We start from the raw sequence: 144,179 nt of genomic DNA on the forward strand, positions 1-144,179 counted from the left end.
TGGGTACCACCCTTGTCCGCAGGGCTCATTGTGACGTCCCAGGACCCCCCATTGTCCCCAGGGCCCATTGTGACATCCTGGGGATCCCTCCTTGTCCGCAGGGCCCACTGTGACGTCCTAGGACCCCCCATTGTCCCCAGGGCCCATTGTGACATCCTCGGCAGCCCCTTGTCCCCAGGGCCCATTGTGACATTCAGGGGACCCCTCTTTGTCCCCAGGGCCCATTGTGACATGCTGGGGACGCTCTTTGTCCCCAGGGCCCATTGTGACATCCTGGGGACCCCCTTGTCCCCAGTGCCTATTGTGAAATCCTGGGCACCCCCTTTGTCCCCAGGGCCCATTGTGACGTCCCAGGACCCCCCTTTGTCCCCAGGGTCCATTGTGACATCCTGGGGACCCTCTTTGTCCCCAGGGCCCATTGTGACAGGGTGGGGACTCCCTTTGTCCCCAGGGGCCATTGTGATGTCCCAGGATCCCCCTTTGTCCCCAGGGCCCATTGTGACATCCTGGGGATCCCTCCTTGTCCCCAGGGCCTATTGTGACGTCCCAGGACCCCCCATTGTCCTCCGGACCCATTGTAACATTCAGGGAACCCCTTTGTCACTGGGGCCCATTGTGACATCCCAGGACCGCCCATTGTCCCCAGGGCCCATTGTGACATCCTGGGGACCCCATTTTCCCCAGGACCCATTGTGACCCTATGGGGACCCCCCCTTGTTCCCAGGGCCCATTGTGACACCGTGGGTACCACCCTTGACCGCAGGGCTCATTGTGACATCGCAGGACCCCCCTTTGTCCCCAGAGCCCATTGTGACATACAGGGGACCCCCTTTGTCCCCAGGGCCCATTGTGACATCGCAGGACCCACCCTGGTCCCCAGGGCCCATTGTGACATCCTGGGCACCCCTTTTGTCCCCACGGCCCATTGTGGCACCATGGGGACCCCCTTTGTCACTGGGGCCCATTGTGACATCCCAGGACCCCACTTTGTCCCCAGGGCTGATTGTGATGTCCCAGGGCCCCTCTGTGTCCCCAGGGCCCATTGTGACACTTTAGGGACCCCTCTTTGTCTCCAGGGCCCATTGTGACATCCTGGGGATCCTCCGTGTCTCCAGAGCCCATTGTGACATCCAGGGGACCCCCTTTGTGCCCAGGGCCCATTGTGGCACCATAGGGACCCACTTTGTCACTGGGGCCCATTGTGACATCCCAGGACCCCCCCTGGTCCCCAGGGCCCATTGTGACATCCGGCGGACCCCCCTTTGTCCCTAGGGCCCATTGTGACATCCTGGGGACCCGTTTCTCCCCACGGCGTATTGTGGCACCATGGGGACTCCCCCTTGTCACTGGGGGCCCATTGTGACACCATGGAGACCCCTGCTTGTCCTCAGGGTCCATTCTGACATCCTGGGTACCCCCTTGCTCCCAGGGCCCATTGTGGCACCATGGGGATACCCCCTTGTCCCCAGGGCCCATTGTGACATTCTAGGACCCCACTTTGTCCCCAGGGCCTATTGTGACACCATGGGGACCCCTCCTTGTCCTCAGGACTCATTCTCACATCCTGGGTACCCCCCATTGTCCCCAGGGCCCATTGTGACATCGTGGGGACCCCACTTGTCCCCAGGGTCCATTGTGACACTATGGGACCCCCCCTTGTGCCCAGGGCCCATTGTGACACCGTGGGTACCACCCTTGTCTGCAGGGCTCATTGTGACATCCCAGGACCCCCCATTGTCCCCAGGGCCCATTGTGACATTCAGGGGACCCCCTTTGTCCCCAGAGCCCATTGTGACATGCTGGGGACGCTCTTTGTCCCCAGGGCCCATTGTGACATCCTGGGGACCCCCTTTGTCCCCAGGGCCCATTGTGGCACCATAGGGACCCCCTTTGTCACTGGGGCCCATTGTGACATCCCAGGACCCCCCCTGGTCCCCAGGCCCCATTGTGACATCCTGGGGACCCCCTTTGTCCCAGGACTTCATTGTGACATCCTGGGGACCCACCCTTGTCCCCAGGGCCCATTGTGACATCCCAGGACCCCCATTGTCCCCAGGGCCCATTGTGACATCCTCGGCACCCCCTTGTCCCCAGGGCCCATTGTGACATTCAGGGGACCCCTCTTTGTCCCCAGGGCCCATTGTGACATCCTGGGGATCCCTCCTTGATTCCAAGGCCCATTGTGACATCCCAGGACCCCCCATTGTCCCCAGGACCTATTGTGACATCCTGGCCACCCCCTTGCTCCCAGGGCCCATTGTGGCACCATGGGGACACCCCCTTGTCCCCGGTGCCCATTGTGACATCCCAGGACCCCCCTTTGTCCCCAGGAGCCATTGTAGCACCATGGGGACCACTTTTGTCCTCAGGGCCCATTGTGACATTCTAGGACCCCACTTTGTCCCCAGGGCCTATTGTGACACCATGGGGACCCCTCCTTGTCCTCAGGACTCATTCTCACATCCTGGGCACACGCCATTGTCCCCAGGGCCCATTGTGACATCCTGGGGACCCTCATTGTCCTCAGGGTCCATTGTGACATCCTGGGCACCCCCCATTTTCCCCAGGACCCATTGTGACATCCTGGCCACCCCCTTGCTCCCAGGGCCCGTTGTGGCACCATGGGGACACCCCCTTTGACCCCAGGGCCCATTGTGGCACCATGGCAAGCCCTTTTGTCCCCAGGGCCCATTGTGACATTCTTGGACCCCACTTTGTCCCCAGGGCCTATTGTGACACCATGGGGACACCTCCTTGTCACTGGAGACCCATTGTGACACCATGGGGACCCCCCCTTGTCCTCAGGACTCATTCTCACATCCTGGACACCCCCCATTGTCCCCAGGGCCCATCGTGACATCCACTGCACCCCCTTGTCCCCAGGGCCCATTGTGACATTCAGGGGACCCCTCTTTGTCCCCAGGGCCCATTGTGACATGCTGGGGATGCTCTTTGTCCCCAGGGCCCATTGTGACATCCTGGGGACCCCCTTGTCCCCAGTGCCTATTGTGAAATCCTGGGCACCCCCTTTATCCCCAGGGCCCATTGTGACATTCCAGGACACCCCTTGTCCCCATGGCCCATTGTGAAATCCTGGGGACCTCCTTTGTCCCCAGGGCCCATTGTGACGTCCCAGGACCCCCCTTTGTCCCCAGGGTCCATTGTGACATCCTGGGGACCCTCTTTGTCCCCAGGGCCCATTGTGACAGGGTGGGGACTCCCTTTGTCCCCAGGGCCCATTGTGACATCTCAGGATCCCCCTTTGTCCCCAGGGCCCATTGTGACATCTCAGGACACCCCAATTGTTTCCAGGGCCCATTGTGACATCCTGGGGACCGCCCAGTTGTCTCCAGGGCCCATTGTGGCATCCTGGGTACCCCTTTTATCCCCGGGGCCCATTGTGACATCCTGGGGACTCCCCTTGTCACTGGGGACCCATTGTGACACCATGGGGACCACCCCTTTCTCCCCAGGGCCCATTGTGACGTCCCAGGACCCCTCTTTGTCCCCAGGGCCCATTGTGACATCCCCGGACCCCCCATTGTCCCCAGAGCCCATTGTGACATCCTTGGGACCCCCATTGTCCCCAGGGCCCATTGTGACATTCAGGGGACAGCCTTTTTCCCAAGGGCCCATTGTGACACCATCGGGACCCCCGTTGTCCCCAGGGCCAATTGTGACACCATGGGGACCCTCCTCGTCACTGCGGACCCATTGTGACACCATGGGGACCTGCCCTCGTCCTCAGGGCCCGTTGTGACATCCTGGGGACCCTCTTGTCCCCAGGGCCCATAGTTGCACCCTGGGGACCCCCTCTTTATTCCCAGTGCCCATTGTGACATCCCAGGACCCCCCTATGTCCCCAGGGCCCATTGTGACACCATGGGGACACCCCTTTGACTCCAGGGCCCATTGTCACATCCCAGGACCTCCCAATTGTCCCCAGGGCCCATTGTGACATCCTGGGGACCCGCCCTTGTCCGCAGGGCCCATTGTGAAGTCCCAGGACCCCCTTTGTCCCCAGGGCCCATTGTGACATCCTGGGGACCCCCCTTGTCACTGGGGACCCATTGTATACACCATGGGGACCCCCATTGTCCCCAGGGCCCATTGTGACATCCTGGGGACCCCCCTTGTCACTGGTGACCCATTGTGACACCATGGGGACCCCCGTTTGTCCCCAGGGCTCATTGTGACATCCCAGGACCTCCCATTGTCCCCAGGGCCCATTGTGACATCATGGGGACCCCTTTTGTCACTGTGGTCCAATGTGACATCCCAGGACCCCACTTCGTACCCAAGGCCCATTGTGACACCGTGGGGACCCCCCTTGTCTCCAGGACCCACCGTGGCACCGTGGGGACCACCCTTGTCACTGGGACCCATTGTAAAACTATGGGGATCCCCCCTTGTCCCCAGAGCCCATTGTGACATCCTGGGGACCCCCTTGTTCCCCATGGCCCACTGTGATGTCCCAGGACCCCCCCCTTGTCCCCAGAGCCCATTGTGACATCCTGGGGACGCCCTTTTTCCCCAGGACCCATTGTGGCACCATTGGGACCCCCTTTGTCACTGGGGCCCATTGTGACTTCCCAGGACCTCACTTTGTCCCCAGGGCCCATTGTGACTTCCGGGGGACCCCCTTTGTCACCAGGGCCCATTGTGACGTCCCCGGACCCCCCATTGTCCCCAGACCCATTGTGACATCTTGGGGACCCGCTTTGTCCCCAGGGCCCATTGTGACATTCAGGGGACAGCCTTTGTCCCAAGGGCCCATTGTGACACCGTTGGAATCCCCGTTGTCCTCAGAGCCCATTGTGACATCCTGGGAACCCCCTTTGTGCCCAGGGCCCATTGTGACATTTCAGGACCCCACTTTGTCCCCAGGGCCCATTGTGACATCCTGGAGACGCCCTTTGTCCCCAGAGCCCGTTGTGACATCTAAGGACCCCCCAATTGTGCCCAGGGCTCATTGTGACATCCCAGGACCCCCCATTGTCCCCAGGGCCCATTGTGATGTCCTAGGCCCCCCCTTTGTCCCCAGGGCCTATTTTGACATCCTGGGGACCCCCCTTTGTCCCTAGGGCCCGTTGTGACATCCTGGGGACCTCGTTTGTCACTAGGGTCCATTGTGGCACCATGGGGATGCCCTTTGTCCCCAGGACCCATTGTGACATCCTGGGCACCCCCTTTGTCCCCAGGGCCTATTGTGACAGGGTGGGGACTCCCTTTGTCCCTAGGGCCCATTGTGACATCCTGGGGACCCCCTATTGTCCCCAGGGTCCATTGTGGCACCATGGGGACCCCCTTTGTCCCCAGGGCCCATTGTGAAATCCTGGGGACCCCCTTTGTCCCCAGGACCCATTGTGACATCCTGGGCACACCCTTTGTCCCCAGGGCCTATTGTGACAGTGTGGGGACTCCCTTTGTCCCCAGGGTCCATTGTGAAATTCTGGGGACCCCCTTTGTCCCCAGGGCCCATTGTGACATCCTGGGGACCCCACTTTGTTCCCAGGACCCATTGTGATGTCCACAATGGCCCCGTTGTCCCAAGGGGTCATTGTGACATACTGGGGACCTCCTTTGTCCCCAGGGCCCATTGTGACGTCCCTGGACCCTCCATTTTTCCAAGAGCCCATTGTGACATCCTGGCGACCCCGCTTTTTCCTCAGGGCCCATTGTGGCACCATGGGGAGCCCCTCTGTCTCCAGGGCCCATTGTGACATTTAGGGGACTCATCTTTGTCCCCAGGGCCCACTGTGACATCCCAGGACCCCCCTTTGTCCCCAGGGCCCGTTGTGACATCCTGGGGACCTCGTTTGTCACTAGGGTCCATTGTGGCACCATGGGGATGCCCTTTGTCCCCAGGACCCATTGTGACATCCTGGGGACCCCCTTTGTCCCCAGGGCCCATTTTGGCACCACAGGGACGCCCTTTGTCACTGGGGCCCATTGTGACATCCCAGGACACCCCTTGTCTCCAGGGCCCTTTGTGACATTCAGGGGACCCCTCTTTGTCCCCAGGGCCCGTTGTTGCATCCTGGGGTCCCCCCTTGTCCCCAGGGCCCATTTTGACATTCAGGAGAGCCCTCTTTGTCCCCAGGGCCTGTTGTGACATCCTGGGGACCCCCTTTGTCACTGGGGCCCATTGTGACATCCCAGGACCCCCCTTTGTCTGCAGGCCCCAATGTGACATTCAGGGGACCCCACTTTGTCCCCAGGGCCCACTGTGACGTCCTAGGACCTCCCTTTGTCCCCAGGGCCCATTGTGACACCGTGGGGACCCCCTGTTTTCCCCAGGGCCCATTGTGACATCTGGTGGACCCCCTTGTCCCCAGGGCCCATCGTGGAACCGTGGGGACCCTCCTTGTCACTAGGGCCCATTGTGACACCATGGGGACCACTCCTTTCTCCCCAGTGCCCATTGTGACATCCTGGGGACCCCACTTGTCCCCAGAGCCCATTATCACATCCTTGGGACCCCTGTGTCCCCAGGGCCCATTGTGACGTCCCAGGACCCCCCATTGTCCCCAGGGTGCATTGTGACACCGTGGGGACCCCCTTTGTCCCCAGAGCCCATTGTGACATCCTGGGGAGCCCCCTTTGTCCTCAGGGCCCATTGTGACATTTCTGGACCCCCCACTGTCTCCAGGGCCCATTGTGAACATCCTGGGGACCCCTCTTTGTCCCCAGGGCCCATTGTGACATCCTGGGCTGCCCCGTATGTCACCAGGGCCCATTTTGACACCGTGGGGACCCCCTGTTGTCCTCACGGCCCATTGTGACATCCCAGGACCCCCAATTGTCCCCAGGGCCCATTGTGACACCATGGGGAACCCTCTTGTCACTGGGGACGCATTGTGACACAATGGGGACCCCACCTTTGTCTCAAGTGCCCATTGTGACATCCTGGGGACCCCCTTTATCCCCAGGACCCATTGTGACGTCCCAGGACCCCATTTGTCCCCAGGGCCCATTGTGACATCCCAGGGCCCCACTTTGTCCCCAGGGCCCATTGTTACAGGGTGGGACCCCCCTTGTCCCCAGGGCCCATTGTGACATCCTGGTGACTCCCTTTGTCCCCAGGGCCCATTGTGGCACCATGGGGACCCTCTTTGTCACTGGGGCCCATTGTGACATCCCAGGACCCCACTTTGTCTTAGAAGGTCACTAATCGGACTACTGGTACATCCTGACTCTGCTTTCTCAATAAACATTGAAGAACACCTGGGGTTTGTTTGCTCCAAGGGAAAACTTCCCTGCCACGGTTCCTGGTTCCCGGTCCTGTTTCCCGGTCCGGTTTGGCTTCGCTATCAGAACAGCTGCTGCCTCCACAGCCGCGCTCAAAGTCCCCGTTGTGACACCGGGATGGCGGGAGAAGGGGGGTGGCGGGGGCGGCAGCGGCGGCGATTGGAGGGGGGCAGTCGGGGCTGGGCGGACAAGCGGCGGCTGCTGCGGCTCCTCAGGCAGCGACAGCAGCAGCGATCGGGGGGACGTGGGGGGCGGACAAGCGGCGGCTGCTGCGGCTCCTCAGGCAGCGACAGCAGCAGCGATCGGGGGGACGTGGGGGGCGGACAAGCGGCGGCTGCTGCGGCTCCTCAGGCAGCGACAGCAGCAGCGATCGGGGGGACGTGGGGGGCGGACAAGCGGCGGCTGCTGCGGCTCCTCAGGCAGCGACAGCAGCAGCGATCGGGGGGACGTGGGGGGGCGGAGAAGCGGCGGCTCCTGCGGCTCCTCAGGCAGCGACAGCAGCAGCGATCGGGGGGACGTGGGGGGCGGACAAGCGGCGGCTCCTGCGGCTCCTCAGGCAGCGACAGCAGCAGCGATCGGGGGGACGTGGGGGGGCGGACAAGCGGCGGCTGCTGCGGCTCCTCAGGCAGCGACAGCAGCAGCGATCGGGGGGACGTGGGGGGCGGACAAGCGGCGGCTCCTCCGGCCGCGGCCAGGACGTGGCTTCGCCGGCACCGGGGCCCGAGACCGCGCGCTGTGGGGCTGCGGGGCGGCTGTGGGGCCGGGGGGCTCCGGGGGTCCCGCAGAGGCCGCTGTGGGGCGGGATGGGGCGGCTGTGGGGCCGGGGGGCTCCGGGGGTCCCGCAGCGGCTGCTGTGGGGCGGGATGGGGCGGCTGTGGAATTACCTGTGGGGCACTCATGGGGCTGCTGTAGGGGTCTTAAGAGGCATGTCTGGAGCACTTATGGGGCGACTATGGGGCAGGTGCTGGGCTGCTACAGCGGGACCTGTGGGGCACCCAGGTATGTGCACCCATCACCGCGTGCACGCGCACGCAGCTACACACTGATGTGTAAGCAAACACGTGGCCACACACACGCACACTTCCACAAGCGTGCCCAGTCCCATCTATTGACAGAAAGACGTACGTGAAATGTACTGACATGCTTGAGGGTAAACACGTGCGTGGATGTTTGGCACACTGCACACACGCACACGTCTGAACGATAATGCCCCAGCTTTAGCATAAATGGAGCTGACATCAAGGCACTCACATGTGGACAGACCAACGTTTATAGGCACTAAGGCTTTCGCGCACAGGTTCGTCCAAGAACAGGCACATACCTGCAGGCACCTCCGAATGTGTGTTCTGTGCATTCTCTTAAGGGACGCTAGATGGCAGCAAAGACCATGAAATTATTAACCTCAGTCTAACCCTAGGTTTATGACATTTTTTCTTACTATAGATGCGTTTGATGCTAAAAATTCCCCCAAATTGTAATGAATATGCGATAATTGTGTGAATACAAGCATCGCAAGAGCATCCAGTTTTTGGAGCACTTATGGAACATGATAAAGCCAGGCAGAGCCTGACGAAGCGCGACAGAGCCCAACAGGGCTTGACAGAGCCTGATAGAACTCAACAGGGGCCGACAAATCCCGACAGCGCCTGACAGCGAACAGTGGAGTCTGGCAGGGCCTGACAGAGGCTGTCACAGCACGACAGAGCCAGAGGAGCCTGACAGAGCCCAGCAAACCCGACAGGAATAGACAAGGCCTGGGTGCACAGACCTGGGTGCGTGTGGAAAGGTTTCTGCCTGTTTTCCAGTGAGGAATGGTGTGTGTGCACGTGGACAAACAGAAGGCGAAGCAGCTCGGTTCCAACACTGAAGAAGGCTGTACAGTCACGTAGACACGGGGGCTGCTCCACTCCTGCTCTCTTGCTCTCTTGCAGGACACAGAGGCCTCAGAGCCCTGTTCAGTTCAGTTCAGTTCCATACAATGTTCACTGACTGCAAGAAAATCCCTCAAATCCCCCACAATGTGGGGCTCAAAAGGGAGTCCCCCTGAAAAGAGGGGGTCACAGTCCAAAAATGCCTGAAAATTCCTGGGGGAGGATAAAACTTATTAAACCCTGTAAATATGAGCGTGAGAATTTCAAACAGAGAGAAGTCTGTCGTTTGTATTTATATATTGCAGAATGGTATTCATGTAGATATAAAATGATTTTAAAATAAAACCCCTTTTCTACTCTGTTATATAAAGGATTTTAGAATGTAAAAAATTTCTGTTGATGGTTTTAAGAATACAAACATCTTATCTATTTGTAGATTAAAAAGTGAAGGACTTGAAAAAGAAAAAAATATCTAGATAGGAACTTAAAATAGAAAAAAGTGTGAGTAGGTGCGCGCACCGTTGGAGCCCGGAGCGGACTCGCTGCGCCGCTGTTTCTGCGAGGCCCCGGGGAGTGCCCGGCCCGGCCCCGCCCGGCCCGCTCCGCTCCGTCTCAGAGCCGCCTGGAGAGCCGGGTCGGGCAGCCCCTTCTCGGCTCCACCTCTTCCCGAGCTAAGCCACGCCCCCTTGGGGCCGTGCCATGTTGACCGCACCCTCTCCCTACCCCAAGAGGCTCCTCCCATGGGGGCGTGCCCCAGAGAATGCCCGCCCCCAGACCACCTCCCATGGGGCGTGACACAGAGGCTCCGCCCCCCCGAGGGGCTCCCCGTGGGCGTGCCCTCTCAGTACCCGCCCCTCGGCACTGACCCCACCCCATGTAGGCGGGGCCACACCCAGCTGCCCCCTCCCATCTGTGACCCATAACCAAGCCCATAGCAGCCCTATGGCTGCCCCACAGGTCCCGCTGTAGCAGCCCAGCACCTGCCGCTTGTCCGCCCAGCCCCGACTGCCCCCCCCCAATCGCCGCCGCTGCCGCCCCCGCCACCCCCCTTCTCCCGCCATCCCGGTGTCACAACGGGAGATGTTGCAATGGGCCCTGGGGACAAAGGGGGTCCCCAGGATGTCACAATGGGCCCTGGGGACAAGGGGGCCCCCAGGATCTCACAATGGGCCGTGGGGACAAAGAGGGGTCCCCAGGATGTCACAATGGACCCTGGGGACAATGGGGGGTCCTGGGACGTCACAATGGGCCCTGGGGACAAAGGGTTCCCCAGGATGTCACAATGGGCCCTGGGGACAATGGGGGTTCCCAGGATTTCACAATGGGCCCTGGGGACAACGGGGGTCCCGACGGTGTCACAATGGGCCCTTGGGCCAAAGGCTGTCCCCTGAATGTCAAAATGGGCCCTGGGGACAATGGGGGTCCCCAGGATGTCACAATGGGCTCTGGGGACCATGGGGGGTCCGGGAACGTCACAATGGGCCCTGGGGACAAAGGGGGGTCCTGGGACGTCACAATGGGCCCCAGTGACAAAGGGGGTCCCAATGGTGCCACAATGGGTCCTGGGGAAAAAGGGCGTCCCCAGGATGTCACAATGGGCTCTGGGGACAAGGGGGGTCCCCACGGTGTCACAATGGGTCTTGGGTACAAAGTGGGGTCCTGGGATGTCACATTGGGCCACAGTGACAAAAGGGGTCCCCATGGTGCCCCAATGGGCCCTGGGGACAAAGGAGGTCCCCATGGTGCCACAGTGGGCCCCAGTGACAAAGGGGGTCCCCACGGTGTCATAATGGGCCTTGGGTACAAACTGGGGTCCTGGGGTGTCACACTGGGCCACAGTGACAAAAGGGGGCCCCATGGTGCCACAATGGGCCCTGGGGACAAAGGGGGTCCCCAGGATGTCACAATGGGCCCTGGGGAGAAAGAGGGGGTCCCCATGGTGTCACAATGGGTCCCGAGTGATAAGGGGGGTCCCCACGGTGCCACAATGGGCCAGAGGGACGAGGCGGTCCCCATGATGTCACAATGGGCCCTGGGGACAATGAGGTGTGCCCAGGATGTCACAATGGGCCCTGAGGACAAGGGGGGGTCCCCATGCTGTCACAATGCGTTACCAGTGACAAGGGGGGTCCACATGGTGTCACGATGGGCCCTGGGGACAAACGGGGGTCCCTATGGTGTCACAATGGGTCCCCACTGACAAGTGGGGTCCTGAGATGTCACAATGGGTCCTTGGGACAAAGGAAGGTCCCCAGGATGTCACAATGGGCCCTGGGGACACTGGGGGTCCCCATGGTGTATACAATGGGTCCCCAGTGACAAAGAGGGTCCCCAGGATGTCACAATGGGCCCTGGGGACAAAGGGGGTCCTGGGACTTCACAATGGGCCCTGCGTACAAGGGCGGGTCCCCAGGAGGTCACAATGGGCCCTGGGGGCAAAGGGGGCTCCTGGGATGTGACAATGGGCCCTGGAGTCAAAGGGGTGTCCCCATGGTGTCACAATGGGCCCTGAGGACAATGGGGGTCCTGGGATGTCACAATGGGCACTGGGAAGAAAGAGGGGGTCCCCAGGGTGCCACTATGGGCCCTGGGGACAAGAGGGTCCCCAGGATATCACAATGGGCCCTGGGGACAACGAGGGTTCCGACGGTGTCACAATGGGCCCTTGGGAAAAAGGCTGTCCCCTGAATGTCACAATGGGCCCTGGGGACAATGGGGGTCCCCAGGATGTCACAATGGGCTCTGGGGAGAAAGGGGTGGTCCCCATGGTGTCACAATGGGCCCAAGTGACAAGGAGGGTCCCCATGGTTCCACGTTGGGCCCTGCGGACAACGGGGTCCACCGGATGTCACAATGGGCCCTGGGGACAAAGGGAGGTCCTAGGATGTCACAGTGGGCCCTGGGGACAAAGTGGGGTCCCCTGACTGTCACAATGGGAGCTGGGGACAAAGGGGGTCCTGGGATGTCACAATGGGCCCCAGTGACAAAGGGGGTCCCCATGGTGTCACAATGGGCCATGGGGACAAAGGGGGGTCCTCGGATGCCACAATGGGCCCTCGGGACAACTGGGGGGTCCTGAGATGTCGCAATGGGCCCTGGGGACAATGGGGGGTCCCCACGGTGCCACAATGGGTCCCCAGTGACAAGGGGAGTCCCCAGGATGTCACAATGGGCCCTGGGGATAAAGGGGGTCCCCAGGATGCCACAATGGGCCCTGGGGAAAAAGGGGGGTCCTGGGATGTCACAATGGGCCCTTGGGAAAAAGGCTGTCCCCTGAATGTCACAATGGGCCCTGGGGACAATGGGGGTCCCCAGGATGTCACAATGGGTCTTCAGTATAAAGTGGGGTCCTGGGATGTCACAATGGGCCCTGGGGATCAAGGATGGTGCCCAGGATGTCACAATGGGCTCTGGGGACAATGGGGGGTCCTGGAATGTCACAATGGGCCCTAGGGACAAAGGTTGGTCCCCAGGTTGTCACAATGGGTCCTGGGGACAACTGGGGGTCCCCAGGATGTCACAATGGGCCCTGGGGACAAGGGGGATACCCACGGTGTCAAAATGGGCCCTGGGGACAAAGGGAGGTCCCCAGGATGTCACAATGGGCCCTGGGGATGACGGGGGGTCCTGGGACGTCACAATGGGCCCTGGGGACAATGGGGCGTCCTGATATGTTACAATGAGCCCTGGGCACAACTGGGGGGTCCTTAGATGGGGGTCCTTATGTGGGGGGTGATGGTTAAAGTGTAAGTATGGAGAAGCTTGGCAGATTGATTATATTACACTTCCACAAACACGCCAAGGTAAGCGTTATGTACTTACAATGGTGGAAGCAACCACGGGATGGTTGGAAACATCTGCCGTACCTCATGCTACAGCCCGAAATACCATCTTGGGCCTTGAGAAGCAAGTCCTTTCGTGGCCGGGTACGCCAGAAAGAATTGAATCAGACTATGGTACTCATTTCAAAAACAGTATTATAGACAATTGGGCCAAAGAACATGGTATTGAGTGGGTATATCATATTCCATATCATGCACCAGCCTCTGGGAAAACTGAAAGGTACAATGGTTTGTTAAAAACTACACTAAAGGCACTGGGTGGTGGAGCCTTTAAAAACTGGGATTCACATTTAGCAAAAGCCACTTGGTTGGTCAACACCAGGGGATCAACCAATCGAGCCGGGCCTGCCCAATCAGAAATTCTATGGACTGTAGAAGGAGATAAAGTCCCTGTAGTACACATGGAAAATATGTTAGGAAAGGCAGTCTGGGTTCCTCCTGCCTCAGGCACAGGCAAACCTATTCGTGGGATTGTTTTTGCCCAGGGACCTGGCAGCACCTGGTGGGTGATGCTTAAGGATGGAGAAGTTCGGTGTGCACCTCAAGGGGATTTGATTTTAGGTGAAAATGTGCAATGCTGAACTGTACGATGTGAATTGCCGCACTAACAATGTTTAATAAGTGTCTTTCAGATCAAGACAATGGTGATGAAACCAGCGCTGGCTTCTTCGAGTGGCGCCCGACACCTTCTTGGAAGTTGGTGTCCTTAACCCACCAACAGGGGTCATGAGATGCACTTGGACCATTTTCCCTGCCCTGGGAGACTGTGGTGACAAAATGAACTTAATGAACTTTTCAAAGGATGGTCCACTGATTAATTACTCCTGTGTATATATGTACATATGTATATATATATATATATATATATATATATATATAGTAGTAGTGATTAATTAGATTGTATTGATAGATTGTATTGATAAGGTTTAAGTATTCAGTGAATGTCATATGATAAGGGGTGGAATGTCCTGGTTTTGTTAAAAACAAGTTTCTCTTTTAGTGAATTTTTGCCTGTCAGCTAAAGCCTTCATATCAGCTGCATTTTCCTGGAGAACCCGACACATGTTTTGGTTAAACCCAGCAAGGGAATGCAAACTTATTGATAAGCACAGATGGACATCTCGCGAGAGGGGCAACGAGAAAACTGATGACTGAGAGACTGACCAACGGTGAATAACATTCCGTTCACGTGAATACTTCATAGAAAAGTGGGAGATCACGAGGATCTCGTCCCCTTTGCCTTTTCCCTTTTCTCCTCATGGCCGACATTAGGAGAGGACCTTGCTGGTCGTCCCTGCGAACTGAGGCCAGTGAGAGACTGAATCCAGCTCCGGTTGGCTACAGAGTCTGATCCAGGACTTTGGGTGCTGGCTCTGCAGTTGCTCAGACTTACAAGATGGGTTTTGTATATTTTGTATTATTTTCTCGATTCTCATCAGTAGCATCAGTAAAACATCTTTAACTTTTCCAGCTCTCTACCCTCTGTGCTTCTTCCCCTCCCGATCGCCTGTGCTGAGTGGGAAGGAAGGAGAGGGAGGGGCAAAAGGGGGAAGTGGGGGGGAGAGGAGGTTGACAACACATCTGCCAGGGTTTGATTGTCACCCCGCAATCCTAACCCTCGACAGATAATTGGCGCCCAACGTGGGGCCAGAGAATGGGGTAAATTTGGAGATTTTTGGCTTTTCTACTGCTCTGACGTACCTTTCAATTTTCTTGGCACGGTGCTAGCTCATAGAGTTGTGATACTCGCGCGTCTGTTTGATTCGGATATTATTTAGTCGTGATGATGATCCTGTGTGGTTTGGCACTGGTTTATTTCATTATACTGCAGCCGCTAATGTATTTTTACTCGTTTTTGCTTTACCTTGAAAAACCTCCAGGAGAGATTAAAGAGCAGAATGGCTCTATATTTGCTAATTGGTCAAGCGAATCTTTAGAAAGGCTGACTAACAATACTTTTGTGATTTCGCTGGGACAGTTTGCAAATGTGTTAGAGAACTTTGAATACCCTTGGAGCTTTGATAGAACTGTGATGGTGTTATCTGGTTTGCTGAATGTGTGTCAGTTTGTGTTACTGTTAAGAGAAATGAGGTTCAATAGGAGGTTTGCGTCTCTTTTTAGTCCTGAGATTTGCGGTGCGCCTTCGGAAGCTTTAGCAAAAAGCACTCCTGGCCGCTCGAGAAAAGGGAAAACAGCCAAAGCTGCTGCTGCAGCCACTGCCCCCCAACCGCGGCTTCGCAGGCTGAAGCTCCAGCTCCTCCGCATTGCTCCTCTGCCAAGGGCGCTGCAGATAACGTTACTTCTCCAGCCTCAAAGGCTGACAAGGCAGCCCCCCCGCCTTCACACACTGGGCACTGTTGCTGCTGTAACCACAGCAATCACTGTGACAGTCATTCAGACTCTGAAAATGAATCAAATGATGGTGAACCCATATCAGCATCAGTTGCTGGTTGTAAGAAAGTCACTAGAAAGACCACCCGTGCAGCAGGTGATGGCACAGGGCCAACATCAACCCAAGAGGCATCATCATCAGGACAGGGTGGAGATGAAGTGACCACCACTCGGTCCTTTTCTCCAGGTGAGCTGAGAGACCTGCGAAAAGACTTCAGTCGTCGTGAAGGCGAGAATATTTTAACCTGGCTGCTGCGATGCTGGGACAACGGGGCAGAAACAATTGAATTAGAAGGTGGTGAAGCCAGGCAGCCGGGATCTCTGTCAAAAGATTCCACCATTGATAGGGCAATTTCAAGAGAGTCTAATGCCGCTACTCTCTGGACCCGACTCCTGCAGCTATGAAAGTCAGATTTCCCTACAAGGAAGATTGTATATCCAAGTTAGGGAAATGGAATACTATGGAGAGAGGTATACAGTTCCTGAGAGAATGAGCTGTGCGAGAGATCATCTATCTAGGACCAAACAGCCAAGAGGGGACAGACCCAGATAGAATCAATTGTACAAAATCTATGTGGCGCAGATTTGTACAAAGTGCACCACCTGCATATGCTAAGTCATTGGCAGGAATGGTCTGGTCAGCTAGAGGTGCACAAGAAATTAATGAAGTGATTGAGCAGCTCCGGAACTTTGAGGACAGCCTTGCTGGTTCTCTACGGGCTTGTGTCTCCGCTGTGGAGAAACTGTGTGAAAAATCTGATGACCGGTTTGAAAAGCTGCTGCAAGAAATCCAAGAGCTCAGAGCAGACTCGTACCGTTCACGACCTGCACAAACCTATGTTTCAGCTGTTAGGAGAAGGCGTTTCCAATCTCGAGAGAGAGGGCAGAGACAGCCCACAAAAAGAGGTTCACTGTGGTTCTTCCTACATGAGCAGGGAGAAAACATGAACAAGTGGCATGGAAGGCCGACCTCAGAACTTCAGGAACGAGTACGTGAGATAAAAGGAAAAACTCCTAGGAAGGTGGTTGCTCCAGTTTACAAAAGGAGCAGAAGAGATTCTGATGCTCTTGAAGGAACCTCTAATTCACACCCAGAGACTGTGCAAAACAGGAATTAGAGGTGCCCTGCCTCCAACCAGGTGGAGGAAAGGGATAACAGAGTTTATTGGACTGTACAAATACTATGGCCTGGTACAACACAACCCCAGGAGTACAAAGCTTTAGTGGACACTGGTGCTCAGTGCACAATAATTCCTTCTGATTATAAAGGAACGCAATCCATCAATATTGTTGGAGTGACTGGGGGATCCCAGGAGCTGACTGTTGCAGAGGCTGAAATGAGCCTAACTGGAAAGAACTGGCAAAAGCATCCCATTGTGACTGGTCCAGATGCTCCGTGCATCCTTGGTATAGACTACCTCAGGAGAGGGTATTTTAAGGACCCAAAAGGGTATAGGTGGGCATTTGGTATAGCAGCTGTGGACACTGAGAAAATTGAACAACTGTCTCATTTACCGGGTCTTTCAGATGACCCCTCTGTTGTAGGACTGCTGATGGTTGACGATCAGCAGTGCCAATTGCTACCACGACGGTGCATCGCCGGCAATATCGCACCAATCGAGACTCTTTGATTCCTATCCAGAAGCTGATCCGTCAATTGGAAAGCCAGGGTGTGATCAGTAAGACCCGCTCACCTTTTAACAGCCCAATCTGGCCGGTGCATTAGTCTAGTGACGAGTGGAGACCAACTGTAGACTATCGTGGCCTGAATGAAGTTACAGCACACTGAATGCTGCTGTGCCTGACATGCTAGAACTGCAATTTGAACTGGAGTCAAAGGCAGTGAAGTGCGATGCTACAATTGACATTGCTAATGCATTTTTCTCTATTCCTGTAGCAGCAGAGTGCAGGCCACAGTTTGCTTTCACCTGGAGGGGCATCCAGTATACATGGAATCGCTTGCCCCAGGGGTGGAAACACAGTCCTACCATCTGCCATGGACTGATCCAGACCACGCTGGAGCAAGGTGAAGCTCCAGAACACTTGCAATATATTGATGACATCATCGTATGGGGCGACACAGCGAAAGAAGTCTTCAAAAAAGGTGAGAGAATAATTCCTATTCTTTTGGATGTGTCTTTCAGATCAAGACAATGGTGATGAAACCAGCGCTGGCTTCTTCGAGTGGCGCCCAACACCTTCTTCGAAGTTGGTGTCCTTAACCCACAAACAGTGGTCATGAGATGCACTTGGACCATTTTCCCTGCCCTGGGAGACTGTGGTGACAAAATGAACTTAATGAACTTTTCAAAGGATGGTCCACTGATTAATTACTCCTGTGTATATATGTACATATATATATATATATATATATATATATATATATATATATATATATATAGTAGTAGTGATTAATTAGATTGTATTGATAGATTGTATTGATAAGGTTTAAGTATTCAGTGAATGTCATATGATAAGGGGTGGAATGTCCTGGTTTTGGTAAAAAACAAGTTTCTCTTTTAGTGAATTTGCCTGTCAGCTAAAGCCTTCATGTCAGCTGCATTTTCCTGGAGAACCCGACACATGTTTTGGTTAAACCCAGCAAGGGAATGCAAACTTATTGATAAGCACGGATGGACATCTCGCGAGAGGGGCAACGAGAAACTGGTGATCGAGAGACTGACCAACGGTGAATAACATTCCGTTCACGTGAATACTTCATATAAAAGTGGGAGATCACGAGGATCTCGCCCCTTTTCCCCTTTTTTCCTCATGGCCGACATCAGGAGAGGACCTTGCTGGTTGTCCCTGCGAACTGAGGCCAGTGAGAGACTGAATCCAGCTCCGGTTGGCTACAGAGTCTGATCCAGGACTTTGGGTGCTGGCTCTGCAGTTGCTGAGACTTACAAGATTGGTTTTGTATATTTTGTATTATTTTCTCTATTCTTATTAGTAGCATTAGTAAAACATCTTTAACTTTTCCAACTCTCTTCTCTCTGTCCTTCTTTCCCTCCCGATCGCCTGTGCTGAGTGGGAAGGGGGAGAGGGAGGGGCAAAAGGGGGAAGTGGGGGGGAGAAGAGGTTAACAATACATCTGCCAGGGTTTGATTGTCACCCCGCAATCCTAACCCTCGACACTCTGTCTACAACTACCTAATAGGGAGTTATAGAGAAGACTGAGCCAATTTTTTTTGGAGGTGTATAGCAAAAGGACAAGAGGTAACAAACTGCAGGAAGGGAAATTCCAACTGAAATAAAAATATATCAGCTTCACCGTGGAGTGGGTTTAGTGGTGTGACAAGGGTCGGAGAGGTTATGAGAACTCCAGTCATGGAAACATTCAAAACTTGGCTGATCAGCCTGACCTGACTTTGAAGCCAGCACTGCACAAGAAGGGTTTGGACAAGAGAGTGTGAGCTAAATTATGAGTTTATGAAGATTGAATGAAAGTAACACATGGAAATGCATTCCCGGAGTCCAGAGCTTCTTTCACACTCAATTTCAGGAAGAAAATTGTGTTCCCGTAGGGACAAACAGGATATCAGGAGATCTCAAAAACTCAAGAATATTTAATGTGAAGGAATAATCAAGAATGAATCCAAAAGGTAAGGAAGGATTTCAAGAAAAATTGGACCACTATTTCAATAAACATCATGAAGCCCAGGAGCCAGACTCCCCCACTCCTGAAGCCACGTGATAAACAAAACAACACCTGAGCTCAGTCGCTGCTCCTGCCCCAGCATCCAGACCTGGCAGGACATTTCCTAATATCCCACAACCTGAGCACCTTTCAAGCAGGTTACAGTTAAAATTAAAGCTTCCCATGGAAATGCTGCTTTTCTCTCTCTGCCTTTCAAAGCACAGATTAACTAGAAGTCAGGAGTTAACACGACCCACATCTAACATCAAAAGCTGCTGATGTTTAGCTGAGCATAAGTGACAGGTCTGATTCTTTCTTGGCACAAAAGAGTTATTAACTTTTTCAAGGCCCTGTTTTTGCATTTCCCACTACGTCATTACTTCAGTTCTTGTGTGATGGACCAGACCACAAGGCACCAAACTTTCAGTACGTACTTAGGAGAACAGGTGTTAAGAAGGACAGCAACAAGTTACAAACCGGGGTTCTACAAGAGTTTATGGTGTTCCAAACCTCTCGATTTGGCTGCTGAGAACCTTCTCAAATTTTACTAATCAGCCTTAAACTCTGAAAGGCTCTTTGAGCAGTAATATCTACTGCTTCAAAGTATGAGATTTCAGGGGAAAAAAAAGTCTCTCCGTTGTTGGAAGAAAATATTTCTAAATCTGAACAACTTCCCCTTGGTACAGAACTGGCTCTGGTGGAAATTCAGTTTTAGCAATTAAGTCAAAGCTGGGTTTGATTCAATTATCACCTTTTTAAATGCCACCCTTCATGCACATACTGAGCATCTGACCATCAGAAGCTAAGAGGACATGCCAGTACAGGCCAACAAGCTAAGCTGGATCTAACTTCAGGGCCAGTAACCCACTAACTATCCACCACCTGCTTCAGTACAATAAAATAATTTGCCTGTGTGGTGGAACAGTGCCATTAATCCCCACATTTACACGTGTGGAACTGAGGCTCCCAAAGATGAGCGCAGCTCCATCGCACTCACCATCAGTCATTTAAGTGCTGAAGTCGGAAGCCCAAAGCTCCCTTCAGCTGGTCCCTTCTACAGCCAGAGGGCGTTTCAACCCACCCCAAACCTGCACATCCATCTGGAACTACTCATCCCTCCCCGCTGACCACAAGAGGCTGGAAAGTAACTAAGCTTCTCAAAGCCATGGGCAATGGTTCTGGAATCCATCCAAAACTAACAAGGAATTAAGGAATGGCCTAAGGTCACCCACTTTACTCAGGGCACACATGTGCTGTGTCATTTTTAGGTAGGAGACTGCATTCTGCCCACCAGAGCTAGAGGAACACAGCTCCGCAGCCTCTTGTAGCATCGGGACAAGCTTCAAGTCCCACAGGACAGCAACTGCACTTACTTGGAAGATATTGGAGAAGTCTCTCAAGTTGAAAATGTAGTGGAACTTGATGGCTGTTGGAAGGAATGTAGCGGCTACTTTCTGGTGCAGTCCCAGGGCAAGGGCAATCAGCTGCTGAGCTGATTTTTGCACAGCCCCCGAGAAATTTCCACTTGTCAGGTGCTGCGTTAAAATGGTGCTATAGATCCTGGACAAGGCATCCTGCCCAGGGATGGACAGCGCGAAGACACAGAAGTGACGCTGAGGGAGAGAAAGGAAGGCATGGAAAGGTCAGAGAGGTAGAAAAACACCTTTCAAGCAAAATGCCCTTGGGGATTTGCTGTGATAATCTCATCTAGGCTCCCTTTCCCATGAAATGCTGGACCAGATGATCTTTTGAGGTCCCTTCCAACCTGGGTTGTTCTATGATTCTCTGATTTGCAGTCCACCTGAACAAGGTTATTTCCCTCTCCCAGTTTGCCAGCAGAGCTCAGGTGGGAAGTGACATCACTCTGCTCACTAAACCAGGGATTTTCAACTGCATCTCACCAATGCTACACTGGAAGTGCAGTCCATTGAAGAGCCAAAGGGCTCTGAAGGTCCCACCGACCTCTGACAAAGCCCAGTCACTGTCTCTATTAAGAGCAGCCCCTGGAAGGTGCCATCTCCCAGAGGACCTCTTTACTAATTTGGAACTTGCAAAGTTGCCCATGGGACACTTCATTTTAACTCCACACCTTGCTGAAGAGGAGCCAGGGTCCAAGCTGACTCTGGTCATTAGGTTTCTCCATGATGAAATGAATTTTGCTCACTGCTACCCAGTCCCTCCATCGGTTGGCAGCTCCCAAAAATCAAAGTCTAATGTTTAAGATCTCTTCCCAAATCTTCTGTTATCAGCAGCGCTTGAACTGCTTTTTGTTTGGCTTGGGGTTTTTTTGTTCGGTTAGGTTTTTGGGGGGATTTGGTTGGTTGGTTGGTTTTGGTGTTCTTTGTTTTGTTGGTTTTGTTTGGTTGCTTGGTTTGGGGTTTGTTGGGGTTTTTGTTGTTGTTGTGTTTTGGTGTGGCTTGGGTTTTTTTTTAGTTTTGTCTGTTTTCTTCGTTTGGGTTTCTCCCCCACACCTCTTTTTACTGACAGCTGCATCAGACAATTCTGGAAAGCAGGCGGCGTTAATGCACCATGCTTCAGAGCTAAATACGAGCTAAATGAAGGCAAAATCTGCCTGTATGGACCAGAAGGTTGTCCTGAAAGTAGGTGTTAAGCTGGCTGGCAACTTTTGACTTCCTCCTCTGACGGAGCTGCAGAATGCGAGGAAAAACAAACAAGGGAATAAGGGACCCAGTTCGGTGCTTCACTATTAGGAATCACAGTCACTCGACAGATTCGTGCCATTTGTACTGATAAAACAACAGCAGGATCTGCCAGTGGTTGTCCTCTAACCTCACGTTTAAATGATCCACCCCAAAATAAACCCAGCGATGCACCTGCCGTTGTGCAGGGCTTTACCTGCAGCCGAGGGTTGATGGTGAAGCTCCCCGCCGTCGGGTTCACGCACGACACATACTGCACGTTCGTGATCTCCTTCAGCGACAGCTTGGTCCGGTCGTACCTTCGGGCAAAACACAAGCAGCAGCACAGTGACCACGGCCACTGCCTCTCTCAGTACGTGTCCCTGGGCTGCCAGAGGCCGCTTGTCTTCAGGGGGTCAAATTCTGCGTCTTGCCAAGATGAGGCCCAGGCCCAGGTTGCCGGCCTATCTGTACACGGCCTGGCACACGCGAGTCCTGCTCCTGGTGGAAATCCTTCAGCTTCAACAACCTGTAGCTAATATTTCTATCAGTAATAAGCACTGAGCAAAGCCCCTGGGCCATACTCTTCACTTGCATGGAAATGGCAGAAAACAGCAGGAGTGTCTCTGGTTTGATCCCAACCCGGGACAGGGTGTGAGAGACTACAAGGGTGACTCTCAAACACTGTGGCAAACCCAGCCCTGCAACACCCAGTCATGGGAGACGGGCCATCGTGAGCAGGTGAATGGTGATTTACATGTCAAGGCCGAGGTGACAGCCACAGACAAAGGCTGGGTGACACAGGCAGTGCTGTGTTGAAGGACACGCAGCCTGTGCGCTGACAGGCCCGACACGGTGTCAAGGCCCAGGCTGAGAGACCCTCCGGGCCTCCCCCATCTTCCACAATCACCCCCAGTGACGCCTGCACAAAAGCCCAGGTGATCCCGAGGGCTATAAACCCTATAAAACCTGTGCCAGCACGGGCAGGGTGCCACCCTGGGGACCCTTCCACCCACCGGGCTGACCACGGGAACCGAACCACACACCACAGGGTGCTGAACCCTGACTACAGACCCAAGCATTCCTGCATAGGAACTGGACCTGAGACTACAAACCCCTCAAACACACCACGGAGCCCTAAGGGTGGTGAGACCTTTCCTTTCCCTTTCCTTTTCCTTCCCTTCCCATTTCCTTCCCCCTTCCTTTCCCCTTCTTTTCTTCCTCTCTCTTTCCTTCCTATATTCCTATTTCTTTGCCTTCCTTTTTGTGAGTAATACAGTAACATAAGGTTTAGAGCCCCACTTGTGCCACAAAACTCTTTCATGTGAATCTTTTCGCTGCTAAACTGTTTATCGATTGAGCTTAAATAACATAAATCCTTCTGCCACTGAGTCATTTGCCAATTGGACCAAGCTACAAAAAATAAAGGTCTTTTGTTTGTGGACCTTCAGGATTGTATGTACTTTTTTCCAACCCAGGGGACTGACAAATCTCAGTCACACTTCCCCCAACCATAGCGCCAGGTGGGACATGACAAGGGTCAGCAGGCTGCTGCTGCCGGGGGAGGACAGGGAGTCCTGGGCTCCCTGGTTTAAGAAGGACAAGGAATTACTGGAGAGAGTCCAGCGGTGGCTACAAAGATGCTAAGGGATCTGGAGCACCTTTCTTGTGACAAGAAACTGAGAGAGCTGGGGCTGTTGAGCTGGAGAAGAGAAGCTGAGAGGGATCTGATCAATGGGATCAATATCTCAGGGTGGGTGTCAGAGGATGGACCAGACTCTGTTCAGTGGTGCCCAACGCCAGGGTGAGGGGCAACAGGCACAGACTGAAACACAGGAGGCTCCATCTGAACATGAGCAGAAACTTGTTTGCTGGGAGGTGCCAGAGCCTGGCCCAGGCTGCCCAGAGCGGGTGTGGAGGAATTGAAAACCATTCCAGTGGTTAAAATTCAGACAGTCAAGAAAACACACCTTCAATGAAAATAAAGAAATAATGGGAAGGGTTATTAGAATGGAGTCGTGAGACAGGTAAACTGAGCCTTGGCAGCTAGGAAGTGTCAGGTAGTCTGTAAACCCTGCCGTACCCAACCAACGGGGAACTGGGGAGGGAATTTGCAGTTGGGATTAGGGGTGGATATAAGCAGTGGCTTTTTGCCCTGTTTTGTGTGCCTACCTTTAGGTGGAACACCCGACCTTGCAAAATCGTTAATAAAATATGCTTTGCTGAGAGATCCTACCTGAGCCTATTATATTGGTGAGATGATAACTTCCTGCATGCAATACAGTGCCCAGTGGGCACTGCTGAGCACATGGGCAGAAGGCCTCGATGTGTCTGGGAGGGGACCCATGGCATGCTGCATCCGCCCGCACCTCGCTGCATCCCCTGTACGTTGCTGCATCCGCCCGCACCTCGCTGCACCCCCTGTACGTTGCTGCATCCGCCCGCACCTCGCTACATCCCCTGTACGTTGCTGCATCCGCCCGCACCTCGCTGCATCCCCTGTACGTTGCTGCATCCCCCCGCACCTCGCTGCATCCCCTGTACGTTGCTGCATCCCCCCGCACCTCGCTGCATCCCCTGTACGTTGCTGCATCCCCCCGCACCTCGCTGCATCCCCTGTACGTTGCTGCATCCGCCCGCACCTCGCTGCATCCCCTGTACGTTGCTGCATCCCCCCGCACCTCGCTGCATCCCCTGTACGTTGCTGCATCCGCCCGCACCTCGCTGCATCCCCTGTACGTTGCTGCATCCGCCCGCACCTCGCTGCATCCCCTGTACGTTGCTGCATCCGCCCGCACCTCGCTGCATCCCCTGTACGTTGCTGCATCTGCCCGCACCTCGCTGCATCCCCTGTACGTTGCTGCATCCCCTGTACGTTGCTGCATCCCCTGTACGTTGCTGCATCCCCCCGCACCTCGCTGTATCCCCTGTACGTTGCTGCATCCGCCCGCACCTCGCTGCATCCCCTGTACGTTGCTGCATCCCCCCGCACCTCGCTGCATCCCCTGTACGTTGCTGCATCCCCTGTACGTTGCTGCATCCCCCCGCACCTCGCTGCATCCCCTGTACGTTGCTGCATCCGCCCGCACCTCGCTGCATCCCCTGTACGTTGCTGCATCCGCCCGCACCTCGCTGCATCCCCTGTACGTTGCTGCATCCCCCCGCACCTCGCTGCATCCCCTGTACGTTGCTGCATCCCCCCGCACCTCGCTGCATCCCCTGTACGTTGCTGCATCCCACCGCACCTCGCTGCATCCCCTGTACGTTGCTGCATCCCACCGCACCTCGCTGCATCCCCTGTACGTTGCTGCATCCCACCGCACCTCGCTGCATCCCCCTATGCCTCACTCCATCCCCCACACCTCGTTGCATCCCTCTGCGCCTCACTGCATCCCCCTACTCCTCGCTGCAGCCCCTTGTGCCTCCAACGCTCCCTCGCAGCTCCCTCACCCTCTATCTGCCTGACTTCCCTGACACCCACAGCCCAAGATTTCTGCCTCCGCTCCACTGTCTCTGTTCCTCGGAAGCTTTTGGCAGAGCTCAGGCATGCACACAGCTGAGGAGAGTGGAAATTGCAATGCGTCCCTGCCCTGTATTCCCTGTGGAGAGATGCAAATATTCATGTCCCACACAGAGCTGCTGGCTAAAGTGTAAAACACACCAATCTCCTTCCAAAACAGTCACTGCTTTTCCTTCAAATCACCTCTGCCTAGATAATGGTTGTTTGCTGCTGCCTGACAGAAGACAATGTTAGGTGCTCACAGCAGGGGGGTTCACCCCAGCTGAGGCCAAATCCACAGCCGCCTCTGCTCTCAGCGTCGCGGGGCAGCAAGGCCGAGCATCGCGCTCCCCTCGCAGGCTTTGCACTGGGACCACAGTCACAAGCCACAGCAAGAGCAGAGCAAAGCTCCTCTCAACCCAGCTATGAGTAAGCAATCAAGCGGTATTAAAGAAGCGATGGACAACGTCCTCGGACACACGGTGTGAACTGTGGGGTTGTCCTGTGCAGGGACAGGAGCTGGACTCGATGATCCTTGCGGGTCCCTTCCAGCTCAGGACGTTTTGTGATTCTAAGTGAATTTGTTTGCTGGGGACAGGGGAAGCCCTGAGGGTGCTCAACTCTCAGTTCACCCAGAGCCTCCCAACCAGCTCTAGCCCAGCAGTATGCAATGGGAAGAGGGACCCACGCTTTGAGATTCTCTCAAACCCACTCCCCAGCACTGGAGCTGAACAAAAAGGTCTCCGACAACCAAGCCCAAGCAGGCTCCTACCAGTGGCCGTAGTCCAGGTGCTGCCGGATCAGCGTATGGGGCTGCACTGTCCCGTAAGCGTCCACCTCGGGCATGTTGAGATCATCAATGAAGTACACGAGCTTCTTGGTACCTGGAGGGCCATAATTCCTACCAGCCTTTTTCTCCAGAGGTTTCTCAAGCATACCTGTAGGGAGGCAGAGGTGCAAAGCTCATCTACTGGGAGAGCAACTGCTGCAAAATAAAAATGATTTCTCAGCCCAGCTCAATGCTGTGCTGTGTGTAGCTACAGCGGCCCCTCAAGGAGCTGAGATGTCCCCCAGCTGCAGCTGTATGAGGAGCAGCTGAGGGGCCTGGGGGTTCAGCTGGAGAACAGGAGCTGAGGGGAGACCTTCTGATCTCTGAACTGCCTGAAAGGAGCTTGGAGCCAGGGGGGGTCAGGCTCTGCTCCCCAGGAACAAGCACCAGGAGCAGAGGAAATGGTCTCAAGTTGCACCAGGGGAGGCTGAGGCTGGATCTGGGGAACAATTTCTTCCCCAAAGGGCTGTGGGGCATTGGAACAGGCTGCCCAGGGCAGTGCTGGAGTCACCAGCCCTGGAGGGTTGGACAGACGTGGAGATGAGGTTCTCAGGGACTAGAGTGCTAGAGCTGGGTTACGGTTGGACTCGATGATCCTGAAGGTCTCTTCCAACCAAACTGATTCTATGATTCTACAGTGCAGCTGGGAGCCCTGCAGGGACCCTTGGTCAGCACTTTGGTTTGACTTAAATCAGAAAGCTCTCAACTCTTCCTTCCAAACAAAAATACAACAAACTTCGTCTGCTACAAAACATGTCTACCTCAGAGCAAACAAGAGCTTTTCATGCAAGATAAAGCCTTTTGAATCTCTTCTGCATAATTTTTTAAACGAAATCTTGCTTGCAGAGGTGGCTGTGCCAGAGCAGTGAGCATCCCCTGCTGCCTGCCCCGGCGATGCGGCAACTGCAGCGTGGCCAGGGCAGCAGGCACTGGGCGCTGCGATGGAGAAAGGGAGATGGATGCTGTGGGCACAGAAGCCCACGAGCAAAGCTGCTGGTTTTGTGAATATATGCATCTTTTACCCTGTTAGACAAAAATAGGCGATCTCAGGGCCAAATTCCTGGACATCTTCAGAACAACCAACATGACACTTTTATTTAAATGCATCAAATAATCATAAGTTCCCTGATCTTCTCACCAGCGTTACCCAACCCTCCAGATAATGTGACAAGACTTAATTCCAACACGAGCTGTCAAATTACCACCTAGTTTCAAGTAGGGTCACGCACACGCAAAGGAAAGCACGGAGAGAACAGTTTCGCATTTCAAAGCCTTGGAAGACTTTAATTTGTTTTAGCAGAAGGCTGGGGTCATATGTTGCTCTAGCTCATAAAACGTGGGGAATATTTATAATCCTGGGCTGATATTTAATAAAAATCACCCCACGTCGCTGCACATCATGTTCTATAGGTTATTGATTCCTCTGATTGCAGCCCAGGCAACCTTTACTGTCTCAGTAAGTGGAAAAGCAAACGGAAGCAACGCTCCTCTGCCCAGACCCCGGGTGGGTTTTCTGCCCTGTGCTTACTCGAAGAATTTGTTTCATTAGCAGTTTTGGGTTGGCAACAGACCTATAAGGTGCTATAAAGCAGCACACGGTAAGTAGCAATTCTTTGTAATTAGGGAAGACTGGCAAATGTAAACGGGACTGGGAGTTTTTTTAAGCCATTTATTATCACGTGCAAAAGTTGTTAAGGAAGATTTATATTCCGTTGGTTTGTTTCAGATCACAGACCTTTCAAAACGCTGGGTTTTCCTGCTTGGGTGCACTGCAGACAGCTCGCCTTGCTCACCACTCAAAGTGCAGCTGATTTCTTGTCACAGACAGTTGCTGCACAAAGGAATGGATTGTGCTACGAAAAATGATGAATCTTTCCTCAGCGGAGCCTCTCTCCCCGTTCAATAAAACCACAATATTTGAAATTTCTGGTAGCAAGTTAAATTAAGTGTTTCAAATAAGCATTTAATTTAAATTTAATTAGTCCCTAATTAACATATAAAATCAGCCCTTTTTGAGGTTAAACAAGTACGCAAGAGATTCATCACACTGAAATACAATTACTGGGGATCAAGTGACATGTTCGTGGAAGTGGTATTTTAATTCAAAGCCGTATCTCACAATAATAATAAGGGGCGGTGTGTCTGTGTGAGATCCTGACACATACTCAAACCAGCACCTCAAAGAAACAGTCTGGACACCTCGTACCTTCTGGTTGGGGAGCAAGGGAGAGGGAAAAAAAGAACCCAAACAAAAAAAACCACAAGATTTATTGCAATTTCTCTGAATGACAGAAGTCAGGGCTACATCTGATGGAGGGGCAGAGGCCCAAGAGGGCACGAAGCAGAGCGAGGCCCAGGGCAAATGCCACAGAATGTGGTATTTAGTCACAATAAACTACAGAAAATCCCCAAACTGGCCCCAGGTTCAGGCAGAGAGAGTGTTGGGCTCCTTTTAACCCCTGTGCACATGGCGCTTCTGGAAGCCACAGGATGCAGGGATGGGTTGAACAACAACTCTGCTTCCCCTAAGGGCTGCATCTTATACATCTCTGCAGCAACAGGCACCTTGTCTAAGGAACTACTGGAACTCAGGTTAGGATCTTTTTTAAGTAAGAAAAAATCCAAAATTACTTTGTGCCCATGTTTTACAAATTTAAAGATGTGCCTGCTGGGGAAAAGAATAAAGCAGCCAAGTGACAAACTACACAAAAAGGGACAAATTAACTCTAAAAAATGAGCAGCAGGGATCCAGGCCAAGCAGTATAAATCATGCTTCTCAATGCAAATCTCACCACCACATCTTCATCCACACACAAGACAACTTGCTCCTCTGTGCAGGGGAAGAAAATCACTGACTCAGCCCACAGCTCATGACCAGGGACACGGTGCCAGGTCTGCCTGTACAAATAACACCTGCACACACTCGCCCATCCAGCTGGAGACAAACGGCTGCACATTCACAGAATCACAGGATCCCAGGCTGGTTGGGCTGAAGGGACCTCTGCAGATCCCCAGTCCAAGCCCTGCTCACGCAGGGTCACAGAGCAGATCACACAGGTGGGTCCAGGCGGGTTTCAATGTCTCACAGAAGGAGACTCCACACCCGCTCTGGGCAGCCTGGGCCAGGCTCTGGCACCTCCCAGCAAACAAGTTTCTGCTCATGTTCAGATGGAGCCTCCTGTGTTTCAGTCTGTGCCCGCTGCCCCTCACCCTGGCGTTGGGCACCACTGAACAGAGTCTGGTCCATCCTCTGACACCCACCCTGACATATTGATCCCATTGATCAGATCCCTCTCAGCTTCTCTTCTCCAGCTCAACAGCCCCAGAGCTCTCAGTCTCTCCCCATAAGAAAGAATCTCTAGGTCCCTCAGCATCTTTGTCCCCCACCCAGGCAGCTGGACAGAGAGACAGACAGACAGACAGACAGACAGACAGACAGACTGCCAGACAGCTCAGCCCATTTAGCAGCTCAAGGGCATTTTGCAGAGACCCCAACACAGGGAAAAAAGCAAAGGGGCACCTGGGAGGGAGGAGGGAGACTGCAGCCATCACACACTAGCAAGACCCAAAACCCTTCAGACCTGCCCCAGAAAGCTGCCGTGACTCCACGACACAGCCCCAGGTGACACAGCGTGGGCTGAGCCTGTGCTGTCACCTCTGCGAGTGGATCAGTCCCACAGGGCAACTTTAAACTCTGACACCTTCCTTAAAACATCTGCAGTGTCGGGAGCCCAGCAGAGCACAGACAGGGGCTGTGATGCTCATGGCCGTGAGCGTGTTCGCCCCAGGGCCACCTGGCCAGGAAAAACCCACATGGTGAAGGTTAAAACCTTGGTCTCACTGGTGCTGGTCCTGTAGAGGGAGTAAAGGGATTTCAGGACACTTGGGTCAGACCAAACTCCATAAAGGAAGTTATTTTGGTTTACAGTGACCCACAGCTGTTGTTCAACTCAAAACAAGCAAGGTTGTTTCATTCCTGATTAATAAATACATGTAGAAAATTATCCTCTCTCTTTAGGTCAACTGAAAGTGAAAATACCATTCCAAAATGAGTCACTTTTCAACAATTCCCTCTTTCTCTTCATCTGTGAAAAGACTACACAGCAGAACTGACCTTATCCTGGTCTCAAACTTCATCTTTCACTGATGTGCCAAAATCCTCATCAAAGATATTCTCATGGGCTTCCCCAGGTCAGAGCCTCCCAGGGTCAGCAGCCGTGTCCCCTGGGGCGGTGGGATGTGGCACCCGCTCCGTGGGAGCACACGGGGCTGCATCAGGATGCGGGGGACAGCCCAGGAACCAGCAGCACCTGCACATCCCCATTAGCACTGTCCTCACTGACAACTGGGATGCAATTCCCATCATTGCACTCTGAGGACAGCTTAGATCCCAGCCAAGCAACCCATTCTATTCAGCACGGGCTTAAATTCAAGCGTATTAAAGACACACCTCAAGTCAAGTACGAGCTGTGTGCTGTAGAGAACAGCAGCAGATTTAAGTGTGTGCTTTGCACAGCCCTGAACCAGAGTCGTGGTGTTCAGAATTCAATCCCTCATGTTGGGAAATGCCATTTTCCATAAAACCAGGAGTCTGCGGACCAGTGAGTTTCACAGTGGGATTTAAGAGTCAGTGGGTGCCAGTGCAGTGCCCACAGTGCACACCCAGCTCCAAACCCCGACGGACACCCCAGGAATTTGGTGACCTGCCAGGCAGAAGTCCCACATCTCAGCCATTGTCTTACCTTGCAGCATGGCAGAGGTGGTGTAGTAGTTAAACGGGACCTTCTTCACCACATAGGCGTCTGTATCCAGTGAGCAGAGCTTGTCCCCCACCAGCACAGACTTCCCCGTGCCGGCGTTGCCCACCAGCATCACGGGGCGCCGGCGCTCCAGGAGCCTGTCCATGAAGTACCGCACACGGACCGTCTCGGTGGTGGGCACCAGGCAAGCCTGAGAGGGGCAAAACGAGCAGGTAAGTGTACCCATCTGTGGCACCACCCCACTGCCATGTTCTGAGGAGACATCAAACTGGGAGAGCCAGGAATGAGTGCGGTGACCTGAGTTTCTAGATGGCGCTAGGAAGGGAACAATACACTGCTACCAACCATTCAAGTCAAACTATCTGTACAGACGAAACAATGACAGCGGGATGCTGAGAGCAACATCTGGATCTCCCCGCAAACACACATTTTGCTAAAATGGTAACAATTTTTACAAGTCATCTGCTCACTGTGGCACCTCTAAAAGGAAAGAAAGGCATAGCTGGCAAACGCAATTCACTACCTGCAGCAACTCTCATTTTTCGTCCAAATCATATAAACAACCCTATTTTCAGCCACGCAGAATGACGAGATGGTGTCTCAGGGACTTTGTCACTACGTTGTCCCACATCCTGCTTCTCTCTGCAGGCCAAACGCACCTCCATCCCGCACCCTGGGCACACCAGCCCTGGCTCATAGGTGTCTCTGAGCCTGCGCCTCATGTACATCACTCAGCTCTGGAAGATGGATGGAGGATGAGTCTTCACAGTCAAAGTACAGTAAAGAAAGATGGGTAATTGAGTTGTACTTCATAAAGAATGTGTCAAGGGTTTTGATTGTGGGGTGACAATACAACCATGGCAGATGTGTTGTTAGCCCCCTCTCCCCCACCTTCAGCCCCTCTCTCTCCCCCATTCCCACTCAGGACAGGTGATTGGGAGGGAAAGAAGGATAGATAGAAGAGAATTGGAAAAATTAAAGATGTTTTACTAATGCTACTAATAAGAATAGAGAAAATAATACAAAATATACAAAACCAATCTTGAAAGCCCCAGCAACTGCAGAGCTGGCACCTGAAGTCCTGGACTGGACTGTGCAGCCAACCGGAGCTGGATTCAGTCTGTCATGAGGCCTCAGTTCGCAGGGACGACCAGCAAGGTCCTCTCCTAATCTCGGCCATAAGCAAAATGGACGAGATCCTCGTGATCTCCCACTTTTATATGAAGTATTCACGTGAATGGGATGTTATACTCTGTTTGTCAGTTTCTTGGTCACCTGTTTCTCATTGCCCCTCTCGCGAGATGCGAATCTGTCCTTATCAACAACCTCACATTCCATTGCTATGTTTACCAAAACATGGATCTGGTTCTCCAGGAAAACGCAGCTGATATGAAGGTTTTACCTGACAGGCAAATTCACTAAAAGAGAAACTTGTTTTTAACAAAACCAGGACGGAATGCCATTCTTATTATGAAGTGCTTGACCTCGAATGAGACTTCAATTGCAATGCCTGCATACAGTCACTAAAATGCATGTGCTCTTCCCAGACAAAACACGTGCAAGGTTCACATACCTGTAAGGGCATTTCTGGATCAAATTCAAACTGAGGAATAAGTTTAGACCAAGGTTCAAACTTCTTCGTTTCTGGATCAATGTAGAAGTCAAAGACTGTGCCCTGAGAGGGAAACTTGATAGTCTTGAATTCTGCCACCCACCACTTGCTGAACTCCACTCTGTAGTCCACAAGCTATAAGACAAAAAGTGGAGAAAATACACTAATCTGGATCAATTAATTAGTAATGGAGAATGTTATCTATCCCAGTCCACCAGAGCGGGATTAGTCCTTAAAATATATTCCACAGCATAAAGTTCTTATCATTTTTCCTGCTATTAAGCCTAATTTTTCATTTTCTTCATTTCTGCTCATCAGTCCTATTTATTCATCTAAATAATTCATCCTCTGTGTTGATCACTCTTGGTATGTCTGAGACTAGATAGATGGATCAATTTGAAAAAGAGAAATACGTGCCTATGACTAAACAGACCACTTGATTGATTCTTGGTGCCTACTTCTTCCAACAGACAAGGACACAACATCCGTCTACATCTGTGCTCATGGTCAGTCACAGCATGCATACCAAAGCCTTTCCTCATCAATCACACCACTCTATTCAGAGTGAGTTGTTGTCTTCTGGCTTCTTTTCAAGCCACAACGTTTCAGACAAGCAGGACTGCAGACCCCAGCGTACCAAAGCAGCAGCGAGGGGCTGCCCCTTTGACCCCGCCGTGATTCTGCGCTGCCACATTCCCCTCAAAGCACCCGTTTCCTTGCTTTTCCCCATTGCATCTTTCTACACATGGAGATTTTGGAGCATCTGAATTTTTTCAACTGGGGTGACAGTTTTGCTTTAGATGCTGGGTCAGGACTCACAAAATGTGCTTAGTCCCCTCCTCTGCCCTAGGTCTCCTGTATGACATTGGGCCAGCCATTCTGCCCAAACACCTTCCCATGTGGACAATGGGAACTGGAGAGAGGTGGAGGGGAGGAGGAGAGGAAAATTGCTGTGAGAAAGATGTTTGTGAAATACCGGACGCATCATTTAGCCCGTTTTAACAGCACAGTTTGTTCCTGGGGTGTCTGCGGGTCTCTCCTCCCCATAGCCATACAATGTGGGGTCACCAACACATTGTCCATAGGCTGCTCGGCCTCCATAAGGAAACCTGGGTTTGTTGCTGAACTGAACCAAGTGTCCTCCATAAAGCCTCCTGAGCCACAGTCCCTCAAAAGACCAGTGGATTTGAAAAACACATTAATAGTATCCACGATTTTGCAGACTCGTGCTATTCAGAGAGGCAGAATCCCTGTAATTCTCCATTCTCCTGTTGTTATAACTCCTCAGCAGCGGCAGCAGAGTAGCCCGCAGTGGAGCGGGACGTGCGTGGCTGCTAAAAGCTTTCCCACAAGGGTGCCCTTACCCCGCACAGCCAGACCGCCTGCAAGCGCGCTGTGCCGCGCTGCCCGCCCTCCCTGACCCCGCGGTTAAATGGAGCCACTCCAGCCCCAGCTCTATTGCCAGAACGGTGTGGAATTCAAACCACTTCCTTAATAAAAACCCCATATGGATTACCGCTAATTTCAGAGCCAGGAAATGGCAAATCTATCATCTGTTTTTATACAGGGGCCCCGCTACCCACCAACAAGCACCGAGTAGTGGGAAGCCTCCCAGACTGTTTCTCCTGACATTTTGGCCGCGAAAGGTCAGCGCGAAGGGCACCTTCGGTGGAAAGCAATAAACAGATTTTATATTGGATCATTTTTCATCAGGCTCCCCATTGCTCGGACTGCTGTATCCTCGCACTCTCAGCTCTGACATTTACAGAGCACCGCGGGCAGTAACGCACAGCCAGGCTCCCGGCGGAGCCTCCCGGAGGGTCGCTGTGCCTGCAGCTGCTCCTGCAGCCCACCCAGAGCCACTACCGCAGGCAGGAGCCCGGCCTGATGCACCCGAGACTGACTGTGCGGCATGGGGAACACAGCGGCCAGCTGCCACAGCACCGCACACCAGCATACTTGCGCTTGTACTGCTGAAGCAAAGACAAGTAGTGCTTCCCAGGCTTTATTGTGTTTTGTTTTGTTTCTTTAAGTCATCCTAGACTGGCAACACTAAGGCTGAGTATTTCCCAGCTGGCACATGGGAAATGGAGGCTCCACAAGGACCAAGGAAGCTGGTCTCGCACAGGTCATTCAATGGTCACAAGGTGTGATGGCACCAAGTGAGCACCCAGCTGAGCTTGAGCTGTGTTGTTCAGCACTTCCTGAAGCATCTGATCCTTGGCATGGAGCAAATCTGAAGAGACCAGCAGACACTCTAGGTCTGGCGTTAAGGTACATGAAAACACACAAAGAGACCCCTGGGAGCACTTGAGCAGCCATCAAGAACGGCAGTGCCTCCACCCGAGCTGGGGAGGGGTGTCTGGTGTTACATTCGTGGAGAGACCTCCCGCATAGTCCAGACAACACAGAGTTTGACACAAGCCCAGCGGAGATCAGACGTGGATCTCCAAGCCCTTGACAGCAGTGCAGTGTGGGCAGACCCAGACATCAGGACTACACACTTTAGATCTGAGGATAAGGCGTCCTCTGACTAGGGGATGCAACCACCCAAGAGTAGGTGTGCCCCTGTGGCCACGAAAGTCAATGGCACCTGGGGTGCCTTAGGAAAAGTATGACCAGCAGGTCAAGGGAGGTTGTTCCTCCGGCTCTGCTCTGCCCTGGTGACAAAACACCGGCTGGTTTGTGTTATGTAGCACGTCTACCTGTGCAGTCAGAAGGCTGAAAGACTGCTCCACTGATACATCCATCTGATAAATCAGTCTTAATTTGATCACATTATGCACATCCACAGGCTTCTATAAGTTAACCTTATGTTTCTCCCCAGTGAAATGCATCTGCATAAGCAAACATCCCTCCACCTTTACCACTGACCCCTCAGCTGTTCTCCGGTGGTGTTACACCCTGGATAACGAGGCCTTTCGTAAAAGGAATTGTTGTGTTTCTAGTTTATTATCACCTATATGAGAGCCCCAGGAAAACAGCATTACTGGCATAGCACTATGTTTCAGAAAGTATGAAGAAATCAAAACAACACAAAACCACACAAACAAACTGTGTGAAAGATGCTGAAGAGGCATCTTCCGTCTTACCTGATCTCGAAACATTGATCCACCAAAGGCCCAGACGGCAGCAAAGACAAAGTAAAGTTCATAAAGCTCCTTGGACAGTCAGGAGGTGTGTTCTCCTCTGCCAGGAGACATTCAAGGAGGTAGCACAACATCTGAACCATACTCTGTTCAGGAATGGGAATAATCTTCTTAAATCTAAGGGATGGAAATTAGAAAGCAATACGTCCATCACAACCCAGGAAGACTAGAAATGCTCTTTCAGAATACTGGCATTCTGCTTGTCAGCGGTACGTGTCCTATTCCCAGGTACAATAAAGAGAACACCCATTCTCACACTCAGACCCGCTGGCACCGGCACATATACAAGTAATAACAATAATCAGAAGTTCAAGCATTTTAAAACTTTGATCTTCTTGAAAGAAGCAGAATGGAAGACTTGCTAAAGGCAATGATTTCCTGCGAGCACGATGAGTTCAAAAGCGGTCAAATAGAGGAGTAATAAAATAAACCCTTTCATCTTGCCATTTTACATTCATTTAAGCTACACTTACAGAATTCCAAACTAATATTGTAGCTGCACTGAAGTCCTCCATAAAGTAATTATAGCTATTTGAAAGGTTGGTTCTACGATTTCTGAATTAAGCAAGCTACCAAAACACTCAGCTCAGGGTTGCCTGCAGCTAATCCCGTGGATTTCACGCTCTGAGACAATGTTCAGCAAACAGAATGGGAAACGTCCGATTGACTTTGCTACCAACAGTCAAAACCAACTTGGTCCCACAGAGAGAAGTTCCCTAGCACAATGTTTAAGTCCTGATTCCAGACCCTTCTGACACATCCCCCTTTTGGCTGACATCTCCCATGCTCACTGATTTTTCTTTTGTTTTTAAAGGAAAGTGCAACTATAGGAAGCAAGTAGAGGATGGGAGATGCTCCCTTAAGTTTTCTGGGACTCTACTTTGGCCAGTCCTCACCACAGTATGAGAAAGAGAATGGTTTCACATGATGATAAGCAAGAACCACATGACTTCCCTGTGGACACTGCTTTAAAGCCAAATCAAGCCAAGAAGCACTAGGACCCTTCCAAATACCCAAGTTCTTAATGAAAAATAACTTGTGGAGTGGGCTCAGGTCTAGCCTGACACATCAGGAGGCTGAAAAGCTTTCTCTTTGGGATCTGCCGGAATTATTTTCCAAGAGATAGAGAGTTGATACAGGAAATACAATAAAAATCAAATCAAAATCAGATGAAAACCAGATCTGACCAACACGATACAGGCAGGAGCGTCACTTTGCCCACCTCGCCCTGCTGGTTCTCTGAGCTTAAGCCAATGATGCTCAGGGCTTCCAGGGGCAAGGAGGATCATGTGCAGCACAACCCAGCGCAGCACAGCTGGGCTGGACAGTGGCAGGTGTCCCCATGCCCTCACCACGGGTGACACAATCACTCATCAGATGGTACCTTGTTCTGAGGGTGTCCAGGCAAATGGGCAGGTACTTATCAAACAAAACGGTCAGGTTGGCTCTTTCGGACTGGATCTCTCGCCTGTCGATCCAGCTGCTCACTGGAGGATTCCAGCCCAGATCCGACGGGTTGATGTACAGGATCCCTTTAGGCCCAGGGTAGGAGAGAACATATAGTAAAGACATAGCAGAAACTGTTCCTTTCTTCCAGCAGAGTTTACCAGGTACTTTCACACAACTAAAACCCTATCAAATATGACGGGACGTCCCATTACCTGCCCCCTTTTCCTGCCCCACTGCAGAGTAGAAACATGAACAGTGAAGAAACTTCACCCTTGAAACCACGGCGCTTTTCATGACCTTGCCCTAAATTCAGAACATTGTCTTGTCTGAGCAGTTTCATTGCTCTGGGCCCCATTTCCCCATGTGTAAAACTAGGGGACACCTCCATTCCCTTCTCCCATACTTCATGCACTTCTTCAGAAGATCAAGAACTCTTTGAGACAGATACTGTCCTTCTCCTCATAAAGTCCATCCAAAGGGCTTTGCACAACAGGAGCACTCAGCAACGCTGAAGCCATGATCACCCACCAACAGTCAGAGTGCTCTGGGTAAATCTCCAGGATGATGACAGCTCCACATGTGCATTTGGGGTCAGGATCCTCAGTTTGTCTGTCAGAAACCTGCCCTGTCCACCCACGGCCGCTGTGATCTCAGGTTGGGTACTTGCAACAGGAGTCAAGTTGGCCAACAGAAGACTGGTTAATGGCACTAGATCCTCCTGGGTTCACGGCAAATCCCAGTGCGGAGCTCAGGCCAGGACTCACCCGCTCGGGACACGGTTGCTGGGGTGGCTGTGCGCAGGTGGCTGATCTCAAACACCAACCGCATCGTTGGGTTCAGAGGGATTCTCTCATTGCTCGCCAGGGTCAGCACCTGCATTGGGCAGACAGACAGACAGAATGACATCTTCCCCAGGAACAGGAATGAAAAGCATTCAGCACTTTGCACTAAAAAGCTTGGTTGCTGCCAGCACAGTTCCTTGAGGGAATGCAGCTGATTTCCAGCAGGTAGTAGAACTGTCTTCCATGACTCAAAGGAACAGCACTCCCTTCGAGCGGCGGAAAAAGGTGTGGAATTATGACCCCACCCTATTTTTGAAGGGCCTGGAGTTACAATCAGGACATCTGTGATTATCCATGAGCCCAGTTCCAGGAAGGGAAATTACAATGAAACCATGATTTGAGCTATTTCCCCTCATGCACCATTTTCTATATGTGATATTGTTTGGTGTATCTGAAGAAACACAACCGCATTATTCTAGGAGGTGTTATTTCAGCATCTGCATTTTTAGGCTGAACCATGCCATGCAGTCAAAGAATATCTCCTTCTTTAACTTATATTCATTACCTTATTATCATCCATCACAGTATTAAGAGACTCAATCCACATTGGATCAATATCTCCATCTAGTACCATCCACTTGGGACCGTCATGCGTGATGTTGGCCAGCTCTCGCATGATTGATGAAAACAGGCCTGGGAGGGTGACAGGAAGATGGTGATGAACACTGAACTTGACACCTGCTCTAACGGTTTTCTCCAGCAACACAGTAAAAATTACTCTAATTAATGCTTTCCTCTCAAACATGCACAACTCTATGTGCCTATACGTAAATATTACTATATCACAATACGGTTCTAGTTTGCTTTAAAGTGAAAAAAGGGTTATCAGTTATCACTACTGAAAATGATTGCAGACCTACGCACGAGCTTCATTCCCACCGAGAATCATAAGGGATAAGAAAAACGTAGAGTAGCTACTCAAAGGCAAAAGGCGGCATGAATTATACAATGCAGAGAAAACCACCTGAATATGCCTAGGAAATCCTTATAAATATTTTTTTGTGGCTCAAAGTATATCAGGGCAATCAAGATGCATTAAACGCTGGGTCATGGCTTTAGTGAGACTGAGGGGAGAACAAGCACAGAATGACATTGAATGACAGAACAAAATGTTGGTAAAATCAAGGAGAGAGAGGATACAGAGTCTCAAGGGGAGTAAATAATGAATGTTAAGAAGACCACGAAGGCTGGCAATAGAGCAGCAGCACTGCAGAGCAAATGAAAACTCCACAAAACTATTGCTCTCCTCTACATGTGAAAATACCTCGGGAGATGCTGGTCTTCATGAAAAAACATCAGGCAAACATTAAAAAAAAGCCTCTCTTCCAGTGAATTGTGACAAGAACTCTTTTTTTTTTCTTTTTTTTCTCCAGGACAAGCTATTTCTTTGTGATCCAGATCAGGAACAGCTAGTGGCACCATCTGACTGAAGACAAAGCTTGTGCTCAGCAAATGCAGAACGGCTCACCTGGAACAGGTGTGTGATCCCGAGACTGGGTCAACAAAAATAACGCTTCAGCGCCTCTGCCTCCAGCCAGTTCCTTACGTGTTGGACACACGCCTTGGGAACCACTCCGACATTATTAGCATCAGAAACAGTTGCTGTCTCAGGGCACCGGGGCTTCCCTCGGATACACCGCGGCAGCGGGGAGAGGAAAGCGCCTCTGTCCTGACCTTGTGCATCCACAGCACACGGCTCTCTTGGGGTTTAAAAGAAGAGTTTTGTTCTGCAAAGAACACTTTTGGGATTCCCATATGGGACCTTTTACCACCTAACATGTAGGACCTTTTCAACTTCTGATAATGTGACAGGATAAAACTGGGGAGCGGAAAAGCAGGGGCTGATCTGTAAGGGAACAGGTCACCTCTTGCTAGGCTGTGGTGAAGATTGCCTTGCTGGTCTTTGACAACATGAAACAACATTTTCAGGAATGGTTACTGCAGAAAATATCTGCCTTGAAAGCTCAGGGAGGAGTGCCACTATTTCATTTAAACCATCGCAGGCCAGAAACCACTGGACAGTCACCTGTAAAATGTCCCTCCTGCTGTTCGGTGTCACCGCTGCCCTCGATCTGCAGCCACTGCTGCAGCCAGTCTGCACAGTTCAGGCTGTACCCTGCACGTCCCTCTGCCACTTTGATTTAGGCTCCCTAATTACAATTAGAAAGAAATTAACCTGGCATTGGAGCAAAGCAGGGGGTCGGGAAGGGTCCATGGCGGGGCCAGGGGAGGTGGGTGGCAGCTCATCTGCTGCTGTGGATGATTCATGGTAATGTCTTCCCTCACCTCCCCCACACCTCCCAAACCCGCCGCACACGTAAATCGAAGCTGCCTTTATGTATCAGTCACAACCCAACATTTCCACTCCAGATTTTCTGTAATCTTCCAGCAAGTTTGAAATGTTCCTCAGGAGTAAGCAGGATCAACAGCTTGGCAAACGCTGGTGTGCTGCAGAGATCGGGCAGCCATACTGAGTGGAAAAACTGACGTTAAGGCTGCTGTGCGTGCTATCAGCAATGAAAACCTGGGGATGGGACATTTTTTGGGGTCCCAGTGCACACCACAGTGCAGGAGGGACATCTCTTCCATCACTGGTCCAGCCAACTCCCAAAAACTGCCTGCCCCACTTAGGAACTGGTAAGTGTTGGTATTAATGGGCATTAAAATTATTCTTAGGGCAATAGGATCAAGTAGGCTTATGCTATATTTCCCATTTGAAGATCAAAGAGCTAAAACATCCTGTGTATCCTTTCAACAACAAACTGTCATGTGGCTGTAGGCAGCAGACAAGCACCTGGGCTCTCAGACCTGCACATGAAGAACCAGTCACCCTGCTGCTGCTCGGGAAATTCATTAAAAATACCCGTCTTTATCTACATATTTCAGACATGAAATGACATTTACCGTCTTTCCATTCTCTTGTTGCTGGGTTAATGATGCCAAAGAGCTCATCATTGGTGACTGCCTTGGGGTTGAGGTCTGTCCAGACAGGACGTCGCTTCATTATCTGGTAAGTCCTGTTCAGGGATCTCATCACCTGAGACTTGCCCGTGCCCGCGTTACCCACCACGAAGACAGAGTGCCGGACCGTCAGCAACTCCTCCAGCTGCACCACCTGAGAAAAACACTCCCAAATTTTAGACAAAGATGCCAAACTGAAGTTCAGGTCTATAAAATAGGTCCCACTGGGCCACCTCTTTAGAAAGACGTGACCCTGAGACACAAGCAGATTTGACAATTGAGTTTGGTCCAGCCACTCTAATCACAATGGGTGAAATCCTCAGCCTGCAGATAAACTTTCAGCGCTGTTTATACTTGACAACCACCACCTGATGAGGCCCTGCTCTCCAGGGGCTACACTTTCATGAGCCTACAAAAGTTGGCCCCTTTGGAAGCCCAGAGACTGATCCAGTGCTGACTTCAGGAGCAGGTGCAACTGCCTCAGACCCAGCACAGCTGACTGCCCTCCAGCGAGATCTGCCTGCAAGGACAATGCTGTGCAGAGCTCTCTTTGTAGAAGCAAAGCTGTTTGAGAAAACCCAAATGATTTGATGGCGACGTGGGTGTAGCAGAAGATCTCTTGGTCTTACTTTGAGCACAAAGTTGTCCTCAGCCTGCAGCCGGAGGTCCAGCACAGCCTGCCTCACAAACGACTCAAAATTCAGGTCACGCTTCCGAGGCACATCCAGTGCAGGGAACAGATCCCCAATCAGCCCCATAAACACCGGCACATCATCCGTCACAATCTTGGGGATGTTGAAGTCACGAAGAGAGCGCATCAGAACCTGGTCTTCGGGTCGCTCTGGGTCATCTCGCTTGAGGGAGCCAGCAACAACTAGCACTGACTTAATGGCACGCAAGCCCCAGTCGTAGTGATCCTACACCAGAGGAAGAAAAAAAAAGAGGCATGAGTTTATGCTTAGACAGCACCATGTAGGGTGAAGAACCACCATTCCCAAACTGCCAGACTAGTAAGCAATGAAAATACATCTAAATCTGTTATTTGCATTGTGGCCAGAGACCTTCTCCAGCCTGAGTGACCTGGTTTCCATCTCAGTAGGTGAGATTCCCGTCAGGGACAGTATTAAAGAGTCAAATAATTCAGCTGTTCAGACCATCACATGGGCTCACAGTTGGCAGTAAGACAGCAGCAGGATTTGCACTCCAGAGACCAAAGCAATTTGTTTCACCTAAATCATAAAGCACCTATAGCAAGGCCAGCCAGCCCCCTGCATCTGCAGGAGCCACCAAGGTGAAAGGCTTGTGAGTCCATTATGAGGCCCCAAAGACCCAAGTTTCTCCACCCTGCCCATCACAAGATGACAAGCCTGTTTGGTCTCAGAGGAGGTCCAGGAATAAGGGGTCAGTAAAGACATTGCTGAAAAAGTACCACAAAACGGCATGAGAAGAACTCTCAAGCCAACAAACAACTGTTCATATTTCTGTCCTGTTAACACCCTCCAGAGCACAGCTCGACAGCTGACTGCTCTGTGTGGGAGGCCATGGCTTCCACCAGGCCCCTCAAGGCACAGCACCAAGTTTCTGCGACAGAGCATATCCCACCCAGCCTCATGCTGGCACAGCCAAGATCAGGTTTGTATCATCAGGAATCCTGATTCAGGTCTCCTCTGGACCCAGCTTCGATCTACACAAATAATGACAAGGAAAAATCTGATTTGCTTTGCACTGACAGTAACTCTAACAAGACCTGGAACCAGCCTAAGGCTGAACTCAGAGAGGGACACCATAAACCCTTTGCAGGCAGGAGAATCAACAGGAAGAGACTGGAAAGCAAAAGGTCACTGAATACTACCCCAGACATGGTGTCATTTAAACTCACTGAAAGGTCTCCCATTAATGCAGCTGGTCAAATGCTTTTGTCCCTGCAGATGCTCCAGTAAAGCAGTCTGAAAATTTTATTGCTCCGATGATCACCAACCCTCTCCTCCCCCAGCAGCCAGTGCAAATGCAGCCATTAAATAAAAGCTGTGAAACGTTAGCCATGGAGCTGAGCAGCACAGTGCCATGTTTCTGCTGATTTTGGAGATTCATCATACCACTCAGCCACAGAACCAGGCTCACCTGCTTGGACAGGAGCTCTTTGCAGAGTTGGTAGAGAGTAATGAACTTCCTGGCTAACACCCGGGCCTCGATGAATCCCTCAGCCACCAACATAATTTCACAGATCAGCTCAAAGTCTGACACAACCATCGCACACGGCCTAAAATGACAGGTGAGGAGGCATTGCAGAACAAGTATTTCTTGACTACAGGTCTTACAGGCAGCGCATTTGCAGCTTCATCTTCTAGGCCTTCTTTTACGAGCCAGGTCACCCTCTGCCTTCCCCACGACAAGGGACAGAGCTCCTTTGCCCTGCCTGTGCGTGCCCAGACCCAGGCCTGTTGTGCAAGGCTTAAACTACCTGTGAATGCCCTGTGCAAGTGAATTCCCCAAGGACATGAGGTCGAGCCTGGATGTTCCAAAAGACAGTTTCTGCCAGGTCACAAACCCTGACCTGGACTCACCTGAAGAGAGCTTTTAAATTCTCAGGTAGCTCTGTTCGCCCTGCGTAACCAGGGTTCATGGTGATGAAAATGCCTACTGATGGTACTAAGTTGATGTCTTCTCCAAGAAAATTGAAGGATTTCTTCTTCTCCCGTATTGCATCCTGCACGCTCTTCACCTAGAAATCAAGACAGTACTATAGTATCAGCGTTCACTTATGAAAAACACATCAGACAACGGTGCTTCCTTCGTTACTCTTGGCCTCGTGACAAATGGGGCTAATCACTGTTTTATTTTTTACCGGCAGCATAAAGCTTTATACACTGTTTGGAGTACATCAGCATGGCAATATCAATTTCCCATCTCAGTCAAACTCTGGCAAAGCAGAAAAAAGAGCTGAAGAGAGTGGAAAGTCAAAATGCAAAGGAGTTGCAAGACTTCACACCTTTGCTCCATGAGACAATGATGAACGTGGGTCAGGAAGAGCAACTCAGGAGCGGGAAATGTCCCCAGCACTGCCTGCATTCACCTTGGCTTTTGACATCACCTGTGGGACACTGCTCAGCACATCTCACAGCAAAAACACCACCAAAGGCTCCACCATCTCTGAACCAGCCAGCCCAGCAGAGGTCTGATGTGTGAGAGAGACACAGGGCAGTACAGGTATCCACAACACAGCCAACACCCAAACGCACTCCCCAAAGTCTATCACAATATGGGCCCATTATTCCCTTTACCCATCTCACCTCTCCCCACACAGCGTTGCTCTTCAGGACATCCCAAAACCCTCCTGTGCCTGCTCCGTTCCCTGACCAGGCCCAGAGAAGGGGTAGCACCTCCCAATAAGCTTGGCCTCAGCTCAGTTGTAAACTGACCACTTGATATCACTTTTAAAGATTTTGGGACATCAGATGTTTGATTTAAAACCAAAACCAGAAGGCAGAAGCTGTAAAACCTCTCCTAACACCTTCACTCACTAATATTATATTGTTTTTTATATTTGCCTGATTGCAGCTTTGTTCTGCTCATTCCTCTCCTTCCGAAGAGTTCACCTCTCTGCAAACAGCACCTCAGCGAGGGGCAAATCTCTCTCTATTCACCGCTCTAACCTCACTACTGTTTGCCATCTCAAAGTAAAGCAATTAATGGAATTTTTCCCTGTAAGGAACCATATCGACATCAGCTGCATGAGTAAGACAGCCAATTAAACATCGCCATGGTAACACTCCTAATAGCAGCCAGGAGACACCATGATGGAATGACGGCCGTGCCGCTTCCTTCAGCTGCCACGCTCCAGCCAGGAGCGAGGGAACCATTAGCAGTTGAGTCATTCCTGGGCTTCTTTTGTTCAGCTTCCCTTTTTATTTCAAGATCCTCAAAGACTTTTTTTCAATGACAACTTTAAACTAGGACCTGACGGAAGAGAAATTGAGAGGGAATGATACATAAACTCTTGTACCTGCCTGGGGCTTCTCTGGGATGCCACATAAGGTACCAATTATGAGTGAAACAGATGAGAAGAATGAGGAGTTCATGGAGGGGTTAAGAACAATGTCTTTGACCGAAACATTTACAGAAGTGTAGAAACTTCTGAGCTTTATATCTTTCTATAACACTGAGCCCAAAAGGGAGTCCAGGAACAATTCAGCACCTCAATCAGATATTAGGATCCTAAAACACGCACTCAGCTGACAGTTGGATCCTGAAGAACTTGGGCACTTTGGCACCTCAGTTTTCTGCACTGAAGCCCCCCAAGGCTTCCCCTGTATAAAATAATGCCAGGTTTCCTCATGGGCTGGTAAGAGGAGGGGAAGGAGGACGCGAAGTGACAGATTATATATATAAGCACGAGAGCACAGGACTTTCTGGCACGATGGGGAGGCCAGTCTCCCTTCCAGCCCTTCTCCAGGGATGCTGCTGCGCTTCACACGAGACTCACCAACACAATGCACTGAGCAGCTGAACTACAGAGGAGATGAGAAACCATTCGCCAGGGGAAACACCCATGCCCAGCTGGGCACCGCTCCAATAGCTCTGTCCCAGGTTTAATCCCACGGTGTCAGGGTACCCTGGGCAAGCGCGTCAGCAAGGGCCGCAGATCTGCCCCAGATTCCAGCTCCCGAGTGTCACCAGCTGACACTGGCTTTTGGGAGCACCACGGGGCTGCACACATTCCTCCAAGGAATGGTGCCAGTTGGCCAGGAATACCTTCCAAAGCCACTTGGCAGAGCTGTCGTTACAGACACCAGAACTAAATCCACAGCCATACAGTTTTGGAGACAGGTTAAGAAAATTAATCCTGAATGTATTCCCATTTCCTGAGTATGACACACAACCTGTGCCTGACCAGGGGTGATAAGGAACCCCCAGAAGTCCAGCGGATCTGCCCCAAACACCCCTCTTCCCCTCCGTGAAAATTATTCCCTACATTGCAGACTGAGCAGCCGCAAGTCAAGGCAGCTTCTCTGTCTTGAAACGATGTGCTGCAATTATCTCACAGCAGATTAACGACACGAGTGCTTTCCTGAGGAGGAACAGGTACAGAGCCATGGTGCGTAGTGGTCTGGGAAAAGATGCTACAAAGAATTGTCTTGGCACAAATGCTGTAACTGGGGCAAGAAAAGTGACAAATATCTTTGCAGCACGTAACTGCGACATCTTGGCAGTGCTGTGATATTCATGGGATTAATCTTGAGATCTAATCCCACACCTGCCTATACACAGAACTGAAACCGGCAATATGCAATTGCCATTTTTACCCTTGCTCCAAAGACTGCAGAACGGCTCTGCTCTGTTTGTATTTATTTATGAGTGTTTCTCCACTCACCTGTACAGCAACCACAGAAAGGACCTCAACTGAGATCCTGTTAAATTCATCAAAACAGCCCCAGGCTCCCGTCTGGGAAAGGCCTTTGTAAATATTCCCACAAGACTGGAAAAACAAAACAAAAACAAAGATTACAAGAGTGAAATCATAAATGGAATCAACTCCAGCAAAAAATTGATTTTATTTCCCAGCCTGTTTATTTATAGCAATTTACAGTCTATTGTGGGTATTTAGAAAAGTGCATGGAAACAGCAGGCACAACTCAATTATAATATTTATAGCTCTGCGCAGCTTGCCACTTTATCTGCTAATTGCACTTTCTCGATATATCTGTGCACCAGTTTCATTTAAAGGTCACTTGTGCTGAATTACTGATGGTCCCGTTTCCTGGGAGAGCCCATAAGCTAAATGAAATATGATCCGAGGCTACCAAAATCACTGTACCGTGCCAGACTGGCAGAGAGCAAGACTCAGCCTAATGATTCAGTGCTCTGTAGCGGCTGAAGGTTCACTATGTTTTGGGTTTATTCTGGGAGAGGATCCTGAGAAAACCAGGACAGGTCCCTCCCCGTGCCAGGGGCTGCCAGGTCGCGAGCACGCCGAGAAGAAACGACCAGGGCCCAACTATCAGCACAGCCTTGGTCTCAACTGAACAGACCAACATTTTTTAAGAATTACACATGAAATCTAACTCCAGAAAGGAAGGGAAATGCATAATGAGGCAGAGAAGATAGTTCGGGTCTCTGCCTCCTGAAGAACCTTGTGCAAATCTTAGAGAAGGAACGGGAGGAGAAGGAAAAGGCATTCAGCTTAAAGGAGTGTAGCAGGGATTTGGAGAGAGGTGATCACAGAATCCCAGCCTGGTGGGGCTGAAGGGACCTCTGCAGATCCCCCAGTCCAAGCCCTGCTCACGCAGGGTCACAGAGCAGATCACACAGGTGGGTCCAGGCGGGTTTCAATGTCTCAGAGAAGGAGACTCCACACCTGCTCTGGGCAGCCTGGGCCAGGCTCTGGCACCTCCCAGCAAACAAGTTTCTGCTCATGTTCAGATGGAGCCTCCTGTGTTTCAGTCTGTGCCCGTTGTCCCTCACCCTGGCGTTGGGCACCACTGAACAGAGTCTGGTCCATCCTCTGACACCCACCCTGAGATATTGATCCCATTGATCAGATCCCTCTCAGCTTCTCTTCTCCAGCTCAACAGCTCCAGCTCTCTCAGTCTCTCCTCACAAGAAAGAAGCTCCAGACCCCTCAGCATCTTTGTCGCCCACTGCTGGACTCTGTGCAGTTATTCCTTCTTAAACTGGGGAGCCCAGAACTGGACACAACTCCAGATGTGGCATCACCAGGGCAGAGCAGAGCGGAAGGAACAACTTCCCTTGACCTGCTGGTCATACCTCTCCTAATGCACCCCAGGTACCATTGGATTACTCTCATCCTTCAGGTTTGCTCGGGCCCTGAGCATCCCCAGCCCCATGTGACCGCACTGCAGCCGAGGTGGGAGCCATACCTTGTAGTCCATCTGCTCGGAGCAGTTAAACACGTACACCATGATGCCCAGGGCTCGCCCCAAATCTTTCGTAGTCTCCGTCTTGCCAGTGCCCGCAGGGCCTGCAGGTGCTCCGCTCATGGTCAGGTGCAGTGACTGGGTCAGGGTGATGTAACATCTTTCACAGTGAATGATGAATGAAAAAAGGAAATATGTCCAATAGGTCAACTGTGGGCTGCAGGGCAATAGCACTAGAGCATTGCACTCAGCAGAGCCTCTCCTCTGAAAAGCTGTACGTGAGCAGGGGTCATGTCTGAGCTGAAAGCCTTCTTGGCATTAATTACCACCTCTGCTCAGCTCTGTTTTCTCCAAGAGATACTCATCTTCCACCAAGGTCTGCCCAAACCTCTTCATGTCCAGCTTGTGTTCTCTCTGGATCCTCATACAACTCATGGATATTGGGCACATCTCAGGCAGTATGAGAAAAGGACAGCTTTTCTGGAAGACCTGTCACTGACAGAAACCTGCTCAGGTGGCCTACGAGTGAACCCAACTCAAAGCTGCAGCAAGTCCCAAAGTTTCTCCATCATGTTGATGATGGACACTGGGGTGGTGTCCACATGTGAGTATCTATACTACCTGTATAAGCCACAGAGGTGTAGTCAATATAGCCAACAAAACCTGATGATACCTGGGGGCTTGACGCAGCTGACTAACACAGGTGACTAGAGCCACCTGAGATGCTCTTGGTTGCTGAAATGTCACATAGGGTGGAGAGATATGACAAGGGGTCCATAGGAGACTTTTACACTTCTGGATTGGCAGCTGGAAGCCAGGTGGGACAACACAGAGTATCTCAAGTAACCCTAGGTGTCCCCACTGAGGCAACCAGGTAGATGTCTGCTTCAAGATGGGATGAAAGCTCTCTAGACTCACCAGCTTTATGGACTGTGGACATCTTGTGCACAGGAAGACACCCACAAGTGTTTTAATGTGTGAGCTGAATCCCACCCAGGGATCTGATGTACAAATTCCCCAGAGGGTACCACCAAAAACCAGATAAGAGTTAGAGCTCGACCACTGGAGTGCTGGGACATGGAGACAGAACAAGAGGGATACAGGTGTCTGAACTAAATCCATCTTTGGTTGGCATCTCTCTCTCTACCTGTGTGGCAAAGCCCAGCTATGACATTGTGTCCCAGGGACTTACCTGTCGGTCAGCGGAGTGATCACAAGCCGAGGGGTATTGCCAAGGTATTCATAGGAGTACAGGAACTGGGCGTCACAGATGTTGGCAAAGCAGTGCCGTTCCTCATCTGACCATCTGTGCCGGAGCTGTGACAGCCAAATGAAGGCCTGGGCTTTGTCCACCTGCAACACACCCACAAACACCATCACAGGAAGGCCGGGGATGCCAGACACATGCAGCTCGGGGGCCAAAATAGCGACTGCTATAAAATTTTCATGGGGGATGACTGGTCCTCACTGCAAGGCAGGTGTGGTGAGGAAGGCCGCCTCCTTGCAATGCGGTGAGAAATGTCACCTCCCCATCTCCCATCAGTAAAGGGGAGGAACCAAATTAGTGACCACATTGGTGGGAGAGGAAAAAATTAATGGCCAAGAGAAAGAGCCTTACAAAAAGACTCCTGAATAGATTTAAGAAGCAGCAAGTCATGAAGAAGGTCTCATAACGCAACCAGAGTGAGAGAAGGAGCAGAGGCCATCTAGACAAGGAAGAGGTTGCAGACAGCACCAAGGAAACAGACTGGGGACAGGTGGACAAAGACAGGCATGGCCAGCGCTCTCTGCACAACCAGCAGGCAGGTCCAGATGCATCACTTCACCCCAGGCTGGACCGAGGCACCACTGAGCCCAGCTGAGCCTTGAAGACAGAAACCCTGTGAGCAGCCTGGCTGCCTCTGAGATGACACAGATGACGGAAGAGCCACAACCCAATACATTCAGGGCATCTTCCCACCCACCTGCAAGGCTAAACACTTGGCATGGTGTCAGGGACAGGGGAGTAGTGTGGGAGAGGTGTTGCAGGAGAAGGGAGTCCCACATAAGTCCCTGTGGCCCCACACCAGACAAAGGACGCTACAAAGAACAAAGCTTGAATGCTTTTTCTTACTTTCTAAAGTCAAAACTGAGACTGAGTCCAGCAGCCTCCCAACACACCACCATCATCCACCAGCACATGTCTTGGCACCAGGACGCAGTGCCGCGCTCTCACTCCTGGTGTGAATCTGCAGCAACTACAAGTTGGTGTTGCAGGGCCATGACACAGCACAGCTCTGCAGGCTTACAGGGGCTTTCTGCACACTTACTACAAACATTGTAGAAATAAATTTAGTCATACGTCTCCCACTGAGACCGGCAGTGATCTGAATGGCCAGTGGTTGGGCCCCCTGAAGCCCCCTCTCCAGCACCCACAGAACTGTGCTGAACTGCCAACACCAACCTTCTGTGCTATCATCTTTGCCACCACATCCCGAGCATGCACGTCGATGGTGCAAATGGTCATGATTTTCTGTCTGTCGCCCTTGGAGAGCTGCCCGATCAGCATGGTAACGAGGGTGTTCAGCTGGGTCACTTGCTTCTTGTGCTATTCCTTCATCGCATTCTCGTAGCCTTCCTCCACCCTGGCAAAGGCAATCCCAACCTCGGTTGTCCACCAGATCTGGGTGCAGCAAAGCGCCACCTAGGGAAATAGGCTGGTTCAGTATCAGGGAAAATACCAAAGCTTCCTTATGTTCAAGAGTGTCGGATCCACAGGGAGATCAAGGATGAAACATCCGTGACATGAAATTAAGTATTTTTTCATACAGTAGTCACAGCAGACAGTACAACAAGGATCTGCTCCATGACATTCATTTAAAACACCATATCAGTGATAGGCACATTTAGCAGCTAGTTATAAGTAAATCAGCACCTTTCACATGCCTGACACAGCAGAGGAGGAAGAGTTGGAGACCACGAGGTTGTCAGAGGTGCATCTGAGGGGCTCTTCACTCTTGTCAGGCCTCACCACTTTGCCTTCCTGCTGCACCTCTCACTGCTCTGGCTGTACAGACTGCACTGCCCAAGCCCCTGGGCTCTGTCACCCAACCAAGAGCCCCAACCAGAGCATGGAGCTCAGCCTGAAAACTCCATCAGGAGACCGCCAGGATAAAGGACAACTCATCCTCCCTCTCTCCTGGATAGCAAGGTGGAGGCCAGAAACATGCCTGTCCACAGCTGCTGAAAGAAGGGAAGGGCAGGACTGATGGGGAACCCAAGAGCTACCTTTCCACGAGCCAGCCTGAGTGGTGATAAGAAGCAGTGGCAGATACCTGGGCAGGATAGTCAAAGAGCCATTGTTCCCTTGGTTTTTCCTCATAAGCCATGACGGCTTCTGTCATCTCATCTCTCACAGTAGCCCTCATGCTGTCTAGTACATGACTGAGCCAGACTTCAACCTGGAAAAGAGATTAAATCCCAGTAACACATTTGCTCTTCTTAAGTGCCTTTGGTAATTAGTGAAGATAGGAAATGAGGCAAGCATCTCAGTTCTCTTTAGACTGGACATGAGGGAAAGGTTCTTCACCCAGAGGTGCTGGACACTGAACAGGCTCCCAGGGAGGGGTCACAGCCCCAACCTGACAGTGTTCAAGGAGAGACTGGGCAACGTCCTCAGACACACGGGGTGACCTGTGGAGTTGTCACTGCAGGGACAGGACTTGGACTCCATGATCCTGGTGGGTCCCTTCCAGCTCAGGACATTCTATGAGTTAACCAAACCTCACAGCCTCCTTCAGACTGGGTAGATTTGGCTAATTCTGGTACTGTAGGATTAGCATCTACTTCCAGACACCAAGAACAGAAGACAGATTTTTTTCTTGAACTCTAGCTACAGGAGGAACCAAAATGAACTCCGTCAATGAATAATTTGGTCAGGTGTGTTCCACCTCCAGGCCATGACAGAATCCCTGGTGGGATGTGGGCAGTCTGCCAGCAGCAGAAGAAAGATGCTGCCAAACTTGGGAACACAATTCCTGCTGAGTTTCATATTTCACAGGCAAAGCCCTCAACAAGAAGACAGACTGAACGCAGCAAGCTCCATTGCTGGGGAGCTCAGTAGCCGGTATTACGTACTTTAGCTTCCTGTAATAGACCATGCAGAAAGGTGAAACTACCAGGATAGATAAGCTGAGCAGTAGCTTGATTCTTACATTTCATACTTTCACTCGTGGTATGAAATAATGAAGACTTGAGAAACAGGTAAAAGGCCTTCTCCTGCCAAACACACCCGTGCAGAGGTACTATGGAATAGCTTAGTCTCTTTTCAGTCTGCATCCCCTCCCTCACCGAGGATATTTGTAGCAAGCTTTAAGACTAACCTTCAAAAGGTCTTAGAAAAAATCAAATTAAAAACCTAGTCAGAAAAATGGCACAGCTCTTTCTCTCACAGTGGACTGCGACATCCACGTCCCCCCTTAGTGAGGACCTATCCAGAGTGACACGAAAGGTTGTGGTGTAAGGAGGTACTAAATCACCACCTCTTCCAGCTTTTCTCATGCACCAGGGGAGAGCAGTGAAGCTCTATGACGTCTTGGCAAGGGATCTCACACGAGGGGCAGGGGAGCAGACTCCACCGGACAGTTTTGATAGACAAGGACTTCCCTCTCACCTGCCCACTGCAGTCACAGGGCTCGCTGAAGCTGACGTACTCCTCCTCTCTACTGTACATTCCCAGGCCAACCTTGGTTGGCTTTTGCTCAGAGTCCAGCTGGAATTTCATCCTGGCCAAGCTGTCAAAGAGTTTGGAAAGATGACGTTGCACCTGCAAAACGGGTTGTATAAATAAAGCAACCGAGATAGGACGAGCGGAATGAAGATCACTATACATGTCACAAGCAAAATCATGTTAACAAAATATCTCGGATATTTAGGTAGCACCACATCTTCTCAAATGTGGCCAACATACTGCCAACAAAAGCCTCTTGCTGTCTCTTGTAATACTTCCACCTATTTCTACGTAATTTAGAAAACAGACATGCCTTAATAAATCATGTTTCTCCATTGGGAAATCTTCCATACAGAGCAAAAGCATAGAAAACATTGAAACACCTCATGACTCCTACCCCAAATTTCCCTACATGTAGTGATGAGAAGTCTGTAGCCATTTCTCCACCTCATCCTATTCTCAGCACAACGTGGAGTTTTCTTCACTATGAACTTTCCTGTTTTTCCACTACTAGAAACTGATTTTGTGCTAGTGAAATATCCTAAATTCTCTTTCATGGAGAAGAAAGATCTTTATTTCTGCCTAAGACCTATGATAAACAGCCCAGACCTCCTATAGAACAACCATGTTCACCAAAAGCACTCTTCCAGAAGGAAAAGAATAATTCAGTTCTTTCCTGTTCACCTCCATCTGAGTCTGCAAAGCCAACAGGGAGATGCTGTGGGCTCTCAACATCAGCATCTGCCTGCTGGGAGCTGAGCAGGTCACCAGCACTTCTTCCAGACCACTGCGTAACACACAACTGCATCACTGCGCGCCCCACGCCAATGAAGGTGAGATTCTCCTAGGATTGACGTCCCCACAGAAAGGGGAAGCTCCCAAAGCAGTCCCAGACAGGAGCTGCCTCTCTCAATTACAGCAGAGAGGTAGAAAAACTCCCATAGGGGAGATGAGAAATGAGGGAAAGGGACCTGGGGGTCCTGGGGACAGCAGGGTGACCATGAGCCAGCACTGGGCCCTTGTGGCCAGGAAGGCCAATGGTACCTGGGGTGGGTTAGAAGGGGGTGGTCAGTAGGTCAGAGAGGTTCTCCTGCCCCTCTGCTCTGCCCTGGGGAGACCACATCTGGAATATTGTGACCAGTTGTGGCCCCTCAGTTCCAGAAGGACAGGGAACTGCTGCAGAGAGTCCAGCGCAGCCACCAAGATGCTGAAGGGAGTGGAGCATCTCCCGTGTGAGGAAAGGCTGAGGGAGCTGGGGCTCTGGAGCTGGACAAGAGGAGACTGAGGGGGGACTCATTCATGTTTACAGATATATAAAGGGGCAGTGTCAGGAGAATGGAGCCAGGCTCTCCTCGGTGACAACCAGTGATAGGACAAGGGGGAATGGGTTCAAACTGGAACACAGGAGGTTTCACTTAAATTTGAGAAGAAACTTCTTCCTGGTGAGGGTGGCAGAGCCTGGCCCAGGCTGCCCAGGGAGGCTGTGGAGTCTCCTTCTCTGCAGACATTCAAACCCCCTGGACACCTTCCTGTGGAACCTCAGCTGGGTGTTCCTGCTCCATGGGGGGGATTGGACTGGATGAGCTTTCCAGGTCCCTTCCAACCCTGACATTCTGGGATTCTGCGTGAGATGCCCAATGCTCTGATGCTTTCAGAGAAGGAAGGGTGGAGGTGGATTTGTCCATCTAATTCTGACTCACTGACTCACAAAGAACTACAACCCTCCCTCTCACGAGCTGTGCTGCAAGTGGACGCAGCTTCTCACACACATACAAGCAGGGCCAAACCCTGGGAGGTGCTAAGTGACTCTGAGAAGCACAGGGCACTCAGCATCCCCCCAGATCACAGAATCATTTTGGGTGGAAGAAACCCTCAGGATCAAGTCCAGCCATACCCTAGCTCTGGCACTAATCCATGTCCCTAAGAACCTCGTCTAAATGTCTTTTAAACCCCTCCAGGGATGGTGACTCCAGCACTGCCCTGGGCAGCCTGTTCCCATGCCCCACAGCCCTTTCTGGGAAGAATTTTTTTACAATATCCAATCTGAACCTCCCCTGGCACAACTTGAGGCCATTAAGCGTATCTTGAGGCCATAAGCTTATCTCTTTTCAAACCGTAAGTAAACCGTAGAAACTTTTTCTTACATGTAGAAGCTTCTGGTCACAAATCCCCAGCTGCCCCTTCCCAGACCCTGTCCAGTCTGGAGGGTTCGGACACAACCCCAGCACTTGCTGCGATCCTGCTGCCAGAGCCCGAGCGCACCTGAATCTGCACAAGTTCAGCACCCAGTTCACGAGGATAATGTCATTGTGTATTTAATCCTCCTTTAGGAATCATCAGACTTTGAAACTACATTGGGAAGGCTGAGAGTGTATCTATGTATGATACTGCTTGACATTTACTTTGATTTTACTGCAAATACTTTTGAATAACAGAAAACACCAGGAATTTCTTCTTACTCAATAGAGCATTTCAACACAGTATCTTTGCTTCCTGTGTTTTTTTTTTCCTCTTCATTTTAAATATCAATCAACTATGTATTTATGATACTCTGTGGGCTGAAATCACCCAGCAGCAGACACAGATAGAAGCAGCGTTAAAGGTTAGAGGTAAACAACAGCATTTCCAAATACACATGCAAACCTGCTCCATTCCTGTGCTCACATCAATACTGAAAATGGTGGAAAGCCTGAAGAAAGTGAAAATACTCGCTACCAAAAGACAGAATTAGGACTTTGTTCATCATCCAACACTCGCCTTTTGCTGTGAACGTTTTGACTGGTTTTATGCACCAACCTCTGAATAAAAGATGCGTCCCAAACAAGGCCAAGCAGAGCTGTGCAGGGGTGGGTGGCAACCCAAGGAAGTCCTGCCTTGGCCACAGCCACTGTCTGACCACCAGCTGTCTTACCTCTTCCAGGCTGTGTTCTGCTCTTCCCCTGTAAACAGGCCATCCCAAAGACCTTTGCATGGGGAAGGAAGAAGTGGCTGACTAGCAGATGTCTCCTCTGCCTAAAAACAGAGACGTCTCCAAGCCCTCGGTTGTCAACACTGTCACATTTGAATGATCGGTCTGTGGCTCTTTCAACAACAGATGCTGTTTGCTGGCATCCCAGCTTGGGGAACCAAGCTCAGCAACAAGTTTTGGCTGAGATCCTCAAGAAATGGTTTCCCCCAACCTCACTGTATCCCAGCAGAAACAAACCCACTGTTTTTATGGTATCAAGAACATAGCTCTGCTCTGTGCAGTGCTTTCAGAACCATCTGCAAGCATCACCAGGGACAGATGGGACAACATACAGTGTGCGCATTGCCTTTCAGAGACGACAGATGAAGGCCAGCAGTGAAAGAGTTATTGTTAATCCAAGTGAGGGTGGGAGAAAAGGCACTCAAGAGAGGATAAGCTACAGCTGAGTCCCTAGACAGCATCTTCCACCCTGACATTACTGACAGCTGGAAAATGTGAAGGTGACATAGTGCAAGGCTTACCAGCTGTGGGTTGGTGCCATTGGAAAGAATATCCAATAAATCTGCTGAAGAAACAAAGTAAAATCTGGGAAAGGCCAATCTTTTCATGTCCAAATATTCAGCCAAAGCCTTCTCACACAGGGACAACCTGGGGAGAAGAGCAGAAAAATAGAGCCCAGGACAGGCGGGTGAATATCCTTTAATGTGTCGTGCTACAGTTTGGGTTATCGAGCAGATTCTCCCCTCCCATGGGGAAATGCCAGACATGAGCTGAGCCTGCAGGCTGGTCCTTTACAGCATTTTCCAAATAGATAACAAAGCACATAGTAACTCATAGATCTCTCTCCACTCCCAAGGGTCAAACAGACAAAGAGTCAGAGAATCCTCACCAAAAAGCAGAAACACAGGTGGAAGAAGAGGCTAGAAAGGCTTTGCAGTCTGACTTACTGTTTTAGACAAGCTCTCAACTGCCACAGGTGATTTCACACTAGGATGAAAGTTTCCAAAACTGCTTTTATTCTAATGAGCACATTTTAAAGTCTGATTCAAACCTACTCAGCTTTTTGTGCTTGTGAAGCCTGAAAAGAAACTTGTTTGCTCCGTTCTAAAATGAATCTCTCAGTGTTTACATGTTAAACTGCTGCTGAGCTTTCAAAGTTCATAAATAACATGCAGTTAGTCCTCTGTGGGGAACACGGGCCTTATCTGTTTAGGAAGTAAAATTAGATCTCTATTTTAAATGGATAGTTATTACTGACACAACAGCTATCACGTTAACTTGTTAGGTGTGTTCCAGGTAGAGCAGCTCATATGTTAGGTGAGAACTGTATCCATCTCTGGACATTAAGGTCTTTCTCAGGGAGTTTAGTTATACCATCTGTGAAGGGTACACACACAAAGATAATTTTGTTAATTAAAGCACATGGGATCAGCTCTGCTGCAGATATCCCTGCTTGGACTGCTAAATAGATATTTAAGACACCAAATTTGGGGTGGCAGTGAGGCCACATGTTATTAAAACCAACTGAGTGCCTAGCTTTGTATGTGTGCAAATCAATATTCAAGATAAGAGTTTGCACATACGCAAAGCCAGAATCCACCTTGGGGGCTTCAGGGTGATGGATCATGAATAAAAAGACTCAATGCGTGAATGCAAAGAACGCACAGTCCAGAAGGAAAGCCTTGGAGCACAGGTTAAACCAACTTATTAGAGCTGATCCCAGTCTCTGACAAAATCCTGGGACTGAAGTTGTACCTACCTACTCTGAATGTCCTCCAGTTGTTGGGACAGACCTGGTTTATTGGTGGCCTCAACCACATTTGGGGTTTTCTGAGTTTCATAGGCCAGTTCTTTAAAGTCCACATCAATCCCTTCAAAGCGTTTGGAGTCCTAAAAAGCAACACAAACATGTTCATGGTAAAACATGGATTTTGTGCTAAAGGTCTCCATCCTCTGGGTGCTGTCTTTGGGTTGAGGGGAAAACCTTCTGTCCAGTGCAGACAGGGACCCCTCCACCATTCCAGAATGGCTCTTCCACTGACTTGCCTGAAACTAGTCTGCAAACAGGCACTTGCCTTCTTGTCACTGTATCCCAAAGGGGTTGTGGATAAAGTGCTCCATGCAGGAGGCAATGTCTAGGACCAACCATTTTCATGGGATTTAATTCCCCTTGGAAAACCTCATAAATCTCTCTCTCCCATGTCCAGGTGAAGTACCAAGTTTCCCTGGCTGCAGCAGCAGGAGATGCTCCCACACCGTGGAAAGGCTCCCAGCCTCATGTGAGTGCACTCCTCCCCTCCTGCTACAGCACAGGAATCCCAACACCCATCCACAAAACGGGTATGATGACTCTTGTAGAGGAGAGCCCTTCCTTGCCTTCAATGAGGGTATGGAAACCCCACGTCAGCACCGGAGGCCCACATCAACAATTATGCTCCATATCTAACAGGGACTCTGAATTTCTGGAGCTAAACACTGAAGAATAAAGCAAGCTATGTTCAAAACATCTCTGCTCCTCCCTTCTTCCCAGGTCAGGCCTCCTAAGTGAGGCGGGACACTGAACAAGTGTTCCAAGCAGTCCAGGTAACACTTCCACGCTACCCTGTGTTCAGCCCCAGGAGCAAGGCTCCATCTGGAAGGTTGAGCCCTCCCTACACTCACGCCACAGATCCAGCTCCAGGTGAGCATCCCACAGCCTGTCAGCACATCCCCCCAGCCCTGGATGCATCCTGAGGGTGCTCAGCTACAGAGACTCTGAGCTTCAGTCTTTCTTTTACGGAAGAGAAGCTGCTGACTGAGCCACCTGTGTCCCTGGAGCCAAGAGGGCCCCGTGTCCTGGTGCATCCAGCACAGCACGGCCAGCCGGGCAGGGAGGGGATTGTCCCGCTCTGCTCTGTGCTGGGGCGGCCTCACCTGCAGCATTCACTGTGTGCAGGGCTGGGGACACAGGAGAAAAGGAGATAAAGCTACTGGAGGGTGTCCAGAGGAGGGACATGAACTTGGCGAAGGGTTCGGAGGGGAAACCGTATGAGGAGCGGCTGAAGTCCCTGGGTTTGCTCAGCTGGAGCAGAGGAGACTGAGGGCAGAGCTCATGGGGCTGCAGGTTCCTCAGCAGGAGCAGGAGGGGCAGGGCTGAGCTCTTCTCTGTGACAGTGACAGAACCCAGGGAATGGCAGAAGATGTGCCAGGGAGGGTCAGTGGGACATGAGGAAAAGGTTCTTCACCCAGAGGTGCTGGACACTGAACAGGCTCCCAGGGAGGGGTCACAGCCCCAACCTGACAGTGTTCAAGGAGAGACTGGGCAACGTCCTCAGACACATGGGGTGAATTGTGGGGTGTCCTGTGCAGGGACAGGAGTTGGACTTGACAATCCTGATGGGTCCTTCCAAGTCAGGACATCCTATGGTTCTATGGTTCATACCACTGCCAGACAGCTACTGAGATGCAGACAGCTGCCCAGCAGGATGCAAATGTAAATCATGATGCAATTTCATACATGACATTAGATAGCTCCTGGATATTAAGAGCTTGCTGGCACATGGTACAGCCTCAGGGCACTGGTTATCAGCACCTGTATATATTGCCCAGTGAGCGAGGTGTGCCCAGAATCATAGAATCATTTAGCTGGAGGAGACCATTGAGATCACTGAGTCCAACCATAACCTAAATCTAGTACTAAACCATGTTCCTCATCTATACATCTTCCAGGGATGGTGACTCCAGCACTGCCCTGGGCAGCCTGTTCCAATGCCCCGCAGCCCTTTGGGGAAGAAATTGTTCCCCAGATCCAACCTCAGCCTCCCCTGGCGCAACTTGAGGCCATTTCCTCTGCTCCTGGCGCTTGTTCCTGGGGAGCAGAGCCCGACCCCCCCTGGCTCCAAGCTCCCTTCAGGCAGTGCAGAGATCAGAAGGTCTCCCCTCAGCTCCTGTTCTCCAGCTGAACCCCCCAGGTCCCTCAGCCGCTCCCATCACACTTGTGCTCCAGCCCCTCACCAGCTCCATTCCCTTCTCTCAACTTGCTCCAGCACCACAAGGGCTTTCTTGGTGTGAGGGGCCAAAAACTGCCCCCAGGACACTCAGCACAGCGTGCTCTCTGAAGCAGATGGAGGAACAGTCCAAGCAGAGCAGAGTGCAGGGTTGGAGACAGAACAGTGTGTTGTCCAGGGGTCAATGGGCTGCGCACATCCCCTCGTGGGTGTTCGTCCCACAGTGGTGCTGTCAGCGATGCTGCTCGTGAACAGGGACGGGGGTCACACAGCCAACTGTGGGTCACTCGTGAGTGAAAGGCAGGTTCCTCCACAGGGCTGCGAGTGGTCCAGCGGGGCCAGGAACAAGCTTGGAAGATTTTCTAAATAATCAAGAGAATAGGGAATAAGACTGGAAGCTGGACTCAAAGACAGCCCTGAGGAGGTCACAACCCTGAGGAGGGCATCAATGACAACTCTGCTCAATTTTCTGAAGCTGAAGTGGGAGAAGAGCTGCTCTCCTGCTGCACCAGCACTGGAGGCAGGGAAGCGGATACTGCAAAGCTGCCTGGTCCAGCTCTGATTTGACAATTTGCACCATCTGAGTAATTATCTCCGTCTTCTCCCCTCCAAGGAAAGAGGGAACATGCCTGTATCACTGAAGGAAGCCAGCAGCCTCCTGCTCAGCCTCCAGGAACTCTGCATCTGCTGTGCAATGGTGGAGGGGAGGAAAAACAGTTTCTCAGCAGGGTTCAGGCACAACCAACAGTACAAAAACATCCTGGGGCAACACTGGGGAAACTGCTGTAGCATTAAGGGAGCCTCCAAGAAAGCAATGCAGCAAGAGAACAGTCCTGCTTGGGGGAACACGGCAATATAGACAACCTTCTTCTGTGTAATGGAGGCTCTTCTTCAACGCTTTCCACACAGGAAAAATAGGATTTGGGATTTCATACCTTAGGAAGCTGTGCCCGTATATCTTCTGAGCCTATGAATATGCTCTCCAAGTGAGACCGCGTACGCTGCACTTCGAACCAGAGAGAAATGACGGAATCTGTTGTGGACAGCTTCCTCTGCCATATGGACACTTCCTCCAAGAAGAAAGCAATACATTTGGATGTCATTAAATTCTGCAGCTGCACCTGGTTGTCTTCTAAAGTTTCTATGAGTTCCTCGTCTGACTTCAGCAACGGGATGTTCGTCCGGGGGTGAGGCTCATACTGAAACTCCATGGTGCTCCAAGTCATTTTTAGCTCCTTCAGGACTTTCTCCATACTCATTTCTCGTACCGCTTTGTCCACAATGCCACGAACCTCATCCTCAAAGTTATGGAGGTTGAGCTTCAGGAGGTCAGCCAGCGTGGTGTCCGAGTCCATCACAAACCTCACACCCGTCACCTGCATCAGCTGATTCCAGTGCCTTTCCCTAATGGCGGGATTTTGAAGTTCTGCCACAGCTTTCAGGGCCGTCAGCATGTTCTTCACCTTGCTGTCCAGCCCAGTGAAAGCATCCCACGCCCTCACCTCCTTATCCAAATTCCGAATCTCTCTTGCAAACTTTTTACACTCCAGATCCATGTTTTCCACGTTAATATCCGCCCATTTGGTGGTCTGCCAGTCATCAAGGCAAGTGCCCACAAGGGAGATCATATCCCAGAGCTCTTTGAGAAGACACAGCTCCTTTCGGCACTGCTTCAGTTGTTTATAGTCTGGCACTATGACTTCAAACAGACCAGCTGATTCATAAATCGAGGTCATGGCTGACTCCATTTGTTTAATCTCAATGTGCTTTGTATCCAGCAGTTGATAAGGCTTTTTGGTGTCAAACCTAGAAAGAAACGTTTATTCTTCATAAGTGATATTGTAACAACTTCTAAAGAAAACATAAAACAAATGGTGCCTCTGAGACACAAAGCAGACATGATACATCTATAGTACCCATTGATGGTGCAGCCACATGGCACTGCTGACAACCCCTTTAAGCAATATTGTGCACTCAGCATCCAGATTGAATCTCTTGCTAACACCTTACAGTGTTTGCAGGGACAAAACACCCAGGGCATAACAGATACAACACCGTGAGCAGGTAGGAAATGTACGCAAGGGTTCAAGAACACATCCTCAGGACACTCCGAGATGATCCCATGAAGCTTTTCTTCCTCAGGGCTTCTCTGATGTTATAATTTCACTGTACCTGAATGGTGCTTCTTTCCGAAATCGCTCTCTGAATCTGTGTTGCTCAACATCAAACGCCGCACAGCTCTTGCGCACAACTGTCATTTCGTTCGCCTGCAGAGGAGCCACATGCTGCTTCACAGCTATCGCCAGCTTCTTTATATTGTTCCATTTTTCTGGCAGCTCCTGCAAGCAAAATTTAAATGACGGTAGGCAGTATTTGCTATTTGATATAAGATGTGACTGATCTGTTTATGGACAATCACAGAACAGGAAAAGCAACAGATTCCATGCCTAAAACTGCAAGGAAGTTTTGTTGTGATGCAAAAGCTAAACACAATTTGGGATAAAACTTATCAGTTATCCACAATTTTGAAGACGAATGAAGACTGAGACTTTAAAACTGACTGCTCTGATTGCAAAAACATGTTAAATAACTTCAGAAGAAGGGTCCCAGACCAGATCCTGGGCTCCCAGGATGGCTCGGTGGTTGAGAGAGCACAGTTCTCCTGACACCGAGCCCAGCGGGACCCAGAGCTGGCTGGAGGCAGGAGGGTGGGCTGAGGATGCAAGTTCATCACATCGTCCGGCTTCCCAGAGCTAATTAAGAAACAGAGCCTGGGAAATTTCCAGCCAGCTCTTAGAGCAGAAGATATTATGCCAGAAGGACTTCTACAGAGCTTTCTGGGGCAAATCCCTCCAGCCTGCCTGTATAATATTAGTACTAAATAAGACAGTTTCTTTCTCAGGACTGCATCCAAGCTGCTGGTGCACAGCACTGCTAACAATCCACCCTTTGCACCTGGGATTTTATTTAGAAAGAGATTTGATTTCTTCTCTTCTCACTAGACTTCTCGAGCCAAATCCTCACCCCAGACAGTGACACCAGCCAGGGCTCTGCTGTCCTCAAGTCCCACAGCTTTGCTCTCCCACTTCCCCAGGTACTGTGCCAGCCTACAGGAAAGACTTTGGGCTTCTTTTCATCCCAGTGCACATAGTTGAGAAGACTAATGGAGATGCACCAACACTATGCAAAGAAGCGAAATAACCTGGAGGCAGCAGAGGCGGCCAGAGCAGGGCCAGTCCCTCCTGAGGGGTCTCTTTCTGGCACTTCATGTTCCAGTCTCTGTAGAAATCACTATCCATGACCATAGCAGGGCACACATGGAGCTGCTTCCTTGTCCTTCTCATACAAACTATCAGCTCCAGCCCATCCATCTTCATGGCCATGGAGGGAGCGGTACCTGGAGGAACTTACTTTGGTTTTCCTACTGTGTACAGCAGTGAATGAATTATTCAACTATGTGTTGCTGTCACTTGCCAGAAAGAACGAAACTGTTTTGTTATCTCCTCCATCTGAATGGCTGCCCTGCATACCTCATTTCTTCTGTCAGAAAAATAAATCAGTTGTTCAAATCTACACGCACAAACAGGCACCAAGCAAGCAGCTCTTGGGCAGAGGAATCAGCAGAGCTGGGTTCCCCATAGCACCATTTTTTATGCTGAACTGAAGCTGCTGTAGCAGCCAAAACATTCATTTAATGCAGCTCTTCTGTTTTTCAGGGTGTCTGTAGGAATCCAGTTATCTTTAGGACCCTTACCCGTGTCAGATTTGGTGATACAACCATCCGTGGATCATGGCTGCACCAGCAGAAAACTGGGGGATTGCTAAACCCCGCTCAGGTCCCATCCAAGCCTGCAGCAGAGGGAGGAACTTCTCCCCAAAAAGCTCTGCCTTAAACCTGGTGTCCTACACAGAGCCCTCTGCACACAACGCCCCGTGACTAAGGGGTATCCATCAGTACGTAGCCACACGCTCCTCCACCGTAACACGGTGACTGCTGCCAGTTCCCCAAGGCTGGCTGGGCATCCCACAGGCTTTTCCAACCTTCACCTCATGGTCCCCTGTCCAGAAATGAGAAGAATTCCCCAAAGAAAAATTGATTCATCAGGGCCAGATGTGGAAAGGTGCTGAAATACTTTCATAACGTGCTCCCAGTGATGTCCTTTGGGTCAAGCAGATTGGGTGTTATAGACCTAGTGGAGGACTGAAGTCCTATGAGAAGGCGACTCCTCTGCCAACATTATCCTTCCCATCTCCACAGTTGCCAAGAACTGGCTTATTTAAAAATAATTATAATTCAAACTAATTAACAGATGTATTTGAAAATGCATTAATTTTTTTCAAGAGTAATCGCTGAGAGTTGGAGCAGGCAATTCTATGTTTTTCATACATAGCAAAAGGCTTAATCTCTGCTTTAAAAGAAAAACCTCAATATAACTCCAAAATTTAGAGCTATTAAGGCACATCCCACAATAGTAAAATACTATCCACTGAGGCCCTCTAATGACAGGGAGTGGGGCTTTAAATATTCCTGCAATGCTCTTAAGCTCATACTCTTTGACGCTGGCTACTTGGCAAACCGCCGTGTCCACCGCAGCTTTTCACCCACCTCCAGTTGCTTATAGACTTCCTCCGGCAGCTCTTGCTCATACGTCTTCAGCAGTTCGACGGTTTGCTTCAGGGGCTCGAACATGGCATCGGTGACACTGTGCCTTTCCTTAACGGCCAGGAGATGCCCCATGATCTCCACCAAACCATCATAATCGCCTTTTTCAACCTTTTTGCTCAAACCTTTGTCAGCAGTTTTTATGAACTCGTCCAGGTCAGACAAGCTGTAGAACACAAAACAGGAAAGCACCAAATGAGAGCAGTTCCTACCGGAATCATCCAGGCAGCTGGACTGGCACGGAGAGGGAAAGGCCTGGCTAACTCTGCCCATCACATGGCAACATGCTGAGGGCATCAGAACCACAGTTCATGCTCACAGGGATCCATAGATGTGGTACAGCTTCCTGTGAGGAACGGATAAATGGGTTGGGACTTCACAGGTTGGAGAAAAGGCATTTGAGGAGCACAAGTCTTACGAGGAGCAGCTGAGGGAGCTGGGGCTGTTCAGCCTGGAGAACAGGAGATGAGGGGAGACCTGATCTCTGCAACTGTCTGAAAGGAGGTTGGAGCATGGAGGGGGTTGGTCTCTTCTCTCAGGTAGCAAGTGATAAGATAAAATGGCCTCAAATTTCTCCAGGGGAGGTTCAGATTGGGTATTAGGAAAAAAATTATTCACAGAAATGGCTGTCGGGCCTTGGAACAGGCTGCCCTGGGCAGTGGTGGAGTCACCATCCCTGGAGGGGTTGGATAGACATATAGATGAGGTTCTCAGGGACATGGGGTAGTGCCAGAGTTAGGTTATGGTTGGACTCTGTGATCTTGATGGTCTCTTCCAACCAAACAGATTCTATGACTCTATCCTATGATTCTATAAGGGAGACCTGTGAGCTCGGGTCTGTGGTCTGAAGAGAGTGAATTTGAAAGGACAGTTTTCATGTCATCTCTTCCAATACAAGAATTCAACAAATGAACCTGGTAGGTTGTAAAGCTACAACAAACAGGGATTCTTCTTCGCACGCTGCCTTATTTCAGAGGGTAAGTCTCTGCTGCAGAAGGATGCAGATGTTAAAAATTCACAGCGGTTCAGAAAAGCAACCGAACATTTGTGGGAGAAAAAAAAATCCATCCAGGTCTTTAGATACAAAGGTACAACCCATGACTCTCAAAGTCCTCAGGTATGAATGGTTAGAGACAAGGAGACTATTTGGGGGAAGTTTCCCTACCTGCTTCTTGATCTCACCAGCTGCTGGACACTGTTAGCAGAGCTTGATGGGCTCCTGGATCTTTGGTCCTTTCCATTCTTCCCTTCTCAAAACGCTTACTTTTGAAGTGCCCGCTTAAATTCTGTGGATGCTGCTGGACCAAAACATAGCCCTAAACACTTCACCTATTAAAGACTAAACTGCTGAGTCAGGAGCTCTTAATAAGAACTCCTAAATGCCTGTTCTAACCTATGCAAAAACCTCTTTGCACAGGAATTATCGTGCTGAAAAGAACACAAGAGATCACAGCAGCCACCACACGCAGCAGCCTTCACTAGTACATATGTCTGTAAATATTTCTTCGTAAGCATCCAAGCCCTGTGGCATCCTTCAGCTGCTACTACTCAAATAAATCACCTAACACATCATCCTGCAGAGACCAGGCGGCTGAGCAGCTATTCAGAGCAGGGAACACATGTTAATTCAAAACTTACATCCAAAGCTCCTCCTTTTTGTAACCTTGAAACTGCCTCCCCATGACTGCTCATGCCAGGCAACCCAAATTACTTTTTTTACAAAGAGTGCACTCAAAAGAGCACTGCATTTAGAAACGGAGCAAGTATCTCATGGCATTAATGCAGCTTTACTGATGGCAAATTCAACAAAATAAGCATAGAGCCCTAGAAGAGATTAGATTAGTTGGACCAGGATGAACAGACAAACAGACATCCTGTCCAACACCACACAGTAGGTCGTAGGAGCATCAGCTCGCAGGATGTCGATGGTACCGAGTTCGTGGAACTGTTTGCACTTTACACACTCAGCTGGACCAGCTGCTCCCAGCAGAGACGAGGGGATGAAAGTTAGCAGAGATGCGATGGAGCTGGCAGGGGGTGTGTGCCCCCTCCTCTCGCTCCTGTATTAGCCTTTTGCTTATCAGTGTGAAATGATAAAGCCCAGCCAACACAAGAGAAACCCACTTTGGTTCTGGGAAGAAGAGGTAGAACGGTTCCTACCTGTGCATGACGTGGTCCATGAGATGCTGCTTGAACACCAAGCTCCACCGTACACCAAGCTCCACCGTTTAATCACATTCAGCAGAGACGCTTTGAAAGGCCGAGCATCAACTTTCATCCAACTCTGGAAAATGCTGATGGGCTCGATGCGATTCACCTCCTCATAGATCTTCTCGTAGGAGTCAATCTGCTCTCGGAACTGCTGCAGCGTGGGAGGTGACTCAGGGACCCCGTTCTCTGCATGGGCCTCGATTTCTGCCGCAGTGAGAATGTGCCCGTAGAGGAGGAACTGGCGGAAGAACTCCTTTCTGTCCTCCCCGTACAGGTAGGAGTAGTGGTCGAAGGCACTGCGGTAATCACAGCAGGCCGCCATCACGGCCTGCACACGCCCCATCAGCTCATGGCGCATGTCGGCCAGGTCAGCCATGTCCTCCATGTCAGCCTGGAGAGAAGAGGAGAGGAGCTCGCAGTGATGCGGGGGCAGCGTGGCACCTCCTCACTGCCACACAGCGTGAGGGAGCTCCACAGCCACGGACCCGGTAGTGGAGGAAGCCGCTGTGCTCAGCCAGCCTGGGCACCAGCGATGAGATCCGGTAGATGTCGTTGAGAAGACCTTCCACCACATCGCAGAAGCCATCGTTTGTGCCAGGGTCCAAGGAGGGTTGAAATATCAAATCTGGGATCACCAAATCCAGCTGCACCTCAAACAGGGGAGGAAGCCCTGCCTTGGGATCTGGTAGGGAAGAACAGAGGTGCCAGGTTATTTTTGAAGGGGAGAAAAGTGATCTAGAGCCACCACTAACATCCCACCACAAGACACACACATGCCCCACAGGGACACCAGGCAGGTGGGACACCCACTCGCTGGGTCCAGTGACATTGTGTCTGCATACAACGCAGAGGGGAGGCTGCCAAACCAGCTGGTGTTCTGGTACCCACAGGAGATACTGGAGAACAGATGAGACACAAGTGATTTAAGGACCGGAAAAATGCTGTGGAGGGAAGCCTTAAAGAGACCAGGCTCTTCAGCTAATCAAAAGGGAGTCTGAGAGCTGAACAATTACAGCGCATAAGTACTTAAAGAGGAGAAAAACAACAGGAACCAAGAGGCTCTTTAATTTAGTGGAGAAAGGCATGAAAAAATAAAACACCAACTGGTTCCACAAATGTGAAATTCTGTGCTTGTTTTTAACAAGATGGTGAGGAACTGGATGCAATTCTCCAGCTCAGTGTGCCTCCACATCCAGGAGGGAAGCGTTCTGAAGATGTGCTTTAGCTGGACACAGCTGCTCTCAGCAGAGTGACCCTCCGTGGCAGCCTTAGGCAGGAGCTCTGCTTTGGTGACCCCTCTCCTCACTCCTCAGTGATGGAGGTTTTTCTTTCATGTCTTTCATCCACAGAACCAACTCTTGAGACTCTCCACAAACGAAAGGTTGTGTCACCTTGATGCTTTGTGCATGGGAGGTCAGGAGATGGCTGATGCCCAAGAACAGACTTGGAATGATGCCTCAATTTTGTCTGTTCACAAATCCCAGCAAATGGTGCACAGTCATCTCTGTCCCTTCCCTTGAGCAAGGCTTTGCTCCAGTGACCAGGGGACAGAGTTACCCTCTGAGTCTGGAGGCTCCTCCAGCACTTGCTGTAGACAATGCAAGAGGCAGAGTAGAAAGACCACCACAAGTCAAAGCACAAAACAGAAACTTCCTTTTGGTGAGACTGAAGATGGTATCACGGCCAGAGCTGAGGAACCAGCAGTTACCTGTGTTTTCGAGGAGGTACTTGAGTGAGCACTCAATGGCAGTGAAGAATCCATCCAGAACTATCTCATCCACGTCATCCACATAGGCCTTCCAGATGTCAGATGCTGGGTCTGCAAGTAAGAGGCTCTGGTTTTCCTGGAAGAAAAAGACGACACTTTGAAATACAGCGGGGCTGAGTCTGTCCTACAAGAGCTGCCCACAGCTGAGGACTCATGGCAATGAGCACACAGGTACCAGCCCTGCGGGGGGTGAGAAACCAGACAGACGGATGTTGCTGCTGGTAGCATGGCCACAATTTTCTCCTTCTGTCAAGGGCTGCTTTGTCATCTGAAGCAACTCAAAATAATCACAAGGTAAAAATGGAGTGCGTGAGAGACTTAGCAGCCCTGCAACCTTCTCCTCCCTCTTCTCTGAGGCCAAAGGGCTCAAGGGTGCTTTGCAGACCTGGGCCAAAGGCTCATCCCAATGCATGAAGCCTCAGTCCTTGTGGCCTGTATAATGTTACCTCGGGTGGATGAGTCCTTCCAAGTGGACTGCTTACACCTCTGCCCTACAAATGGTCATCTCAAAACAAGAGAACTTTAAAATTCAGAAAAGGGTTTTTAAATAAACCAAGTGAAAATAGTTAAAGATTGGGATCAGAAGACAAAGGGTTGGCTTACAGCCTCCCTTCTCAGCTTATTGCGTCCCTTACCTCCAGGCAAGTTCACAGTCAGGAAATTCACGGTTTTCTAGGCCACAGAATGGCCCCATCCTTCTTGCGTCTCCTCTTCCACACCCACAAGACCAGCCTGGGTATCCATCCCCTGCACCTCCCAGGCTCTGCCGTGATCCTGTTCCGGCCTTGCTATGCCCTCTGAGGGCTCTTTCTCCTAAGCCTGCCAGGGGCTCTCAACACAGGCACGGGCTCAAAAAAAACGTAAGGTCCAGCTTGCAGTCTGCTGCCAGGGGTTCAAAGCTGGCTGTATTTCATCTCTGGGGACACAGGAGAGGGTGCCATTCCCAGTGGCATGGCAGCTTGGCACACATGAGATCATAGAATCATTCTGGTTGGAAGAGACCCTCAAGATCATCGAATCCAACCATAACCTAACTCCACCACTAACCCATGTCCCTAAGAACCCCATCTGTACATTTGTTAACACCTCCAGGGATGTGACTCCACCACTGCTCTGGGCAGCCTATTCCAAAGCTTCACAATCCTCTCTGTGAATTATTTTTTCCTAATATCCAGTCTGAACTTTCCTTGGTGCAACTTGAGGCCACTTCCTCTCATCCTATCTCTTACTACTTGGGAGAAGAGACCAACCCCCTCCATGCTCCAACCTCCTTTCAGACAGTTGCAGAGAGCAAGAAGGTCTGGCCTCAGCCTCCTCAAGATAGAGTGGCATTGCCAGTTGGGCTTGAGTCAACCCAGAGTTGCTGCTCCCCAACTTTACACATCAACGCTGAGTGATTAAACTGTTAACAGAGCAAGCCAGGGCTCTGGTGCCTTGCAGACTCACCTCCACATTTTGCTGACACAAGAGAAAGGGGAACTTCACAGGACTGAACACTATGGGAATGCCCATTTGAAAGCACCACCCCCTCTTCACCGTCCCATGCCCTTGTATTTGACAATGCCCCCTTGTCACTGGTGTTCTACTGAACCTTTACTCCAGAGGCCTCATCCTGGTGCAAAAGGGCAATGCAAGCCAGCATCTCACTGTCCTGCCTGTGCTTGTGGGTGCACGTACCCAAACTCTCTGTGCTCTTCTCTCAGCAGCCTCAAGACTCACCTGCTCAAAAGAAGACCTGAACACCCAAGGGAAACACAGCAGACCAGCTCTTGGCCCCTTTGCTGCTGTTCCTCCAGGTTTGACCAGCACAGCAGGACAGAGGCATGGGGACATCCTATTTTGGGCCACGGTGCCTTTCCCTCCCCAGGACCTTCATGCTGCTTTGCAGTTGGTCCTGCCCTGTGAGCCACCAGAGCAGCGGTGCCAGCCCTTCTGCCTTGGCCACAGCCCCATGTTCTCTCCGGTCAATTTAGGAAGTGTTCCCATCTTTTGGGTGTAGCTGGAGGTGGTTGAGCCTGTCACAGCTGTAGCAGCAGGACAACGTGGGCATAGTAAAATCCTCGCCGTGGGTTCAGAGGGTACAGAAGTGGGTCAGAAGCCCAAGGCTGAGTGCAGACAGTGAAGTAAGGTGAGCAACAAGGGCTCAGTGTCCCAGAGAGGGTCAGCCCAGTCTCTCCAGAGTCCAAGGCCAGATGGTGACCCTCAGGAGTGGGCTGGACCTAAAATCCATCTGCCTTCCAGCCAAGGTGCTGTCCCTGACACGCTAAAACCTCTGGGCAGGTGAGGCGCAGAGATTTGGGCTTTCTCCTGCTCTGCAAAGAGGACTCTCAGCTCTGGCAAAGCCACTGGAAAAAACCCAGGGTTCAGACAGCAGCTTTTTTCTTGTTACTCAGCTTCTCCCTGGACTGACAGCGTCACCTCCTGCTCCCACAGAGGAACAACAAGCCTAAGGCAGAAAGGTCAGCCACAGCCAGCTGCCTCTCCATTTTAAGGTGAATATTTCGGAGGAGTTTTTCCTCTGAGCAGGATCCCAAAGCCTGATGCACGACTCCCCTCTAGTGGCTTCACAAGAACCAGGACTGGGAGCCAGACTGGGCTGCATCGGCTCCCACTCCTGCTCCAAACTCGGTGCCTGGTCAGCAGCCCCGCACACTCAGCTGTACCAGCTCACCCATCAAAGTATTCCTTAATCAACAACAGGTAAGTTTTTCAAATGAGTTAAGGGAGTTAATTTTAAGGTGAAGCAGCTCTGGACATTTTCACCAGAGCGGAGAGACACCCAGAGCCTATGAAGAGTCAACAAACCCCTGGAGAAGGTCCCCCCTCACCTTCACCAGCAGATGAATCCTCTGCCCTGACTCTCGGACAAGGCTGTAACGCCGTTCCAGGCGGTCCTGACAGTCCTCCAGGCTCAGCAGCGATTCTCTTTTACAATCTCTTCTCACAAATATGGGCGACGCCCACGATCCCACGATGGTCTGGATCTCCTCAACATTGTTTTTGGCTTTCTGTATCCTCTGCTCGAGGTCATGGACATCATCCATCACCATGGAGATGTGATCCCAGACACCTGGTAAAAAATGAGATGATTGACTACTTTTTTTCAGAGCTGCATGGCCAAGCTCTTGTGCACTCTCCATAAGACTTTTCCCCCACGGTTTCATGTATTTCTCACCCATCATTAACACAAGAGACTTACCACCTCAACCAAAAGAGTCACTTCTAGCTCCCTCCTACCCCAACAATCCATGGTACAGCTGCAGCCTCTGTTTTCTGCCAGGAGCACCAGCACCGTGGGGACGTCTGACACTTCCCCCTTTCCCGTACCCAGATTTAATCTGCTACCAGAGAGAGAACAAGGACAACAGGCTGAGTGTTCCTGCCACTGTCACTAGAGCAGGGACCCACAGCCCCACAAACACAGGCTGTGACAGCCCAAGGTACCAGCGAGGGCTGCATTTAGATTCAGGGAACTTCATCTGCAGGAAAGTCCCTTCATCTTTGTTGTGCAATGGAGAAAGAGTTTTTCAGCATGAGGAATTCTGCTTTGCAAGTTCCCAAGGGAGGACACTTGTTCCTGTTCATACCACAAGCCTGATGACAGAAATATATATTCCAACAGCGAGCAGTTTGCTTTCACCAAGAGGAAACAAATTGTCTTCCTCCATTCTGCTTTGCAGTTAAAACTGATCAAGCAAGAACACTGGTTAAATCATCCCAAAGTCACGGTGCACAAACCTCACCACTAACCACAGTATTTCATCTGGCTGGAAAGGATAACGAGGTGGCCCTGGCCCCCACCGGGAGAAGTCTGTCCCAAGCCAGATGGCTGGGCCAAGGGGTCCCAGTCCCTGCACAACTCAGGGAGAAAGCAGTGCCTTGGGGACACAGGGACATGACCACACAGTGGGTCACTTGGGCTGGCACGGGCAGGGAGCAGACTCTTCAACCCCAGCCTTGCCAGCTCTCACAAACCCCAATCTTGCCGTTTCCTCAGCATCACTGCTTACAGGGCAGCCTCTCTTCCCCAAAAGCCCAGAGGGAAGCTGAAGGGATCAGGATCCTGTCCCCAGCCCAAGCAGATCAAGGTAAGATGGGAAGGAGCAGGCAGGCTGGGGGCTGCCCTTTGTCTCCCCAGTGCTGGCTCTGCTGGAGAGTCCCCTGCCCTGCTGTGAACTGTCACTGGGAACCAGGTGATGGAGGCTGGGGACATGGGAGGAATCTGATGAGACCCAAGTGAGCAGGTTAACCATGAGCAATGTGCCCTGTGGCCAAGAAGGTTGATGGTACCTGGGCTGCGTGAGTAGGAGTGTGGCCAGCAGGTCGAGGGAGGTGAATCCTCCCCCTCTGCTCTGCACTCGTGAGGCCCCATCTGAGCGGTGTGTCCAGTTCTGGGCACCCCAGTTTAAGAAGGACAAGGAATTACTGGGGAGAGCCCAGCGGTGGCTACCAAGATGCTGAGGGGTCTAGAGCATTTTTCTTCTGAGGAAAGGCTGAGAGAGCTGGGGCTGTTGAGCTGGAGAAGAGAAGCTGAGAGGGATCTGATCAATGGGATCAATATCTCAGGGTGGCTGTCAGAGGATGGACCAGACTCTGTTCAGTGGTGCCCAACGCCAGGGTGAGGGGCAACGGGCACAGACTGAAACACAGGAGGCTCCATCTGAACATGAGCAGAAACTTGTTTGCTGGGAGGTGCCAGAGCCTGGCCCAGGCTGCCCAGAGCGGGTGTGGAGTCTCCTTCTCTGAGACATTGAAACCCGCCTGGACCCACCTGTGTGATCTGCTCTGTGACCCTGCGTGAGCAGGGGGGTTGGACTGGGAGATCTCCAGAGGTCTCTTCAGCCCTCACCAGGCTGGGATTCTGTGAAATCCTGTACGGCCTCTTTTGCCCTAACACAGAGCTAGCTCACCCTCCATCTTCCAGTTGAGTGTTTCTTCTGCCTTCTTCAGCTTCAAGTTAATATCCCACAGCTGCTCCTGTATGAGAGGGTATTCGACCTCCAGGACTGTCTTCAGGACCTTGTTGTATCTGTTCACCATCAGCTCCAAGTTGGCCGCCAGCTGCCGGTATGACTCCTTGGAGGAATAGATTTCTGCTGCCGTGGGTGGGATGGCTCCCAGCCGGCTGCCAGACAGGTAGCTCAGCTCCCTCAGCACCGACACCAGCTGCAGAAACAAGGCAGAGAGCTGAATGTGAGACAATCCTCCCCATTCACCTGGTAGACACCCTCCCGTCAATTCTGGGGATCTTAGGGGGTTCCTGCTGTTTTATTCACAAAGCAGTACGCTCTGAGAAGGGCCTGGACACCTCCTAGTCCAGACCATCTCCCTCCCATTGATCTTTGCCTCTGATTTGCTTCCCAATCAAAGACATATAGCTCTGTTAACTACCCAGCCAGCAAACCCTGTGCAGCCTCTAAAAGCCATGATGATCTCTGGTCTTCTCAGCTATCCTCATCAATACAGTCTTTCAGCAATACTGTGCCTGCAGGAGGAGGCACAACCAAAAGCATCTTTGAGTTGTGATGGAACGGGATTGAGTGGGTTATTAAACTATAAACCCAAGTAGAAGTGAGTCCCTGCAACAAACGGAGCAGCAAGGTCTTCCAACGCAATATATCACTTCTAAGACAAAAAAAAAAAATCTTTGCTCAGTTTAGTGGCTTGTGAGAGGGAAAATGCTCCTGAAACTGCACATTTTGGCTGGGTGACAGAAATTCAGTATATTGTATGGGCAATGGCAGGGGTGAGGAGTATCTACAATATTAAAGTGACTATGTCCACAATGACAAGAAGAGGAAAGAAAGATGGAGCGCAGAAGGGTGAAGGGAGCAGTTTGAGGAGGTGGATGGAAGAGGATGGGATGGGAGGAAGGGAAAAGCAGGGGATTGAGGGAGCAGGAGGCCAAGTGAGATAGAACCAAACTCCCCTCCCTTTTATGCACTGGAATGTCTGAGACATCCCCACCATGGTGTCAAGGATGTCTTACCCTCTTTCCCTCTCCTCCATGGAAGGTGAGCTCTGGAAGATTCTTTAATGTTGAAGGGTTGCAAATACATCCTCCCTTTAGGCAAAATGAGGTGCTCCTATCTGCTCTGAAGGGCATGAAGGGGCTGCTAAGCAGGCACCTGAGGACATGAGGCAGTCCTCAGTATGGAAAGCTGAGAGCAGCGCAGAAGCACTCAGAGACTGGAGCTGAGAACACGCTCAGCACGTCACAGGCTCCAAACCCTGGCACCAGGGTGAAGGGTGGAAAACATGCCCTGGGGCCATTTGCTTCCCACCTTAGCAAGGAGATTCCAAGGAGCTGGACAAATCCTTTGTCTGAGAGCCAAGCTGGAATGAGCTCTGGAACCTCAACACTTTTCTCTAACAGCAGCAAGTCCCAGGGAAAGGGGGAAGTGTTTGATGTTTTCCCAGGCCCCTGAGATTCAGCACCTCCGCAGCAAATGGCATTTCACATTTGAGAGGCCCCAGCTCTCATCAGGCCCCAGAACCTTTGAATCCACCTCTGCACTCTGCTGGCTTGGACCCTGCCTCTGCTTTGGGCAGGGGGATGGTCAGGCCTCCCTGTGCTGGAGAGGGCAGCCCTAGGGAACAGAGACCTACTGGAAGCCTCCTGCACCACAATTAAGGAAATCCAACAGCCACAACACTGAAGTAACAAAACAAACCTTTCCTGGGATTTTTATACCCTTTCAGGAAGCTCAGATTTCAGGTAAACATAACACGAACCCACGTCTGTAGGATGATGCTCCTACGCTCCCCACACCAGCGTCAAACCAACCTGCTCTGGAGATGTTGACACCAGTTAACATCCGGCTACTCACAGACTTTCTGGCTTTAATTACAATCTGCGCTGCTTAAACTGTAATCCTGATATTTTACCAGGAGACAGAGCCCACAAAGGGGATGGTTAATTCATGTCACCCGTAACAGATGCTCCAGGGACCTCAGCAGAACAGATCTAGTAGCGATCCCACCAGACTTGCCATGCACGGTGGGGCACAGCTTGGAGACGTGCCCTCCAGCAGACAGGAAAGCTAGTTCTTACCTGGGGATCAAAATTAACTGTGATCAGTTTGGTTTCTGGATCTCGCCGGATAAGCGGTTGAGTAAGGTTGTACTGGGATTTTTCAGAGACTGTCTGGGACCAGTCTGCATAGAGCTTCTCCTGATACCTGCCGAAAAACAAACAAACAAATTAAAACATCCACCACGTAGCTGCCAAGCCCGCACACCAAGACATAGAACCAAATAAAAGCCAAGTCCACTTCTGAGGGCTGAAGAACATCAAGGAATATTTAAAACCCACCCACACCACCTCCATAAAGATCTTGGCTTCAAAGACAAACACCTGAAAACCAGTGACAGCATCAAGTCAGGAAAACAAAGATCCCCCAAGTACCATTCTTAGCAGAGGATTCAAATTTGGGGACAAACATTCAAAAGCTCAGAGCAATCAGTTCAGTTTTAGCATCAAACATTAAGATATTAAGTGAGGTGCAACGAATCCCACTCCCACTTGTGGAATACACACATTACAGCCACGGTAAGTACACTGTGAATGGGCACAAGTGGATCGAGACTTCTGGTCAGCTCAGGTTTTCTACCACAGCATCTCCTACATCCAAAAGAATCTCGTTCCAACATTTCTGCTGGGCTGCACAGCCCCTGTCCCTCCCATGCAAACTTCTCATTTCAAGATATCACAGAAAGACTGTGGTGTGTAGCAAAGGATTCCTCCTCCTCTCTCATCACAAAATTCCTTCTGGCTTAGAAAGAGACATTCTCAGGCCCTGGGCTTGCAAATGTGCTGAAAGGTGGTTTAGAGAAGGAGAAGGAAATGGCCTCAAGTTGCACCAGGGGAGGTTCAGACTGGATATTAGGAAACATTTCTTCCCCAAAGGGCTGTCGGGCATTGGAACAGGCTGCGAGGGCAGTGGTGGAGTCATCATCCCTGGAGGGGTGGACAGACGTGGAGACGAGGTTCTCAGGGACACGGGGCAGTGCCAGGGTTGTGTTAATGGATGGACATGAGGGTCTCTTCCAACCAAAACAATTCTATGATTCTATAAGGTTTGGCTTTTTTTCATATAGTTACAGTCATGCCTGAGCCACCACTTACCTGTCGAGCAGCTGGATCATTTCTTCATACTTCTCTACCACCCTTCTTCCTTCAGCAGAGTCCAAGCAGCTGGTGGCACAACAGACAAGCTCAGCGTTACACTTAGCCCTGTGAGGCTGCAGTCTCTATTTACCCCTTCCCAAAACCACCCACCACCTTGCAGGCAGAGCCTGGCTGGGGATCTTACATTCCAACCCCACCATATCGCCCAAAACCATTTCACTGCACAAAAGCTCTCCAAGCCCCAGTGCGCCCTTTTGCGGGTGTTTGCATGGCAACTGGCAAATGAGAACCACGTCCTGGGGGAAGAACAAGGGCCCAGAGCTGCTGGAGGAACACTGGTCTCCGTAACATACTCAATGCTCCGGTGTTTGCACAGAGCAGGGCAACCTCTGCTCACCAGCCACCACTTTCTGAGGTCAAAGAGGCACAGAAAGAAGCAGAGTGTGGCTCCCGGCAGATGAAGCTCTTGGCGGTGCCCAATTCATGCCCCTCAAACCGAAGAGCAAAGGTGTCCCAGAGTGCGGGAGGCAGAGCCCTGGCCACGCTGCCAGGGCTGTACAGCCCAGGGAACAGCAGGCCAGAGGAATTCTTATCATGCTGTCTTTTCCCCACTGTTTCATCTACAGTATCCAAGTTTTCCTCAAGATGGTTGTTGATTTTGGAGGACATATTGACAAAACTTGAATTAACTTAACCAAAAGCTGGAAAAAAGGAGCGCCTGAGCAGTCACCGCTGGGCAAGTGCTGAGAAACCTGCTGGAAGTAAACAAGTCCTCTGAGCAAATCCAAGTAAATCCCAGCAAAACCACTTTTGTTTCTCCTTTTTAATCCTTTTTCCCTTTCAACAGCATCATGTCACCACCGTTGCAGAGCATGTTATTAACTACTCTAAACAGAGGACAGAAAATCAGTGTGAAATGCAGATCTGGGTCCTTCATGGTGGACAAAAATTTGCCATTTAGGTTCAAATCAGACATGATAACTTGGGCTCTGTGCTGGGAACAGCCCAAGAGTTTGTTTCATTGCACCAATGTCTTTGCTGCTGCAGAATAACTGTGCACTTAAAGACACTTAATGGCAAGATACAGTGAGAGAAGGTTACAAACATGGTACAGTGACGGTCAAGTTATTTTGGTCAAGTACATTAAAAAAGTGGATCCATTTACACAGAATCCTGACCAGCACACGTGAAGCCATTCCTGTGAGCTACCAGGTGCAGTCCCTAGAACATCCTCAGTTGTCATAAGTCCAACACTGCCTTGCTTACAGAGCTCTTAAACGTTGTCTCATGTGGTGCCAGCTGTGAGTATGAGGCCATACTTCCCTGACACCATCCGTTATAACAAGCATTTGGGTGATAAATATACCAGCATTGGTTTCTTTCCTTGATCTTGGGAGATGGCTCCTTTGTTTAACGCTGAGAAAGTTTTCTTCTGCCCAACAAAATGCTCGTCTGCTCCCCAACATGCAAACCCAGCTCCATCGACCCATCTCAGCTGAGTCCAGCCCAGCACTTCTCTGCTATTCACAGTTTGGATGATGCCAGAACCAGGACTTGCAGCTGAGGAGGTCCTGGAGAACATGCTGAGTGGGATTGCAGCAGGAAAGGTTCTGATACCTCTTTCAATTGCAACCCGGGAACTATGTCTGAAAGCTGAATAGCCCACTGTGCCTCTTAATCGCTTCAAAACAAATCCAGTTAATGAGTTTCTTAAAAAAAATAATGATCACAAGGAAGCTGAAAAGCACCAGTGCAACCACTTCACACCTCTTTGACTAAGAATTATTTCAGCTATAACCATGGGATAATGTTCACCACAGAAAGAAAATCAGATTGATTACAGAGAAGATAGCAAGGTGGTCATAAAGCAACTTAGCTGGAACAGACACGCACAGATGTGGGATGTGCCTGAAGTGATCAAACGGCACCTGGATTCGCGCTCGCAGCTCCTGCGCCCAGCGCAGCGCTCCAGCCACCGGCGGCATGTTCTTGTGCACAGGGGGGATCCTGGGGAGGGCACATTGGAACAGCATTTGACTGAACACTGCACTTGTAACCCCAAAGATGCAACAACAGAACCGCATTTGCAGAAAACTGCTCTGATTTCCCAGCTTCCTTCCTTAAATCCAACATCTGCCACACTGATGTAGGTCTGTGACCAAGGCGAGTGCCTCTGGATCTTGAATAAGGAGCTGAGATCGAACGAGAAGCCCAGACTATGTCCAAACCTGAGCTGATGTGAGGTGTCCCTTGCCTGGGACACATTCCCCGCCCCTCACAAACACTGACATAGGGATTTCTGACCAGGAGTTACTTCTGTCCGTCTTATCTAACAGCCACAGAACAATAACCACAAATTCACAGCAAATGATTCTCTCCATGATTCTCTCCAGTCCAGGACTTGTCTCGTTCCAGTATGATCTTTCTGAGGCAAGTAAATAGGTTATTGTTCAAAATGACACACTTGAATCCTCATAATCTGATAGAAATCCACCCATTCCCCCCTGTGCCAACAGTCACGGGGAATAATAAACTTGGAAAAGGCTGATTAAACCCTTGGTTACAAAGTCCCACTCGCATACTTTGCATTTTAAGCATTGTAAGGGAAACAAAATAAATTCATTCTGAGGAGCACATGAGTGGGTTTGCAGGTCCCATGGGGTGTTGGAGGCAGCACACAAACGTGGAGAGAAACCTCCTGTCACAGCCTCGCTGGGAGAAAAGCTCAGCATGTGTCTCCATTCCCAGTCACATATCATGCATACACATTTGAAAAAGGGTATTTTTACTCCTAACCAATTATTCGCTTTAATACTAAGAACAGAGCTTTCCCAGGCATTTCCATTGCCACTAGGAGCTACAGAGGCTGAAAACATCTGCAATTTGTAAAGTTTTGGGTTCCTTAGAAAAATAAATCATTTCCCCCCCAAATTAATCTCAATCAAACTCCCTGCAAAACCCATTTTACTCAGCACGTTCTACCTACCGAGCTTCAGCTCTGCCTGGATGTGCCGGGAGTAGATCAGCCTGGCGTGGTCCAGGGCCCTGCTGAACATGCTGATGAGGACGGAGTATTTGCCAGCAGCATCTGCAGCGACTACCGGTCGCTCCAAAAGGCTCCCGAACATGTCCAGCAGCTGTTGGGGTGAACACGCAGGAAAAGAAGAGGGGAAAAATTTACAACCCCGACTCCTGCAGAGAGATCAGCTGGGACCTTCCTCCCCAGCCCAGAGGCTTCAATACTGTCCGCACCGATGGGCACTTTGGAAAAAGGAAATTTGCTCCCTTTGTTACGGGGCCTCTCCGACTTTCTCTGGGGTTGGACCACATTCCAACTGTTGTTCTTCAAATGCTTCAAGATTTTCTATTTTTTTCAAAAAACTTACAAAGATAAACACTGTCACTTGCTAAAGGCTTTTCTACAAATGCTTATATTGATTTTTTTAAAAAAATACCATTTATTATTTCTGCAAGATAGATTAATTGATAAATAAACCAGCTTTGTTTCTAGAAAACCTGTTTCCAAAACTGAAACAGACCCATGTATTAATAATATTAACAAATTGATACTAACAATATCAATTCTCACCAGGAAATCCTAGAAAAAGCATGATTTCCCCCAACTTGCAGAGAGAGACACAAATATATCTCCTGGCATCCAAAAGCTTTGTGAGGGACCCACCAGCCTGAGCATCCCAAACCAAGAGCAGCCCAAAAGCTACAAGTCCCACTGTCCCACCAGCAAACACCAGCCCCATGTGCCTGTGGCTCCAGCACCGCCTGGTCTCCTCAGCGTGATTCTCACCGAGCCGGGTGCCCTGATTTCCCTTTTAGGGAAGAGCAAGGGAGCGATAAACAAACCTTGAAGGCGTGGTCCAAGTTGGAGGCGTCATCAAAAGCCTGGATGAAAATGGTGCCCAGCCGACGGTCCATGTCTTCTACTTTCTGCTGGAAACCAAAGGCATCCTGCTCAAAGTCCTGCACAAAGGCAAAACACAAGCTGTGAGGCTGCAAGATGGCACTAGGAAGGTACCTGTAACTCCTCGATCCAGAGATGCCCTCTCTTATTCACCGTGAACTAAGCCACTCCTCTGGCCAATCTTCAGCCATCGCAACGTGGCAAAGTCCTCACGAAGCTTGAGAACATTTCTGTGCTGTCCCATGGCTGAGATGTTGGCCCTTTCTCTGGGAGGGACCCTTTGGTCCTGAGGGCTTTCCACAGCCCACATGGCACTATCTTCAGCCTACAGGCAAGATGGACTATTTCCACACCCTCTCCCCCACCACTTGGCCTGAAGACCACACCATCATCCAGAAAACCCACGGATGCACCTGCTGAGTCCCAAATCCAACCTACTTTCAAGTCAAAACAAGCCTGTGGTTCCATGGTGAGCTGGTTGTGAGTGAGGCAGTTTCAAAACACTCGCACAGGTTGCCCAGAGAGGCTGTGGAGTCTCCACACTTGGACATAGGTAATCTTGGAGATATTTCACCTGACCAGTCACAGTCCTGCTCTAGCTGAGCCTGCTTTGAGCAGGGAAGGTGGACTGGGTGATCTCCAGAGGTCCTTTTCAAACTCAACAGTACTGGGTTTCTGTAATTTCCATCATCTTCTCGCACTGCTTTTCTTGCTTCAATTGTAATAAATCCTTTGAACTTCAAGAGTAACATCTCTATTTGTTTTCCTACACGTAAAAGAGTCCAAATCAAAGACTGAACTTGACAGTCCGTGACAGTCCTTCTGTTCTAGCTTGGACAAAACCACTAAAAATGAGGTCATGTGTCTCTTTTCCAAAGGACAAAGTGCAAGGAAATAGCTTTTACTATTGCTACTGCTGAGCTCCAGCAGATCCAGATGCCATGTTTTAGCTAAAAAAAACGGCTCCAGCAGTGGCAGAGGGTGCAAAACTAGAGCACTGAAAGAACAAACATGACTCAGAGTCACACAAATGGCCATGGGGTCACCAAACCCAAGCCACCTCCTGCAGAGCCACTGTCACCTCTCCTCTGTGCCTGCCCTGCTGAAGGAGGGGTGCTATGGAGCAAGCAGCTTTCCAGCAAGAAACACTGGGGACGTGCCACCCCCTGCAGAGATGTACTGGGAGCTGCAGGAAGCAAAGCACGAGCCACCCATCCCCACACCAGGCAGGTCCCAGAGGGCTGGGAATATTCCTTTAATTAAAGCACTACTGATAATAAAATAGAGCATCCTTGAATTCTGAGAGCCCCAGATGCCATGTGTTCATCTAGGCAGGAGCGAACACATCCCAGAGATGATCTGAGTTGGCCCTCATCAGGCAAACTACCTTGTTTTTCCAAAACTAAGACAGAGTCTTATATTAATTTTTGCTGCAAAAGATGCTTACTTTTTTACATGTATAGCTGCCTGGACCCTATTTAAATTGACTTTTTTATGAACTGTAACTAGGGCTAATTTTTTGAATAGGGTTCATATTTCAAGCATCCTGAAAAATCATGCTATAGCTTGTTTTTGGGGTAGGTCTTATTTTTGGGGAAACATGGTAAATACCAAGAGCAGGAAAGCAAAGAGATGTGGGTGTTGGTATAGCTCTTATACCTCAGCAAGCACCATGTACAGCAAAAGCTTGTGCATAACTCATGGAAATCCCAGTTTCCCAGCTGCACTGATCTAAGGTGCTGATCTAGCAAGATATGTTAGATATAGACGTGCAAGAAGTCCCAAATCTCTGCAGGAAAGGCCAGCGGCTCCCTGTTCCCTCCAGTACCAGATCAGATCATAATGAAAGGAGGAAAGAGCTGGGAAGAAGATAGCAGGAAACTGCTGCTTTGGAAACATGCACATGTTCCTGATGTTCCCGCAAACTGGTCCCACCTACCGTGTTGGTCAGGTCAAGACAGTCATAGGTTCGCTCTGAAAACACCTTGTATGCCTCCTGGAATTCCTCATACATGTCCAGGACCTGCTGGCCCAGGGTCTTCCCTTTAATCCCACTGAATTCAATTTTCTCCAGCTTCATCAAGTCCAAGGAAGTTGCCAGGAGATCCTTCAAAGTCAACGGAGGGAGACACAGGTCATGATGTTGACAAAAGAAGATGACAACAGTTGTCACGACAGAGTTGCACTTGCTGAGGGACCTTCCCAAGCACAGCGCTGGTGCTCAGGCTGGGTGGCAGGGATGGGAAGGGGGGAGCCTGATCTGCCTGTCCTGAGCATCAGTGGCTGCTCATAACACGTCCCTGCCCAGTGAGACCTGCTGCAGCCACTAGAAATACCATGACAACTGTAAAATCGCTTTTAAGTGTATTTAAAGGACAGATCCAAAGCAGGATATGAGACTCTTATATGTCATCCAGCATAGCTAAGAATCCCAATTTTATAGGTATTAACCAAGGACAGATTTCTAATGTTTACAGGCACCCAAACTGTCCAAAGCTCCTGCGCAGTCAAACCTCCACGTGTCCAAGTGGGTGTTGCAGCACCTGCCCCGCTGGCCCTCTCTGCTGAGGTGGCACACGGGTCCTTCCCTTCCCTTCCCATCCTCTGCAGCCTGGCAGTGTCACCTCTTGGGAAAATGTCCCGCTCCCCCAGTGGTGGTGGCAGCACTGGGCAGCTCTGCTGCCATCCCACCTCATCTGTCTCCCTAGGTAGGGCCAAGTAAGGGCTGGTTGAACATCCATTGTCTCAGAGGACCAGGAGAAATGTGCACAGGAATGTACTGGTGGCCACTCTCTGCTTGCACTTGTCCTGGGGCCACCCGAGCAGGGCAGCAGGTTTTACCACAGACACGTAATATGAAACAGTGCAACGAACCAAAGGAAAGGGATCCTTCCCTCTTCACGTGCTCACGGGCTACCCATGCACCAGTGTAACTGCAGCTTTTATGAAAATTCGAAAACAAATGCACATATGCATTCATATTCACTTCGACACACCAGCACATCCGCTTGAACAAATACCTAGTAAGGCAAAAAAATAATGTGGAAATACCAGTTGTCCCTTGCTTTGTCTTGCAAGGTTGCTTGAAATGAAGTGATGAGGGGAAATTGAGACGGAGAGAGATGCAGCAGTTTTCCTCATTAACAGGCTGGTGTGCACTATGCTTTTAATTATTGTTTTACAGCTCACTCCGCAGGCTCTCCCTCTGACTCCAGATACTGCAGCTTCTACTGTCCCTGGAGTGTGGGACAGCCACGGAAGGAGGAAACAGACACTGGTCAAAACGCACAGTGCCCCAGCTCAAAACCTCCCCACTGGCTTTTGTCTGCAGCCCATATCCACAGTGTGCCCATGGCATCCATGGAATCCCAGCAGTCAGTGCCCCAGAGCCTTTACAGGGTCCCAGTAAACCTGTCACCAACACTGTCCTCATGATAACCTGCAGTTATTCCTGTGTCTATTTATATTCCTCTCTACACTGACCAGCATAATTTGGTTTATTTCACATCAAACCCTACTGGAAACCATCATTATGAATACTTTTAAAATAGGCACCAGCCATGACAGTTTTCAACATAGTTAATTAAGGAACACATAAAAGTATATGGCACATTTAAAGCAGTAAAACTGCAAACACCAGCAACCTGTACACTGGCCATCCAACCCTACACACTGAGAACGCAGCAACAATCAACAAAGAAATTCATTTGGGATGTGTGTGGAGAGCAGATGAATGTGTGTGGTTAGCCACGTGAGAGATAACAGGTACATGCAAGGTCTGTACAAGAGGTACATACAGTATCTGTATAAGAGGTATATACAGTGTCTGTATAACAGGTACATATGGTGTCTGTATGTCTGTGGTCTCCAGACACAGCCATGTGGTAAGGAGAGCATAGGGAGCTCCCACATTCACACTCAGACCTGCTCTCTGCAGAACATCTCCTGTGGCTCAAGGAGCCCTTGGCCACACTGGGAGCTCAGGGATGACACCCCAATGTCCCTGCCTCAGGTGACAGATCTGGCAAACAGGGACACCCCTGAGCCACAGCACCCCAGTTTGATGGACTATGAGGATGCGAAGGGACAACCTGGTGAGGAACGTGTCCCTGCTCCTCCCCAGGCCCACGTGGCACAGCCAAGGGGATCCTGCCATCTGGCCTCTCCAAGACAGGCAGGACCCAGCTCTAGGGTGTCATAGAATCATAGAACCATTTCAGTTGGAGGAGACCCTTAAGATCATTGAGTCCAACCATAACCTAAATCTGTCTCTGATGGCACCAGGAGACCTGGGAGATTACATTGCTTTATTTACAGCTGTGCAAACCACACCTCCAGTAATCCTCCTTTTCTTGCCCCAACAGGAGCAAGGAGTCCAACGGGACTCCTGAGAGCAAAAAACACACCTATCAACCTGACCAGCTTACATATGCACTGAGCAGGACATAGTAAAACACAGTCTTAGACTCGCTGTAACAGGAGACCTAACAGCAAAAGAGTGGCCCCATTCCCTGGTATCAGGTGAAGCTATAGAAAGGAAAGATGCCAGCAAGTGATCTCCTGGCTACAGAGTTCTCCTGACGGTTTGCAATGTTTTTCAAGACCAGAGTCTCACCTCCACCATCTCCAGTCTCTTCAGGAAGGTGTCCAGCCTCGCAAACACCATCGTGGAGCTGAAGTCCCACTCCCTCACTTCTTGGCCTGGTTCATAATACATGTGCAGTTTTTCCCTTCTCTCCTCAAATGCCTCTTTGAACATGTTCAGGATACCGAGCACCATTCGCACCTTGCCCAGGCTCTCCTCCATGTCCCCTTTCAGAAGGTCTTCTGGAGACAGGTACACCAGGGCCTGGAAGAGCAAAATCACACCTGAGAGGTCACTAATGCCATCATGGAAAACAAGGACTTCTTGTGTTGAACACATTTGAACCTGTTTATTAAGTTAAATGTTGCCTAAAGAATCACTTTTCCAGGGAAGGACAATAGGAAGAAGGGGAGAGGGGACACAGGGGACTGCAAACACAGGCATCACAGCCACAGACCTGCTCAATGAGAAGGTTGCAGATCTCCTGGAGCAGCACCACTATCCGCACGGGCATGTTGTAGTGCTTGGAGGTGACCCAGATCAAACACACCACGTGGAGCAGGGGGAGCAGGAAAGGCTTCACCTCGCTGAACTCAACCCTCTCTACGTCTTCCAAGCGGCGCTTGAGGGGTGTCAGGTGCAGGTGAACGTCCTGAGCTTCAGTCAAAGCTGTGTTGAGAGACGTGAGAAGCGGTAAGAACCACCCAGCTGCGGTGTGCTGGGTTCCCAGCTAGGTGCTGGCCTCACCACATGGAAAAGTGCCTGGGAAAAGAAACTGTCCTGACAAGCACTGAGCACCCTCAGCCACCTGTGTGCTGCAGGTCACTCACTCGTGAACATCACTCACCTGCGGCAGTAACCAGAACAGAAATAAGCTGATGTGATGGCAGGGGACAGGGAGCTGGGACAGGGCTTCGTGGAGAGCCTGAGTCCACAACTGCTAAAAAGTCACACGGAATTTGCCCAACAGCACCAAAAATACAGTGCTGCCATGGCTGTGAGCCATGGCCTTGCTGTACAGCACGACAGGCTGTACAGCCTTGGCCTGAGCCCTTTTTAGCTCAGTTTTGGCTCAAGCAACTCCTTGTCCAGTGGGCAGATGACGACGGCCCCACTAGTCCTGACTGTAATAGAAAACCTGTCAACAGTAAAGCAACTGATGTCTGACTCGTCGAAAGCTTTAGCTTAGCTCTGTACAGCTGTGTGGTTTTACCCTGAAGAATTACCCCAGAGCGCAAGCATTAATAAAACCAGATCGTTGTGCAATTAAACCTGCGGACCAACAAGAAGTGACAGAAGTGCTTGAATGCATGCAAAAATAACCCCTAAGGCCCAAGACCAAGGAAGAAGAGACTCCCACTATCAGCATCACCCTCCCAGCAAATCCACCAACAGCAGCCACACCAGTACAATGCCAGGGAAAGGGGCAGAGACTTAAAAGCAGGTGCACACAAATCTGAACTGCGCTGTAATGGAAATTAACAATTATAGTCCAAATTATCCAATTAGGGTTAGTATCGCTGTAGCCGGATTAAAACCAAATATTTGTTGTATTTTGATTAAACCCTTAAAGTATTAATTAGTTTAACAATGAACCCTTGGCTCCTTATATAAGGGGTGTTTCTCCAGCCCATTTAAACTGCACAATGCAGAGTGTGACACAGATCCTTAAGAGATTCAATGTTTGCACGTGAAGTGGTGAAGAACAGTGTTTTCTGCCAGCACGTGCACAGCTAACACAGTCTGGATGGTTTCATTGTGCCAGAGAGCAGCTGGGTTGGACATGGATGTCCAGCTGTGTTGGTCTGCAGGGACAGACCAGCAGGACTACACTGTTTTTCACTACAGACAGGGATTTGCAATATTTCCTTGGGCTGCGCTCAACTCCCCTAAGCAAAGCAAAGCAAGGAAATTCGGGCTGCAGTGGCCAAAGCCTGAGAAGCAGCGCTCTAACAAAGCAGTCTTAGGTACAAGATCTGTCCTCTTAGTCTGAACTCCCATTCCTGCATAATAACACCAGAGGAGCTGGTGGAAGTTGAGGTGAGTCCTGTTAGAGTAATGCAAACACTTTATTACAGCAGAATAAATTCCCAAACCCATTCACCCTGAACTTTGGCAAGAGTCTGGCTCAACAGACCAGCGATGGAGCTTGTCCCAGCCTGGAAACAAAAGCCTAGACTCAAGCACAAGCAGCCCAGTCTCAATTCACAAACTAGAAAGATTTGGCTTGAAATCAGTCACACCAGGCCATGAAGAAAGGCCAGAAGCCAGCACTGTGGTAAAGTTGCCCCAGCATCTCACCTGCCTCAACATCCATTAGCATGGTTTTGAAGGCTGGGATGTAGCTGCTCTCAACTCTCTCCAGCAGCTCCATCATGTTCCTGACCTTCCTCGTTGTCAGCTGGTTGTAAATGCATTCCAGGTCATCACACCTACAGCAACCGAGACACAGAATCACAGAATCAGTTGGTTGGAAGAGACCCTCAAGATCATCGAGTCCAACCATAACCTAACCCCTGGCACTGCCCCGTGTCCCTGAGAATGTCATCTCTGTGACTGTTCAACCCCTCCAGGAATGGTGACTCCACCACTGCCCTGGGCAGCCTGTTCCAATGCTTCACAACCCCTTCTAGGAAGAAATGTTTCCTAATATCCAACCTCAGCCTCCCCTGGCGCAACTTGAGGCCGTTTCCTCTGCTCCTGGCGCTTGTTCCTGGGGAGCAGAGCCCGACCCCCCCTGGCTCCAAGCTCCTTTCAGGCAGTGCAGAGATCAGAAGGTCTCCCCTCAGCTCCTGTTCTCCAGCTGAACCCCCCAGGTCCCTCAGCCACTCCCATCACACTTGTGCTCCAGCCCCTCACCAGCTCTATTCCCTTCTCTCAACTCACTCCACTACCTCAAGGTCTTTCTTGGCCTGAGGGGCCCAAAACTGATTTGAGGTTTGGCTTCCCCAGCGCTGAGTACAGTGGGACAGTCATTGCCCTGGGCCTGCTGGCCACACTGTTCTTGATGCACACCAGGATGCTGGTGGCCATGTTACCCACCTACACTGGGCCATCAGCTGTCCCCCAACATCATCTGTTTCCCCTGGGCCTGATTCAGGGCTTCCTCCAGCTACACATGGACTGTGGAAATGGGAGAAAGCTGCATGAGGCACAGACAAACCCTACAGGACAGAAAGTGCTGAGTTCAGCATGACAGCAGCTCTGCTACTGACAGAACATCGCTGAAAAAAAGCCATCGTGTTTCTGCAGGCATTAGCAACAGCTCTCCAGCCAGCAGGGCTTTGCCCCGAGTCAGCCTGAACCAGTACAGCACAAAGGTTTTCAAAGGGCAGGAGGAAATACCACTCCCAGGCTCCTGAGCATCTAAAGCCCCTCTGGCCCTGACAGATGAACAGCAGCCAGCTGAGATGCACCATTTCCAGACAGCCCCCAGCAGGTGTCCATCAGCAATTACTCCTGTGGATGGCTCCTAGTGAACAGTGACGAAAGAGTGCCCAGAGCGGGTGTGGAGTCTCCTTCTCTGAGACATTCGAACCCGCCTGGACCCACCTGTGTGATCTGCTCTGTGACCCTGCGTGAGCAGGGCTTGGACTGGGGGATCTGCAGAGGGCCCTTCAGCCCAACCAGCCTGGGATCCTGTAAAGGGCATTTCTGAAAAAAGTCCCTTGAGGTGTAGCCCCTGTGGTGGGGCTAAGTTAAAACACAGCCAGCTGCCCAGTGACCTCCCAGGCACTTTGCAGATCATGATGATTTTCTGTGCGGGAGCAATTTTCCTTAGTTGAAGCCTACATGAACCCCAGGTGGCCTGTTCTTCTCAACTCATGGAATTAGCAGCTCCACCACCAGCACTCTCCCTCTACACAAAACCAGCACCACAGGGCACCATGCACTGGCCAGGCTGCTCTGGGTACCTGTTCTTCCAGAACTCCAGCTCCACCTTCGGGTTCGGATTGCTGCCTTGCAGGAGAGGCTCTGAAGACTCTTTCTTCAGTGCCTCCTGGATCTGGTGGCTCCAGTCTATGATGGCCGACTCCATGGCATACACCAGAGATTTATCTATCCGTTCCATGCTGTAGTAAACAGAGTACGTGATTAACTTTGTTGATGTGCATTGCTCAGTTGGATCTACTTCCAATGGCCGTGTGGGCAGCTGGATTTTACAGGGTTTCACATTTCAAAACCACAAAACAATCAAACCCCATAAGATTTTGTCACTGGTTTAATATAGGAATTACACTCTGGAGAAAATGGCTGAATGTCTGCAGCAGTGTGGGCAACAACACTGTTCATAAAGTGAATGGTGGAAATGAAGAGCCAGTCGCCACCTCTCTGCACAGCCAGTCATTGTCACATCAGATCCATTCAGGTTCAGGATCTGACCTGGAGACTCACACATCCAGCAAGATTCTCTCTCCCCATACCATTCTCCCTCAAAATATTCTACATCCCTGCAGTCATTAACTCACTTAATTCAGCAAGAAACACCACCAAGTGGGCTGGGAAGCTGAGGACAGGTCACCCCACTGCCTTGGAAGCAGTAACTTCTCACAAAATCCCACCCGCACCACGTCCTGTCTGAGGAGTGATTCATTCCACTGCACCCACACATCTCCTGGGGTTCCACAGGGGCACGCACGCAGCCCAGACACGATGACAACTTGATGTACAAACGCATCTGCTTCTCTGGACCTTCCAGAACCTGTTATTTTGGGGTGGTACTCACGATTTCTCATTTTCCAGATCAATGTCCTCAATTCCCTCTGAGCCAGCTGGGAGAGGCAGCAAGGTCTTGCCGTCTACTTGGCCAACAACTGTGAAAATGGTACTTTTGAGGTTGTGGACATGACGCACGATGTCTTGTGACACCACTTGTGGCCAGCCCTGATGGTTCTTCTTGTTCGTTAGGATGGGCACGATCACCTACAGCGGGAGTCACGGAAGACCAATGGAGAAAAAAGTGCAGCAGGAGACGGACGGGCCACCAGGCTCTGAGGTCTGTGCTTGGCCAAGCCTGGAGACCCATATTCATTGCTGTCTCAAGCAGTTCCCATGTGAAATAGAGGCAGCTGATGATGAATGGGCATCTCTACAGGCCCACTTTATACAGCAGAACACCCTTTTCCCCAAATCCAAGCAGCCAAGGAGGGTGGAAGCCAGTAGGCAAAGTGAGCAGCCCCATCCCCAGGCTCTCCCAGCCTTTCAAGCCCGCAACTGGAGATGGCCCCATGGGCTGCTGTCCCTTGCCCTCACAACTGTCCCCGGTGCTTGGTCCCCATGTCCCTGCCCATGGGCACAGCCGTCAGGCTGCCCTTTGAGCCTGCCAGGGCTGGGCTGAGCTCAGTGTGCTGCAAGGGAAGGTCTGCTGGTACCCCCTGGGATACACTGGTGGTGAGGGTCCCCCAGGTCCCAGCTGCAGCCCACCAAACAGGAGCTTTGCCTTTATCAGCACTTTTACTGACCCGGCAGCATGGGGTTGTGGGGCTGGTCGGGGTTTGCCCAGATTTGAGCTGCTTTTGGCTTGTTTGAGCTGTGACAGCAACACCGTGTCTGTCACCTATCCTGGCTGGCTCTGCACTGGGACCAGCCTGTGGCAACAGCCTAACAAAGCCAGGTTGTCCCTAGTGACAAACAACAGCCCTTTGTGTTACTGGACTCAGGGTGGGGGTAGGGGAGGGGGGGGAGGTGACTAAAGGCATAAAAATAGCTGCAAATGGACATAAAATTGAAACGGAATAAAGCAGCTCAGCACCTCCATGGTGCTGTCCCAGGATGCTGAAGACTCTTTGGAACTGTGGCTGGCTCTGTAGACCCGAAGAAGACCCGACCAGCCACCTTCGTGCCCAGGGAGCCGTGGGAAGGGGGAGCACAACCCCAGGGAACACACGGGCAGGTGCTGACGAGTTCACCTTCAGCAGTTTTAGCTGCATTATTAGCAAGATGTGTCTCTATTACTTAAAGCATGTGGACTGCTAATGCCAGTGATGTTGTAACCAGGCAAATGATAGCCGTTCATTTTCTTTCTGACTGTTAAAATGATAACTGGACTCAGGATGAAGCCCCAGCCCACAGAGCAGGTGTGTTCCCTTCGGCACCGCAGGAGTGAAGCAACAAGTGGACAAGGTCACCAGCTGTGACCCCTCACTGAATAAAGACAAAGTGTGGGCAGAGGAACACACGACCCCAACCCCAGGAAATTCAAGACCTTTTTCACCTTCACGCAGACCCACCCCATCTGCCTGACCCAGCACCACCGCTGCTTTTGCCTTCAAGTGAAGCTTGAGAGGAAAATAGGATGAAAACCAGGCACAATCTGCTCCCTGCAGAAATACTGCATGTCTGCACAGGGGAGAGCAAAGCCTGCAAACACGCAGCTGGGACGCACAATCCCGGCTCCCAAAGGCATTCAGAAAACAGGATTTAACAGGATCTGCCAAAGTGTTCCTACCCCACCATCTACCCATAGCAGACGGTGCTTGCAATGCTATTGGCCAGCCGTGATGCAAAACCACTGTTTGTGCAGACTTCGCAAGACCACGGGGCTCATCAAAACAAAAGCTCCCCGTATAAATAATGTGTTTTCTCACAAAACCAGGATAACCAGTCTGGCAGCCTGCTCTTGGGAATCCAATCTATCAGTCACCATCTTAATATACCAAACATCATGATCAGAGCTTCTCAAATCCAGCAGCTCCTCTGCTTTCCCATTACAGCCTCATTCCTGAGACTTCTCCAGGTGAGGAGCCATCAGGAATAAACCGAAACAACATTGTCTAGTTCAGGCTAATAACACAGCAAAGCAAAAGCACTCGAACCTCTTGACGATCTCTTTAAGAAAACATCAGCCCACCTGAGATAACCCGACACTGAGCTACAGGAGGCTCCTGAACATCACAAAACACTTTTTCACTATGAGAGTAATCGAGCACTGGCCCAGGTTGCTCAAAGAGGTTGTGAAGTCTCCATCCTTAGAGATAATGAAGAGCTACCTGGACATGGCCCTGGGCAACTGGCTCTGGATGGCCCTGCTTGAGCAGGGGTTTGGAGTAGGTGACCTGCAGATGTCCCCTCCAGCACCTGTGGGTACATCAGTCCCACAAGGACCCCACTGATAGACAGAGCTGATGTGGATCAGCATTCAGGTGGTTTATATGAGTTCTAAAGCCGTCCATGGTACTGCAAAGGGCAGAGTTAAGGGTACAAGTGCATCAGCAGAGAAGGGAGGGAGGCCAAGGAGCCTGTCTGTAGGAGGGGACACCTTCCCCGCTGCCATGTGCGAGGGGCACCCGGTACTCATGGGTGCCAGGGCTCCCTCTGCACCTCCGGGGCTGCCCAGGCCTCACAGGATCCCAGCCTGGTTAGGTTGAAGGGATCTCTGCAGATCCCCCAGTCCAAGCCCTGCTCACGCAGGGTCACAGAGCAGATCACACAGGTGGGTCCAGGCGAGTTTCAATGTCTCAGAGAAGGAGACTCCACACCCGCCCTGGGCAGCCTGGGCCAGGCTCTGCCATCTCCCAGCAAACAAATTTCTCCTCATGTTGAGCCTGCCCCCATGGCCCCTCATCCTCACCTCCTCCACGAGGGCGGCAAAGTGCCGCAGGGCATCGGCGGGCAGGTCCCCGCAGAGCAGCTCCCCGGGGCCGGCGCCGGGGGCCCGCAGGAAGAACAGCCCCTTGCGGCGGGGGGCGGCGGGGGCGGCCCCAGCTCCAGCTCCCCGGCCGGGCCCCGCCAGAGCAGCAGCGCCGGCCCCGCCGGCCCCGCCAGGAAGCTCCGCAGCAGCGGCCCCGCCGCCTCCCCGCCTGCCCAGCGCTCCCAGCGCTCCGCCGGCACCCCCAGCCCCCGCGCCGCGCACCGGCACAGCCGCTCGGCGCCGGGCACCGGCTCCACCGCCTGCTCCATCCGGCCGGCACCGGCGGGTGTTGGCGGGGAAGAGCCGCGTTGCCCGGGGGAAGGGACACTGCGAGGAGCCGGGGGCGGGCCGGGGCGGGACCCAGCTCGCCTGGGAGACGCAGCTGCCCCGGGCAACCACGGGTATCAACACAAGCTGGGGATGGAGGGCCTGAGAGCAGCCCTGCGAAGGACTTGGGGGTGCTGGGGGATGCTCCCTCTGGGGGGGGTCTGGATACCACTGGATCCACCTGGGCACCCCCAAAGTGGCTTTTTAGCACTTATTTTTCTCCTGAAAAAGCAAACACAGTGGGGCTTTCTCCCACCTGGTTTGGCCTTTAGGAAGGGAAGAGCAGAAGAAGGGGCCTTGGGGACTAGAACCACTACGCAAACATTTGATTAGGGAGACAGGAGCTAGAGATTTGTCTGTCACTGTGGAAGAGGTGACAGCGGTGTGATCTTTGCCTCCAGACTAATCCCAAAAATATGCCCAAGCTAGAAATGGGTCAAATGGGGAAAGGGAATGGTCCTGGACCACAACGGCAAACTGATTGTTCAGAACTCCCAGGAAAAGGGGGGTACCGATATTTGTTGGTATTAACTGATGTTTTTTCAGGTTGGCCAGAAGCGTTCCCTACCAGGACAGCAAAAGCTTAGGAGGTGACTACAACACTGATACACAAAATAATACCAAGGCTTGGAGGCCCAGCTGTTAGATCCTCTGATTGAGGGCCACATTTTACTGACGAGTATGTGAAGTCTTTTGCAGAAAACTTTGAAACCATAACAGGAAGGTCCATTTCAAGACCCCCTGACTGCTACCAATATCAGAGAACAGAATGCCTGGATTCGCCATTCTAGAGTGAAGAAAGCCTGCGAAACACCACGGAGGGTAACCCGGGCGCAACCTGGAAAACTCTGTTTTTCACAGTCACCTTTTGGTCCTTCTGGGGGACCAGCCTGGGTGGTGCTTCCCGCATTGGGAAGAAGAAACCCAAAAGAACAAACAAGTAGAATTTTTGGTAGATATGGGGGCAACACTAATGAAAACCTGGACAGAAGAAACTTCAACCCCATGACGGGAGGGGCCTTTTTCTTGTTTTGTTAACTACAGAACCAGCCGCTGCCCCCACCCTGAAGCACGCAGGCTGTTGTCCCACACTGCCAGCACCACCCCCCTTCTTTTAGCAGGATCATTTTATCTGAGCATGGCAGTGGCCCTAAAGGCACTTGCTTTGATAGAGCTGTCCAATAAGGTGTTGAACAAGTCCTCGCAGACACGCAATGATGTAGCACGCTATAGAAATCAGTGCTTCTGTTACTTCGATTAAAGAAGTAATTTCTCTCAATATTCCAAACCAAGATTCTAACAATCCCATGAGTGGACTATCTACACCTGAATTCTCAGCCAATTCTTCTGCTGAAGCTGTGGTTAGACATATATCACCTTTTTCTGCCAACATCCTATCTGGGACCATGTTATTTTCCCATGCCATTCTACTAGTAGCATCTAATTGTTTGGTGATTCATTTAACTGCTTCTCTAGTATAACTTATAAATAAATGTTATTTATCCCGTCTACATTCTTGTTTGTAGTTACCTACCAAAACAAAAAGGACTCAGAACCCGCAGCTAACTTGACTTCTTGCTTTGTGTTCCTTGGGGACTCCTCTGGGGACCCCAATCTAATTGAAATAAACCCTGTCATCAGAGGAAAGCCCTCAACTCCTTTTTCTGTTGCCCTGATGGATCACAGTGTTCAAATGCCAGGGTAAAAGGAATTTCCAATTGTACGACGTCACAGGTACCTTCCCAGTGGGGGATAAAATGGAATGAAGTGTCATCTTCCCACAGTACCACCAAAGATCCACTCAAGAAGCATTTGAGGACATATGAGGACCAACTTCCCGTGTCTCTGCACACCTACTCATGTTCCTAGGAACTTGGTATCATTCCTGCCGCGTCGTGAGAGACAGGCAGTATGATTTCCAATTATTCCTGAAAATGCCAGGGGGATTTTGATATTTTTCCCTGCAAAGCTGGAAACAGGAGGGAGAGAGTATGAGACGACTTATTTCTCCACGCCGTAGAGTCTTGGCATAAGGCTAAGACGCACTCCATCCCCTGTCAATCTTCGCTCCACCCCAGAGGGAAGGGTACCACTTGGGCCACAGGCCTTCCTGCTGCACAGGCATAGCAATTGCTCGTTTAGGCTTTGCACCATATATTTGATCCATTCTACCCAGGCATTTGTACCTCCATATATTTTGAACCTTCCCAGGGCATCTTTTCTACTAATGTCTATTTGTGATCCATAAACCCCACTTACTGAATCATCTGCTCTCTGCCTTGCAATTAGCAAAGGGTTGCACTGCAGAGACTCACATCCTGGGAGAGACTGTCCTTTAGATAGGGTCATTTTTCTTTGCAACTCTATAACCGTTCATTGCTCACTGTCCATCCCCTAAACTCTGTGCTCCAAATAACACTGTACCAGGAGGGGCAATGAGAGCACAGGCGGCGGCCTTCCCCGGCCCCAACCACCGCCTGCCCGCCCCAGTCCGCCGCAGCGAGCCCGGCCGCCCATCCCCGCCCAGAGTTCCTCCCCACCCCCCGCCCCGGCCTTTCGCCAGCGAGTTCGCCTCCCCCCCGCGAAGCCGGGGCGTCCCTGCCGGCTCCGTGCCCGGGGTGGACGGGGGTGGACGGCGGGGGGGGTGGACGGGGGGTGGACGGGGGCACGCGGGCGTCCCGCGGTTTCTCAGCCCCGCTGTCGGAGGCCTAACCCCCTCACCTGCCCGTGCTGCCGCCTCCCGCGCTTCTTCCTCGGTGGCTCGCTCGCTCGGTCCCTCGGCCCGCTGCCCGCCCCGGCCGCGGGCTGAAGAAGAAACCGACCCCGCCAGCGGCTTTGCCTCCCCCCGGGGAGGCATAGAGACACCGCGTCCCCGTCCCCGTCTCCCCGTCCCGGCCCGCCTGCCTCCCTGCCTACCCGCGCGCGGGGTTCCTCGGCCGATCGGCAAGACGCTCCCGCGCTGGCCTCCCCGCGACCGCCCGCCCGACGGGCTTGACTCCGAGCGACTGACCGTTGGGCACCTGGCGGGGGGCAGGGGGCCGGTTGCCGGGCGGCGGGGAGAGCGCGCATGCGCGGCGCGCGCAGTTGCCGACCCCCTCCGGCCCTTCCCGCGGGTGGGCCGGAGGGGGCGGGGGGCAAGGCGAGGGCGGGAGAGACCGCGCTTTGGGGTGCGGGCGGGGGGGGGGGGTGTTTGTGCTCGCCGTGCAGTCTGAGCCGGAACACGAAGTGAAATTATACGGCGGCGGCAGGTGCGGGTGGGGGGCACGACGACACCACCACGACCCCGCCGCCCCTGCCGAAATAAACCCCCACCAAAAAAAAAAAAAACACCGCCACGAAACCCGCATCCCCACGCCACGCGCGAGCCCCGAAACTCCAGACACGGACTCGCCGAGCGTGTGCACGGATCGCGAGGGTCGAAAAGCTCGACTCGTAGAGTCGCGTACACTGTCCCGCAGCCACCCGCGAGAGGCTCGCTCGGTCGCGTCCAGCTCCTGTCCCTGCGTAGGACCAACCGCCCCGCCGTTCCGGTTCAGTCCTTGCCCGCCGGTCCCACTTACTTAGACTAAGCCTAAAATGCACAGATCTCTCCATAAGGATGGGTTTTATACTCTACTTCCACAATCTGCTGGCAGTACAAAAGAATAAGCGGCAGATCTACTTAGGCTGAGTCACGGTGCTTTGCTCCTAAGACCATGCATACCATGGGAATATTTCAGCTGCATGTCCCACCCCAACCCCAGAGAGCAAGAGCTCCAGGAACAGGTGGAGAAACAGGGAAGGACACTGCAGTGCTTCTGAGAAATAAAGCAAGGACAGAAAGGCAGACGGGCATGCTGTGGAACCTTCTCCTTACCCGACTGTGCTGCTGCCACTCATGAAATGACACTGTAGAGCAAGTACTTTTAGCACCTTTTTTGTGTTTCACGTTCCAGGAACCCTTCCCCTGGAGGTCCAGCTGCTGAGGTGGAGACTCAGGACCTGGACCCCATGGCTTCGGGGCAGAGGCTCTGATGGAGAGGAGAGGAGACCAGGGGTTGCACTGGGAAATGTGTCTGCACTGCAGGGGATGTGAGAGAGGTTCCTAAATCCCATCCCCAGCATTTCTGGTAGCAGTTAACTCTTCCTGCCCATGTCTGTGCTCCTGCAGCTGTGTCTCTGTCCCTGGGTCTGCTCCCTGTCCGTGTCACAGACCCCGTCCCACCCGCTGTGTGCTCAGCTCTGTCCTGCTCACACCGCCTGGCACTGCCCAGGTGTTGCTTTATCCATGCGAGCCACGGAACCTGACACACCAATATGATGTTCACAGAGTTCGCTTTATTGTCGGACCGGGCTGGCTTTATAGCAAAGCTGCCCTGTCCACGCGCCTTACAACAACGTGATTGGTTGTAACTCGTGCTATACAATAACATGCTAGGCTGCATGTACTGTCCACGCGCTCTGCACGCATGTGTCCGGCGATTGCTCACTCATTATTACATTCTAATGGTGCTCCTTTAGTCTCTTTTGTCTCTGGCTTCACCTCTCAGCCAGGCTGGGGACAACCCCATCCCCCTGGGGCGGGGGGGGCTCTGCCACTACATCTCCCCCTCTTTTATTTAATATTAACAATACGCCATATCATGCTTTAAATACAGTGTGAAATACAGGGTAAGAACATTAAGGCTGATACAATTACAATTAACAAGAACAAACCTGTTTTCAATATTCCTTTTAACCAAACAAGGCATTCACCCCAAAAAAACCCAATATCTTCTGTTATTTTCTTGTTCTGCAAATCTTCTATCTTTTTAACTTTTAAGTTCAAACAACACATACAATCAAACTCTTCATAACTGTGAACATGTCCAATAACAAAAAATTAATTGCTGCTCTGGTATTCTCAACATTGGCTACATTCATTGCTTAAAGCGATAACATGTCTGAGGTTAAGGGTTGTCATCACTGCAATCGGTTTCTTCTCTGTTAGCTGGCCAAGGTCTCACCCACTTTGCTGGGATCCATGAATTTTTGTGGTTACCTGTAGAAACACAAGCATATCCCCTTCCCCAGGTTATTAGTGACATAGGACCTTCCCATTGTTGTGTTGTCGGATTAAACACACTGACCTTAGGCACATTTTCGGAAAAATCTTTGACATTTTTGATTTGGTGCATAACAACCGGTTCCATTTCAGTTTCACTTTTAGGATTAAGCCAGTTCAGCACATACAATGCCTTCATCAATACCTCTTCTGGGCTCACACCAATTCCCCCTTGTTTTTTCAAAACAGACAAGAGATTTTTAATGCACGGTGTGCACGCTCAATAATTGCTTGGCCAGTAGAATTATAAGGGACTCCAAACAGGTGCTGTACCTTCCACTGGGTGAGGAAGGCTGCAAGTCTGTCAGAGTGGTATGCAGGACCATTATCTGTTTTGATTTGTGTAGGGACACCCATGACAGCAAAAGCTTGTAGTAAATGACGTTTTACTGCCTTTGCATTTGCTGAGGTCAAGGCTGTAGCCCACAGCAGTCCTGAACAGGTATCTATGGAGACATGAATGTACTTTTGTCTGCCAAATGGTGCAAATTCAGTAATATCAGTTTGCCATAACTGACCTGGCTGCAAGCCCCGAGGATTTACTCCCTTTTGTTGGAGAGGGACTATGCGGGCACAATCAGGACAAGCTGCGATAATGGCTCGAGCTTGTTCCTTTGTAATTGTAAACTGCTTTCGGAGTGCTGCTGAGGATTGATGAAAGAATTCGTGAGCTTGTCTGGCTTGTTCAAAAGGGGATATATCTGCTACTGCCACAAGTTTGTCTATGGTGCTGTTTCCCTCTACTAGACCACCTGGTATGTTAGTATGGCTTTTTATATGCATGATAAATACTGGTGCTGTCCTATAATCTAATACGTTCCACAAATCTAACAATGCTTCAAACAATAAGGAATTGGAAACTCGCTGCAAAAGTGCTCTATGTATTCTTTGTACAATTCCCACAACATAAAGAGAATCTGTTACCAGATTAACTGGAGAGTTATGCCATTTTTGCAATGCTGCTGTCACCGCTCGCAATTCTAAAATTTGAACCGATCCTTCAGCTATGACAATCTGTGAATGCCACTGACCATTCTCAAACCATACAAAGCCTCCTTTGCATGAGCGACTACTCGCATCTGTGAAAATGGTTATAGCATCTAGTGGATGCTCACTAAAAATTGACATAGGCTCTAAGGGGAGGTTGGTCTTAAATATAGGATGTGGTGGATAATGATTGTCCACCTGCACCGGAATCCGGGCAAGAGCTGAGGCAAGATCGTCATGTTTGAGAAGGATCTGTTCAAACAAATTGAGGGAAATAGGGATCACAATTTTAGCAACATATAGTCCAGACAATGTCAGAAATCTGCTTAGTCCTTTCACTATCACTTGGGCAATGGCTTCCCACCTCTGAATGATGGTTTTTTGTTTTTGGCTGTTTAAAAATATCCATTCTAATATTACCAATGGATCCTTTTCTTCCGTGCTCCACTGGGCCAAAAGTCCTGCCACTTCCTTATTGGTATTATAGACATAGAGAGTAACAGGCAATTCTGATCTTACCCGCTGAGCAGTATTCTGTGAAACTTTTCTTGCAATCTGCTCAAGCGCTTTCTGTGCTTCTGGTGTGAGGCACCGTGGTTCTTGGGGGTCTCGTCCCCCACGGAGGAGACTAAACAGCGGTTGCAAATCTGTATTTGTAATACCCACAACATTTCTTATCCACTGTAAGTCCCCTACTAACTTCATTGCATCGTGAAGGGTTGCTATCTTTGCTTTCACAGTAAGCTTCTGAGGTCTAATCATGGCCTGAGTTAGTTCATATCCTAAATATTTCCATGGTGCGGTTTGCTGTACCTTTTCTGGTGCCACAACCAGACCCCATTGACCTAATTGCTTTGTCAACTGAGTTATTATGTCCTTACTAATTTTCTCTTTATTGCACAAAAGGATATCATCCATATAATGATAGATGATCATCTGAGGGTGTTGTTGCCTGAATGATTTTAAAGCCAAATCTACATACCATTGGCAAATAGTAGGAGAATTTTTCATTCCCTGAGGTAGCACTACCCAATGATATCTTTTTGTGGGAGCTTGATGATTAAGCACTGGAACAGTAAAGGCAAATTTTTCACAATCCTCTGGGTGTAAAGGAATCGTGAAAAAACAATCCTTCAGATCAATGACAGTTATATCCCAATCTTTTGGAAGCATGGTTGGGGTAGGAAGACCTGGTTGTAGTGCCCCCATATCTTTCATTACTGCATTAATTGCCCTGAGGTCCTGTAACAAACGCCACTTCCCTGATTTCTTCTGGATAGTAAAAACAGGTGTATTCCACGGGCTGGTGGAAGGGACCAAATGTCGGAGACTGAGTTGCTCTTCAACCAGCTCCTCTAAATGTGCGAGCTTTTCTTTTGGTAATGGCCATTGATCCACCCAGACAGGATCATTTGTTTCCCAACTCAGCTTCATACATGGCCGGGTGTCGCTCGCTGCAATGGCCATTATTAAAAAGGTGACTGCATAACTATTCCCCACTGAGACATCACATCCCTTCCCAATAATGCAATTGTTGTGTTTAGAACATAAGGTCGTACCCATGCCTCTAAGCCCTCGCCCTCCTCCCTTATCTTAACCATATGTGTGCTGATGTGGGTGGGAGTGGCCCCCCCTATCCCCACTACCATGGTATTTACTGCTTCTAAAGGCCAACACAAAGGCCAGTCAGTGCGAGGGATAATCGTCACATCTGCGCCTGAATCTAAAAGCATTCTTTTCCTCTTAATCTCACTGCCAGGCCCAATAATGGAAACTACCCTAGATGGTTTGTCCAAAGTCAGTTTTTCCGTGAAAGCAACCACAGGGGCTCCAGTAGAACCAAAACCTTTCTGACCTCTTTCTGTATTTAAAGCCTTTGGAACACATGCTTTAAAAGGTACCAATTGTGCTATACGGGTCCCCTGTTTAATAGTCACAGGGGGTGTTAAGACTTGCAACATAATACCTATGGGTCCAACATAATCAGAGTCTATTAATCCTGGCAAAACAAACAACCCCTGTCTTGAAGCAGAAGAACGACCTATTAAAAGTGCACTCAATCCATACCCTAGGGGCCCTGTTACTGTAGATGGAACTACATGTACAGACCGGTCTGTTATTGTGACGTCTGTTCCCACGGCCAGATCGACGCCTGCGCTTCCTGAGGTTGCTGCCCTGAGCTCGGACAAGCAACCATGGCTGTTCCCCCTCTCGGCTGGTATTGTGGTGTCATCGCGCCCCAGCCCCTGGCGCTGGTCCTCCCGTTTCCCGGCAGCGGTGTCCCATCTTTTTTAAATCTTGATCGACACTCCACTACTCGGTGTCCATACTTATCACACCGACTGCACGTGCCATCAAAGCGCAAATTATTGAGAGGGGCTGGTGACTGACTAGTGCCATTACTAGGTCCCCCTCTCCGAGTATACTGAGGGCAATTTCTTCTAATATGTCCTGTTTGTCCACAAGTAAAACATGCTAGGCCGCGAGAAGAAGGGCTTCGACCTTTCATTGCAGGCTTAAGTGCTGCAGCCAAGGCCGCAGCGTGGGCTTGAGCATGTATTTTTGCTTTTTCTACCTCCTGTTGCATAATTGGTACCCGTGTGCAAGCTTCCACCATCTCTGCTAAAGAAGCACTTTTTCCCAAACCGGCTAGTATCTGTTGGCATTGGGTGTTTGCATTCATCATAGCCAAATCTTTCCCCACAGCAGCTTTTGCCTCTGGAGTCAAGTTAGGACAGGCATCTATAGCTTCTTTCAAACGATCTACAAACTTCATATATGGTTCCCCAGGATCCTGCTTTATTGTAGAATAGGGTGGCACAGGGTTACCTCTATTTGGCAATTCTTTCACTGCTGCCAAGGCAAGCCCTTGCGTTTGCTGCAAAATCCTTGGATGAAGTGCTGCCTGAGTAGCACCATCCGCATATTGCCCACGACCCAGTAACTGGTCCATGCTCGCTAACCGCAACGGATCATCAGCTGGTAAACGAACATTTTCTAATACTGCCAATTCCACTTTCCCCTGCCACGTGTCCAAGAACAGCAAATACCCCGTTGGAGGAAGCAATAACTCCATCAATGCCCTAATATCTGTTTGAGTTAGTACTTGCCCCTTGAAAAATGAATTGATTAGCTGCATCACATGCTTATTATCCATACCATATTGCATAACTGCACTTTGCAATTGCTTAACCGTTTTCCAATCAAAAGGCGACCACTGCCTTTGTCCTCTATTATCTATGTGCACTGGCATTGCTGTAATACTACCAGGTAACATGATCCCTTCAATAGTTGCATCTCTGATTACCCCTTGCCAACGTTGCCCTGCATTATAAGAATGATCTCGAGGAATATCTCTACCCTGATGCACAGGGGCAGCACCCAAATTATCATTATTATCACTGCTATACAATTCCCTTGTGTTTCCCTGTGGATCAGTAAGTCGACGCATATTTGCAAACCGATCTGCTAACCCAGTCTCCAGCCCTTTTCCATATCGCGCTCTCAAATATTCATCTGCTTCTCTTACAGACCACATCCCATCTTCAACACATTGTCTAGCCCATTTTTGTATTCGCTCCCTTTTGATACGGAGCTCCTCCGGAGTGAGGTCTAATTCCACCCCCTCCCTTTCCTGTTTTCCCCGTTTTTCACATTCCCTGCCAATTGCCTCCAGCCCGTCCTTAATTGCATCTGACGCCTTTTTATATGCTATTAACCGCGAAGTTTTACTGTTACCGCCATCTAGTCGTTTCATAGCTTCTAGAACTTCTTGCATCTGGCTCTCCTGCCGTCTCAGTAAGTCCTTCAGGCTCTGCACGTGGCTCTCCCCCTGGCAGTCAGGGCGATTCTTCGGTGCTCCGTCCTGGTGTTCCATCGGGTCCTCCGGCAAAGGCACGTCGGCTGGATTAACTTGTCCTGGCTTGTTGAAACTTGCCGGTTGCTGCCATTCGTTGTCGGAGCCAGGCAATGGCTCAATGGGCGCAGAGGGTATAATTTGCTCTCCGCCCCAGAACTCCAGATCTGATACCAGCGGTGTTGATTCTTCGGAGTTCTCGGAGGGTGGGCAGCTCGCAGCGGGCGGCTCCGAGGGGACGGCACACAGCTCCGGCTCCTCTGAGACTTCCCGCATTAGCTGCCTGACCTCCCGCCAGGGTCCGGCGAGATCGCAAGCCTCGCGGCTCCCCCTTGTAACCGCTTCCCATAGTTCGGTCCCTATGTCCTCCCATGTACCGGGAGAAAAAAATTCGTCCGTCGAACGAACACAGCCCTTACGCTGGGCGAATAGTAAAAGGCGCTCCACCGCGTCTTTTTCCAAAATTCTTCCTGTTCTTGCAGCCAGCTGCAGAATACTTTTCACTATTATTTTTTCTTCCACGGATGCCGTGTTTCCCATGCCACCTGCTTCTTCGTAGGCCTACTTTCCGCTATGATTGAGCGCTGGGCTGGTGTCGCCCCCAGGTGGCGTCCTCGCGTCTTCACTTCCGGCGATCTTGCTTCGATACGAAGGATCACGTCGGGGTCACCAAAGTGTTGCTTTATCCATGCGAGCCACGGAACCTGACACACCAATATGATGTTCACAGAGTTCGCTTTATTGTCGGACCGGGCTGGCTTTATAGCAAAGCTGCCCTGTCCACGCGCCTTACAACAACGTGATTGGTTGTAACTCGTGTTATACAATAACATGATAGGCTGCATGTACTGTCCACGCGCTCTGCACGCATGTGTCCGGCGATTGCTCACTCATTATTACCTTCTAATGGTGCTCCTTTAGTCTCTTTTGTCTCTGGCTTCACCTCTCAGCCAGGCTGGGGACAACCCCATCCCCCTGGGGCGGGGGGGGGCTCTGCCACTACACTCTAGGTTAGTTGCTACCCATAATTCCTGCCCTTGGATTTCACACTTCTCCAATTTTTTTCTATCATAACATCCAGAATTAATAGGAGCGTGATAATGTAGAACATATTGGGTTAGTCTCCCTATTCTCACACGCTCGTAGCACTTGGTACAGGGATTGGCCAGGCTAAGTTGGGAACAATAAGTCACCACTGCCAGCAAGGGGATCAGGTCCAGGGTTCTGCACCCTCTGCCTCTCTGGCCGAGCAGGCTGCAGCTGCAGCCGAGTTCGTCATCTTCTCGGCAGCAAGGGCCGTGTCCCCGCCTTTCCTGTTTTTACCGTTAGCGTGGCGACTTTTTATCGTTTCCCAACTCTTGGCCTTCACTTCCCAGGAACAACAGGAGCAACACGGAATGTGGTTTCTCTGTCTGCACTCTGTTCTCCTCATCACTGGTGGGCTCTCTAAATTCCCATTCACCCCTTCAGTAAATACCTCCCACCATTCTCCGCTATTCTTTTTCTATTCTTCCAGCGGCAACTGGAATCCTCAACCGAGCCCCGGTTTCCTTATCTTCTGTTCTTAGACATTTCTTACACAATCCTGTCGGTAAGTTCCCTTTGTGGATATGCTTATACCACAGTCCATTTACAACCTAAACATCAAATATAAAATGAGAATTACATATACAACTCGGTTCAACACATTTAGCTATTAAGCCATTCTCATTTTCGTTTATACTGGGCATTCACATCAATAACACTAATAGTAGTTACATCACCAATCCCGTGTCAACTTCAATTTCAGTTCCCCTGGTTCTTGAGTTACTTTCCAGGTTCTTTCTTCCGTCAGGGCTCCTCTAACTCGCGAGACGCGTGTCCATCCTTTCCCTGCCCTCCCAACAGCTGTTTCTGTAGTTAACAAAACAAGAAAAGGTCCCTCCCATCATGGGGTTGGAGTTTCTTCTATCCAGGTTTTCATTAGTGTTGCCCCCATATCTACCAGAAATTCTACTTGTTTTGTTCTTTTGGGTTTCTTCTTCCCAATGCGGTGAGCACCACCCAGGCTGCTCACCCAGAAGGACTAAAACTGCTTCCCAGTGCAACCCCAAACACCCTTCACTTCAGCAGGTGACCGCACTTGTGCTTTCAGCTCCTGGGCTGGTGCTGTCCGGGCTTTCCCTGCTCAGCACTGACTGTGTTTTGGGAAGGCAGGAGCCAGTGCAAACCCTTCTCCGCTGTTCTGCTCTTTTTCTGCTATTTTTCCCCTTTCCCGTGAAGCTCAGCTGCTCCATGAGTTATTGTGTTCTCCTGTGAGCGTGGGGTTTGTCCTCTGCTGTGGAGCACGAGAGCGAAGCCCCCGGAGCCCCGGCTGGTGCAGACCCCGCAGCGAGGGTGACAGACCCGGAGCCAGGAGCAGTTTCCCCAGGGTGAGGAGCAAGTGGAGCTGCTCACACCAAGGGCACAGGCAGGGTTGGTGCACGTCACCGGTTCTAAGGCTGTCACCAGAACCTGACAACCTGACAACAGTGTGCTGGCTCCCCGGGCAGTTGAAGTACAACCAGAACGCAAGAGGCAGCTTAAATTCGGGGTCGTCTTTTTGCCAGGAGCAACAAATGCCGTGATGGAGACAACGGGGAAAAGGTGGAAACTCTCAGACCGCGGTGCAGTCTCAGAGAGGAAAAGAGATGAACGAGACACTGAGGAGCGGGAAGAGTTGACGTATTTATCATAGAAACATTAAAGGTTATAGAGAGATGGAATGTTACACGAGATCAAATATTTAAATACATTCGCTCCAGACACAAAATAGTGTTAAAAAGTTCATCTATTTATTATAGATACATTAAATATTATACAAAGCTCAAACATGATCTAAAGATCAAACATTAAAATCTACTAACTCCAGACAACGTTTGCATATTTATTATATAAGTATTAAATATTAAATAAAGATTAAATAGAATACAAAATCAAACATTCAAATATATTAACTCCAGACACAAATTAGTGGTCAAAAGTTAATCCATTTATTATAGAAACATTCAATATTATATGAAGATTAAATATCATATAAAGATCAAATATTATCTAGAGATCAAACACTAAAATCTACTAACTCCAGACGAGAATTGGTGGAATAAAGTTCAAGTATTTATTATATAAATATTAAATAAAGATTATGTGTTATATAAAGCTTAAATATTAATCCTAGTAACTCCAGATCAAAAAATACTGGAAAAATGTTTACGTATTTTTATAGAAACATTAAATAATATATAGAGATTAAATATGATCTAAAGATCAAATATTAAACTATATTAACTCCAACAAAAATTAGTTGAAAAAAGTTACGTATTTATGATAGAAATGTTACATATCTATAAAAACTAAATACTACATAAGGATCAAATATTAAAATATTTTAACGCCAGACAAGAATTGGTGGGGGAAAAAAGTTCACAGATTTCTTATGTAAATAAAGATTATGTATTAAATAAAGATTATGTATGATATAAAAGCTCAAATCTTAATATATATTAACTCAAGAGAAGAATTAGTGGAAAAAAGTGACGTATTTATGATAGAGATGTTACATCCATGTAAAGATTGAATATGACATAGGGATCAAATATTAGAATATTTTAATGCCAGACAAGAATTGGTGGAAAAAAGTTCAAGTATTTATTCTATAAATATTAAATAAAGATGATGTGTTCTATAAAGCTCAGTTATTGGTATCTATTAACTCCAGAAAAAAAGGGTGGAAAAAAGTTTCTCTATTTATTTTATATGCATCTCTAGATATGTGATATAAAGCTCAAACACTATCTACAGAAGAAACATTAAAATACATTAACTCCAGACAAAAATGGGTTGAAAAAAGTTGATATACTTATCATATCAATATTAAATATTATACAAGGATCAAATATTGTATAAAGATTTAGTAATAAAACATATCAACTCCAGAAAATAATTATTGGGGAAGGTCTATGTACATAGTAAATAAATATTAAATATTAGTACATTCAATAAACATATTAAATAAATATTAAACATTAGTACATTAAATAAACATATCACATAAATATTAAATATCAGTATGTTAAATAAAAAATATTAAATAAAGCTCAAATACGAGATACAGCTAAACCATTTCAATATATTAACTCCAAGGAGAAATTAGTGGAAAAAAGTTTACGTACTTATTCTGTGAATACTGAATATTATACAAAGCTAAAATATTCTATAAAGCTAAGCTATTTAAATATAGGAACTCCAAGCAGACATCAGTAGAAAAAAGATGATATAATATTGAAGGTTTCTGTAGAAGTATGGAAAGATTAAATACGACAAACACATCGAGTATTAAAATACATTAACTGCAGACAAAAACTGGAAAAAAGTTAATATACTCGTTATAGAAATATTAAATATGATACAAAGCTCAAACATTATATACAGGTCACATATTAAAATATATGAACTCCAGACTAAAACTGGGGGGAAAAAAGTTTACATACTTATAATATAAACAGTAAATCCTATCCAGAGCTCAGCCATTACAACCCATGAAGTGCGGGCTCCTCCTGTGCTGCAGCTTTTCTTCTCAGGATGCAGTCGAAGTTGCCCTGGGTGCTCACGGCGTAGAACACGTTCGCCTTGGGTGGGATCGCCAGCTCCGCAAGAGAGGGAGCAGAGCGAGCGTTCATGGGCGCCCCACTCAGCGTTGGGGGTTTATTCTCACCGGCAGCTGGGACAACGTGGCGATGGCGTTTCTGACGTCGCTCCGCATGTTACTCTTGCCGGCAAAATGCAGCAGAGCTCTTCCAGCAGCAGCAGCAGCAGAGTTCTGCTTCCCCACCTTTGTCCTCGGAGATGATCTGGACCAGCTCGTAATCCTCGGCCGAGCCAGACTGCAGGTTGTGCTTCTCCATGGCTCGCTGGGTGACAGCAGGAGCCTTCTCTTGGTTACTCAGCTGCAAAGAGGGAGTTGCAAGGAGTCGCTTGGTAACCAAGTCGCAGATTCTGCCAGACGCTAAAACACGCTCTTTGCGACACCTGGGGGTGGAGTTAGTTCAAGACAACAGACACTGCTCTAGAAATGCAGCAGGAAATCACAGCCTCTGCTCTCCTGAGCAACCGCTCGGAGAGGTGAGACCTTGTTCTCAGCAGCCATCGAATCCGCAGCAAGAGCTGCCCCAGCTGCTGTTTGCAGACATCCATTAATCCACAGTCTCCCCTGCTAAACACTTTCTGCGATGTCCTGCAAAGATTCTGGGCCTTGGAGCTGGGTTTGCTGGGGAAGGGGCACCTTGTGTCACAGCTCACACACCCCAGTGCTGAGCTGGACACACAACAGCCGGCGCTGGCAGAAGAGCAGGGGCAGCAAAGCCGGCACTTGCTCAGAGTGCTTCCCTTGGCATTGTTGATCAAATACAAGCTTCAATTTCAAGGCCAGAAACCTTGAGAGATGCTCTTTGCAAACCTCTCATTCATCCCCTGCTCCGCATGTTTTGATTTGTAACATCGGTCACATTCCCTGTCAAGGAGGTCTGATCGGGGAATAGGTGTTTCCGAAACTAAAAGCACCATTCAAGTCACCTGGGGTGAAAACACCACCCACAGTAACAGCGCTTTGCTGTTCCCACCGCTCACCAGGATGCTCCTGTAGATGTTGCCGCTTCTGTCCTCTTCTACGCTGGTGCGGATGACGCAGCTCTCTCCGCTCTGCTGGTTGTAGACTGGCAGGACTGGCGGCACTTCTTTTGATGGAACGGGAGTCACGGGGCCGGGGCACTTCTTGGAGCACTTGTCATCAGATGGCAGCAAGGGGGGAGACGAGATCAAACACATTCATTACCATTGAATTTCAAAGATCCAAAAGCTAAAGATGACACTCTTCAGCACAACAGCCTTAACAAGGGCTTCGGCAACCCAGTTAAGGCAGCTTAGGTCAAGAGAGCAGAGTCTGCAGGACAAAGCTCCCTGGGAACGGAACCCAGCCCAGCCCAGGCTTGGTCTGGGCAGTTCCTGGCAGGTCAAACCACAGGGCTGGTGAGCTCTGACCTCACCTGCTTCTCACTTGCTCAGCTGCTCTGCCTGCCCCAGAATTAGGCTGGGCTGATGTACATGAGCCCTCCCCCCAAAATCGCCTTTCCCAGAGCTCAGGTCCCTCCATTCCACTGCCAGCAACGCTCCAGTCAAGATCCACAGGCTTGGGCAAGCGCCTGGGGCCGCCGGCAGCGTCAGCAGCCTCGCACAGGCTGTTTGTGCTGAACACAGGGCCCGGGCCCTACCTTGTGCTGAGGCTCCTCAGCAGTGTCGGTGGGAGGGACGATGGTGACGGTGCTGTCCCCAGAGCTCCCACCTGGAGCAGGTTTGGGCTGCGCGTTGACGGGGGTGCTGAGGGCGCTCACCCCCAAGCCCAGGAACGGCCTAGGGGAGAAAAGAAAGCACAACAGAGCTGGGCTGAGCACAGCTGTCACTTGCTTCAACAATCTGACCTGCTGTTGTGTTTTCCTATCTCCAGTGGCCTATTGTTTGTGTGTGTATAGCAAATTAGACTCTATCCTTATTTGCTCTGTTTTGCTGCTGCAAATTTGAATTGAATTTATAATCCAGCACTAAAATCGTTCCTTTGTCTGACACCTTAGAGTTATTTCTGCAGTCTTTAGTCGATAACCCTCCTGGCTACTTACACCAATAGAAAGAGACAACAGCAATACGTATTTCTAGCTGGCGGTGTCTCCTCGCAGCACTGCAGTGCTCTGGATCCCCAGCCAGGTTTGTCAGCTGGTGTTTGATTTATTCCAGTTCATATTCACACACCAAACCCCCTCCCCGTTGTACTCACAGGCTGAATCTCTTCACCACGCTCTTCTGAGCTCTGCCCGCTGCGGTGCTCTGGTCAGGAGCTGCTCCTTCGATTTCACGTGACAGACGGAAACTGCAGAACAGGCAATACCGTTAGTTAAATATCTCAAAGTGGCCATATCTGAGAAGCCCTGGGTCACTCCCACGTCCCAGAGGGTTCATCCCCACGAGGAGGAGCGCAGCTCTGTGCGTGTGTATTTCCACTCTCCGGGAGCAGCTCCTGGCAGCGCAGAGCTCAAGGCTGAGAGAACCTGAACCTGCCTGCGGGGGAAGAAAAGCTGCTTCGCCAGCTGGGCTGAGACCCTACCTCTCCTCATCACTTCAATGCCGCTGCCTCCTAAACCACTGCACGAATTTCTCATCTCCTCTCACGCAATAGCTGTTACATGAGGACTGCAACAGCTTCATTTGTGTGATTACTTCAAACTCCTAAGAAAACAAATAATAAAATAGGAATTCTAATTAGAAAAATCAAGCCAGTCTCGTTAATACACTAAACACACGCAGCAACAGATCCAGGACAAACTGCCCTCGGACAGAGGAAACCCCGGCACCTTCGCTCCTACTGATCTCTGACCAACAAGGCTCAGGCTGGAAGGCAACGCTCAGCCTTGATTTCTCGGTCCCAGGTACCCGCTTCGCTCTCTGCACCTTTGACCCACAACTATTTACTGCAGCACAAGGAAGATGGTCACAGACTGCATCTTGTGGCCAGCAAAGGTCTCACGCCAGCAGGTCCGATGCGCTCCCAGCACACAGAACACGCTCGTGTAACGTGTTCCCGTGAACACCAAACGGGGGGAACGTGCCCCAGACGTAACTCCCGCGGCAGCGAGTGCCCTGCGGCTCCTCTTCCCCTGCTGCCCGCATCTAAAAGGAATTTCTCTTCCCGCGCCGCCCCGCACAGCCCGGCAGAGGTTCACAGCGTGCCGGGGACTGTTCCTTCCTCACCCTCTGAGTGACGTGAGCGGCTGTTGGATACGCCCAGCAAAGACAACAGGCCTCGCCAAGAGAACGCTCTAGCAGAGAGCGTCAGGCACTAACGATCACAGAACAGTCACCGTTCCACTTACCCTTCGCCGCTTCTCAAAATTGATCAGGCCGCCCTGTTGGAAGGACAGAGAAGGGATCGGAGGAGAAGAGCACAGGCTCGGCTGGAGTTGATCACAAACAGGATGAACAGGATGAAGTAGCGACACCAAGGGACGGGCCAGAGCTGCCCTGACCAAAGGCCTCTACAAAGACCCGTTTCCAGCTCTAGGATAAGCCACAGCACTGGTGTACCTGAGTCTATTTGTTAAATACATTCCTCTCTTTTTAAGAACTGCACTAGCACCCAGTGGAAGATGCAGGAGCAGACACAGTGTCTGCAAGGGAGGGAGGAGATTTAGGATTCCAAAAATTGCCCCAAGTTACCTCGAGATAGTCCTGAAGGGCTGTGTCCAGCATGACGAGGTCAGTGAGGAAGGCACCCAGGTAAGGTACCGTGCCTTGTGTGACTCCCTGCAAACGGTCAGAGCAATGGTGGATTAATTGACTGAGAAGTCATAATTATACTAATTAGAATACTCCTGTGGAAGCAAACAAAACACAACTAGTCTGCTTCACCAAACAGCGCTCTTGTAAATGATGCTTTCACGACATCATCCTTGGTATCTCAGCCAGCGGTTCATGTCTGCACAGAGCGGTATATAAGCCAAAGTGCTCATTCGTAACTCCTCTGCGTCAAATCTCGCTGTGCGGCACCTCTCGCCCCAGCAGAAAAGCCGGGATTTACAGACCCGTCTTCCCCAAAGCACCGCATACGGGAGCTCATTGGTCAGGAACAGGGCTGAGCTCGGCTTTGGGTGAGATCACAACCTGGCAACTCAAGCTCATTCCCCCCTTCAGCAGCAGCTCCCTGCTCGTCGCAAAGTTGTCACAGTCGGAGAAGATTTCGCAAAGCTCTTCGAACATCAGCATTGTGTCCCTGTACAGGAAAAGATTCAATGATTTAAGTTGTTTGTAAGCACTCTGAATCAGATCAGGGGACAATTTTTTTCTCAAGAATCGTTAACAGTTGGGCACAGAACAGATAAAAGCACCAAAACACATCCAGTGACACACTGCACAGCCTTACTTTGGAACGCAGGCCCAGGTCTTCTTCAGGCGATAAACCGAGGTGGACTGCAAGGCGGAAACGATGGCCTTCAGAGACGAAAAGTTGTTCAGGATCCTACATTGCTGTGAAAGGAGCGGTTAGAAACACAGGAGCGTTAAACGTCAGCATCACCAATAGTCAGTGCTCTTCTGTCTGCCCCGTGTCCTGCTTGCTGCACATTCTCCCTGCTAAGCGGGCACCTCTACAAATACTGAGCATCAAAAATATCACTCCCCCCTACAACCCCCCTGTCCCCTCCCAGCTCCACGGCACCCGCACAAGGAACGTTAAACAGTCGTGAATAAACGCTTTACACGTCCGATACGGATCCACTTCTCCAAGATCTTCGCTCTTGGCTGTGTCTTTAATTCTTTGCTCTCCAGGATGGTGCTGAGCACGCAGTTGGTGACGGCGTTGAACTGCGAGATGGTGGCTCTGATGCTCTGTGCCAGCTGTTTGTTCTCTTTCTTGTCCCTTCGGGACCAGATGCAGCCCAGGCAGTGGTGGGGCACAACGTTCTGGAAGAGTGTCTAGAGGGAAACAGAGGTGTCCAACTCAGCCTGGAGCGCTACTGCCCACAGCAAGAAATGCACGGTTACAGTACAAACTGCAGCTGAATCCAGTATGGTATTAAAAGGGAAATATTGGTTTTCTCTCCAGTTTAAAATATACACTTTGGTATAACTCTTTAGGCCTGACGCCCTAAAAGAACCGTCAGCTAAACTGTCCTGGAAAAATAAAAGACACCTTTCTATCACTTACATTACCAGGGGGAAAGATTTCCATATAATGATACTTTTGAAAGAGATCGATACAAATAAGCCAAATCGGAGCTCTACAGTTACAAAGTACTTCTACATCTTCAGGTGAGGTAGCCTAAGATACAGTCAAAATACGCTATTTCTGAGGGGTCAAATGCTAAACTTTGCAAAAGAGGCCACACAGTCTACATCCACACTGTATAACAAAAAGACAAACACCTTCAGAAGAACTGAAGGAAAAGCCCAATCAATGAAGCAAGTCTGGATAACCAAGCAGAGCTGCGCTCTGTGTCCCAGCAACAGAGCGGTTCTGGAACAACAGACTTACACCGATATAAGTTAAAAAACAAACAAACAAACAATGAGAAGCCCAGAACTCTTTCCCCGAGCATTTCAAGTAATACCTATGATCTACATACCGCATCCATGTATGTCAGCTGTTCTGCCACCAGGTCTTCTTGGGACAGCGAGAATTCTTCTGGGCCGCTGATCTCCAGTTCCTCTTCCTCGTCCGGGGTGCAGGGAGAAAGGCTGTGGAACGCGTCTGGCCAGCGGGGAAAACACGAGTCAGTGAATTTATACAGAAAACAAGTAATCAAAGCAGGTATTTGGAAAATCACTACATAGAAGAACAGAACATGCAAAGGGACCTGCCTGGGGTAACGGCCTCACCGTGCTGCATATTTTAGGGAGATAGAGAAGGTCCAGAAGATTAAATGGGCAAAGAGAAGGTAGAAGAAAAAGAAATAGGGAGAACTGAGCTGTTCAGGGTCTCTTAGCTGAGAAGTGCCTTAACCCATTCACTAACCATTCTTTGGAAAGAACAAACCCACCAACCCCCCCACAACAACTCCTTATTAACACTGCAGAACTTTGATAATCTGCTTGTCAGCATTTACGCATTCTATACTCTGAAAAACAGCTGAACTGCAAAGAGACAAGACTGCAATTATACCCCCAAAATATTACGCTGAGAATGCTCTTATGTCCACGTTTCAAGGGAAGAGGAGGAGAAGGGAGAGAGACCAGTTGGAAAGTTAAAACGTGCTTTGCTAGTACTACTGATGAGGAGAGAAAGTAATGCAAAATATACGAAACCAATCGTGGCTCCAGCAGCTTCAGGACAGGCCCCCGGACGCCCTGGGCTGGACTCGGCACTAAACCAGAGCTGGATTCAGGGCTGCAGGGCTGTACAGAATTGATCAGCAGCCTTGGCTGCCGCAGCACTAAGTCTAAACCTGGGCCTTTTCTGCACACCAGTCCTACCGTTATGCGCTCCAGAGCCAACGGGGTCTGAAAAACACGCAGGTAACGTGAGAAAAATGCATGTAGTAGAACTCAGTCTGCCTACTAAGGCTGGAAGTTGATTCCAGTACTCATTCACATACCACGTGAGCTCTTACGACTTTTCGGCTCACGGCACAGGAAGCTTTGTGCCCTGGATAAGGGGATGTGTCAGGCTTGACGCTGGGAGAACACACAGACAGCAGAGAAAGGTACTTTACCATCATTCTCCCATTCTTCTTTCTGGAACTGCTCCAGGAGGTTCTGCGCCCTCTTCTCCGGGTCAGAGCCGGGCATGTTCTTCTTCAGATAACTCAGCACCTTCTGCAGACACACGTAGTCGGGCGGCTCTCGGAAATCGTCGGCACATTGGTCGAGCCAGGCTTGTAAAATCGATGCCATCGCACTGTGAGCAAATTCAGAGAGAACACATGGGTTGTATGCAGCAGGTATTGATGCAATCGCATGGATCTGTACCTAATATAACAACAGGAACACTGAGACATTCATCCCCCACGTGAGGGCAGTATGGACACTTCTGTGAGCACAGAATTTAATTTGTTCTTTTTAGGCAAGAAATATTATTAAGATAATACTTCATAGGAAACTAAAGGCTGCTTCTTCAATTACACCTTGAGAAACCAGCGCAGTCATTCATATTTTCTCTGCATTGTATTATTGGATGTGTTATGAGACAGCTGATACTTGGCCTTTACACAAGCTCCTTGAAGCAAACAGGGCTGTGAATTGTCAAATGAAACAACAGCTCTGCTGCCCACGTCCCGCTCCATCACCGAACCCTGACTGGGGCTCGCTGGGCGCTGCAAAACCAAACTTACGTCCTGAGCACTGTGCTGGATCCGGGGGAATTCTGGGTTCCATGTTCTTCAGAGCCCGAGATCTCCAGGTTTCCGTATCTGAAAAAATGAGATGGCTGTTTAGAGGAACCTCTACTGAGCAACCCAAACAGCGTAATCCATATACAATTGGCATAAACATATAGATATTGGCATATTCATATACAATTGGCATGAAGACAAGGGCTTCATGCTGGACAATTCCACCGTGGCTGGGGAAGCTGCGGCAGAGATGAAGGGTTTGCACATATCCCCCGTGCACTGGTCTTTTTTTAAGGGACAAGCTGTATTGGTTTTCTTGTGTCCGTCCCAGTTTGGTTCCTTAGCGGTCAGACCACGCACGCTTTCCCCACCTGGCGCTTAAGCTTTAATGAGATTTGGGATGTGGGCAACGTGCATTTACACATGGTGTGTTTACGCTGAAATCCTGAATTTTGCAGGATTCTTTTCTGTCAACGTCCCCCTGTCGTGTATAATAAATGACGGCTCAGTTTCCATTCTGTCCCGGCTCTCACCTGTCCAGGAGCAGTTCCAGGACTGTGCTGGTGGAAGCAAAGGCCCTGTACGTGGAGAGGAAGATGCTGATGTATGTGAAGTCATTATCGGCAAAGGCCCTGTACGTGGAGAGGAAGATGCTGATGTATGTGAAGTCATTATCGGCAAAGGCCCTGTACGTGGAGAGGAAGATGCTGATGTATGTGAAGTCATTATCGGTAAAGGCCCTGTACGTGGAGAGGAAGATGCTGATGTATGTGAAGTCATTATCGGCAAAGGCCGTCGGAAGCGTCTCCACCAGCTTTTCCAAAGTTCCAGCTTTCAGGGCCCTGCTGTTGCACGTCTCGTCCGGGCTGACAGTGTGTCCTGCAGGGAACTGGTCCCCTTCAGCCTACAAAGTGGAAACAAAGACAAAGCACAAAACTCAGACAGAAGCCAGAGCCCCGACAGAGCTTGCACAACGAAACACAGATTCCATTCCACCTTTTCACAGGAATAGTCCATCTCTAGTTACTAAACAATTTTGTCGGTTTGGGCTCTCCAAACACCAAATGCTGTATCAAATACTGGAGGACAATCAAGACATTTCTTATTGAAACAGCCAAGTGTTTCCAGTGCTTAAGCTGTAATCTCCTGGTTGCCTTTGAAACTGACCATTCTCTCATAACAGGGCCAACCATTCAAAAACCCCGGATGCTTTCTTAGCATCCAGAAGTTTAAGAAAGGTTTGTCAGACTTCTTGCAGCATGAAAGATCTAAGTTCCTTCACTTACTCCAACCTCTACAAGAAGATACTAAGCAAGATTTCAAGCTTCTCAGTACTTAAAGGAATTGGTAATAAAGCCCAACTCACTCAAAATGAACAAAACCAGTTGTATTCCTTTCAACACGGGTTCTATGAAATTTTCAGTTAGAGCTGCATTTCTCTCAGACACATCCACTACCAGCCAACGCTTTTCAGCTGAAAAGCCTCCAAATCACTCTACAAATGCAGCATCACTAAGAACTCTTCCCATCAGCTGGAAAATGTACAGGAGGTCAAAAATACTTTCTGCTATTTCTCCCGGTAAAAACAGGAGGCAGAGATGGGAAATCTGCCACTCAAAGTCTCTATACTACCAACCTGGACACTACACCAAAGCAAGTTCTTATATTATTGCCTTGGATCCTGAAGAAAATGTAGAAACATCGCAACATAACATGAAAGTTCTACCCACCTCCTGACCCTCTGGCTCAAACTGCCACAGCTGCACTGATTGCAATGAAGTGAGGACACTTTGATCAGCTGGGGGCTTGGCCACCATGCCAGCTTTACTTACCCCGAGCCATCTTGCTCCTTCGCTGTCAGTCTGCTGGATCTGCGCTCTTCTCAGGCTGTCGCAGTCAACAGCTCCTTCTTGTGCGTCTTCAGCTCCATCCTCAGTTGTGCTCTGCCAGGAAAAGGGCCAAGAGAAACAAATCAGAGAGAAAGGAACATGGTCCCTGCACAAGCGCAGGCTGCAGACACCAGCATGCCAGCACCAGGATCTCACAACACCTCAACAACGCTCACTTCAGTTGCCACTTTTTAGCTGCCTTCAGTTACCTGGCCCTTTTTGGGCTTTTAACTGAAAGCAGAGAGGAGCTGAGTGCACAACTTACTGCACAAGTCAATGAAAGAGGTAAGAATTAAACCAGAGAGTCCAGATCTCCTGAACCCCACCACTAACAGCCGCTGTATTAACATGCTGATACATGTTGAGGAGCAAAGCACTAGAGAATTGAAAATAGATGTAACAATTAACTTCAGAAATACATATACTGGTCCCCCTGCAACCACATAATGCTTTTTCTGCATACATACCACTTGAATAATTAAAGTTTCAGGGCTTTACTGACTACCATAGCCTTAAGCACAGCAACAACTCAATTAGAAAGGATTTGAGTGCAGTGCAACCAAATCCTGGTTTGGGGAAGCTGGGGTTTGGGGTTTTTTTGGGGGTTGCTTTTCTGGTTTTTTTTTACCTCTTTTAACTCTAAAATATCCCTAAGTCATACAGAACTGTCTGTGCACCAGTGACTTGCCTCTTGAACGCTCTGTGGAACCTCCACATCTTCCCCAGGTTGGTTCCTCACATTTTCTTCCAGGCTCTGTGGAGTCTCCACGTCTTCTTCAGTTGGCTCGCTTGGAGTCTCCTCTGTGCACTCTGCAGTCTCTGTGTCTTCCTCTATTGCCTTGCTTAGACCGTTCTCAATGCGCTCTGGAGTCTCTGCGTCTTTGTCTGATACCTTGCTTGTAGTCTCCACATCTTCCTCTCTTGTCTCGCTTAGAGTCTGCTCAATGCGCTCTGGAGTCTCCTCAACGCGCTCTGGAGTCTCCTCAGTACACTCTGGGCTCTCCACTTCTTCCTTGGTTGGCTTGGTCAGAGTCTCCTCAAGGCTGTGCAGAGACTCCACATCTTCCTCGTGTCTCTTCTGCCTGGGTGTCCTCCTCCTTGGTCTTCTCCAGCATCTCCAAAGAGACAGGTTCCGAAAGGGGAAGTTCCGAGCCTGTTAGAAAACAACGGAAAAACAGTTTTGAATTGCAGATAGCAACACATTTACTTTTAACGTCCTTGCAAAAGTACCGGGACAAGATCACATGAACCCTGAAATTCAGACACTATTACAATGCAAAAAATAGATAGGATCATAGAAACATTTTGGTTGGAAGAGACCATCGAGTGCAACCGTCAACCCACCCCTGGCACTGCCCCATGTCCCTCGGGACCTCATCTATGTCCCTTTTAAACCCCTCCAGGGATGGTGACTCCACCGCTGCCATGGGCAGCCTGTTCCAATGTCTAATAACCCTTTCACAGAATCCCAGAATCCCAGAATGTCAGGGCTTGGAAGGGACCTGGAAAGCTCATCCAGGAGCAGGAACACCCAGCTGAGGTTCCACAGGAAGGGGTCCAGGCGGGTTTGAATGTCTGCAGAGAAGGAGACTCCACAACCCCCATGGGCAGCCTGGGCCAGGCTCTGCCACCCTCACCATGAAGAAGTTTCTTGTCAAATTTAAGAGGAACCTTTTGTGTCTCAGTTTGTACCCGTCACCCCTTGTCCTGTCACTGGTTGTCACTGAGAAGAGCCTGGCTCCATCCTCCTGACACTGCCCCTTTCCATATTGATCACCAGGAATGAGTCCCCCCTCAGTCTCCTCTTCTCCAGCTCCAGAGCCCCAGCTCCCTCAGCCTTTCCTCCCACGGGAGATGCTCCACTCCCTTCAGCATCTTGGTGGCTGCGCTGGACTCTCTCCAGCAGTTCCCTGTCCTTCTGGAACTGAGGGGCCACAACTGCACACAATATTCCAGGTGTGGTCTCCCCAGGGCAGAGCAGAGGGGCAGGAGAACCTCTCTGACCTACTGACCACCCCCTTCTAACCCACCCCAGGTACCATTGGCCTTCCTGGCCACAAGGGCCCAGTGCTGGCTCATGGTTTTCCTTCCTCAGTGTGATATATCACACTATATTTCAAATTTAATCTCTTTTTTTTAGCCATGCCTTTTAAGAAATGAGAAAGCATTACACAAATCCCTTTTATGAAGTGAAACTACAAAAAGAACTATTACATTTTTTAGCACTAAAGGGACAATTTACCTGTGTAGGGTTTGGGGTTTTCTGGGGGGAGAGGGGGGCAGTGGGAGGAGGTGGGGTGGTCAAATTTTGTGCTCAGAAATAAAATCACTGCTTCTGAGTACAAAACAAATACCTTCTATATAACGGACAAAATGGAAATTGTTATTGCTGCATCATTAACACATCTCTTGTTTAGACATCAGAAGTGCTTTCCGTAAAAGGTGAGGTCTTGATCATATTACATTTATTCATCTGAAAGATGAATAAATGTCCCCAGGACCCCCAGGTCCCTTTCCCCTACACTGCTCTCTAACAGGTCATTCCCCAACTTACACTGGAACCTGGGGTTGTTCCTGCCCAGATTCAAGACTCTACACCTTCCCTTGTTATATTTCATCAAATTTTCCCCTGCCCAGCTCTCCAGCCTGTCCAGGTCTCTGGATGGCAGCACAGCCTCTGGTGTATCAGCCACTCCTCCCAGCTTGGTGTCACCAGCAAGCTTGCCGACAGGACACTCTAGTCCCTCATCCAAATCCTTGATGAATATATTGAATAATACAGGCCCCAGCACTGACCCCTGAGGCACTGCATGAGATCCAGGCCTCCAACTGGACGCCACCCCATTGACCACGACTCTCTGGCTTCTTCCCCTCAGCCAGTTCGCAGTCACCTCACTGCCCGCTCACCCAGACCGCACTCCCTCCCGCTTCTGGGAGGAAATGTTCCCAATAGCCAACCTGAGCCTCCCCCGCCCAACTGGAGGCCGTTTCCTCCCGTCCCGTCCCTTGTGCAGTCACCAACTCCCTCCTCTCGCCACTCGGAGCTGCCCCCCCACCCCCGGCCCCGTGTGCCCCGCGGCCCCGGGGGAGGGCGGGCGGCGGGGCCCGGCTCGCTCATACCCGTCCGCAGCAGGGCCCGCAGCCGATCCCGCACATGGCGCTGTGTCCGCGTCCGCAGGCAGGGCTGCTGCCGGCTCCGCCAGCCCCGCACTCCCGCTCTCTCTCGCACCGACCGCTCGCCCCCACGCCAACGGCGGCGACGGCTCCGCCGGCACCACGGCGACCGGACGCGGCCTCGCGGCGGCACGCGCCGCCCGCAGCCGGCCAATCGCAGCTCGCCGCCGCTCCGCGCGCGCCCCCTTGCCCCGCCCTCAGCCCGCCCGCAGTCCGAGCCCTTGCTCAGCCGGACAAGGCGCCGGGAGCGGGACAGACGGACCGAGCCGGGAGCGTGGGCATCAGACTGTGCGTGGAACACAACGTGTGCTGCGGCAGAGCCCGGGGCGAGCGCTCCCGGAGCTGCTTCACGCACACGCACCACGCGCTGGGATTTTACTCCTGGCCCTTTAAAGATTCCTAGCACAATTGCTTACATACAGTTCTGAACTAGATATTCATTCTGTGGCTTAAAGTGTTAGTTCGTTAGTAGGCTCTTATTATGTAGTTGGTTAACCCTTTAAAATGTTATTTCCCTCTATCAATATAACTTCATAAACAAGTTTCCTAACTTTTTACATAGAACTTCACCACCTTTTCCTTTTCCAGGTTCAGAGCCCGTGCCCCATTTGGTTATATCTGTAAACATTAAACATCTTCTCAGCACGAACCACAGCTGCATTTCTCACAGTTCCCCTTTTTGCTTTTTATCCCATTGATTCGTGCTTTGACTTCAAAGTTAGCCAGCACCTGCCTAAAATCATTAATTTATACCCCGTTCCTTTTGCTGCCATTTCAGGATCGATAGGCATGGCTGAGATTTGCATGCCTTGGACTGCTGAATGTAGTAACTGAATAAAGCACGGGATCATGCATGGCACAAACAGTAAACGCAGAAATGCACATACTATCACGAACCCTATTTTCTTCCACCAGGCTACAGTTTCGAGACCAATATCCATTAGGTGGACCTGGCCACCAAGTGGGAGGAATAGAGGTACTTGACGAATTTGCCCTCAACGCTAACTGACAAGGGGTTCGTCCAACGTATTCAGTCATTTGAGACCCCCCACATATCCAGCACGAGGTGACATTTAATTCTCGGGCTGTCTTTTCCATAAGATCTATAAACAGGTTTTTCCCTGCTGTCGGTAATTGTAATCCTTTGTCTTTTTGCCTTATTTCCTCATACCAATCACTGCTGTTCTGTACCAATTTCTGTTGCTCTTGCTTTCCTTTTAATTCCTGAGTGGCACTCTTAACTAACTCCTCCTTCTACTGATCTTGCACTCCCCCTCCATCTGAATAGCCCCACTCACCACCTTGTGTAAAACAGATCCTCTGTTCTCCCCTAGGGCAGGAGGCAGAGCCTACAGCGAGTCCACCTTTCTCTAGGTTAGTTGCTACCCATCATTCCTGCCCTTGGATTTCACACTTCTCCAATTTTGTTCTACCATAACATCCAGAATTAATAGGAGCGTGATAATGTAGAACATGCTGGGTTAGTCTTCCTATTCTCACACGCTCGTAGCACTTGGTACAGGGATTGGCCAGGCTAAGTTGGGAACAATAAGTCACCACTGCCAGCAAGGGGATCAGGTCCAGGGTTCTGCACCCTCTGCCTCTCTGGCCGACCAGGCTGCAGCCGCAGCCGAGTTCGTCATCTTCTCAGCAGCAAGGGCCGTGTCCCCGCCTTTCCTGTTTTTACCGTTAGCGTGGCGACTTTTTATCGTTTCCCAACTCTTGGCCTTCACTTCCCAGGAACAACAGGAGCAACACGGAATGTGGTTTCTCTGTCTGCACTCTGTTCTCCTCATCACTGGTGGGCTCTAAATTCCCATTCACCCCTTCAGTAAATACCTCCCACCATTCTCCGCTATTCTTTTTCTATTCTTCCAGCGGCAACTGGAATCCTCAACCGAGCTCTGGTTTCCTGATCTTGTGTTCTTAGACATTTCTTACACAATCCTGTCGGTAAGTTCCCTTTGTGGATATGCTTATACCACAGTCCATTTACAACCTAAACATCAGATATAAAATGAGAATTACATATACAACTCGGTTCAACACATTTAGCTATTAAGCCATTCTCATTTTCGTTTATACTGGGCATTCACATCAATAACACTAATAGTAGTTACATCACCAATCCCGTGTCAACTTCAATTTCAGTTTGCCCGGTTCTTGAGTTACTTTCAAGGTTCTTTCTTCCGTCAGGGCTCCTCTAACTCGAGAGACGCGTGTCCATCCTTTCCCTGCCCTCCCAACAGCTGTTTCGGTAGTTAACAAAACAAGAAAAAGGCCCCTCCCATCATGGGGTTGGAGTTTCTTCTATCCAGGTTTTCATTAGTGTTGCCCCCATATCTACCAAAAATTCTACTTGTTTGTTCATTTGGGTTTCTTCTTCCCAATGCGGTGAGCACCACCCAGGCTGCTCACCCAGAAGGACTAAAACTGCTTCCCAGTGCAACCCCAAACACCCTTCACTTCAGCAGGTGACCGCACTTGTGCTTTCAGCTCCTGGGCTGGTGCTGTCCGGGCTTTCCCTGCTCAGCACTGACTGTGTTTTGGGAAGGCAGGAGCCAGTGCAAACCCTTCTCCGCTGTTCTGCTCTTTTTCTGCTATTTTTCCCCTTTCCCGTGAAGCTCAGCTGCTCCATGAGTTATTGTGTTCTCCTGTGAGCGTGGGGTTTGTCCTCTGCTGTGGAGCACGAGAGCGAAGCCCCCGGAGCCCCGGCTGGTGCAGACCCCGCAGCGAGGGTGACAGACCCGGAGCCAGGAGCAGTTTCCCCAGGGTGAGGAGCAAGTGGAGCTGCTCACACCAAGGGCACAGGCAGGGTTGGTGCACGTCACCGGTTCTAAGGCTGTCACCAGAACCTGACAACCTGACAACAGTGTGCTGGCTCCCCGGGCAGTTGAAGTACAACCAGAACGCAAGAGGCAGCTTAAATTCGGGGTCGTCTTTTTGCCAGGAGCAACAAATGCCGTGATGGAGACAACGGGGAAAAGGTGGAAACTCTCAGACCGCGGTGCAGTCTCAGAGAGGAAAAGAGATGAACGAGACACTGAGGAGCGGGAAGAGTTGACGTATTTATCATAGAAACATTAAAGGTTATAGAGAGATGGAATGTTACACGAGATCAAATATTTAAATACATTCGCTCCAGACACAAAATAGTGTTAAAAAGTTCATCTATTTATTATAGATACATTAAATATTATACAAAGCTCAAACATGATCTAAAGATCAAACATTAAAATCTACTAACTCCAGACAAGAATTGCTGGGAAAACGTTTGCATATTTATTATATAAGTATTAAATATTAAATAAAGATTAAATAGAATACAAAATCAAACATTAAAATATATTAACTCCAGACACAAATTAGTGGTCAAAAGTTAATCCATTTATTATAGAAACATTCAATATTATATGAAGATTAAATATCATATAAAGATCAAATATTATCTAGAGATCAAACACTAAAATCTACTAACTCCAGACGAGAATTGGTGGAATAAAGTTCAAGTATTTATTATATAAATATTAAATAAAGATTATGTGTTATATAAAGCTTAAATATTAATCCTAGTAACTCCAGATCAAAAAATACTGGAAAAATGTTTACGTATTTTTATAGAAACATTAAATAATATATAGAGATTAAATATGATCTAAAGATCAAATATTAAACTATATTAACTCCAACAAAAATTAGTTGAAAAAAGTTACGTATTTATGATAGAAATGTTACATATCTATAAAAACTAAATACTACATAAGGATCAAATATTAAAATATTTTAACGCCAGACAAGAATTGGTGAGGGAAAAAAGTTCACAGATTTCTTATGTAAATAAAGATTATGTATTAAATAAAGATTATGTATGATATAAAAGCTCAAATCTTAATATATATTAACTCAAGAGAAGAATTAGTGGAAAAAAGTGACGTATTTATGATAGAGATGTTACATCCATGTAAAGATTGAATATGACATAGGGATCAAATATTAGAATATTTTAATGCCAGACAAGAATTGGTGGAAAAAAGTTCAAGTATTTATTCTATAAATATTAAATAAAGATGATGTGTTCTATAAAGCTCAGTTATTGGTATCTATTAACTCCAGAAAAAAAGGGTGGAAAAAAGTTTCTCTATTTATTTTATATGCATCTCTAGATATGTGATATAAAGCTCAAACACTATCTACAGAAGAAACATTAAAATACATTAACTCCAGACAAAAATGGGTTGAAAAAAGTTGATATACTTATCATATCAATATTAAATATTATACAAGGATCAAATATTGTATAAAGATTTAGTAATAAAACATATCAACTCCAGAAAATAATTATTGGGGAAGGTCTATGTACATAGTAAATAAATATTAAATATTAGTACATTCAATAAACATATTAAATAAATATTAAACATTAGTACATTAAATAAACATATCACATAAATATTAAATATCAGTATGTTAAATAAAAAATATTAAATAAAGCTCAAATACGAGATACAGCTAAACCATTTCAATATATTAACTCCAAGGAGAAATTAGTGGAAAAAAGTTTACGTACTTATTCTGTGAATACTGAATATTATACAAAGCTAAAATATTCTATAAAGCTAAGCTATTTAAATATAGGAACTCCAAGCAGACATCAGTAGAAAAAAGATGATATAATATTGAAGGTTTCTGTAGAAGTATGGAAAGATTAAATACGACAAACACATCGAGTATTAAAATACATTAACTGCAGACAAAAACTGGAAAAAAGTTAATATACTCGTTATAGAAATATTAAATATGATACAAAGCTCAAACATTATATACAGGTCACATATTAAAATATATGAACTCCAGACTAAAACTGGGGGGAAAAAAGTTTACATACTTATAATATAAACAGTAAATCCTATCCAGAGCTCAGCCATTACAACCCATGAAGTGCGGGCTCCTCCTGTGCTGCAGCTTTTCTTCTCAGGATGCAGTCGAAGTTGCCCTGGGTGCTCACGGCGTAGAACACGTTCGCCTTGGGTGGGATCGCCAGCTCCGCAAGAGAGGGAGCAGAGCGAGCGTTCATGGGCGCCCCACTCAGCGTTGGGGGTTTATTCTCACCGGCAGCTGGGACAACGTGGCGATGGCGTTTCTGACGTCGCTCCGCATGTTACTCTTGCCGGCAAAATGCAGCAGAGCTCTTCCAGCAGCAGCAGCAGCAGAGTTCTGCTTCCCCACCTTTGTCCTCGGAGATGATCTGGACCAGCTCGTAATCCTCGGCCGAGCCAGACTGCAGGTTGTGCTTCTCCATGGCTCGCTGGGTGACAGCAGGAGCCTTCTCTTGGTTACTCAGCTGCAAAGAGGGAGTTGCAAGGAGTCGCTTGGTAACCAAGTCGCAGATTCTGCCAGACGCTAAAACACGCTCTTTGCGACACCTGGGGGTGGAGTTAGTTCAAGACAACAGACACTGCTCTAGAAATGCAGCAGGAAATCACAGCCTCTGCTCTCCTGAGCAACCGCTCGGAGAGGTGAGACCTTGTTCTCAGCAGCCATCGAATCCGCAGCAAGAGCTGCCCCAGCTGCTGTTTGCAGACATCCATTAATCCACAGTCTCCCCTGCTAAACACTTTCTGCGATGTCCTGCAAAGATTCTGGGCCTTGGAGCTGGGTTTGCTGGGGAAGGGGCACCTTGTGTCACAGCTCACACACCCCAGTGCTGAGCTGGACACACAACAGCCGGCGCTGGCAGAAGAGCAGGGGCAGCAAAGCCGGCACTTGCTCAGAGTGCTTCCCTTGGCATTGTTGATCAAATACAAGCTTCAATTTCAAGGCCAGAAACCTTGAGAGATGCTCTTTGCAAACCTCTCATTCATCCCCTGCTCCGCATGTTTTGATTTGTAACATCGGTCACATTCCCTGTCAAGGAGGTCTGATCGGGGAATAGGTGTTTCCGAAACTAAAAGCACCATTCAAGTCACCTGGGGTGAAAACACCACCCACAGTAACAGCGCTTTGCTGTTCCCACCGCTCACCAGGATGCTCCTGTAGATGTTGCCGCTTCTGTCCTCTTCTACGCTGGTGCGGATGACGCAGCTCTCTCCGCTCTGCTGGTTGTAGACTGGCAGGACTGGCGGCACTTCTTTTGATGGAACGGGAGTCACGGGGCCGGGGCACTTCTTGGAGCACTTGTCATCAGATGGCAGCAAGGGGGGAGACGAGATCAAACACATTCATTACCATTGAATTTCAAAGATCCAAAAGCTAAAGATGACACTCTTCAGCACAACAGCCTTAACAAGGGCTTCGGCAACCCAGTTAAGGCAGCTTAGGTCAAGAGAGCAGAGTCTGCAGGACAAAGCTCCCTGGGAACGGAACCCAGCCCAGCCCAGGCTTGGTCTGGGCAGTTCCTGGCAGGTCAAACCACAGGGCTGGTGAGCTCTGACCTCACCTGCTTCTCACTTGCTCAGCTGCTCTGCCTGCCCCAGAATTAGGCTGGGCTGATGTACATGAGCCCTCCCCCCAAAATCGCCTTTCCCAGAGCTCAGGTCCCTCCATTCCACTGCCAGCAACGCTCCAGTCAAGATCCACAGGCTTGGGCAAGCGCCTGGGGCCGCCGGCAGCGTCAGCAGCCTCGCACAGGCTGTTTGTGCTGAACACAGGGCCCGGGCCCTACCTTGTGCTGAGGCTCCTCAGCAGTGTCGGTGGGAGGGACGATGGTGACGGTGCTGTCCCCAGAGCTCCCACCTGGAGCAGGTTTGGGCTGCGCGTTGATGGGGGTGCTGAGGGCGCTCACCCCCAAGCCCAGGAACGGCCTAGGGGAGAAAAGAAAGCACAACAGAGCTGGGCTGAGCACAGCTGTCACTTGCTTCAACAACCTGACCTGCTGTTGTGTTTTCCTATCTCGAGTGGCCTATTGTTTGTGTGTGTATAGCAAATTAGACTCTATCCTTATTTGCTCTGTTTTGCTGCTGCAAATTTGAATTGAATTTATAATCCAGCACTAAAATCGTTCCTTTGTTTGACACCTTAGAGTTATTTCTGCAGTCTTTAGTCGATAACCCTCATGGCTACTTACACCAATAGAAAGAGACAACAGCAATACGTATTTCTAGCTGGCGGTGTCTCCTCGCAGCACTGCAGTGCTCTGGATCCCCAGCCAGGTTTGTCAGCTGGTGTTTGATTTATTCCAGTTCATATTCACACACCAAACCCCCTCCCCGTTGTACTCACAGGCTGAATCTCTTCACCACGCTCTTCTGAGCTCTGCCCGCTGTGGTGCTCTGGTCAGGAGCTGCTCCTTCGATTTCACGTGACAGACGGAAACTGCAGAACAGGCAATACCGTTAGTTAAATATCTCAAAGTGGCCATATCTGAGAAGCCCTGGGTCACTCCCACGTCCCAGAGGGTTCATCCCCACGAGGAGGAGCGCAGCTCTGTGCGTGTGTATTTCCACTCTCCGGGAGCAGCTCCTGGCAGCGCAGAGCTCAAGGCTGAGAGAACCTGAACCTGCCTGCGGGGGAAGAAAAGCTGCTTCGCCAGCTGGGCTGAGACCCTACCTCTCCTCATCACTTCAATGCCGCTGCCTCCTAAACCACTGCATGAATTTCTCATCTCCTGTCATGCAATAGCTGTTACATGAGGACTGCAACAGCTTCATTTGTGCGATTACTTCAAACTCCTAAGAAAACAAATAATAAAATAGGAATTCTAATTAGAAAAATAAAGCCAGTCTCGTTAATACACTAAACACACGCAGCAACAGATCCAGGACAAACTGCCCTCGGACAGAGGAAACCCCGGCACCTTCGCTCCTACTGATCTCTGACCAACAAGGCTCAGGCTGGAAGGCAACGCTCAGCCTTGATTTCTCGGTCCCAGGTACCCGCTTCGCTCTCTGCACCTTTGACCCACAACTATTTACTGCAGCACAAGGAAGATGGTCACAGACTGCATCTTGTGGCCAGCAAAGGTCTCACGCCAGCAGGTCTGATGCGCTCCCAGCACACAGAACACGCTCGTGTAACGTGTTCCCGTGAACACCAAACGGGGGGAACGTGCCCCAGACGTAACTCCCGCGGCAGCGAGTGCCCTGCGGCTCCTCTTCCCCTGCTGCCCGCATCTAAAAGGAATTTCTCTTCCCGCGCCGCCCCGCACAGCCCGGCAGAGGTTCACAGCGTGCCGGGGACTGTTCCTTCCTCACCCTCTGAGTGACGTGAGCGGCTGTTGGATACGCCCAGCAAAGACAACAGGCCTCGCCAAGAGAACGCTCTAGCAGAGAGCGTCAGGCACTAACGATCACAGAACAGTCACCGTTCCACTTACCCTTCGCCGCTTCTCAAAATTGATCAGGCCGCCCTGTTGGAAGGACAGAGAAGGGATCGGAGGAGAAGAGCACAGGCTCGGCTGGAGTTAATCACAAACAGGATGAACAGGATGAAGTAGCGACACCAAGGGACAGGCCAGAGCTGCCCTGACCAAAGGCCTCTACAAAGACCCGTTTCCAGCTCTAGGATAAGCCACAGCACTCGTGTACCTGAGTCTATTTGTTAAATACATTCCTCTCTTTTTAAGAACTGCACTAGCACCCAGTGGAAGATGCAGGAGCAGACACAGTGTCTGCAAGGGAGGGAGGAGATTTAGGATTCCAAAAATTGCCCCAAATTACCTCGAGATAGTCCTGAAGGGCTGTGTCCAGCATGACGAGGTCAGTGAGGAAGGTACCCAGGTAAGGTACCGTGCCTTGTGTGACTCCCTGCAAACGGTCAGAGCAATGGTGGATTAATTGACTGAGAAGTAATAATTATACTAATTAGAATACTCCTGTGGAAGCAAACAAAATACAACTAGTCTGCTTCACCAAACAGCGCTCTTGTAAATGATGCTTTCACGACATCATCCTTGGTATCTCAGCCAGCGGTTCATGTCTGCGCAGAGCGGTATATAAGCCAAAGTGCTCATTCGTAACTCCTCTGCGTCAAATCTCGCTGTGCGGCACCTCTCGCCCCAGCAGAAAAGCCGGGATTTACAGACCCGTCTTCCCCAAAGCACCGCATACGGGAGCTCATTGGTCAGGAACAGGGCTGAGCTCGGCTTTGGGTGAGATCACAACCTGGCAACTCAAGCTCATTCCCCCCTTCAGCAGCAGCTCCCTGCTCGTCGCAAAGTTGTCACAGTCGGAGAAGATTTTGCAAAGCTCTTCGAACATCAGCATTGTGTCCCTGTACAGGAAAAGACTCAATGATTTAAGTTGTTTGTAAGCACTCTGAATCAGACCAGGGTACAATTTTTTTCTCAAGAATCGTTAACAGTTGGGCACAGAAAAGATAAAAGCACCAAAACACATCCAGTGACACACTGCACAGCCTTACTTTGGAACGCAGGCCCAGGTCTTCTTCAGGCGATAAACCGAGGTGGACTGCAAGGCGGAAACGATGGCCTTCAGAGACGAAAAGTTGTTCAGGATCCTACATTGCTGTGAAAGGAGCGGTTAGAAACACAGGAGCGTTAAACGTCAGCATCACCAATAGTCAGTGCTCTTCTGTCTGCCCCGTGTCCTGCTTGCTGCACATTCTCCCTGCTAAGCGGGCAGCTCTACAAATACTGAGCATCAAAAATATCACTCCCCGCTACAACCTCCCTGTCCCCCCCCAGCTCCACGGCACCCGCACAAGGAACGTTAAACAGTCGCGAATAAACGCTTTACACGTCCGATACGGATCCACTTCTCCAAGATCTTCGCTCTTGGCTGTGTCTTTAATTCTTTGCTCTCCAGGATGGTGCTGAGCACGCAGTTGGTGACGGCGTTGAACTGCGAGATGGTGGCTCTGATGCTCTGTGCCAGCTGTTTGTTCTCTTTCTTGTCCCTTCGGGACCAGATGCAGCCCAGGCAGTGGTGGGGCACAACGTTCTGGAAGAGTGTCTAGAGGGAAACAGAGGTGTCCAACTCAGCCTGGAGCGCTACTGCCCACAGCAAGAAATGCACGGTTACAGTACAAACTGCAGCTGAATCCAGTATGGTATTAAAAGGGAAATATTGGTTTTCTCTCCAGTTTAAAATATACACTTTGGTATAACTCTTTAGGCCTGACGCCCTAAAAGAACTGTCAGCTAAACTGTCCTGGAAAAATAAAAGACACCTTTCTATCACTTACATTACCAGGGGGAAAGATTTCCATATGATGATACTTTTGAAAGAGATTGATACAAATAAGCCAAATCGGAGCTCTACAGTTACAAAGTACTTCTACATCTTCAGGTGAGGTAGCCTAAGATACAGTCAAAATACGCTATTTCTGAGGGGTCAAATGCTAAACTTTGCAAAAGAGGCCACACAGTCTACATCCACACTGTATAACAAAAAGACAAACACCTTCAGAAGAACTGAAGGAAAAGCCCAATCAATGAAGCAAGTCTGGATAACCAAGCAGAGCTGCGCTCTGTGTCCCAGCAACAGAGCGGTTCTGGAACAACAGACTTACACCGATATAAGTTAAAAAACAAACAAACAAACAATGAGAAGCCCAGAACTCTTTCCCCGAGCATTTCAAGTAATACCTATGATCTACATACCGCATCCATGTATGTCAGCTGTTCTGCCACCAGGTCTTCTTGGGACAGCGAGAATTCTTCTGGGCCGCTGATCTCCAGTTCCTCTTCCTCGTCCGGGGTGCAGGGAGAAAGGCTGTGGAACGCGTCTGGCCAGCGGGGAAAACACGAGTCAGTGAATTTATACAGAAAACAAGTAATCAAAGCAGGTATTTGGAAAATCACTACATAGAAGAACAGAACATGCAAAGGGACCTGCCTGGGGTAACGGCCTCACCGTGCTGCATATTTTAGGGAGATAGAGAAGGTCCAGAAGATTAAATGGGCAAAGAGAAGGTAGAAGAAAAAGAAATAGGGAGAACTGAGCTGTTCAGGGTCTCTTAGCTGAGAAGTGCCTTAACCCATTCACTAACCATTCTTTGGAAAGAACAAACCCACCAACCCCCCCACAACAACTCCTTATTAACACTGCAGAACTTTGATAATCTGCTTGTCAGCATTTACGCATTCTATACTCTGAAAAACAGCTGAACTGCAAAGAGACAAGACTGCAATTATACTCCCAAAATATTACGCTGAGAATGCTCTTACGTCCACGTTTCAAGGGAAGAGGAGGAGAAGGGAGAGAGACCAGTTGGAAAGTTAAAACGTGCTTTGCTAGTACTACTGATGAGGAGAGAAAGTAATGCAAAATATACGAAACCAATCGTGGCTCCAGCAGCTTCAGGACAGGCCCCCGGACGCCCTGGGCTGGACTCGGCACTAAACCAGAGCTGGATTCAGGGCTGCAGGGCTGTACAGAATTGATCAGCAGCCTTGGCTGCCGCAGCACTAAGTCTAAACCTGGGCCTTTTCTGCACACCAGTCCTACCGTTATGCGCTCCAGAGCCAACGGGGTCTGAAAAACACGCAGGTAACGTGAGAAAAATGCATGTAGTAGAACTCAGTCTGCCTACTAAGGCTGGAAGTTGATTCCAGTACTCATTCACATACCACGTGAGCTCTTACGACTTTTCGGCTCACGGCACAGGAAGCTTTGTGCCCTGGATAAGGGGATGTGTCAGGCTTGACGCTGGGAGAACACACAGACAGCAGAGAAAGGTACTTTACCATCATTCTCCCATTCTTCTTTCTGGAACTGCTCCAGGAGGTTCTGCGCCCTCTTCTCCGGGTCAGAGCCGGGCATGTTCTTCTTCAGATAACTCAGCACCTTCTGCAGACACACGTAGTCGGGCGGCTCTCGGAAATCGTCGGCACATTGGTCGAGCCAGGCTTGTAAAATCGATGCCATCGCACTGTGAGCAAATTCAGAGAGAACACATGGGTTGTATGCAGCAGGTATTGATGCAATCGCATGGATCTGTACCTAATATAACAACAGGAACACTGAGACATTCATCCCCCACGTGAGGGCAGTATGGACACTTCTGTGAGCACAGAATTTAATTTGTTCTTTTTAGGCAAGAAATATTATTAAGATAATACTTCATAGGAAACTAAAGGCTGCTTCTTCAATTACACCTTGAGAAACCAGCGCAGTCATTCATATTTTCTCTGCATTGTATTATTGGATGTGTTATGAGACAGCTGATACTTGGCCTTTACACAAGCTCCTTGAAGCAAACAGGGCTGTGAATTGTCAAATGAAACAACAGCTCTGCTGCCCACGTCCCGCTCCAGCACCGAACCCTGACTGGGGCTCGCTGGGCGCTGCAAAACCAAACTTACGTCCTGAGCACTGTGCTGGATCCGGGGGAATTCTGGGTTCCATGTTCTTCAGAGCCCGAGATCTCCAGGTTTCCGTATCTGAAAAAATGAGATGGCTGTTTAGAGGAACCTCTACTGAGCAACCCAAACAGCGTAATCCATATACAATTGGCATAAACATATAGATATTGGCATATTCATATACAATTGGCATGAAGACAAGGGCTTCATGCTGGACAATTCCACCGTGGCTGGGGAAGCTGCGGCAGAGATGAAGGGTTTGCACATATCCCCCGTGCACTGGTCTTTTTTTAAGGGACAAGCTGTATTGGTTTTCTTGTGTCGGTCCCAGTTTGGTTCCTTAGCGGTCAGACCACGCACGCTTTCCCCACCTGGCGCTTAAGCTTTAATGAGATTTGGGATGTGGGCAACGTGCATTTACACATGGTGTGTTTACGCTGAAATCCTGAATTTTGCAGGATTCTTTTCTGTCAACGTCCCCCTGTCGTGTATAATAAATGACGGCTCAGTTTCCATTCTGTCCCGGCTCTCACCTGTCCAGGAGCAGTTCCAGGACTGTGCTGGTGGAAGCAAAGGCCCTGTACGTGGAGAGGAAGATGCTGATGTATGTGAAGTCATTATCGGCAAAGGCCCTGTACGTGGAGAGGAAGATGCTGATGTATGTGAAGTCATTATCGGCAAAGGCCCTGTACGTGGAGAGGAAGATGCTGATGTATGTGAAGTCATTATCGGCAAAGGCCCTGTACGTGGAGAGGAAGATGCTGATGTATGTGAAGTCATTATCGGCAAAGGCCCTGTACGTGGAGAGGAAGATGCTGATGTATGTGAAGTCATTATCGGCAAAGGCCGTCGGAAGCGTCTCCACCAGCTTTTCCAAAGTTCCAGCTTTCAGGGCCCTGCTGTTGCACGTCTCGTCCGGGCTGACAGTGTGTCCTGCAGGGAACTGGTCCCCTTCAGCCTACAAAGTGGAAACAAAGACAAAGCACAAAACTCAGACAGAAGCCAGAGCCCCGACAGAGCTTGCACAACGAAACACAGATTCCATTCCACCTTTTCACAGGAATAGTCCATCTCTAGTTACTAAACAATTTTGTCGGTTTGGGCTCTCCAAACACCAAATGCTGTATCAAATACTGGAGGACAATCAAGACATTTCTTATTGAAACAGCCAAGTGTTTCCAGTGCTTAAACTGTAATCTCCTGGTTGCCTTTGAAACTGACCATTCTCTCATAACAGGGCCAACCATTCAAAAACCCCGGATGCTTTCTTAGCATCCAGAAGTTTAAGAAAGGTTTCTCAGACTTCTTGCAGCATGAAAGATCTAAGTTCCTTCACTTACTCCAACCTCTACAAGAAAATACTAAGCAAGGTTTCAAGCTTCTCAGTACTTAAAGGAATTGGTAATAAAGCCCAACTCACTCAAAATGAACAAAAACAGTTGTATTCCTTTCAACACGGGTTCTATGAAATTTTCAGTTAGAGCTGCATTTCTCTCAGACACATCCACTACCAGCCAACGCTTTTCAGCTGAAAAGCCTCCAAATCACTCTACAAATGCAGCATCACTAAGAACTCTTCCCATCAGCTGGAAAATGTACAGGAGGTCAAAAATACTTTCTGCTGTTTCTCCCGGTAAAAACAGGAGGCAGAGATGGGAAATCTGCCACTCAAAGTCTCTATACTACCAACCTGGACACCACACCAAAGCAAGTTCTTATATTATTGCCTTGGATCCTGAAGAAAATGTAGAAACATCGCAACATAACATGAAAGTTCTACCCACCTCCTGACCCTCTGGCTCAAACTGCCACAGCTGCACCGATTGCAATGAAGTGAGGACACTTTGATCAGCTGGGGGCTTGGCCACCATGCCAGCTTTACTTACCCCGAGCCATCTTGCTCCTTCGCTGTCAGTCTGCTGGATCTGCGCTCTTCTCAGGCTGTCGCAGTCAACAGCTCCTTCTTGTGCGTCTTCAGCTCCATCCTCAGTTGTGCTCTGCCAGGAAAAGGGCCAAGAGAAACAAGTCAGAGAGAAAGGAACATGGTCCCTGCACAAGCGCAGGCTGCAGACACCAGCATGCCAGCACCAGGATCTCACAACACCTCAACAACGCTCACTTCAGTTGCCACTTTTTAGCTGCCTTCAGTTACCTGGGCCTTTTTGGGCTTTTAACTGAAAGCAGAGAGGAGCTGAGTGCACAACTTGCTGCACAAGTCAATGAAAGAGGTAAGAATTAAACCAGAGAGTCCAGATCTCCTGAACCCCACCACTAACAGCCGCTGTATTAACATGCTGATACATGTTGAGGAGCAAAGCACTAGAGAATTGAAAATAGATGTAACAATTAACTTCAGAAATACATATACTGGTCCCCCTGCAACCACATAATGCTTTTTCTGCATACATACCACTTGAATAATTAAAGTTTCAGGGCTTTACTGACTACCATAGCCTTAAGCACAGCAACAACTCAATTAGAAAGGATTTGAGTGCAGTGCAACCAAATCCTGGTTTGGGGAAGCTGGGGTTTGGGGTTTTTTTGGGGGTTGCTTTTCTGGTTTTTTTTTTACCTCTTTTAACTCTAAAATATCCCTAAGTCATACAGAACTGTCTGTGCACCAGTGACTTGCCTCTTGAACGCTCTGTGGAACCTCCACGTCTTCCCCAGGTTGGTTCCTCACATTTTCTTCCAGGCTCTGTGGAGTCTCCACGTCTTCTTCAGTTGGCTCGCTTGGAGTCTCCTCTGTGCACTCTGCAGTCTCTGTGTCTTCCTCTGTTGCCTTGCTTAGACCGTTCTCAACGCGCTCTGGAGTCTCTGCGTCTTTGTCTGATACCTTGCTTGTAGTCTCCACATCTTCCTCTCTTGTCTCGCTTAGAGTCTGCTCAATGCGCTCTGGAGTCTCCTCAACGCGCTCTGGAGTCTCCTCAGTACACTCTGGGCTCTCCACTTCTTCCTTGGTTGGCTTGGTCAGAGTCTCCTCAAGGCTGTGCAGAGACTCCACATCTTCCTCGTCTCTCTTCTGCCTGGGTGTCCTCCTCCTTGGTCTTCTCCAGCATCTCCAAAGAGACAGGTTCCGAAAGGGGAAGTTCCGAGCCTGTTAGAAAACAACGGAAAAACAGTTTTGAATTGCAGATAGCAACACATTTACTTTTAATGTCCTTGCAAAAGTACCGGGACAAGATCACATGAACCCTGAAATTCAGACACTATTACAATGCAAAAAATAGATAGGATCATAGAAACATTTTGGTTGGAAGAGACCATCGAGTGCAACCGTCAACCCACCCCTGGCACTGCCCCATGTCCCTCAGGACCTCATCTATGTCCCTTTTAAACCCCTCCAGGGATGGTGACCCCACCGCTGCCATGGGCAGCCTGTTCCAATGTCTAATAACCCTTTCACAGAATCCCAGAATCCCAGAATGTCAGGGGTTGGAAGGGACCTGGAAAGCTCATCCAGGAGCAGGAACACCCAGCTGAGGTTCCACAGGAAGGGGTCCAGGCGGGTTTGAATGTCTGCAGAGAAGGAGACTCCACAACCCCCATGGGCAGCCTGGGCCAGGCTCTGACACCCTCACCATGAAGAAGTTTCTTGTCAAATTTAAGAGGAACCTTTTGTATCTCAGTTTGTACCCGTCACCCCTTGTCCTGTCACTGGTTGTCACTGAGAAGAGCCTGGCTCCATCCTCCTGACACTGCCCCTTTCCATATTTATAAACATTAATGAGGTCACCCCTCAGTCTCCTCTTCTCCAGCTCCAGAGCCCCAGCTCCCTCAGCCTTTCCTCACACGGGAGATGCTCCACTCCCTTCAGCATCTTGGTGGCTGCGCTGGACTCTCTGCAGCAGTTCCCTGTCCTTCTGGAGCGGAGGGGCCACAACTGGACACAATATTCCAGGTGTGGTCTCCCCAGGGCAGAGCAGAGGGGCAGGAGAACCTCTCTGACCTACTGACCACCCCCTTCTAACCCACCCCGGGTATCATTGGCTTCCTGGCCACAAGGGCCCAGTGCTGGCTCATGGTTTTCCTTCCTCAGTGTGATATATCACACTATATTTCAAATTTAATCTCTTTTTTTTAGCCATGCCTTTTAAGAAATGAGAAAGCATTACACAAATCCCTTTTATGAAGTGAAACTGCAAAAAGAACTATTACATTTTTTAGCACTAAAGGGACAATTTACCTGGGGGGGGAGGGCGGGCGGCGGGGCCCGGCTCGCTCATACCCGTCCGCAGCAGGGCCCGCAGCCGATCCCGCACATGGCGCTGTGTCCGCGTCCGCAGGCAGGGCTGCTGCCGGCTCCGCCAGCCCCGCACTCCCGCTCTCTCTCGCACCGACCGGCACCACGGCGACCGGACGCGGCCTCGCGGCGGCACGCGCCGCCCGCAGCCGGCCAATCGCAGCTCGCCGCCGCTCCGCGCGCGCCCCCTTGCCCCGCCCTCAGCCCGCCCGCAGTCCGAGCCCTTGCTCAGCCGGACAAGGCGCCGGGAGCGGGACGGACGGACCGAGCCGGGAGCGTGGGCATCAGACTGTGCGTGGAACACAACGTGTGCTGCGGCAGAGCCCGGGGCGAGCGCTCCCGGAGCTGCTTCACGCACACGCACCACGCGCTGGGATTTTACTCCTGGCCCTTTAAAGATTCCTAGCACAATTGCTTACATACAGTTCTGAACTAGATATTCATTCTGTGGCTTAAAGTGTTAGTTCGTTAGTAGGCTCTTACTATGTAGTTGGTTAACCCTTTAAAATGTTATTTCCCTCTATCAATATAACTTCATAAACAAGTTTCCTAACTTTTTACATAGAACTTCACCACCTTTTCCTTTTCCAGGTTCAGAGCCCGTGCCCCATTTGGTTATATCTGTAAACATTAAACATCTTCTCAGCACGAACCACAGCTGCATTTCTCACAGTTCCCCTTTTTGCTTTTTATCCCATTGATTCGTGCTTTGACTTCAAAGTTAGCCAGCACCTGCCTAAAATCATTAATTTATACCCCGTTCCTTTTGCTGCCATTTCAGGATCGATAGGCATGGCTGAGATTTGCATGCCTTGGACTGCTGAATGTAGTAACTGAATAAAGCACGGGATCATGCATGGCACAAACAGTAAACGCAGAAATGCACATACTATCACGAACCCTATTTTCTTCCACCAGGCTACAGTTTCGAGACCAATATCCATTAGGTGGACCTGGCCACCAAGTGGGAGGAATAGAGGTACTTGACGAATTTGCCCTCAACGCTAACTGACAAGGGGTTCGTCCAACGTATTCAGTCATTTGAGACCCCCCACATATCCAGCACGAGGTGACATTTAATTCTCGGGCTGTCTTTTCCATAAGATCTATAAACAGGTCTTTCCCTGCTGTCGGTAATTGTAATCCTTTGTCTTTTTGCCTTATTTCCTCATACCAATCACTGCTGTTCTGTACCAATTTCTGTTGCTCTTGCTTTCCTTTTAATTCCTGAGTGGCACTCTTAACTAACTCCTCCTTCTACTGATCTTGCACTCCCCCTCCATCTGAATAGCCCCACTCACCACCTTGTGTAAAACAGATCCTCTGTTCTCCCCTAGGGCAGGAGGCAGAGCCTACAGCGAGTCCACCTTTCTCTAGGTTAGTTGCTACCCATCATTCCTGCCCTTGGATTTCACACTTCTCCAATTTTGTTCTATCATAACATCCAGAATTAATAGGAGCGTGATAATGTAGATCATACTGGGTTAGTCTCCCTATTCTCACACGCTCGTAGCACTTGGTACAGGGATTGGCCAGGCTAAGTTGGGAACAATAAGTCACCACTGCCAGCAAGGGGATCAGGTCCAGGGTTCTGCACCCTCTGCCTCTCTGGCCGACCAGGCTGCAGCCGCAGCCGAGTTCGTCATCTTCTCGGCAGCAAGGGCCGTGTCCCCGCCTTTCCTGTTTTTACCGTTAGCGTGGCGACTTTTTATCGTTTCCCAACTCTTGGCCTTCACTTCCCAGGAACAACAGGAGCAACACGGAATGTGGTTTCTCTGTCTGCACTCTGTTCTCCTCATCACTGGTGGGCTCTAAATTCCCATTCACCCCTTCCGTAAATACCTCCCACCATTCTCCGCTATTCTTTTTCTATTCTTCCAGCGGCAACTGGAATCCTCAACCGAGCCCCGGTTTCCTTATCTTCTGTTCTTAGACATTTCTTACACAATCCTGTCGGTAAGTTCCCTTTGTGGATATGCTTATACCACAGTCCATTTACAACCTAAACATCAAATATAAAATGAGAATTACATATACAACTCGGTTCAACACATTTAGCTATTAAGCCATTCTCATTTTCGTTTATACTGGGCATTCACATCAATAACACTAATAGTAGTTACATCACCAATCCCGTGTCAACTTCAATTTCAGTTCCCCTGGTTCTTGAGATACTTTCCAGGTTCTTTCTTCCATCAGGGCTCCTCTAACTCGAGAGACGCGTGTCCATCCTTTCCCTGCCCTCCCAACAGCTGGTTCTGTAGTTAACAAAACAAGAAAAGGCCCCTCCCATCATGGGGTTGGAGTTTCTTCTATCCAGGTTTTCATTAGTGTTGCCCCCATATCTACCAGAAATTCTACTTGTTTGTTCTTTTGGGTTTCTTCTTCCCAATGCGGTGAGCACCACCCAGGCTGCTCACCCAGAAGGACTAAAACTGCTTCCCAGTGCAACCCCAAACACCCTTCACTTCAGCAGGTGACCGCACTTGTGCTTTCAGCTCCTGGGCTGGTGCTGTCCGGGCTTTCCCTGCTCAGCACTGACTGTGTTTTGGGAAGGCAGGAGCCAGTGCAAACCCTTCTCCGCTGTTCTGCTCTTTTTCTGCTATTTTTCCCCTTTGCTGTGAAGCTCAGCTGCTCCATGAGTTATTGTGTTCTCCTGTGAGCGTGGGGTTTGTCCTCTGCTGTGGAGCACGAGAGCGAAGCCCCCGGAGCCCCGGCTGGTGCAGACCCCGCAGCGAGGGTGACAGACCCGGAGCCAGGAGCAGTTTCCCCAGGGTGAGGAGCAAGTGGAGCTGCTCACACCAAGGTCACAGGCAGGGTTGGTGCACGTCACCGGTTCTAAGGCTGTCACCAGAACCTGACAACCTGACAACAGTGTGCTGGCTCCCCGGGCAGTTGAAGTACAACCAGAACGCAAGAGGCAGCTTAAATTCGGGGTCGTCTTTTTGCCAGGAGCAACAAATGCCGTGATGGAGACAACGGGGAAAAGGTGGAAACTCTCAGACCGCGGTGCAGTCTCAGAGAGGAAAAGAGATGAACGAGACACTGATGAGCGGGAAGAGTTGACGTATTTATCATAGAAACATTAAAGGTTATAGAGAGATGGAATGTTACACGAGATCAAATATTTAAATACATTCGCTCCAGACACAAAATAGTGTTAAAAAGTTCATCTATTTATTATAGATACATTAAATATTACACAAAGCTCAAACATGATCTAAAGATCAAACATTAAAATCTACTAACTCCAGACAAGAATTGGTGGGAAAACGTTTGCATATTTATTATATAAGTATTAAATATTAAATAAAGATTAAATAGAATACTGCTCTAGAAATGCAGCAGGAAATCACAGCCTCTGCTCTCCTGAGCAACCACTCGGAGAGGTGAGACCTTGTTCTCAGCAGCCATCGAATCCGCAGCAAGAGCTGCCCCAGCTGCTGTTTGCAGACATCCATTAATCCACAGTCTCCCCTGCTAAACACTTTCTGCGATGTCCTGCAAAGATTCTGGGCCTTGGAGCTGGGTTTGCTGGGGAAGGGGCACCTTGTGTCACAGCTCACACACCCCAGTGCTGAGCTGGACACACAACAGCCGGCGCTGGCAGAAGAGCAGGGGCAGCAAAGCCGGCACTTGCTCAGAGTGCTTCCCTTGGCATTGTTGATCAAATACAAGCTTCAATTTCAAGGCCAGAAACCCTGAGAGATGCTCTTTGCAAACCTCTCATTCATCCCCTGCTCCGCATGTTTTGATTTGTAACATCGGTCACGTTCCCTGTCAAGGAGGTCTGATCGGGGAATAGGTGTTTCCGAAACTAAAAGCACCATTCAAGTCACCTGGGGTGAAAACACCACCCACAGTAACAGCGCTTTGCTGTTCCCACCGCTCACCAGGATGCTCCTGTAGATGTTGCCGCTTCTGTCCTCTTCTACGCTGGTGCGGATGACGCAGCTCTCTCCGCTCTGCTGGTTGTAGACTGGCAGGACTGGCGGCACTTCTTTTGATGGAACGGGAGTCACGGGGCCGGGGCACTTCTTGGAGCACTTGTCATCAGATGGCAGCAAGGGGGGAGACGAGATCAAACACATTCATTACCATTGAATTTCAAAGATCCAAAAGCTAAAGATGACACTCTTCAGCACAACAGCCTTAACAAGGGCTTCGGCAACCCAGTTAAGGCAGCTTAGGTCAAGAGAGCAGAGTCTGCAGGACAAAGCTCCCTGGGAACGGAACCCAGCCCAGCCCAGGCTTGGTCTGGGCAGTTCCTGGCAGGTCAAACCACAGGGCTGGTGAGCTCTGACCTCACCTGCTTCTCACTTGCTCAGCTGCTCTGCCTGCCCCAGAATTAGGCTGGGCTGATGTACATGAGCCCTCCCCCCAAAATCGCCTTTCCCAGAGCTCAGGTCCCTCCATTCCACTGCCAGCAACGCTCCAGTCAAGATCCACAGGCTTGGGCAAGCGCCTGGGGCCGCCGGCAGCGTCAGCAGCCTCGCACAGGCTGTTTGTGCTGAACACAGGGCCCGGGCCCTACCTTGTGCTGAGGCTCCTCAGCAGTGTCGGTGGGAGGGACGATGGTGACGGTGCTGTCCCCAGAGCTCCCACCTGGAGCAGGTTTGGGCTGCGCGTTGACGGGGGTGCTGAGGGCGCTCACCCCCAAGCCCAGGAACGGCCTAGGGGAGAAAAGAAAGCACAACAGAGCTGGGCTGAGCACAGCTGTCACTTGCTTCAACAACCTGACCTGCTGTTGTGTTTTCCTATCTCGAGTGGCCTATTGTTTGTGTGTGTATAGCAAATTAGACTCTATCCTTATTTGCTCTGTTTTGCTGCTGCAAATTTGAATTGAATTTATAATCCAGCACTAAAATTGTTCCTTTGTCTGACACCTTAGAGTTATTTCTGAAGTCTTTAGTCGATAACCCTCCTGGCTACTTACACCAATAGAAAGAGACAACAGCAATACGTATTTCTAGCTGGCGGTGTCTCCTCGCAGCACTGCAGTGCTCTGGATCCCCAGCCAGGTTTGTCAGCTGGTGTTTGATTTATTCCAGTTCATATTCACACACCAAACCCCCTCCCCGTTGTACTCACAGGCTGAATCTCTTCACCACGCTCTTCTGAGCTCTGCCCGCTGCGGTGCTCTGGTCAGGAGCTGCTCCTTCGATTTCACGTGACAGACGGAAACTGCAGAACAGGCAATACCGTTAGTTAAATATCTCAAAGTGGCCATATCTGAGAAGCCCTGGGTCACTCCCACGTCCCAGAGGGTTCATCCCCACGAGGAGGAGCGCAGCTCTGTGCGTGTGTATTTCCACTCTCCGGGAGCAGCTCCTGGCAGCGCAGAGCTCAAGGCTGAGAGAACCTGAACCTGCCTGCGGGGGAAGAAAAGCTGCTTCGCCAGCTGGGCTGAGACCCTACCTCTCCTCATCACTTCAATGCCGCTGCCTCCTAAACCACTGCACGAATTTCTCATCTCCTGTCACGCAATAGCTGTTACATGAGGACTGCAACAGCTTAATTTGTGCCATTACTTCAAACTCCTAAGAAAACAAATAATAAAATAGGAATTCTAATTAGAAAAATAAAGCCAGTCTCGTTAATACACTAAACACGCGCAGCAACAGATCCAGGACAAACTGCCCTTGGACAGAGGAAACCCCGGCACCTTCGCTCCTACTGATCTCTGACCAACAAGGCTCAGGCTGGAAGGCAACGCTCAGCCTTGATTTCTCGGTCCCAGGTACCCGCTTCGCTCTCTGCACCTTTGACCCACAACTATTTACTGCAGCACAAGGAAGATGGTCACAGACTGCATCTTGTGGCCAGCAAAGGTCTCACGCCAGCAGGTCTGATGCGCTCCCAGCACACAGAACACGCTCGTGTAACGTGTTCCCGTGAACACCAAACGGGGGGAACGTGCCCCAGACGTAACTCCCGCGGCAGCGAGTGCCCTGCGGCTCCTCTTCCCCTGCTGCCCGCATCTAAAAGGAATTTCTCTTCCCGCGCCGCCCCGCACAGCCCGGCAGAGGTTCACAGCGTGCCGGGGACTGTTCCTTCCTCACCCTCTGAGTAACGTGAGCGGCTGTTGGATACGCCCAGCAAAGACAACAGGCCTCGCCAAGAGAACGCTCTAGCAGAGAGCGTCAGGCACTAACGATCACAGAACAGTCACCGTTCCACTTACCCTTCGCCGCTTCTCAAAATTGATCAGGCCGCCCTGTTGGAAGGACAGAGAAGGGATCAGAGGAGAAGAGCACAGGCTCGGCTGGAGTTGATCACAAACAGGATGAACAGGATGAAGTAGCGACACCAAGGGACGGGCCAGAGCTGCCCTGACCAAAGGCCTCTACAAAGACCCGTTTCCAGCTCTAGGATAAGCCACAGCACTCGTGTACCTGAGTCTATTTGTTAAATACATTCCTCTCTTTTTAAGAACTGCACTAGCACCCAGTGGAAGATGCAGGAGCAGACACAGTGTCTGCAAGGGAGGGAGGAGATTTAGGATTCCAAAAATTGCCCCAAATTACCTCGAGATAGTCCTGAAGGGCTGTGTCCAGCATGACGAGGTCAGTGAGGAAGGTACCCAGGTAAGGTACCGTGCCTTGTGTGACTCCCTGCAAACGGTCAGAGCAATGGTGGATTAATTGACTGAGAAGTCATAATTATACTAATTAGAATACTCCTGTGGAAGCAAACAAAACACAACTAGTCTGCTTCACCAAACAGCGCTCTTGTAAATGATGCTTTCACGACATCATCCTTGGTATCTCAGCCAGCGGTTCATGTCTGCACAGAGCGGTATATAAGCCAAAGTGCTCATTCGTAACTCCTCTGCGTCAAATCTCGCTGTGCGGCACCTCTCGCCCCAGCAGAAAAGCCGGGATTTACAGACCCGTCTTCCCCAAAGCACCGCATACGGGAGCTCATTACAGAATCACAGAATCACAGAATTGGCCAGGTTGGAAAAGACCTCAGAGATCATCAAGTCCAACCCTTGGTCCAACTTCAGCCCATTTACTAGATCATGGCACTAAGAGCCATGTCCAATCTCAGTTTAAAAACCTCCAGGGACGGTGAGTCCACCACCTCCCTAGGCAGGCCATTCCAATGCCTGATCACTCTTTCCGTAAAGAACTTCTTCCTAATATCCAGCCTAAACTTCCCCTGGCAGAGTTTAAGCCCATGTCCCCTTGTCCTATTGCTGACTGCCTGGGAGAAGAGACCAGTTCCCACCTGACTATAACTTCCCTTCAGGTAGTTATAGAGAGCAATGAGGTCACCTCTAAGCCTCCTCTTCTCCAGGCTGAACAAGCCCAGCTCCCTCAGCCTCTCCCCATAGGTCATGTGCTCAAGTCCCTTCACCAGTCTTGTTGCTCTTCTCTGGACCCGCTCCAGCACCTCAATATCCCTCCTGAACTGAGGGGCCCAGAACTGAACACAATACTCCAGGTGTGGCCTCACCAATGCAGAGTACAGGGGAAGGATCACTTCCCTTGTCCTGCTGACCACACTATTTTTGATACAGGCCAGGATACCATTGGCCTTCTTGGCCACCTGGGCACACTGTTGGCTCATGTTGAGCTTGCTGTCAATCAGTACCCCCAGGTCCCTTTCTGTCTGGCTGCTCTCCAGCCACTCTGTGCCCAGCCTGTAGCGCTGAAGGGGGTTGTTGTGGCCAAAGTGCAGGACCCGGCACTTGGCCTTGTTGAACTTCATCCCATTGGAATCAGCCCATTTCTCCAGTCTATCCAGATCTCTTTGCAGAGCCCTCCTGCCTTCCAGCAGGTCAACACTGCCCCCCAACTTGGTGTCATCAGCAAATTTGCTGATGGTGGTCTCAATCCCCTCATCTAAATCATCAATAAAGATGTTAAACAGGACTGGACCCAACACTGACCCCTGGGGGACACCACTAGTGACTGGCCGCCAGCTAGATGCAGCCCCATTTACCAGCACTCTCTGGGCCCGGCCCTCCAGCCAGTTCTTAACCCAGCAGAGAGTGCACTTGTCCAAGCCATGGGCTATCAGCTTTTGAAGGAGTATATTATGGGAGACAGTGTCAAAGGCTTTGCTGAAGTCTAGATAGATCACATCTACAGCTTTCCCCTCATCCACTAGGTGGGTCACCTGATCATAAAAGGAAATCAGGTTGGTCAGACAGGACCTGCCCCTCCTAAACCCATGCTGGCTGGGTCTGATCCCTGGTCCATCCTGGAGGTGCTGTGTGATTGCATTCAGGATGATCTGCTCCATCACCCTGCCAGGCACCGAGGTCAGGCTGACAGGCCTGTAGT

At 50.1% G+C, this 144,179-nt stretch overlaps 1 pseudogene; it reads right to left on the reverse strand.

Annotated features, from left to right (window-relative positions):
- Positions 1–36,579: 36,579 nt before the first annotated feature.
- On the reverse strand, positions 36,580–89,472 carry LOC136112661 (dynein axonemal heavy chain 9-like; annotated as a pseudogene).
- Positions 89,473–144,179: the final 54,707 nt, after the last annotated feature.

Source organism: Patagioenas fasciata, chromosome 30, assembly GCF_037038585.1.
Source record: "Patagioenas fasciata isolate bPatFas1 chromosome 30, bPatFas1.hap1, whole genome shotgun sequence".
Lineage (NCBI taxonomy): Eukaryota > Metazoa > Chordata > Aves > Columbiformes > Columbidae > Patagioenas > Patagioenas fasciata.